The sequence below is a fragment of the Cryptomeria japonica genome, chromosome 3 (assembly GCF_030272615.1).
Source record: "Cryptomeria japonica chromosome 3, Sugi_1.0, whole genome shotgun sequence".
Classification (NCBI taxonomy): domain Eukaryota; kingdom Viridiplantae; phylum Streptophyta; class Pinopsida; order Cupressales; family Cupressaceae; genus Cryptomeria; species Cryptomeria japonica.
The window spans coordinates 953,936,504-954,073,410 of record NC_081407.1 but is presented as its reverse complement, the minus strand read 5'-3'; the positions used below and the strand labels follow the sequence as shown (position 1 = coordinate 954,073,410).

The 136,907-nt window shown below is 37.5% G+C and overlaps 3 protein-coding genes across 3 annotated transcripts; 2 read left to right on the top strand and 1 right to left on the bottom strand.

Annotated features, from left to right (window-relative positions):
• The first annotated feature begins 21,300 nt into the window (after positions 1-21,300).
• LOC131035539 (uncharacterized) lies at positions 21,301-21,765 on the top strand. The gene has a single exon (XM_057967254.2). The coding sequence runs from the start codon at positions 21,301-21,303 to the stop codon at positions 21,763-21,765; it is 465 nt and encodes a 154-aa protein (XP_057823237.2).
• A 4,336-nt stretch (positions 21,766-26,101) lies between these two features.
• LOC131035560 (ubiquitin-conjugating enzyme E2-23 kDa) lies at positions 26,102-113,283 on the top strand. The gene is made up of 7 exons (XM_057967273.2): positions 26,102-26,601; positions 26,702-26,780; positions 27,761-27,840; positions 112,188-112,302; positions 112,444-112,496; positions 112,614-112,742; positions 112,895-113,283. The coding sequence occupies exons 2-7, from the start codon at positions 26,737-26,739 to the stop codon at positions 113,023-113,025; spliced, it is 552 nt and encodes a 183-aa protein (XP_057823256.1). The 5' UTR covers positions 26,102-26,601; positions 26,702-26,736; the 3' UTR covers positions 113,026-113,283.
• Positions 70,188-71,577, bottom strand: LOC131873915 (uncharacterized). Its single transcript, XM_059217050.1, has 2 exons — positions 70,824-71,577; positions 70,188-70,711 (listed from the first exon to the last, which is right to left on the bottom strand). Exons 1-2 carry the CDS (start codon positions 71,558-71,560, stop codon positions 70,384-70,386), a joined length of 1,065 nt encoding a protein of 354 aa, XP_059073033.1. The 5' UTR covers positions 71,561-71,577; the 3' UTR covers positions 70,188-70,383.
• Positions 113,284-136,907: the final 23,624 nt, after the last annotated feature.

Below are 136,907 nucleotides of genomic sequence, written 5' to 3'. Positions count from 1 at the left end.
TGGTTCGATGAATTTAACGATTGCAAAGATATGTAGAAAATGGGTTTTTGCATCAAATCACTTTAATGAAAAGGCTTTAGAAGTTTCCAAACAAATGCAAATGGCATCATCCTCACTCATAACAAGTTTGGTTTTTTTTCACCATGGTCAACTGATGCATTTGATATACTATTTCACTCAACAAGGAGTGAGTTAAGGAAAGCTTCAAAATTTATCACTTTAAGTGAATTACTACATTGCAAATACAATGTGCATGCATAGGTTAAAAAACAAAAATGTATTGAGGGATATGGGTTTGTTATTCAATGAAGATCTCTCAAGATTTATGTATTCTAATGCGTATGTTAATTCAATATTATTAAGGTTCATGATGAAATGACATTACACATGTTGGAAAGTCAAAGATTAGCAGCTATGTCAAAGGTTGTAGGATTTGAAATGAAAGGTGAAATGTTCATCAATTTTTGCTATGCAACAAAGAGGACAAGTTGAGACAATGGTCACCTCCAAGAATGTCTTCAAAAAGTATCAAAGGAAAAATATGTGAAGATTGCAAACAACATCAAAAAGATCGATAATCTTGTCTTTATTCAAGGTGACAAGTTTCAAAATCTGATTTGTAAAAGTGACTATGTCACTTGTGTACCACAAGTTAGAATTTGGACTTAGTTCTTGTAAAGTTAGTCATCCTCACTTGTTTCTAACTCATTTCTAAAAGGTAGTTATTCTAAGTGTTGACTTGGGTGGTTATCCCAAGTAGTTACACGAAGTGGTTATGGGTTGGTTATCAATGTAAACCTATAAATACAAGGCTTTTTCATTCGAGGGGGGACTTTTTACAGAGGGAAAAACTCAGCAAAATTTTGTAGAGGAACTAAGTGAGAACTTTTGATGTTCATACCTTTGTGCTAATGGGTTTTTGAACTTGTATATTTTTAAAAAGAATAATGAAGAATGCATTGAGTTCATGTGTCTTGAATGTATTCATGAGTGATTGTTACTAATTTCTCGTATGTTGAATTAGTAATCCCTTTATGCATTGGTGAAACGCATCATTTCATGGTATCTTGGCTTGCACGTGCTAGTACAACCTATCTCTTCATATGTCGAGGTTTATTGTACTTCTTTCATCATCGTTGCATGACTTTTTGGTGGTAACTCATTTTGTAATTGTTATCATTTATGGAATCCTACTTGGTATTCATATGTCTTCTAGTAGGGTTTATGTTATTAATCTTGTTTAAGTTCTATGTTTTCTCCCTACTTTGCTGGGGATCGAAATACCAGTGTGTTTTGTTCCTCATAAATTTTAAGGTACCTTTTTCAGAATGAAGGTTGGCGACTCTGTTTGAAAGATAAAATTCAAAATAATGGGCTGGTACAAAGAAAAGTTGGACAGTGACAGTGAAAGTGATGATGAAGATTATATATATCAAAAGAAGCCAGTTCATGATGAGCCTATACAAGTTGAATTCTTGAAGAGCTTTTATGGTGGCATGCAATTTACTCCTGATAAGATTCATCCCTCTTTATGTCAAGTGTTGCAAGATATTGAAGAAAAGGATGGAAAGGAGATCGGTTTTCTTGCTTGTGATCATTTACCCAAGACAACAATCAAGAAAGATGAAGACAAAAGTGATCTTTCTCTTGTACCAGTTGCTCAACAAAATCAAAGTCTTGATAATCCTAAACAAGTCAACTTCTTGAAGAGTTTCTACAATGGAAAGAAACTTGATCCTCATAAAATCAATCCTTCTCTACTCCAAACTGTGCAAAAGATTGAGGTAAAAATGGAAGAGAGAACCAAATTTTTGCTCGTGATTGTATTCTTGAATCAACAATGGATAATAATGACGATGCTCATTCTCCTCCACCTATTTCTCAAAAAAAATAGATTCTCAATTATTCACATATCAAGTTTTTGAAAAGCTTATATGGAAATAGGAAAGTTGATCATGATAAAGTGCATCCTTCTTTGCTTCAAACATTGCAAGAGATTGAACAAAAAGAAGAGGGAGAAAATTATTTTCTTGAAGTTGTGCACATTCCTGATGAGATGTCTTGTGATCCAAGTTTTAAAAAAGATCCATCACATTATGCATGTGTTGAGGAAGATGAAGCCATATTAGCTCATAGGGATACATTTCAAAAGAAAGATCAAAAGAAAGTGTGTGAAGAAGAAAAAGAAGATGGTGTTGGAGCATGTCATAAGTATTGTACTGAATAAATATTCCATCAACCTAAGAACAAGGAACTTGAAGAAGAGGTTTTAAATGATTTCAAGTCTTGTTTGCAACCCCAACTTGAAAATAATGATGAAGACATGCATGAAGAAGAATCCCCTATAGTTTTCATTCCAACTTGGTGTCTCAATTCTTCTAACAATGACTTTCTATGTGGAGAAGATATTCTCATTCATCCATCACTAACAGTTGAAGATGGAAACTTTTCCGATGAAATCAAAGGTATGATACCTAGTGGACAACCTTGTATGAATATGACCAATGGAGAAGCAACCATAAGTAAAATTTTGCAGACATATTCTTTATCTTAAAAAATGGAGACTTTTACTGAACTTCTAGATCAGCCCCAAGTGAAAGAAGATTAACCATCAAGCATCCACTTTTTATCATACATGCCACCTGAGTATGAAGTTTTCAAATTTCATGAAGAGTGTGATGAAGAAGAGTCATTGGGACAAGAGAACACAAAAAGTAATGCAAATGTCTATGAGTAGGTTGAAAATGAAATCCATGTAGGTATATCAACAAATGTCCCTATCTTGATGGAATTACAATCTATGCCTTATGGAGTATTCAAGGTTCAAAGCAATCCTCTTTTTTAATCTTTAGATCAAGAAGACACCCCCATACAAGAGGATAGTTTTGGGAATTGTACCAAAAATGCAGAGATAAATGAGGTAATGGATGATCTAATGAAAGAGCCCAATGAAGTCACCCCTCACAATGTTTGTATCCTAGATTGGTGTTTAAAGGCTTCAAATGATGACTTCTCCTATGGTGAAAGTGTGTACTTCAATCCTTTGTTTTCATATGAGTGTATTTCTACAGGTGATTTTCAAATTGATATTCAAGAACATGGTTCAATGGTTATGTCTACTCAAGTTTCTTCACATTACAGATTTTATGAAGGTTGTCCAACTCATGGGTTAATTTGTTGCAAACCAGACTATCAGAGGGATCTTCAGATAGAGGATATGGGTATGTTTGAGAATATTCCAAAAATTGCCAATAATGTTCAAGGTGGTACCAATTTGATTCAAGAGAGCTCGCAGATTTATGACGAGATATGGTTGTTTGGTTTGTTGGTCAAAGATATTTCTCATCTTATGCATGTTGATCTTGCCAACCTACTGAGCTTACAGGTGTCACATGGATGTACGCCACTTTTCTGTAAAGGTGCCTATTTCTCTTAGCCTTTGAATGGTTTTGTATGACAATCCTGGAGAAGTTTGAGGCAAACTTTACCTACCATGTACATATTTAGTTAGAAGTTTTTGTTGTGTTTGTCCCATTTTTGGTTTGTGTCTAGTTTCTCCAGCTATTCCCTATGTTGTTTCTTATTTGACTCTGTTGTCCAATGGATAGTACACTAGCCAGCGAACCAGAGATTTTGGGTTCATCCTATGTCTTTTGCAGTCCTTGTCCCCAGTCAGAGCCAGTTGTTGCCCCATATTTGACATACCCAAAATTTGAACTTCAAATTGGTCCCAACGTTGAATGAAGGCCCAAATATGTGTCTATGTGTAATGAGTGAGCACGTGATCCAAGGTTATTGTTAGTCAAAATGTGAAAAATGGATGAATTTTAAAAATTATAAAGAATTGAGGGAAATCACTTTGTGAACATGTCCTAAGCATCGTTTTGTGTCATATAACCATTTTTTGCCTGAACCCAGTTCACAGTTTGCCATATTTTAAACTTTCAAATTTTGATGTTCGTCGCTCCCAAATAATTAAAATCCCTCACCCTAGGTATCATCATGAGGAATAAATAATGTTATTTTTTCATTTCCCTACCATCAACATGTGTTTCAAATTTTGGAGCCTAACTCCTTACCAATTGAAAGTTGTGGCCATTTTTCCTAAATCAAGGCATTAAAGTCTAATGGGAAATATTTGAATTATTCTTTTAAAAATAATTCAAATATTTTAAATTGTTTTCCCGTTTTGCCCTTTTTTAAGAGGAAAAACAATTAAAACTCTTTATGTAGGTTCGGATTGAGTAGTTGTAAGTGATCATTTTCTTAATGCCCTTTGTTGCTCAAAAATTTCATATTTCTAACCTTGAAAGGTTAGAAATGCTTAAAAAGTGAGCAAGCCTAACCTATTGCTCAAAAATTTCAAAATCCTAACCTATTGCTTTGAAAAGTCAAAATTCTAACCTAAGGAGGTTAGATATGCTAAAAATTTGAGCAAACCTAACCTTTATGCTCACTTGTTGAGGAATCCTAACTCTCTAACCTCCCTTGCTAGAAAAACTTAAGTTCCTAACCTCATGACACTAGACATTTTCCATGCTCCAATTGCAATCAAAAGATGCCATTGCCACCCACTCACTTCAATATTACACCATTATGTAGAGAGGGACTATTGAAGGAGGTTCTGCACATTCTACATACCACACAAAAACCCAGTGGAGACTTCACACATCTTCTACTGTTGCAGACCTGCATTATCAAGAATGCCCTTTCACAAAGGAAAAATGTTCATTCTTTCATCGTTCCTAGGTGATTTGCATTTACTACTTGCACATTTTTTTCAAAACAAGCTTATTAAAATGTATGACAAGTATGGAAGCCTGGTGGATGCTATTAAAGTGTTTGACCAAATCAAAGAAACGTGATCTCATGGAATGCCAAGATTGTTGGATATGCACAAAATGGATTTCTTGAAAATGCTATAGAAACTATCAAGCAAATGCAATTGGCAAGTGTAAGGCTGAATTCCACAACCTTTGCAAGCATCCTTTCAGTCTGTGTCAAAATGGGAGCTTTAGATCAGGGTATGGACATTCATCAAATCATAAAGGATAGAGAAATTTCGTCAGATGTTGTAGTCGCAACTGCTCTGGTAGGCATGTATGCAAAATGTGGAAGCATAGACAATGCATGACAGAATGTTGCATGTATGCAGACCGTGGAAGCTTAAACAAGGCCCACAACTTGTTTGATAGTCCACTTCAAAGAGATAGTATCTCATGGGATCCAATGATTGCAAGATGTGAACAAAATAGTTGTCGAAAGGTGGCAGGTTGGAGATAGGTTACGAAGATCCATCGAAGCATAAAATAAAATAAAATGGAGGAATTTTGTCCAATGTTGTATTTGCAGTTACCTTTTCAACTTCTGTTTAAAATGTAAAGGCTTACACAAGGCATGTGAACAGATTGATAGTTGTAAAAACAAATTCAAATAGCTCTGGCAAAATGGCATGCAGGAGGTGGAATGGACAGTTTTGACGGGTCACCTCCTAGAATTTATCGATTGCAAAGATATGTAGAAAATGGTTTTTTGCATTGAATCACTTTAATGAAAAGGCTTTAGAAGTTTCCAAACAAATGCAAATTCTATCATCCTCACTCATAACAAGTTTGGTTTGTTTTCACCATGGTCAACTGATGCATTTGATATACTATTTCACTCGACAAGGAATGAGTTAAGGAAAGCTTCAAAATTTATCACTTTAAGTGAGTTACTACATTGCAAATACAATATGCATGCGCAGGTTAAAAAAAAACGTATTGAGGGATATGGGTTTGTTATTCAATGAAGATCTCTCAAGATTTATGTATTCTAATGTGTATGTTGATGTAAGATTATCAAGGTTCATGATGCAATGGCATTACACATGTTGGAAAGTCAAAGATTAGCAGCTATGTCAAAGGTTGTAGGATTTGAAATGAAAGGTGAAATGTTCATCAATTTTTGCTATGCAACAAAGAGGATGAGTTGAGACAATGGTCACCTCCAAGAATGTCTTCAAAAAGTATCAAAGGCAAAATATGCGAAGATTGCAAACAACATCAAAAAGATCGATAATCTTGTCTTTCTTCAAGGTGACAAGTTTCAAAATCTCATTTGTAAAAGTGACTATGTCACTTGTGTAACCACAAGTTAGAATTTGAACTTAGTTCTTGTAAAGTTAGTCATCCTCACTTGTTTCTAACTCATTTCTAAAAGGTAGTTATTCTAAGTGTTGATTTGGGTGGTTATCCCAAGTAGTTACACAAAGTGGTTATGGGTTTGTTATCAATGTAAACCTATAAATACAAGGCATTTTCATTCATGGGGGGACTTTTTACAGAGGGAAAAACTCTACAGAATTTTGTAGAGGAACTAAGTGAGAACTTATGATGTTCATACCTTTGCGCTAAGGGGTTTTTGAACTTGTATATTTTCAAAAAGAATAATCAAGAATGCATTGAGTTCACGCGTCTTGAATGTATTCATGAGTTATTTTTACTAATTTCTCATATGTTGAATTAGTAATACCTTTATGCATTGGTGAAATCTATTGATGAAACACATCATTTCATGGTATCTTGGCTTGCATGTGCTAGTACAACCTATCTCTTCATATGTCGAGGTTTTTTGTATTTCTTTCATCATCGTTGCATGACTTTTTTGTTTGTAACTCCTTTTGTAATTGTTATCATTGATGGAATCCTACTTGGTATTCGTATGTCTTCTAGTAGGTTTTACGTTGTTAATCTTGTTTAAGTTCTATGTTTTCTCTTTTATTTACTTTCAGGTTAAAAGTACACAAAAATCCTAAATACCCCTATCATACGAGGGAGTTGTCCCTCTCAAATGCGGAGGAATGTTGTGGCCTCAACACAATCTCTCCAACTTTTGACATGATTGTCACTACTCTTCGGGCAAAGAGGGTTAGTTTGAAGAAAACAACCATGGTGATAAATCTGTTTACCAACAAATAGGTATTCCGCTTCTTACAATATCTTCAAATCACAAACTTGTAACAATTACAAAATATATGTTCCCACAAGATACTAACTAAAGCAATAACTGTTGATAAATAATCAAGTTGCACAAAAGAGTACCTAAGAATGTATCAATGATTCCTAAATAATAAAGGAAGTCACGCAATCTCAAAGTCTTTTGTTGCTTCTACAATGTTGATAACAAGAACTAAATTATGATATATGAGCAACACAAAGTCTCTCATATGCACCACAATACAGACTACTCTAAGCAGATAATAGGATAAATCACAAAGTCTCCACACTATTGTCAATTCACATATATTAAGAATATACCTCAAAGATAATGATGTAGCTCAAAGTCTGCAAAATCAGATTTGATTATCTTTAAATAATTTGCCTCTCCTCAATACATAATTTAATAAATATAAGATAATGCAATGAGAATAACGTAAGAACAATCTCACTACATAAATTGTTTTAAGGTTATCAAATATGACTTTGTAGACTTTGTGCTACATCATTGTATTTGAGGTTCATTCTTAATATCTGTGAATTGATAATAGCATGGAGACTTTGTGTTGTATCTTATTATTTGCTTAGAGTTGTATCTTATTATCTGCTTAGAGTAGTTTGTATTATGGTGTGTGTGAGAGACTTTGAGCTATTCATAAATCATAATTCAATTCTTGTTCTCAAGATTGGAGAAGCAACGAAAGACTTTGAGCTTGCGTGGGTTTCTTTATTATTTAGGAATCACTAGTACGTTCCTAGTTACTCTTTTGTGTAACTTGATTATTTATTGGCTATTATTACTTTAGTTAGTATCTTGTGAGAACATATATTCTATAATTGTAACAAGTTTGTGATCTGAGGATATCATAAGAAAAGGAATACCTTTTCTGAAATAAGGGGATAGGAGGAACATCTATTATGATATAAGAGAATACAATGCATGTAACACCCAAATAAGTAGGTTAGTGTATATACATTGGTAGACTAGATACTAGTTGTTAGAGTGAGCAGTAAGAAAGAAACCTCCCCTTTGTGAGGAGAGATACAATCTCATCATAACTATGGTTGAATCTATCATTTTATAATAAATCACTTGATTACAAAATATTCATCGAATAGTTTTTTGGTGACTTTGTTGGGGACACGAGCACACAAACAAGTGCTTCATGTTTTGGTTGAAGTTTTCTCTCTACCTTATTTGTTGGTAAGAGCTTTTGATCATTGATCTACATTTTATGGTAGAATTACCGCTCAAGGTTCATGGGGACATGCTTTTGGTCCTTTGAATTTGACATCACCTCTACATGATCTTCCTTAAGGCTTGCAAAATGATATTATGAAGTTTTATGGAGATGGAAAGCAACATCCAAACATAAATGTTTCTACTTTTTACATTGCCTGTGGTGTTCTTGGTGTAGAACACGAAGATATTTCAGTAAGACTATTTATTGAAACACTCCAAGGTGTTGTTGCAGATTGGTTTTATCATCTAGCACCTCATACCATCACCAATTGGCAAATGTTCTGAACAAAGTTTGAAGAAAGGTTCAAGCCTATTGAATATGCACATGCTCTATTGGCTCAACTTACTCAAATGAGGAATGAACCACACAAGCCCGTGCATGAATTTATAGTTGATTTTAGTAAATTGAAGAACCGAATTCCAACTATGGCTTAGCCCACAACTCAATTTGAACTACCTCTTCATCAATGCTTAGTTGCTTGAAGCAAGTTTCTTATTAAGAAGAGTGATCCAAGAGACCTTGCAGTTGCAAAAACCCTAGCAATCAAGGTTGACGATGATCTGATTCTTGCCAAGAAGATAAGAAAAAATCCTAATAGATCCAAAGGAAACCCTTCTTTGAATTCATCTTCAACAAATACTACTAATCGTATGGTGCAGAGGTTGTCTAATGAAATGTTAGCCCTTAAGAAGTAATTATCAAAAGGTTGTTCTTTTACCCCTTATAAGGTTATTCCAAGAAAGACCTATTTGAATAATGCTTCTAATTATGCTATGAGGAATCAAAACAAGCTTCCTTGACCACCATAAAGGATTGCACTTGAGGCACCACCAATAAATACAGTAGTTGGGAACTCTAAATCTGAACAAAATGATCTTGCTAATCTCTTCTAGGAGAAGGAAGCAAACATAGGTGGCAACTCTCATATTTGGTCATTGCAGAAGAAGTCATTGAGCACAGAGAAGAGATTATGCAAGATATCATGGGGAATAAACAATAAGAGGTCGAAGGCCACTTTTCCAAGGTGTTAGTAAATGAGGACAATCATATCATGAGATGTGAAAAGATGGATATGCTCAAAGGTACTAGTCAAGCTAAACAAGATGAAAATAATGCATATATATTTCAAGGTCATGAAGTTGAGCATATTATGCATACAAAAGCTACCAAGGAACTTGACAAAGGTCTTTTCACAAACACAATAGAGCAGTTTTGTTCAAGTCTTGATGATAATTCAATATCTCTCAAATCTAAAGTTTGTGAATAGCATAATGAAGTAAGCAATGTAGCCATGTTTTCATTTGAATCCTGCTTGCACCCAAGCATGAAGATACAATTGAGAATGGAGCCAAATATGCATTTGTAGTTGAGCATGGGCATGATAGTTCCGATACTTAATATAAGTACATATGCAATAGCCAACAAGATGAGAGGGGGGGGTGAATCATACAAACTTAATCATCCATAAAAACATCAGATTCAACCTCGGTAACATATATATCAGTCATATAACCAAAATTGTCAAATATGCAAACTCAAAAGCATATGAACAATATAAACCGCATAACACCAGATTTAACATGGAAACCCAAATAGGGAAAAACCACTGTGGGATTTCAGACCCACTAAGAAATATACTCTTCTAGAGTATGCTCGGTTAAAAGCAAATCCTATTAAAGATTACAAACACATTGCTAGATGTGACCCGGTTAAGGGATTTCCCTCGGATCTGTTAGGATCTTCACTTTGTTAGAAGTGACCTTGTCAAAGGATTTCAAACACTCAATCAGAATGTCACCTTGCTAGAGGATTTACATATAAGACTGTTAAGTCCACTCGGTTAAGAGATTTTCTGTCACTTTCTCAAAATAATAGTAATAAAAATTTATCTGCAACTTCACATCTAAAATGCTAAAGCAGATTCCTATTTGTTCAATACAATTTAGACATAGAACTAATCTTGTCTATCTGTTGGGCTTCTATACTCTATTATTCTAACAGGTCTTCAAGCTTCTATGCTCGGTAATCACTATGTAGCATCCCTATGCATACACTTGCCTGCATGCATTGTTTATCAATACTTTCCTATTTATAAACAATTAGGTAACTGCTTAATCTCCTTGATCACATTTCCCATGATCAATCATAGCCATCAGATCTTCAATCTTGTCCAGGTTCAATGCATATTTCGATCTGAAAATGTTTTACCCCACCTTGGAACTTGCATAATAGTCTTGGAACTTGTGCTAGGGTATTGCGGTTCAATCTGAGCTGTAGATCTTCATGTTGACTTTCCATTACCTTTGATTCGTTAACAAACTTCTTCCACAGCTTACCAATCATTGATCTGCTCTAGCTCATCAGCTTCTTTCATTAAATACCGCATGTAAATATTTAATGCATTCTATTATAGCTCGGTTACAACTCGGTAACAACTCGGTGAATACTAAACTTCACTCGATAGACATTCCGCCTTCATTAACCGATAGCGATAACCTTATGGTTTACCGACTAGGTTATTTGCCTGATAACATAGTATAGTATTAACCTTTACATTTTACAACATATGTATGATGTTAAAACAATCTAAAACATCATGATCTCATCATTGTCTAACTCGGTAGTAGTTGCCCATTGAATACCTTATTCATTCCTTTATTCATCATATTCTTTCCTATGTCTTTTACCGACTTCTTTATAATCTTCATATCTTTCCTATGTCTTTTACCGACTTCTTTATAATCTTCATATCATACTTCTCAAGATATGGCAACATCATACTGAATTAGAAAATCAATTTCTTGACATCAATGACAAAATAATAATATCAAGATAGTAAAACATCTTTAATTAGTTATATCCATAATCATCAACAACCTTCTCAATATCCTTATTGAAATGCCAACAATCTTTCATTGTCTGTTATAATGCAATATTGCCAACAGGGCAATCTAGATTCATTGATATACTCTTGAATAACAATACATATGACCAATTTGAGGAGGTAGGTGAATTAGTTCATCTCTTTTAGGGAGCGGTACATCAAGTCATGGTAGAAATGTTTGTGCTTCATCTCTATGTGGTTGCCTATGATCATGTAACACATTCTGCCTTATTGAAGAAGGGCAACTACTTTGGAGTACCAACTAATGGTTTTATTTGAAGAAGTTTCCATTTTTGGTTAGTCTAGGTTAGGTTAGTTTCCCTTTCCAATATGCGTAGTTGCACAAAGTCGAGTCTTTCTTTCCTTCAAGTGTTCAAGCACATTGTTTTCGTGAGTTGCGTCATCCTTTTGTCTTCAGTATCTTTTGTTGTTTGACGATGTAGACCAATGGATGGATAAAGGCACTTAGAGTTTTGGATTCTAATCCCTTCAACCATTTCAGAGAATGATTGAAGGAATCTCCCCAATAGAGTCGCCAAAAAATTGTTGGGTAAATATTTTTTAATCAAGTGATTAATTACAAAATGATAGATTGAACTATAGTTATGATGAGATTGTATCTATCCTCATAAAGGGGAGGTTGCCTTCTTATTTATCACTCTAACAACTAGTATCTAAACTACCATTATATACACTAACTTATTTGGGTGTTACATGCATCGTATTCTCTTATTTTAGAATAGATGTTCCTCATATCCTCTTATTTTAGAATAGGTATTCCTATTCTTACAATAACTTCAAATCAAAAACTTCTAACAATTACAAAATATATGTTCCTACAAGATACTAATTGAAACAATAATAATTGATAAATAATCAAGTTACACAAAAGAGTAACTGGGAATGTAACAATAGCACAAGTCAAAGTCAAATATGAATCTGCTATTGAATAAGTCAAGGTTAGTTGCAACTTTCCCTCTTTTTCCTCATAACCTCCCCTCTATAAATATGAGGGGCTTCTTTGTAAATAATCATCTTTAATTTTAGGAATCAAAACTTTGCTAGTTTGAAGAACACTTTGAGACTTTGTGCTTAATTTGTAAATCGAGTTTTAGTAAATAAAGAAAGCAAATTGGCACCCAATCTCTGTCTTGGGTTCAATGTGTTCATGTAGTGAGATTGTTCTTACGTCCTTCTCATTGCATTATCTTATATAGATTGAATTGTGTATTGAGGAGAGGCAAATTGTTTGAAGGTAGTCAAATTTGATTTTGTAGACTTTGTGCCAGATTATTGTATTTGAGGTTCATTATTAATATATGTGAATTGATAATAGTGTGAAGACTTTGTGTTGTATCCTATTACCTGCTTAGATTAGTTTGAATTGTGGTGTATGTGAGAGACTTTGTGCTACTCATATATCATAATCTAGTTCTCGTTATCAACATTGAAGAAGTAGTAGAATACTTTGAGCTTGTGTAAGTTTCTTTATTGTTTAGGAATCACTGGTACATTCTTAGTTACTCTTTCATGTAACTTGATTATTATTTTGTAATTATTATATAAGTTTGTGATTTGAAGATATTGAAAGAAGAGGAATACCTATTCTTAAATAAGAGGATAGGAGGAACATCTATTTTGAAATAAGAGAATACAATGCATGTAACACCCAAATTAGTAAGTTGGTGTATATAAAGGTGTAGACACCTAAAATTGTCATGTTTAATTAAATAAATATTTTATTTATTTAATTATCTAAGCCTAATTCTTCTATTAATTAAATAAATCCTTATTTATTTAATTAATTCATTTATCCTCTTCTAGCCTTATTTCTCATTTAAATAAATACCTTTATTTATTTAAATTATCATTTTCCTAAATTAAATAAATATCTTATTTATTTAATTATCCTACTTCTTCTATTAATTAAATAAATCTTTATTTATTTAATTAATTCATTAACCTTTTCTACCTATGACACATGTCATTCATCTCTTAATTCATACACTACCTACCCCTTTCATTATTTTATTATTTCTTTTACCTACCCTCTAATCATAGCCGACCTCCTTTTACACCTCTCAATCTTATCCCTCCATTTCATATAGTGTCTTCTATATAAGGAGATGCTTCCTTCATTATCAAACCCTAATCATTCATGCTAATCAATCATCCTAATCATTCATGCTAATCATCTTTTATGCAATTGACTACACTACAATCCTACTTGCAACCACATTCCGTTCTTTGTTGAGCTCTTGTGCATATAAAATCTGAGAGCAAATATATCAAGCAAGATCAATGGAGATAGGAAGAATGGAGATCAAAACCCTATTGGACATGTGATGGTATAATCTTTGTGATTTCATGTGATTTGCATTGTCTTAGGTAATCTTCATATGTTATGGTGGATCTTTGTTGATTGTTAGGCTAGGGTTTTGTGGTTGAATTCATTTAGCCTTTCAATATTGTTATTATTGTTATCCATTTTCACCATATACAAAAGGTAGTTTAGATACTAGTTGTTAGAGTGAGCAATAAGAAGGTGACCCCCCCTTTGTGAGGAGAGTTGCAATCTCATCATAGTCGTGGTTGATCTATCATTTTGTAATCAATCACTTGATTACAAAATTTATTCACCCAATAATATAAGTATGTATGTATGTATGTATGATTGTGTATATAAAATTATTACACAATATGTATGAATTATATTTATCTTTCTCTCCCTCCATCTCTTATTTTCTCTCTTTGCATCCCTTTCTCTAATTATTTCTATATATCATTTTATGTATCTTTATCTTTCCATCTCTCTCTCTCTCTCTCTCTCTCTCTCTCTCTCTCTCTCTCTCTCTCTCTCTCTCTCTCTCTCTCTCTCTCTCTCTCTCTCTCTCTCTCTCTCTCTCCATGTCCATCTCTATCTCTATCTCGACCTCTATCTATATCTTTGTCTTTATCTCTACCTTTACCTCCATCTCCTTATCTCTCTATCCATCCCTCATCTCTCCCTCTCTTTATCTCCCCCTCTTTCTCTCCATCTCTCTAACACTCCTCTATCCATCTATGTTTTTAAACCTCTACTTCTCTTTGTTTGTCTCCCTATTTGTTTCTTTGTATTTCTCCCTTTCCCACTTTATATATCTCCTTATATCTCTATCTCTTTGTCACTCTATCTTACCATCTATATCTCTATCTATCTCGCCTTCTCCCTCTTCCCTTATATCTCTATATCTCTTCCTCTCTATTTATCTATCTATTCCTCTTTATATCTCTCTCTCTCTATCTCTCGCCCCTCTCTCTCTCTTTATCTATCTATCTACCTCTCTCTACCTCTCTATCTATTTATCTTCCTCTTCCTCTCCCCTATCTTCATCTCTACATATATCTTCATTCCCCCTATCTCTCCCTCCCCCCTCTCATTTTTCTTATACATCTATATCTCCTTCTATCTCTTCGTATAATCTCTCCATATAGCCTCTCAAACTCCATCTCTTCATATTTGATCTTCTATTTCTCCTTCTATCTCTATCATATTATCTCCTAATCTATCTCTCTCTCTCTCTCTAACATTTGTAACATTCAAGATCTTGTTGGTTATGGAGCTTAATTATCTTCTTGCTTCAAAATCTTTGTTTCAATCGTGTTTGGATCCTTGTTCCTAACATTTGTTGTACAAACAAAATCATTTGTTAAATGAATTACTGATTGATCTGGTGTACTGAACAAATATATACAACAAATTAGTAGATCAATTTTTCTCCTAACTGATCTTCCACACCTCTTCAATGTGCCCATTGCACGCTAACGTGTGATTTATAGTTAACATTTATTTTCATGTACAATTTGAAACACCATTCCTATCACAACATACATAATCCAACATGCCTATATCAATTATGTTACCAGTTCTTGCGACAAATACTAATACATTCATGAAGTTTTTAAATGCTAACATATAAACCAATGAGAGCCAAGGATTAAAAAAGGTTGACTAAGTTTCCTCATGTTTATATCTTTCAAATTTATGTCAAAATATACAAATTACTCCATCTATTACTTTATTGGTTAATAGTACTCTACATCCTAATTAGTATGATGTAAGTTTTTGATTGTTCATTGAATTCCTTTTTGGCATTTTTTCCTTCATAAATTCTTTTTTGACATGTTTATAATATTATTTTAAGTAGTACTATTTTACAACAGTATTACATAATAGTAACTATTTTGTCCTATTTTTAGACTACACAATAGTTGACAAGTGAAACTATTTGATTTTTAATAATAATTTTTAAAATATATGAAATTATAAATGTCAAACATATTAATAAGTTAAACATGTGCCTTCAATTAACTCTTTTATTTAATTATGAGATATCAATAATTTATTATATAATAATATAATATAATTTAACATATATTAATGTAATAATTATAACTATATAATAATTAATATATAATAAATAATTATTATATAATATATAATAAAAAATATTAATTATTTAATTATATTATAATATTTATTAATTTTTTTTGGTAGATAAATAGTTGGTAAGGGCCAACACCTGTTGGACAATTTGGAGCGAAATGGCGGCAACGGAAGGCAGCAGGAGCGGCAGTGGCTATAGGAGCAGGGATACCGATGTGCGAAGTTCTGGCGTTCAGGCCGTGAAGATTGGTTCATGGAGCGATGAAGCAGATATTGCCTTTCCCACTGAAGCAGGTAGGTTGCAACCCATTTAGAAACCGACTAATTCTGGGAGAGCAGACTTGTTCCATGGAGACAGATACTCTAGACCGCGGATGAATTATGGAAATATGTATCTGAGTGGCAAACAATGCCCTATTGACCTGCATAAATGAAAGGAAAATGGTTTCATTTGGAATAACAAAGGTTGGTTTGGCAAGGCCAAGTATCCCGCTTCCGAGGTCCCTCAAAACTAGCAACCATCGCCTGAATCTAGCATCCCCGGTGCGACAATCCACACTTTGAACCCAATCTGGTCCCTCTGAAATCTCGTGGTAATTTCCAAATGCGAAATGGGCGCTTCGGGCAAGATAACTCTAGGGCAGACCATGCCAGGTTTTGGAGATCTAACTTCCATCCTAAAAATTGGAACCCTTGGTCAGATCAAGAGAGAAACCTTGACTTCCGAAGATGGACTTTTCTCCCTCATCGACCCCGTCATCCTAAACTGGTAAGAAAAAATTCAAGACCTACTATCTTTTTGGATGAAAATAAAATTAATTCTGCTAGGTCAAATTTGCTTGAGTTTTGCTTTTTCATCAAGTGGGGTGGTGGAAAACGGGTTAAGGACAACTTTGAATCCTGGTGTAGAGCACAATGGGGAAATGATATTAATATCAATATTCTCCCAAATGACTTTTATATGATCGAATTTATGAGCAATGAGGAGAAATGGCAAGCTAAAAATAAAGGTCCATATATCTTAGATGGCATTGAAGTTCACATCATTGATTGGCAGCCCAATTTCAATCCCCAGACTCATGTATTACCAGACAGTAAGGTATGGATAAGATTCTACAACTGCCCCTCAGATTACTGGCACATTGATGTCATTAAGGATATATACAAAGATCTTGGCACATTTGTATCAGTTGATGACATTTTGGAGGACAAATATGGGGAAGCTTCCACAGAATTTGCATTAGCACAGATCAAATCACCAAGATCCTCGATGAAGTCAAAATTATTGGTGTTGGGAAGTACTAAATCCAAAAGATTGATAGAGAAGATCAGTTGCATATTTGCCCTAAATGCTTCTCCTTGGATCACATCGGCTTAGGTTGTGATGTTTTGACTATGATACAAAGAAGTTATTCTTGTATGCAATTTCCTATTGAAGAAAATCTGCAACCGGAACCTCCTGTCTCCACTGATATAGGGGAGGATTTTTGCAACGATATTCATGACAATGAGAATATTCCATTGACTGAGGCAACTCCTCTGAACATAGCTCCTCCCTCCTCTGGTCAAAGTGAGAACCAACAAGATCTTCTGATGCTTCTGGAAAGGACTAAAACCTTACGGGCAGATATTGAATCCAAATTAGCGGATTCGCTACCACCCTCTCCTCTTGTGTCTGGGAGTCAGCTGGTAATTGAAGATTGCAAAATTCACACTCAAGGAAAGGAGGCTAGAAATATGGGGGAGATAGGAGATAAGATTTTCTCTTCATTGGGTATTGTATTGGAAGATGGTGAAATTGAGTCTTCCTCCTCGAAGTGGGAAGAAGACTTTGAACCAGACTCTGATCTTATATTGGAGGATTCCACAAAAGGTTTTGGGAAGTCGGATTCAACCATTGACAAACCATACTTTACGCCAAAAGGAGTGTGGGGGCGCAAGTCAAAAAAAATAATGCTAGCAATGGTTGGTTTAGCTAGTGGTCAAACCAAACTTAATTTAGGGAAGGGAGACACCCTTCCTCAGGAGCAATGAAACTCTTATCTTGGAATGTCAGGGGCATCAATGCCCCTGACAAATGGCGCTTGATTAAGCGCCAGATGGATGACACCAAAGGAGATATTTGGCTACTACAAGAGACTAAATGGAGTAAGGCTGAGATTGATGCAAAATTGAGAGTTTGAAAATAGTGGAATGATCTACTTAGGCAATCAGATGGAGCCTCTGGTGGCTTGGGAATCATCTGGAACCCTATGAATGTTAGGATCTCTCTTGTTGGGGAAGATAAGTATTGGCAACATTGTCTGGTAATTATCCTAGGACAAAATGAGAATTTCAATCTTTTTAATGTGTACGGACCATCTTCTGTTGGTGATAAACGCACTCTCTAGGATCTTTTAACCATCAGACTTAGCAGTATTTCCAATGGAATTTGTGTAGTAGCCAGGGACTTCAATGCGATCCTTTTCAACAATGAGAAAAGTGGGGGCATTCAGAGGATTGGTATGGCCCAGAAGGATTTTTTGGAATTTGTTGAGAAGAATCACCTACTAGACATTGTTCCTAAAAATGGAGTTTTCACATGGACGAACAGGAGATCAGGTTTTACTAATATTGTTGAACAGCTAGACCGGTTTCTTGTTACTGGTGATTGGCTAGGACAAAATCTTGTATTAGAGTCATCAATTCTCCCACTTATTGGATCAAATCACTACTCGATCTGTCTAGAGGTCGCTAAGGGACAAGCGAAGGGAGGCACTCCTTTTCGGTTTGAGAAAATGTGGTTCAGAGTGCTTGAGCTATATGATCTTATATCTGTTTGGTGGAATGAACTGGTACTAGAGAACAATTTGAGATTATTCATACTCAATAAGAAGCTCAAGTATATTAAGGTTAAGATCAAAGAATAGAATAGGAGCCATTTCAAGAACATTCATATGGAGAAATTAAGAATTAAGGCTGAGTTGGAAGAAATAACCAATTCTGTTATTACTTCAGGAATGAATGAGGATTTATTTAACAAAGAAAATACCCTCAAATCTAATCTAAATAAAATCCTTCAGTGTGAGGAAATCCATTGGCGACAAAAATCAAGGGAGTTATGGCTTAAGGAAGGTGACAGAAACACCAAATTCTTCCATAGATCGACCATTGCCATTCGTAATAGAAACATAATATTGGAGATTATGAGACTGGATGGAAACATTGTCAGGAACTATGAGGATATTGCGCAAGAAGCTGTAAGATTCTTTGAATCTTTAATGAATGGTGGTCACCAGATCAATCGTGAAGCAAGAGCCAGAATTCTTAACTTAATCCCATCCATAATATTTGATAGTCAAAATACAACTCTCTTTAATCCTATTTCAATTGATGAAGTGAGGAAAACTACCTTCCAGCTAAATCCTGATAAGACTCCTGGCCTTGATGGCTTCCCTACAACTTTCTTCCAACAATTATGGGATATCATCACTCGAGATCTACATCTCGCAATAGAAGAATCAAGAAAGAAAATGACTATGTTAGTTGCTATTAATCACACCTTTTTGGCTTTAATCCCAAAACAACAAAACCCTCAACAGATGAGTGACTTTAGGCCTATTGCTTTATGCAACATGGTCTATAAGATTGTAACAAAGATCATAGCCAACATATTGAAGCCCCTTCTTAAACACATCATATCAGATGAACAAAGTGGATTTGCCCCTGGGAGATCCATTGTGGAAGGCATTATCATTGCCCATGAAACACTACACACGGCTAGGAAAACCAAGGATTACTGCATGATTTTAAAACTGGATATTCTGACTGCTTATGATATGGTGGACAGGGGTTTCTTAATTGATGTATTAAATAAATTTGGTTTTTGCAAGGAATGGATCACATGGGTCACGAGTTGTTTATCATCCCCCAAATTCTCCGTTTTGGTTAATGGCTCATCTCATTGTTTCTTTTCCTCGACAAGAGGAATACGACAAGGTGATCCAATGTCACCATTTTTGTTTATCATAATGGTTGAAGCCTTAGGTCGATCAATAAGAGCTCTTCAACAAGATGATCGATGGATTGGAGTCAATGTGGCAACAGGGGTTGAAAAAATGACTCACTTGTAGTTTGTCGATGATACCATTCTGTTTGTCTCGGCTTGTAGGAGAGAGGCAAGAACAATTAAATCATGCCTCGATGATTACTGTATGGATTTCGGGCAAAAAATCAATTGGCACAAATCTGAAGTGTTTTTTGTCAACACTTCGATTAACTTGCAAGGTGCCTTATCAAGGATTCTTAATCTCAGAGTTGCAAACTTCCCAGGGAAATTTCTTGGAACCCCCCTCTTCATTGGCAGTAACAAAACTTTCTATTGGAAGCATCTTATTGATAAGTGCAAATCCAAGCTTGCAAATTGGAAAGGCAAGTGGTTATCCTCTAATGGGAAACTCACTATGATAAAATCGGTCCTCTCTGTGCTACCGGTTTTTTCCATGGCTTGTTTGAGATTACCGATGGGAATTGAAGATGAATTGATCTCTATAATGAGAAATTTCCTTTGGAATGGTTCGGATGACAAAGGGAAATTTCCTCTGGTAGCTTGGAAAAAGATCTGCCAATCAAAAAAGGCAGGGGGTTGCTGGCATTCGACAAATCTCGATTATGAATTTAGCTATGGGTGCAAAATTGGTTTGGGAAATTTGCAATGGTGGTAAACAAAAATGGGTAAGGCTTCTAAAACATAAATATTTGGACTCCCTGGAGCCAAAAAGGATTCTCACTATAAACAACCCCTCTAGAGGTTCGGCCATCTGGAATTTTATTGTGGATAGCAGGGAAATCATAAGTGACCAGGTTACCTGGGATGTCAAGAATGGAAGGGATGCCTCCTTTTGGATTGATTCTTGGGCTGGTGAAGCTGCCTTATGTCTCAATCCTTCTTTGCAACCTATTATGGTAAAAACTTGTCACCTCTAGGGTCACAATATCTGTGATTATGGTTATCCTATCCAAGAAAATGGCATTGCTAAGTGGAAATGGAACTCCTTGGATCCCTTGGACTTGGATCAGCATCAGAAAGACTTGTTTGCCGACATTCTTAACAAAAGGGTTATTTTCCCTTCCCTTGAAAAGGACATTATTAGGTGGTGTGGTTCCTCTGATGGTAAATACAAAGTATGTTTTGGTTACAAATTGAAAGAAGCGGCTATAGACAAAAAAGATTGGCCTGTTAATCTTTTTTGGCACCGACATCTCCTTCCCAAAGCAGGTTCATTTGCCTGGTTGGCTTGTCAAAAAAAGATTCTAACTAAAGAAAGGCTCTATTCAATGGGTATCAATGGACCCAACAGATGCATTTTATGTCAAGAGCAAGAAGAGATTGCATATCATCTACTTCTCCACTGCAAGTTCTCCAGCCACTGTTGGTGGCATTTCATGGGAAAATTGAGAATCTTTGGCCCCTTCCCATCAGGGCTGGATGAGTGGTTTTTGCAATGGCCTAAACCGACAGGAAAGGCTAGATTTGCTGATTTACTTTATATTTTACCATCTCTTCTGATTTGGGAAATTTGGAAAGAAAGGAATCACAAAATTTTCCAGGGTAAAGAAATGAGCTTAATGTCTCTATGTGGGAAAATTGAGAACCATCTGACTGAGCTCCTGAATGAGGTTGCTCAATCCAAATCATTAAAGAAAAATATGTATATGAGTTGAGATTGGAAGATTAAGCTGGCACTTCCAAATTTGCTCATTCCACTGCTTTTTGGCAAGGGAACCCCGATGGATCAGGTCAATCCAAGATTGGGTGTTAAATGGGAAGCGCCAGAGCTTGGGTGGTGCAAGGTAAACTTTGATGGTGCTTCTGCAGGAAACCCGGGTCAAAGTGGTATTGGATGTATATTGAGGAACTCCGATGGTATTTGTATAAAAGAAATCTCTAAAAAGTTTGGAGTTGCCACTAACAATGAAGCTAAATTCAGAGCGGCTTTAAGAGGACTGCAACTAGGGAAGGAGCTTGGGGTGCAGAGAATTCATCTGGAGGGAGACTCATTAAATGTGGTTAATGCGGTCCGCTGTAACAATAGCCCTAGTTGGCGCCTTGACCAGTGGCTTCAACCGATTCTGGTGCTGCTGGCCACCTTTGATGAATTTCGGATTAGCCACATCTATAGGGAAGGTAATGGAGAGGCTGATAGACTCTCTAAAATGGCAATAGCTATGGGTGACCCCCCCTTGGCACTCTAATTGGGTCTTTCTGACTAGTTACCCCAATTAAACTTCCACCAGTTGATTTGGCCCGATTATCTTGCCAGTAATGGTGCTTTCCGGTTGAGTTTGTCGGTAGTGGTCTCAACCGATTATCTTCTCCTTCTAACTGATATGTTTCTCTGATTAGCTTGTTGGTGATGGTGCTAACTGGTAGTATTGCCTCCACCGGTTGATATGGAATCCCGACTATCTTACTGATGGTGGTGCTCTCCAGTTGAGTTACTTGCCGGTTGCGTTCTCCTTTCTCCTTCCGGTTGATATTTTCTCCGATTGAACTACCGGTTGTGGTGCAAATCAGTGCATTGCCTCCCCGGTTGCTGCTTTATTTTTACTTAACCTAATGGTCGTGGCTCCTAATGGATTGATCGACCGATTGATTTGTTCACCTGTTAAGGTTTCTTCTTGTCACCAAGACATGACTCACTACCGTCATTATTGGTCTGTGCCGGTTTGGGCCCCATGGCAATTGGACATAAGTGTACTTTTAATTAGTATCTAGTTACGACTAGATCCTTTCAGGATTTGCTTATAATTACTTGATGGATAAAGTCGGTCAACATTATGTTGACGAGCTTTGGCTCAGATGATGTTTGGACACTGTCATTTCACGCGTGTGTGTATTCAATTGGCATGAACTACTTGCCTGACGCCCGTATCCCCTAGTTTGATGACTTGCTATTTAACAATGGAATGCCCTCATTTTTCCATCAAACATTTTCACTCTCCTCTCAATGACTTGCTATGGAGACCCCAATTCTCCTTGAAGCTACTTGTCGACAGATGGCCTTCCTTGGTGAAATCACTGACAAATGTTTGTAGGAGGTCCTCTACTCTCAACACCCTCTTATTCTTCATAGCCTTAAAAAGATACCGGGGAAGGAATTCCTTATGGCTTATCATAGGTACAGAGCCAATGCCTATATCTCGGCCTTTTTCCTTGCAATGGTGATATACATGGGGACTAGCAAGTAGAGAGTGAAGCTTTTAACTCAAATGGTGATTAAACATCGCCTACTAGGGGAAATTGATGCTGCGTTGGACAATATTGATGCCAACCTGAGAATATCGCTTCCCCAAAATTACTATATGTCCTTGGGCAACACGGCGGAGGTGAGAAAGTTAGTGATTGTGAACTCTCTGGACTTTGTTGTTCTTCAAGAAACCTGGCTTGCCATTACCAGGAATATTGAATTTTTGCTTAAGGCGACATGCATTCAAAACGGTTTCACATCGGAATGGAGGAAAAAATTTCTTCGTGATGAAGGGTTAGCGGGTGCTGAAGAATTTGGTATTCTGGAGAATGGAGATTTGGTTGATGGTAATGACTGGGGGTTTGGGCTTGGCGAGGAGTGGTTCCCAAACGACTACCGACTCCCTAGGGAGAAGGCAAAATCGGTGGCTCACTCGACCTGTGGCACTGAATGCCCTATAATCTTGGATGCAGCTCGTGCTCCTGTGGATGATGACTCTGAAGACTCCCATTGATTCTGGTTGTCACCTCTCTCTCTGGTTTCTCTGTTCTGGTTATTGTCTTTTTTGTTTAAAGGCCTTTGTTATCTACTTCCAGCGGTTGTCGACTGATGTTTTGTACTTATCCAGCCTCCATTGCTGGTTTTTTTGTATAAGGAATAGAGCTAGGGTAGGGGGTTTTCTTCCTGGTTCTTTCCCCCTACCGTTCTCACTGAATCAGGCCTTGTATTCTCCTATTTTGATTAATACAAGGGTGTTGCCCCTCTACAACTATTTATTTATTAAAAAAAAAAAAAGGCCAACACCCGTTATATTGATATCAAAAGTCTTCATTACATCATGCTTCATTCACAAAAGTATACCACTACCAGAGGCCCCTATTGTATTGCATCAACATTCCCTATTTACATACATAAATCAAAATGGTTCACTAGCCCCCAACATGGTGAAACCAACCAGTTAGGCCCTATTCACTTTCTGATTCTACATACAATATGAGTGGCATCCATTTCCAAAATGATGCCCTCAAAGACACAAGGAGCACAACTCACATAATAGACTGACTGAAATATAAATCGATACAAAAAAGTATGCATTTCAAAACAAAAAGATATTACTTGTCCATGGCATCACCAGAGATAGGTTCCATAGCCACAACCTTTGTGCTTGTGTCCACCTCTGCAATCATCCTCGACTGCACTTCTTTGACTGTCAGTTCAAAATCATCATCTTCTCCATCACACTCCAACCCCTCTGCCTTCATGTATGCTTTGAGCCATTTACTGCCCTCGTTCATCGAAATTCCCATCAATTTTTTTAGGAAGGCAATGTTATTAATGACATGACATGCTTCCTGCCCTCAAAGGCCACCAGGTCAAAGGTGGTGATGATAGGTAGTTTGGGAAAATTAATCCCACCATGCTGAAGAAAGAAACAGTCTCGTGGCAAGCATACCTTCAACTCTTTGTCAATGTTTGCAAACACTAAATCCATATCACCCAAAAAGAAGTCCTAGAAAATATTTTAGCATAGAATCTTGGCACCATCTTTAGTCGCCCTGACCATTAGAACAACAACTACATACATACCGGGTATATCTGTATTGACTCTATGCTGATGATCTGTGAGTAGAAATTTCTCTCTCAGAATCATTTTAATTGCATGCATAACCAGGTCATTCGAGTAATTGAGAATGTCTTTGAGTCTTTTCTCTGAAACCTCCCCCATAAAAGACATCTGTCGTTTGTTTGAAAGTAGACGTATTGGGGTATTCATTGTAGCTCTCAGGTGTGGCACTCTAAGATGGAGAAGATGAGTCAGAAAAAGTCGTTGAGAGATTAGAATTAGGAAATGCTATCTGTCCCCTAAAAACTATAACCGAAAATCGGATCATGCCACCCAAAAAACCGATACTTGAAGTCATTTCAAATCTGCAAATATTAGTCAAGGCTAGTTATCGTAAGCTTGAAGCTTGTTAGGAGTCCAAATTCCAGTAGTTTTCATGAACCAAATGATCATGAAGTTAATTGATCCAATCATATTTGCCACGAGTCACATGTACTCCATGCTTATCATCCCTAAAGCCATTTAACGCCCAGTCATGTCCATCATTCCATTTCAAGCACAAAAAGGTATCTTTGATAGATGAGACACCTCAACCTTCCACCCTTGTCTCTGAGGCCAGCTTGGAAAGTTTAAAATTTTGAAAAGTATTGAGTAGGTCACATATTGGTTTTAGCCAATGTCCCAATTTCTAGTTGGGAGTTGAGTTTTGCCTAATTGCATTGATGGTGATTAGTGAATCTCCCTTAAGGTGTAGATGGCTCACATTTAGTTCTTTTCTTGTTTAGAGTCGTGATAGTGTCGCTTTGAATTCTGTAAGATTATTTGTTGCGTCACCAAGAAAGACTAACCTTTCAGTAAGGACATTCCCTTTCGAAGCCCCATCAAAATTCACTTTGACCCATCCCACTTTCGGTGGAGTCCATGCCACACCAATCCTAGGATTAATGGAAAGATCAACCTTCCTAGCCCCATTAAGGGGAGATATTATAATATTTATTATATAATATTACAATAATAATAAATATTATAATAACTATTATATATAGTAATAACTATTAGTAATAATTAAATATAGATTAATTATTACATATATACTTATATATAATACTAATTATTACAATTATTATTATATTTATTTAATTTATAACAATTATTAATATATATTAATTATTATTAAATGTATTATACTGTATATTAATTTTATTTAAGTTTAATTAATTCTAATTTAAAATAAATAAATTATACATAGTACTTTAATTCAAATTTTATGCACCTTTTCTTTACAAAACCTCTACAATACATATCTAGTTTTTGTTACATGCAAAAATCATTATCGATACAAGCTTTTGAGATATAAAATTATGTATGTTTTATTCCCTTTTAACTATTTGGATCACACTTGTAATTCATAAGAAGAGCAAAAAAATTGAATTATAGATCTAAACCTTATAAAAATAAAAGATAATGTTTAAAAAAAATAAAACCACAAAAAATTAAATTAAAGAAAAACTAATGAATTTAACTAGATACATGTTACAAATTTTACTAAGAGAAACAAGGACACGATAAGTCTCTACACAATATGTTTCTTATTGAATAGTGATAATTTGGCAATTTATAGAAAATTTGTTTGGCATAAAATAATATAACAATAATATAAACGAGCTCTCTTTAGGTGACGTACATGAATTAATGACAAAGCTCATTCCAAATGGAACCCACCACATGGAACTTCCGAGACGCATAACCAAACTAATTTAAGCAGAAAAACAAACAGTTAATAAGGCGAAATGATAATGAAAACAAACACGAAAATGGAAAACACCACCTCTCGGAACACATCACCATCAAATCAGAGCAGAAGAGAAGAGCAAGAGACCGTCAATAATTGAACATGTTATAAATGAAGGAAATGCCAATGAGAAAAATACCAGAGGAAGAAAAAGGTCCACAAACCACTGGCCTGAGGCTCTTAATCACCAGTATCTTTTCATAGGGAGTGGCTATTTACCCTTGTAATCTTCATACCCATTAACTTGCCCTTTGGGCAATTTCTATTAAATCTGGGATTATCAACATTTGCATTCTCTTGTATGCTTCAAGGCCAAGATTGAATGTTTTCACATTTACCCATCTGCTATTCTGATTAACCCAACTTTTTAATTTTCAATTGGGAGTTTAGTGGCAATATTTTTCATCCTGTTGGGGGATTTGAGTTTGAAGAATCTAATTGGTTGGTGTAGCAGCCGGTTTCCTCCAGATCTTTCTATTGATAAGGTATGGTGTTGTGCACTAGCTAATTTTGGGCTACCTTGTGTTTGAGATCTGACAATGAGTGTTCTAGTAATAGTTCAATTTGTTCTTGTTTTCTTAGCAGTTGGGTGGCAGGCTCTTTTTTGGTAAGGAGGGAAAATGTCTTCACCAAGCAAAAGAAGAGACATGGACGTGATGAAGCTGTAAGTAAGACCATCTGTTCGCACGTGTTGTATATGTTGTTAAGTGTGTGCTCATATATATGTGTGTATGTTCCTGTATGAAATCATTTTGTATGAAGATAGTGCATGTAATAGACAATGAATTTGAATCAAGAGCAGGGTAAACAAAACACATCATTTCTTGAACTTAAAGAACAAAGTATAGTAAAAAATAATGTAGAATTTTTCTTTTGGGACTGCAAAACCCCTGTTCATGGGTAGGGGCAACAAGTTTGGTCATGAGCATGAGCTAGCAGAGAGATTTTTCATTGATGATTCTGCCTTATTTTTAAACAACTATTGCCAATGGGTAAACTATTTTTAATATCCAGATGGTGTTTGTTCCATGTACTACCAGAGATTAATGAATTGATCCATGTATTACCTGAGTTAATGGTTTGATCTATGTACTACTAGAGGTTACTATTTTCAAAAGTAGTATGGAGATATTATAACAGGGCATAACTCTATAAATTTGATGACCTCGAGATCCAAGGGCTTGGCTGCAAGCATTGTGTGTTTCTGTACGTCATAGGAATTTGGTCATATTTCTCATTTTTTTGGGCCTTTGATAGAAGAAACATTGGGGAGATAGAAGAAACATTGGGGAATGGAATTCATAACTATGTACTTGTGGATATGTGTCCTTAGCCAAATGGAAAAACGGGGGTATTTGAGGAGGAAAGCAGATCAGAAGACATCAAATATTGTAAAAGCTTTAAATATGAGCTAATATGTACCTGCATTATTTAGACAAATTCATCCAAATAACGGTTCTTTGGGATTGTTAGCGTTGGTTAGATTCTTTGGGATTGTTTGGCTTTTCTAGCCATTGATTTTTATTTTGGATTGGATTTAACTTGATCGTTATTTTTCTTTCCAATTTTAGTGTATTGCTATTGCTTTTAAATATGACTATATGTTTAATGTTTGGATTTCACTGTCTCTGTCTGTTATGGCAGAATGATGAGCGATTACAAAGTGGAGTTGATCAATGATGGAATGCATGAGTTCAATGTTGAGTTTCATGGTCCACCAAACAGTAAGTTAAAATCTCTTAGTTTGTGGATCCTGCATCCATGTTTGTTATTTTTTATATTGTCACGCTAGACATTTGTGGTGTGAATCCATACACCCTGCTTTCTTTCTTCCTTCTCTGTTTTTACCATTTATAATACCTGAAATATATATGAGCAATATCTCTTCACTAACATGTAAGAAATTGAGGAGCACAATGTGTGAAGATAAACCTTTCTTCAAATTTGGAGGGGAAGCTCCTTGTGATCTAAACTCAACCTGAGCTAAATTGACCTTAGACACCAAACCATAGACAAGATATATAGATATGCACATTTTACAGTAACTTTTTGTAGGGATTTTTACATTAAATAAATGACAACCTGCCTGTGTTTTTCTCTTGGATTATAAGTACCACACTGTTTAACAGCCATACCTTGCAAGTGAGATTTTCAGGTACTAAAGGATGAAACAACTAATCTAAGCATAATATAAACACCTTCCTACTGTCTAGAAACAGAGACTAGCATTTTAGTGCACGCTTGATTTGAAGGAATAGCAATGTGAACAAAGAACAACACACGATTCCAAAGACCAAAGAGCTAGCTTGCCCACAAATTTGCAACCAAGATGAATAAATCAACACTAATACAATATTTACAGCATATTTATAGTGTTTATCGTTATCATTTTTCACGTCTTGTGCTCAAAACACTTATTATAGGCTACAAATGCTTAATTCATGGGACTTTAGAATAATCTTATTTTGTCCCAAAAATCAGGCTTTAGAGGGAAATGCTTAACATTGTGGAAAAATCAAGAAAAAAGGAAATCTAAGACAAACAAAAGTATTCTAAACAACTAATAAAAAAACTTACTAAAGTGGTCTAAAAATAGGCTCTTCTCATCACCTGGAAATAAAACTCCGGAAAAAGTGATGTAGCTATTGCTAAAAATAACAATCTGCACAATGACAATGGTGTCTTTCTGCACTGCTGGGACTCTAGTAGTGGCCTATGGCACCAAAATCCTGCTAATAGACCTGCAAAAAGGCTGAAAACGGAACCATTTCTGGTGGGAAACCCCAAGGGGTAATGCTTAAGTAGAATGGTAATTAAGTTTAGAGCTTTAGAGCTTTAAAGTCTGATTTTTGCTTTAACAACAGTTGATGCCTTATAATAGGCGCTGACTTCTGCTAGGCAGATGTCAGATAGATTCACACTTTTGGGGTCTTCACTGGGTTAGAGGATGCTGGGCATGCACCTGGCCACTTATTGCCATGTCAGAAACCTTTGAGGTGAGCACCAAGGAGGTTTTACCCAGGTGAATGATAGCTGGGTGGAAATTTATGATGGGAAGGCCATTAAGAGTGTATGTGTTAGATGTTTGTGCTGGGCAGAAAGGGGTCTAAAATGCATCTTGTTTTTTTGGCAGATATTCATGGTGGCAAAGCCATTCCAAGCGCACACCTTAGGCGAGTTGGCCATGGTAGAGGTCATCTGTAGGGAATATGGGTATAAAAGAGAATATGGGTGTAAGAGGGGTGAGATGTCTACAGTCAACTTGAAACAAGACAAAAGAGACTAAAAACTAAAAAAATCAACTCAAACCTAGAAAATTTACAGTATAAAAGCAATTGCAAATCTGTTATAGAGAAGTCTTTTCTATTCTGCTCTATCTATTAGAACTTAGAACTCTCTTGAAATATGAGGATTGTTGGGTCCTCAATAACCCCAGAGGATAGCACCAAAACTGTAATAAATTCTGTGATCCATCGTGGGTATGTTGCAAAGACTATGCTCATGATCTAGCCGTCATTCTAATCAATTTTTTACAGTAGAATGTCCCCTAGAAATCTGATATGACCATTTGGAAATGTGGAAAGAACATCTTCTGCACCCTCACTATACCTCTGAGCATTGATGGGTTCATTGGGTTGAGTGCAAGAACTAGAAAATCGACCAAGAAATCTGTTGAAATCATGACACAGGGATGACATGTCAATGGCTATGCAATAATAACTAAGGTATGATCGAGCATTGTTTTCCTCCTTTATATCTATTCCAATTTGTATAAAGAATGATTTCTGGGTACCATTGGATTTGATCTACTAGTTGAGGAGTGTTATAGATGCATTAATGGCATCCTTGGGTGGTACCACAAGTAGGTAGGCCTTTCTTACTTCGAACAACGAAGTTCTAGGATTCGGCATGCTGGATGAGGAAGATTTGACAATCATGTTGGGAAGGTCAGGCTTGAAATGTCGAAAAGGAAAGGCATTGGGCTGTTGGGATTGGGGAGTTGGGGATGACAAGAAAGTAATACCATTGAGAGGTGGGATAGGAAGGCTGAGAAGGGAACCCCAACAACAACAAGGGATAGGCTTTCAAGATATTGGGATCAGAGTTTTGGGCGGGGCTTAGCATGGGATTGAAATAGGATGATTGAAAGTTCAACTTTGAAGGACTTTATAGAGGAGTCGATGGAGTTTTGAAATTTAGCATGCTGGGCAAGGAAGGTCAAACTTTAAAGGGCTTAGAAATTCTTGAAGTGGAAAGGATTGTGAAGGGGAGATGAAGGGACATAGATTCCAAGGGAAGGGATAGGTGAGGAAGTTTGAAAGTCCGACTAAGGGATTAGGAAATGGAAAAGGGGAGGTGAAGGGGTACAGATGCCAAGGGAAGGGATAGATGAGGAAGTTTGAAAAAAATCTGACTCCAATAGAATGCACTTAAGTCTTAAACTCTTTATGACTTTTAGGCTTTGGGGATTGGGGATACCAAATGCTACATACCAAAGAGTTGGTATCAGGGAATGAGAAACTCTAAAACACTAAGGGGAAATTTGACTAATATTTAATGGAATGTTGGGATGTCAGATTTCCAGGGAAGGCATGCTCGGGGTGTCAAGTTTGGAAGGGATGGAGGGATCTAAAACTCTGACAAAAACACAGACAAATTTTGACAAGGAACAAAGCAGGGTTTCTGGATCAATAGGGAAGGTATGAAGGTATGGGAGACTCCAAAACTTCAACAACACAAAAGAACACTAAGGAAAGCACATGAAACAGCCCGACTTAGAATTTTATGGATTTTTGCATCATTGGACACTTACGGGACTCATTTGGGATGTCTTAGATTGGTTATAAACAATGGGTCAAATAATGACAAGGAATGGACAATAGGGTATGAAATGACATCTTGGAAGAACTCTAGGAGGATCTATAAGATGTGTTCAATGTAGCTTTTCTTTTATAGATAAGGTGGAAACTTTGCAACAAATTCTCTCATTGTTTCATTATTTTGCTTCTTTGCATTTGGTACTTGATAGGTTAAAAAGAAGATGACCATCCTCAATTGGTTTGTAATGTGGTTGGAGCTTCTCATACATGATTTCCCAATTGGTTATTGAACCTACAACAAGATGGTAAAACCGATTTATTGTGCCTCCAATCAATGCTTCAACTAAATGTCACATTGTGACATCTTCATACACTATTCCTTGTTGGTGTTGGGAATAAGCCACACCCGGACCGACGATGGACTGGTCCAAGAAGGGCCAGTAGCTCAGTGGTAGAGCACTCCAGCAGCGTATGGAAGGTCCTAGGTTCGAGTCCTAGCTGGTCCATGTCTCAACATGGTATTAGAGCCAGGTCCAGGCTAGGAGCCCCAAGCACACGAGAGGTGTGGCTTAAGGGGGGGTGTTGGTGTTGGAAATAAGCCACACCCGGACTGACGATGGACTGGTCCAAGAAGGGCCAGTAGCTCAGTGGTAGAGCACTCCAGCAGTGTATGGAAGGTCCTAGGTTCGAGTCCTAGCTGGTCCATGTCTCAACACTCCTAAGATACATGCTGTGGTGAAGGCAACAATGTGCTCATTTGGGTGTTGTATGCTATTACCATGGAACTTTGGAAAGCATTTATTTGAACCATGTGGAAAGTCATTGCATTCAACAAGAGCTAAAGTGCCGATGTTGGCTGCTTATGGCAAAGGAAGTGATGATGGACCATTGTTATTGGTGATTTAGTCAGTTGCTTGAAGATTTTCTTTATTTGATATTGAAAATATTTTAATGAGTACACAAACAGTCGATGAAGAACTACATTTGCTTGAACATGCTTGATTAGGATCAAAATGACTGGCTTTCCTTCATGATTTGATGTAGAATTTATCTTCTAGAATGAAAAGGTTTTGATAGGAGGCAATAAGATCAATAATTCATTGTAAGTTTGTCTTGTTATATCTCTTGCCCTAGCAAAGTTGCAAAAGACACTGAAGATAAATCTCTCTTCAAATTTGAAGGGGCAGCTTTTGGTGATCTAATCTAAACTTATATTTAAGCTAATTTGACCATAGACACCAAACCATAGGCAAGTTATACATATATGTGCACATGCCTTAACTTCTTGCTAGGGATTTTACGTTAAATAAATGAATACTTGCCTATGTTTTGCCTTGGACTGTAAGTACTAGATTGTTAACAGCCATGCCTTGCAAGCGAGATTTCTAGATATTAAAAGATGAAACAACTAATCTAACACAAAACCAACACTTCCCTATTGGTTGAAACAAAGACCAGCATTTCAATGCACACAAGAGTTGACAGAATAACAACTTGAACAAAGAACAACACGGTATTCCAAAGACTAAACAGCTAGTTTGCATGAAAAGTTACAACCTAGATGAATGAAATGACATTGATACAAAATTTGACACTTATCATTATTCTTAGTCTAATCAAGCAAACCACTGTTTATTAAGAAAATGCTTTGAGACACTTTTCATTATTCTTAGTCTAATCAAGCGAACCACAGTTTATCAAGAAAATGCTTTGAGAATTCAATCAGACGGTAATTTCTGTTTATGAAAAAGCCTTAGATAAAACAGCTGTATAAGACATAATTATATCAGACGGTACTTAGAACCACCAGGTAAGAACAATTCATATAGCAATTTGTGCTTGAAAGTGTTTCTTCTTTTCCAGTTTAGTTAATAACTTGAAAGTAATCACACGAAGATCAAGAAATTTTAATTTATGCTGTTTTTGCAATATTTATTAATGTGATGATAAGTCAGAGCTTTAAATTTTAACTCGACAAATTCAAAGTAAGGTGAGCTCGAGTGTTTTATCACTTCAAATTCAATGGAAGTGCAACTGGATCAAAATGTGAACTTGGATTTGTTGCTGTGATTTGCCTTGGTGGGATGTAGGTAGATATGCTCTATCCAGTTTTGATCTTCCTCGGTTGTTGGGAGCTCTTGGATCCTGGAGGTAGAGAGTTAATGTACATCTGAAATATTCCTGAGGGCAGTAAGTGAGGGAATTATTCCAAGAACTGAGGTAAGATTCACTGTAGAGCACATGGAAAGGTAGTTTAACTTTGAAGACAGAGGCTATTTATTCTTTAAGAGAAATCATCGCCGGATCAAATGAATATGCATGAATCCCAGATATATCATGGCAGAGGAGAAAAATATAAGCAGGGCTTTGAGCTCAATTGAAAGCATTTAACTGGTACCATATTGGGCTGATTACAGAAATGTCCCCAATTTTGATAAAGTGACATTAATTAAATTAATTAATTAAGCTGTCCAAAAATAAATATTATTTCAAAAGGATTACTTAATATTGAATTAATTATTTAAAAATAATAAAATTGAATAAAATATTATATAATTGTCACTTTATTTAATAATGTTCATCTCAGCCTCAAGCATTAAATGTAGGCCTATCTTCTAGAAGGCTGATGGGAGTCTTTACAAGGAAGCATTTGTGGATGAATTGAACATGTTTAAATTGTTATTGAAATTGATATGTAACTCATTTCGTTTCCTAGGAGTGAAGTTAACGAGGAGGCAAACCCTTGAAGCTTGAAGGTTTGGATGAAAACCCAACCCTTCTCCATGGAGTGATTGCAGGTCAGCAATCACTACAGAGCAAATTTGTAAAGTTTTCCTTCGAAGACAAATCTCGGTAATAAAGATATTTGCTAATATATTATCTCAGACAAATCTAGAAGTATATCTGTGTGCACATGATAATCTACAGGGGTTGATTTAATGAATATTCAGTTCTGAGCATGATGGCATGTGGGTTATGTTAATGTTTGAACCTTGTTTTCTGGGTCTGGATACATCCCTGCTATTGGCATGGACTTCTGGATAATGGTGTTGCACTTTTTCCCTCCCTGGCCGTGAGACTTATATTATTCTGTCATTGTATGTTGGAGAGACCCATTTCTGGGTAATACAATCTGGAATACTTTATGTGCTGGCTGTACACAACTGTTATTCATTTCTTAGTGCTGCATTGTATGCATCTATTGAGTAAATTTGCCAATAAGGCATGCTGCTGCTGTCAACAAAGGTCAGAATTTTTTTACTTCATTACTCAATATATTGTTTCAATATTGTGTTGATTGCTGTTAACTGAGGGAATTTAGTTTATTCCTTAATGTTGTGTAAGAGTTCTGTGCTTGCTATCTGGGTTTGTTTTTCTATCTGCATACAAATCTGGAAATTATTCGTTAAGGATATTTCATGTAGGTAGATATGCTCTATTCAGTTTTGATCTCCCACTCCCTTCGTTGGTGGGAGTTCTTGGATCCCGGAGGTAGAGAGCCAATGTACATCTGAAAAATTCCCGAAGGCAGTAATTGAGGGAATTGTTCCAAGAACTGAGGTAAGGTTTAGTGTAGAGCACATGGAAAGGTAGTTTAAAGTTGAAGACAGAGGTTATTTATTCATTAAGAGAAATCATCTCTGGCTCAAATGAATATGCATGAATCCCAGAAGAAATTATGACAGAGGAGAAAAATATAAGCAGGGCTTTGAGCTCAATTGAAAGCATTTAACCGGTACCATATTGGGCTGATTACAGAAGACAGAGAAATGAGGAGTTAATTACAAAGAATAATCTATTACTTTTAAAAGTGAACGTGAGTGCATTTATCGATCTTATATACTTATCAGAGAACTTCATTGAACAGTTGAATTCCAAAAATGATAGGAACCTCAAAAGTGCAAACTGGTATTTGAATATGTCAATTGTTTGAGAAAATAAAGAGGAATAGAAAGGTGATAGGGCACATCTTTTTTACTAGACAACCAGACCAATGGTGTTGCATAAGGGCTCTTGGGTAGTGTTGATGTTTTTTTCATGCACTATGCAACACAGAAGAAAATACTAAGTACTCTATCCTCTCTTGAACAAAATCTCCTCTTATGCTAAGCTTCGTGATTGTAGGAGGTAACTCCAAGGTTCCAGATGTCATGTCTTGATGTGCTCTTGGATAGACTCAGTGTGTTTGATGCAAAGAAACGGGACTCGGACTCGGTGCGGACTCGGCAAGGGTGACTCGATTCGGGTTCGGGACTCGGATCGGCCAGGACTCGGCAAAGTGAAAAACCCAAGAAATTTAGCGATTTTTAAGGATTTAAAACTTGTTTCATGCACCCTTTATTAAACAAACCTTAAATACACAATAACATCATCAAATAGAAGTTAATTTGATCACATACACAAGTGTCAAGTATACATCGATCACATTATGAGTAGTATAAACACAAATTGTAGCTGAAGAAAATAGCAACCAATAACCATAGATATATAAATAGTGTCAAATGTAAAAATATTACAAAACTCATGGAATATGAAATCCATGACATCAAAATTCAAATGTTCCAGTTCCACACATATATCAAAAGTAAAACAACTACAAGTCTATGGCTCAGAGGGGCCTGGGTCCTTCCTACGAAGGCGTCTAACCCTAAGGTAGGTCCTGGATGCGTCAACAACCATACTCTCTGCCTGTGACTCCATTCTACCCTCTCCAACATCAGTTGTGTCTGGCTCTAGCTCTGACTCTCCTCGCGCTCTAACCTCCTCCTCTGCCATGGCTACAACCTCAGCCTCTCTATCTACCTGGTCGATCCAATCTAAGTCCTCATCACCAAAGATAGGATCTGTAGCCTCACTGATCCACTCAGATTCTGGATCAACCTCCTCTAGCATGATCGGGGTGTTGTCATGGTCCATAGCCTGTTTATGTCTAAGACGGAGGTTGTAATGAACAAAGACTAGATCATTCAACCTCTCCACAGACATTCTATTGCACCTCTTGGATTGTATGTGCTCAAACATACTCCAATTGCGCTCACAACCGGAAACACTGCATGGCTGGCTCAAAATACAAATGGCTACCTGTTGAAGATTTGGTGTTTTAGGATCAAACATCTGCCACCACCTATTTGAGATGAGAAAAAGGAAAAAAAAATTAGCCTCATTTAATAATTAATAACAAATTGAATAACATATAATTAAAATTATGCTCTTAATTTCTTAAAATATACATTTTTCCTGGCTGAATTTTTATCCGATTTTCTTTGCAAAGCTGACGAGAGAAGACCTCCTCTTCTGCATTAGAAAAAGCCTCTAGCTCCTGGACTATACTACTGCTATGACCAGGCGACATTCGCTCTATCATTGAGTAGAGCCCACTAAGAACCTCCTCATCCGCCTTGAAATCAAGGCGGAAATGGAATGGCAGATTGAGGTAATAAGCAGCTGCATGAAGGGGCCTGTGAAGCTGGGTCTGCCATCTCCTGTCAATGATATCCCAAATGGGACGATCCTTACTCTCATCCCCTTCATAGGCAGATCTGATGCCCTCCTTGGCCCTATCCATGCCCTCGTATATGTAGCCCATTGCGGGCTTCTCCCCGTCAGCAACACGTAGGAGAACTACCAAGGGCTCAATGAACTGCAAATATTGTGAAACAATATGTAATATCAGTTAATGTAAGTGTGAAATTGTGAATGAAAATAAGCAAATAAAAGAAAAAGGTAAAACATAAGGTAGAAATTAGAATGCTTAAAATTTTTACCTTCACAATCTCAACACAAGGGGTCCAAAAGCCTACCTCATAAAAAATGTAATCTGCGACATCAACTCCTGCAACACTCGTAGCATAGGATGAGGAAGTCCACTCCTCACCAACAAACATACGTCTCAAAGATGCCTTACTTTGAATCAAGGATTGCAGTGTGATGAAGTTAGTGGCAAATCTAGTGATTCCAGGACGAGCCAACTCCTTCTGCCCCGTGTATTGCCTCATTAAGTTAAGGACCCATGCATGATTGTATACAAATTTGCAAATATTTTTTGCCTTATCTTCACATGTCCTGATTCATGCAATCTTACCAATGTCCTCCAACATGAGGTCAATGCAATGGGCGGCACATGGAGACCAAAATATAGATGGGTACCTCTCCATCAAAAGTTTACCTGCAACAACATAATTTGCTGCATTATCGGTCACCACTTGTACTACATTCTCCTCACCCACTTCATATATGACCTCTATAACCTCACATAGGTAAGTGGCATTTTTAGAATGTGCGGAAGCATCAATGGACTTCATGAACATGGTGCCACCTGAAATTTGAAAACAAAGCAAAAACAGTGATCAATGATCATTCAATAAATCTCAACTCAAAAATAAAATACGAATCATTAAATAAAATTCAAGTTATTCAATCACCTGCAGAAGAAACAAGAAAATTTAGGAGCGTCCGATTTCTCCTATCAGTCCAACCATTGGTCATGATGGTGCAACCCTTCTTCTTCCATATCTCTTGCTGATCCTCTAATGTGGCTTTTACATCAGCCACCGATTCTATCAAAATTGGGCCATTTAACTCGGAATCAGAAGGGGCTTTGAAACCCGCCCCACAAATAGCGATGGCACCAACCATGCTCTGCCAATAAGGAGACCTATCACAAATAAATTAAATAAGTATAAAATTATAAATATTAGACAAAACAAACCTAACATATTAACAACTTAAAAACTTAAAACAATCAAATAAAAACTAAAAGGAATTACCTGGCTGCGAAGAATGGAATATTGCAATAAAACCAAAATCTTCCAATTGCACCTTTAGCCTTATTGTGTACCTCTTTGTTCCAAGCCATGCTCTCAAGTGAAGGTTGGGCACCAGGAGTAGTGCGTGGCTCAAAATATGAATCCATCCTAGATTTATGAATTCTAGGACCAATGGTTGGAGTTGCACGGATACTCCCACTAGCACTGGCACTACCGGCAACAGAAGCACTAGCACTCCCACTAGGACAATATGGAGGCATGAAAGAGGCCTCTCCAACACAACTAATGCTAGTCTGAGCCAACTCCTCCCTTTGCCTCTTCTTTATTTCTTTTCGAGTCTCAAATGTGTCTAATAGCACTTGGCACTCACGAATAGCCTCAAGAAGTGCTAGTGTGCAAGGCTCTGCATCATGGCCACGTATGCCGACAAGGTGGTATTTCAATCTATTTATGCCTCCATGAAAGATTGTTTTGCAAAATTTACATTTTGCCTCTCCTCTTTTTCGCCCAGGAAAAGGTTTTGTATATTTCCAAGCTGGATCTTTTCTACCCGGGATTGCTCTACAAGGAGGACTGGAACTAGACATTGTTTTCAAAAGTTGAAGGTTGCTGGAATAAGACACAATTACAAAAAAAAAATGAATATTTGTCCTTTGTTAAATTATAAATTAATACAAAAAAAAATATAATAGCAATGTTTTGATTTTGATACAAAAATCAATGTAATGGAATTTGTATTCATTTTTTTTAAAGAAATTAGCAAACCTACCATGTAGATTGTTTTTTCCATTTCAAAACATAAAGAAATCAGCAAACCCTACAATGTACATTTTTAAACCAAAAAAAATGTACATTGTAGGGTTTGCTGATATCTTTCAGTATTGAGAAAACAAAAAACAATCTACATGGTAGGGTTTGCTGATTTATTTGAAGGAAATGAATACATATTACAAATGTTTAAAAAAAAATGTAAATTTTGCTTATAAAACACCCAAAAAACCAAAAAAAATAAATCTTACCTCTTATAAGAAGGTTGAAATGAAATGCAACCTCTTTCCAATCCTCTCTAACAAGCTTTTGATGCACCAAATGCAAGTATTACATTGCCCCAATGTGATTTGTTGAAGAAATTCTACTCCTCCTTGCTGGTTGCCCTACTATACTTTCTTCTTTTTCCTCACAACTCACTCTTCTCCACCTATTTTTTCAATAGAATGAAATGAGATGCCTTTTACAACTTAGAATAAAATATAAATGAAAAGAAAAGCAAGTAAAACCATTGTTTAACATGTTTTAATTTTGCCTTTTCGGTAGTTTATGCTGGCCGAGTCCTGGCATCAGGACTCGCCGGGTCCGAGCAGAGTCACCGAGTCACGTGACTCGCCATGACTCAGCCAAAACTTGCCGAGTCTGGGTCTGAGCCACCCAGGACTCGCCAAGGGTGACTAGGCCCATGACTCGCCGAGTTTTGGCGAGTCACAAAACTCTGGTTTGATGTGATATTGCTGGAATCACAAGGGGACTTAAGAATGAATGAAGGAATTTTAATAACGTCCACGAGACCCAGCGGTCTAAGGGACCAAGAAACAAAATGAATCCATTTTCAAGCTCTTTTCTAAGTTGAGTCCTGAATGCTTGAAATGATGTTGGAATGTGGAAATTAACTTGATTTGAAAAATAGCAAAAGGATAAAGGGTTGATAAAGCTAATCTATTCCTAGGAATGTAAGAGCAATGGACAATCTTTGGTGAAGTTCAACTAGACTTTGCTTTGCCATGCAAAGCAACAACTCCACAAAGTTTAGTGCAATCTCCTAAGGTAAGCATATGATGTTCAAATCACTACCATGAATATAGACACCATCAAGGCGATGCATATCAATGAAGAAGTAGCAATTGAAGTTAAGCTTGTCTAAGATGGATCCAGTTGACTACGCAAGACACTTTACAATCAGCAAGGTGTTAGTAGTATAGATTTACGAATTTCACTTTTGATCATGCACAAAGTTCTTCCATTCATCTAAACAACATGAAAATTAAATGAGAAGTAGAGACCATGCAAATTGCTGAATCAACATATGAAGTTAACCATATCTTCAATGAAATTTACATGCTACTTACAACAATGTCTTGGCAACAATCTTTGCCTTCTCTTCCTACTCTATTCTAACTATCTAACATCTATCAACTATTGTCTGCTATTGAACTGTTCACTATTAACTTTTACAAATGAAAGAGTGGAGCTTTATATAGTGCTCTCATTACAATAAGTGGCTAGGATCAAATCCTCATCAATGGCCAAGATTGAAAGATAGAAACCCTAACTAGAGTTTTTTACACCATTACAAAGCATTGAATGCTTGACCAATGACAAATTACATTAAGTGGGACACATGCCTTGTAATGTCCCCTTTTAGGATATCTTGGGATATCGGGACAATTACATCAATTCCTCACACTTACACTATCTATTTTTGTGTAATTGAACTATGTAATGAAGGATAAGAACAATATCACCTACTATTTGTGATATATACAATAATATATATGCTGAAAGTGAATTGATTTGATTTGCATTAAGTGCAATGATCTCTTAGGATTTCTAATATGTCAAGTATGGCAATATGAATATGCAATGAGATGTGATATTGCCTAAAGCAATATGTATTTTGTGTTCTCCAATATGACTCTTCATACATGCAAATATATGACAAGTAATATCGCTTAAAGCAATATAATTGTTGTTTCTGATATGGATATAATCACTTGCAAAAATTATATGATATGTTGTTTCTGATTTTGGCAATGAATACTTGTAACGACGATGGGGTTGCTTCGGATATAAATCTGATTGGTATATGCACCTGATTATGGGCCTTTGGCCTTCCTCACTTTGAGCTCTTCCAAACTGGAATAAGAAATAAGATATAAACACCATCCATCCTGTTCCATTGAGAGAGATCGATAGTCTTCTTATAGCTTGCAAATTGATAGGGTAGGCTAATACTAAGAGATATGTCCCTTCCGTCTTGTGTCGCTTCATAAGGAAAATACATCCTTTCATTGAACTAATCGATTGTACAATAAAGATTATTTGTTATTTCATAAATTGCAATCTTAGTGATTAGTATAATTTTCTTTGATCGCTCCTTATTAATTAATTCCTCAAGCTAAGAGGTAGTAAATTGATGCCATTCTTATCACAATCCTCTATTAAGGCATCCATTCCATTATTTTATATTCACCGAATGGCGACTTCTGGTCGCAATGATCGTAAACATGGATAGTGGCACGCCTTTGTATTTTGATATCGATGTTTAATTTATAACACTTTCTTCAAGTGTTGATATTCCTTTGACAAGGATTGGCCTCCTCAAGGACCACAATTGGCTGTGCACTACAATACTCCTTAATCTGAAATTAGACAAAACAAAAATTATTTATGCCACTTGTATTAATACTCCATGATGCCCATGGAACAAGGAATAGTTTGTTTGATTATATCGCTCTCTTATTATACCAAATATAATCATTGTTGGTGCTAAAGATGTCGATGACGACAGATATATGTCTTTGAGATCTGCAGATAAATACTTAGCATCAATGACTCAATTGAGACAACAGAGTATCGTTAATAGTCAGAATATCGAGGATATTGGAGATATATATGCCATGATACATTAACGATAGCTGATATAAAATATTAACATCCAAAGGTTTGAATTATGTTTGTGTCAAGGTACTTGGTTGGCACGATGTAAAAAAAGATGGGGACATCACAAAGGCACATGCGGCAGTGACTGTTGGAGTCATCGCTCCCTGGTCCACCCGTATCTCCTCTCGGGTGCCTTAATCTACACGCACCGTATTCCCTACAATGCGATCGCTGGGTGCAATACACTCTTGTAATATAGTCCAGGTTTAGCGTTGATTTATAAGGTATTGATACATTATAAGAAATTCGTATTGTATATTAATATTTGTTCTATATATGGTATCGTATTAATACGATATTATTCCAAATAATAATTATAATGTATTTCGACAATCAATGTTATATTTTATATTTATTAAATAGCATGTTATATGGTAAGTGTAATATATTCAATATATCTATTTTATGTTTTAATGGTAAAACTTCTTTAATAGTTAATATAATATTAATAATTGAAATATGAACGTTACATTAAAATAAAACAATAATAATAAATAATAATCATAACAAATAATAAATATTAATAATCATATATTAAAGGAAAATCGTGAAATCTCATAAATGAGATGATTTTCCAATATTATTAAATGTTAATTAATAAATGTTTTAATTATCGTCTTTATTTAATCCCATCTCCAAAGAGGGGTTATGACACGCCCTTCCTTGAATATATGACCAATAGATGATGAGGGTAGGTGCATTGGACTTTGTGCCCACATGTGGTAGTTCTCTTCTTTGATGGATGAGTCAAGTACATTGAATCTGGACGCCATAGCTTGAAATAATATGAATGGCTAAGCGATGACTGGGTGCCACCTCAGCTAGTTGATCCTTGTGACTCATCATGAATATAGGTGATTGAGGCATATCTCTTGATACTTAACATTTCCAAGCTCCTGCAGTGAAGAATGCGATGATGGTGGGAGATATTCCCAAATTGCATCATCTTCTAACTTTGATTAACTCTTTTGAAACTATCTCTTGTCTTGATCACCTTTGCCTTGGAGCTTCCATCTTGCTATACTGGCAATGATTCTTGGATTTCCGGAGGAAATGCAAGATTGTGAAATTTTTTCTTCCTCTGGCACGTGCAGTCTCATGCTTGCTCTTGTGAATCTTGTGCTTCCTTTATCTCTTCTATGTGGTTAGATCTCTCTTCATGAAGCAAGCTGACATCTTCACGCTTGCATATACCTCCTTAGCTTGAAGTGTAATGTTGAAAAAGTGAAGTATATGTTTTAACTTCCTTGGATGCTACGCCCTACACTTGTATAGTGTCTTTCTTTGTGATGGAAGTCATCCTATCTGCTGCCTTGTATGAGCTTGAGACTTAGAGTGTTGCAATGGCTTAGACCCTTCTCCATATGCTGAAGTTTCGAATGATGTTATCTTGATGTTGTAGGTGAGCTGATGAGCCTTCATCTTGGAGCTGATCCTGATCTTCATCACTTGTTGCTAAGTTTTTTATAGCTTGAATCTCTCCTCCTCTAACCTTCATAACCTGAAAAACAAATAAACCTTGATCAAGATATAGAAGAGAACAACTTCATTCTTCAAATTTGTAAATGATTTCCCTTTGTTTGATCTCTGATTTCACATTTCAAAGTCTGATTTTGATTTTGCAAGTCTGATTTTCACTGTTTTCATGTCTGATTTAATAGGTTTCAGGTCTGAGACATGCCTGATCTGCATTGGTTTGGGAAGTAACCTCTTAGGAAGTTTGGGCTTTTCAACACCCATTGGCAATTAGCATGAGCAGGTCGGGCATTTCAGGTGGCAAAGGAATTTCGTGGATTTCATAGGGCAAAGAAAGTGACTTCTTCCTTCCCTTCTCCTTTGCAGCCTTTTCATCATTTGATCACGTGCATGATATGCTTGATCTACAAAATCATTCACCTCCCATCAATATGAAAGATCATTTAAGTGTTCATGGAAGTCTCTAAAGAAGTTTTGGGTCTTGGAGATGGCATTGACACTGATCGGGATTTTACATAGTCATAGGAAGTGCATCAACTTGATTGTGGTTTTGACTAAGCAAAGGAAATTCGGGCGTTTAGGAGGGAAAAGACAATGGCTTGAGGCAGGTCAGGGTTTTGCTAGGTAATTGGCAATGCTAGGAGCATGAGTATAACCTGTTCATTTAGCACTTCAAGGACTTTCTACTCATCCTCAACAACTTCACCAACCTTAAGACAACAATAACTTTCAGAACCTTAAGCACTTTCTCCAACCAGCATTTAACTCACCAAAACAAGGACATACCCTACTTGATCGGACTTTCAAGGGGTCAAAGGAAGTGTGCTCAAACCTGATTGGGGATTTAAGGGGGCAAAGGAAATGCTTGAGAGCTGGATCACGGATTTGACCAGGCAAAGGAGGTGCTAGGTCGGGGTTTGAGGGGGTCAAAGGAAGTGACCTCAAGCTGGATCGGGTTTTCAAAGGGGCAAAGGAAATGGGCATCAAATGTTCAATTTATCTCCTTCAATTGCCATGTTTAAGACATCCCATTCACTACAAGGGAATTTTACTCATCTCAACCACACGGTCTCTCACAACTTGATCCTCTTTCCAAGCTTAGCCTCAAGGTGATCAGACTTTTGCTGGGTCAATGACATTGAACACAAGCTGATTGGGCTTTGGAGGTAGCATTGATAGTGGTAGGCCAGACTTTCAAGGGGGCATTGACAATGCCTTAGTCAAATTTTGGGCCTTCAAGTGTGTTGGAACCCTAAAATTTGCAATTTTTAGAATTCCAAATTCCAAGACAAGGAGCAAGAAAAATTCTAAATATATATATACATATATATATATTGAATAGGTACAAGTAATATATTTTATATTTGTTGCACAATATGAAACCATAACATAAACACAATAATGGGCATAAAAAATGGAGTGTGAAGCACCAAAGGGGGTATTTACATCATTTAAAGACCATTTATCCATTATATACCCATAAAATAGCCTTAAAATACCTCTAATATGCCTAAACAACTTGTAAAGTGACAATTAATTACATAAACTAAGACAATTTCGGGATTTGGAATTATTTTTATTTAAAAGGGGGGTGTCTTTTCACCCCAAGGGGTATGAAAACCATTCAAACACATATATATGTGTGATGTAAAATGTAAAGAGAGAAGAAAAACAAAGAAGGAGGAGAGATAGAAAAGGTGGAGGCAATTTTGTACTTTAAAACTTTTTATCAAAAATAACCAGTTGCATTTTCTTTCTCATATGTGTTGAGAGTTAACATATTTTTAGAAGGTAGTTGCTTATGATATTATCTAAAAGTGGATAAGGTTATTCATGTTCTAGTAAAATTCTGTGTTTCATATTGTAGATTTGGATCAAAAAGATTTACTCATGAATTGTAATTGTTCCCTGTATTTCTTCCTTGGATGGTCTCTTAAAAGTTAGGGTTAAATCCATTCAAGCAGTTTACAATATAGACATCAAAATAGAGCTCATAAGAAACAGTAACTGACAGACTTACCAAAAGGGGTGGGTTTAAAAATTGTCTCATAAGTTTACACAATAAGTCCTGATGAAATATAAGACTCTGTAGCCCAAATAAGAGGAAAGGCACTGGTCATTTGTAAACAAACCCTTTAACCATACCAATTACCCTTTACTTTTAAGCATTAGGATTAGTAGAGTAGGTATAGTAGGTAATTTAGCCAAAGTGTAACATATATACTTTTACAAGATACATAGATCAATACACACATCTGAAATCAATCTGTTTAAGAAACTTATGCCATTCTGAGACTAGGAGATATCAGATTAAGACACTAAATCTGCTATAAAAAGCATTAGCTGAAGGAACAACTAGTGAGTAGGTATACCTGCCTAGGTCCTGCAGAGCCTAAAGTGAGAGAGTTAGTAACCAAATAGGTTCACTCTATAAGTTGGCCAAGTCAATTGGAGGGTTTGATCATAGGAGTTGGCATTTCCTTAGAACCTATCCAATCTGTTGATTTGAGACCCAACAAAGTGGAAGCAAAGACTTCCAATCTCTATCACATCATGCCTTCATTTGATTGATGATTCATTTGATCTCTCTTTGTCTTGCTTGACTTATTGAATTGATCTATCCTCCACAACCAACATGATCATTGACTTAGACATTTTCATCTTAACCTTGTGTGGAGTTCATAGCATGCATTGACAGTCATCCAAGGAATTTCAGACTTTTGGGGTAGCACTGATTGAGCAAGGTTGGGGTTTTGACCCCTCATCGACTGTGAGCAAAAGATGCTTGCTCAATCATTGACTCTATCTCAAATGATGATGATCAAATGAAATGATCATCATAAATCGTTCATTCCCTAAACCTTGAAAAGCCATATTGACTCAATTCCACCCAAAGGGAGAGAAACATGACCTCATCAACTCCTATCAACCTGAGACACTATACTTCCTCGAGAAAAAGGCTAATAGCAAAAGATTCTACTAGACGACTAAACTAGGACAACTAACCTAGAAAGTGGGAAAAAGTGGGGGTTCCCATTTGTAATGGGGCGATGTGTGAAAACGTCATGAAAGGTAATTCATAGAGGACTATTTTATTCTTGGAGAGACTTTATGGAATCCTTGGGGTTTGGACTTGCAGATCAGATGAGTTGACATACATGCAATATGATAGATATATAAAATTAAAATGCGCTTTCATATGTTTAGAATCCACGATATTGATTTCTTGTGGTGTTAAGGATTTGATACTTATGCCCACCATGCTAAAAGGAAAGGAATATCTTTTAATGGTTGGTAGATAAGTTCCCAATTAGTGCAACTGTTGAATTTTAAGGAAAACATCTACAGTTACTCTGATATGTATGACATAAAACTTATCTGTGAGGGTGTGCTCATCCATCATAATCTCCATATTGTGCACTACTCTTATGCATTTAATGTTTCTACTTGAATGGGAAAGGTTTGAATGGTATCAAGGTGAACCCAATATCTTGATTTATTTCTTTTTTATATGGGAAAAAATTAACAATGGTCATGATGGTCTGACACAATTATTTTTGCAAGAGCCATTGACAGTCGTTCCCTTTTAGTGCATCTAAGGATTAGTCTTCTAGTTTACATTCAAATATTGGTCAAGAAAATCATTTAGTCCTGACTTAGTTATAGATGGACGCACATGGCCCATCATGTTAAGTTTCTTAGGGTTACAAGAATGACATTATGTTTAGGGTTGGGGACATCTATGATAGATACTAGAGGTTGAGATATTAAGGTTTTCGATTGATTAATAACTTGTTTTAAGTTGTGATGACTTATATTTTATCTCTTCCTTAGTTCTCCTAGTCATTAACAATTGTTCTCTTTTAGTACATCTAGGGATCAGTCTTTTCGTTTACGTTAAATTTTAGTTGAGGAAATCATTAAGTCCTGACTTAATGTTTGAATCAATTAATGACTTGGTTTTTAAGTTGTGATGAGTTATATATTACCTCTTCCTTAGTTCTCCTAGCCATAGACGATCGTTCCCTTTTAGTGAATCTAGGGATTAGTCTCCTTGTTTAAAGGGGTTGGATCAATTGTCCACTTGGATTTTAACTTGTGATGATTTTCATTTACCTCTTCCTTAGTTCTGCTATCAAAGATGCACACCTCTTTTCACTAGAATTCTTTTTTTTTTAATGATTTCAAATGGTCTTTTGGTTTTCTAGCTAAAGAAACTGTGAAAGATTTGGCTCAAACATTCTTTACTTCAGAATTTTGACCTTAGATTGGAGATGTAGATCTTTTGAACTATTTTCGTTGAGAGTTTGGTTGTGGACTCTAGGATTTGAATTTTTTTCTTTCTATGTTATGTAGTCATCACATCCTTTTGAAACTAGTGCATGAGCTGATCATCACAAGGACCATACTAGTTTTGAGCTGTGCCTGGTATTAATAGATTGCGGGAACTGCTAAATGAACATATGCCTCAGTAGGCATTTTTTGGAACCATCTGGGATTGATGTTGTACATCTTGCATAACAAACATTGTAATGTTGGTAAAATGTGGGACATTGAACTTGGTTAGATCAATTTTCTCCTACATAATTGTTGTATGTAACATTGGAAATGTATTTAATGAAGGGGTTACTTAAATACATGCAAACAAGACAAAAGAGAAATGAATGGTTACAAGTGGCCTTTCTTTAGGTTGAGCTATTTAACTTTGGAAGGTGAAAAGAAATTGAGAATGGGTGAAGGGTCACAAAGGCACATAAAGGGTTATGCTTGGGCATGCTTGGGGATGTGAATCCATAGTTTTGGATTCTTGTTTGTAGATATTGTTGGTGTTTTTTCTAATATTTGAACTTCATAAATAAGAGGCGTGGTTTAGTAGTTGCATATAGTTGCTTTTGGAGTAAGTAGGTGGTGCTGAAATGTTGTTGGAATTTTATTAGATCTAAAGCATTGATTGGAGACAGTTAAATCAACTTTTTCAGTTATTGGGTTCCTATTTTTTTGATAATATAGTGAGTGATATTGATTTGATGCTTTTCTTTTTCCAAAAGGGTTTGTTCAAGGTGAATCTGGCATATTGTGAAATCTATGTGACTTTATTTCCATTAATACTGATTTGCATACACATTTCATATTTGTTGAAATCTGAGATTCAACAACTACTCAATCCAATTTTTTTAAAAACTTGGCAATAAATCAATAAATTTATCAAATATTAAAAATACATAATTTTTTAAAAGGTATTATTCAAAATCATGCATCTTATTTAACTTATGGAACATATTACTGATTTCTTTCATATATAGATCAAAATTAGAGTTGAATACATTTCATAGACCAAAACAAATGTTTGAATTTTAAAAATGTATGAACTTTAAATTTCAATTTCAATAAAAAATACAAATCATAAATTTCTTCTATGACTAATGCTTAGAAAAGTGTGTTGTTGCTGTGTGGGTGCCATGGAAGTTGTTGCCCGGATGTCGTGGAAGTGGATGGTATAGCTATAATATCCTCAACAAGAGCCTTAATAGGAGCATCATGTGTAGAATCAAAATGTGTGTGCAGTGAACCCACCTTTTGGTTCCCAAAATTGCTACTCACACTCCTAGAGGATTCAATTCGCTTGAGAGCTGGGTAAATGTTGTTCCGAAGAGGATTGATCAGCTCATCAATAGAATATGGGCAATTAAAGGCCAATTGCTAAGAGTGGATTTTCGCTGATTCACTTCGAGCTTAGCAAGAGTCAGGAGGGTGTTCCTAGAGGTATTCTTAACAAGATTGATCACCATTGATTGTGGAGAAATTGAAAGTGCTGCAATAGCGAAAGAAACAAAACTTGGGAGCTTTTCGAGCTACCAAAAGACAAAGAAGCTATAGAAACTAATGGGGTTTACAATGTAAAGTACAAAAGTGATGGCTCAGTTGAAAGATACAAAGCTAGATTGCAAAATTATATGCTCAAAGGTATGCTATAGACCATGAAGACCTATACACTTGTTGCAAAGCATAACCCAGCAAGATTGATATTATCAAGGCAACACAAAAAGGATTCAAAGTACCCTAGTTAGATGTTAAAAGTGCATTTTTGCATGGATACATTTAAGAGGAAGTATATGTGGATCAGCGGCAAGGATTTGAAGATGGCAAAGAAAAATATGTTTATAGGTTGAAGAAAGTGCTCTATGGTTTGAAACAAGCACCAAGATCATGGTATTCAAGAATTGTTACATGGTTCTTAGCAAATGGAAATGTGAGAAGCAAGAATGAGTATATGCCATGTTTCAAGAAGGAAGCTAATGAAACATTTATGCTTGCCTATTTGTTAATCTAATCTATACAAGAAGCTCAAATAGGATGATGCAATCATGAAAGAATTTGAAACGACTTACTTAGGATTGATGCAATATTTTCTTGGCATCAATATACACCAATCTCATGGTAAGATCTTTATTTGTCAAGCTAAGTATGTGTAGAAGAAGTTTAATAGGCTAGGTTTGTTAGAATTAAGGTGCCATTTATCTTTCAATCCAATGTATTATTCATGTGTCTCCAAATCTTTTGGAATGTCTCCTTGGATGCATAGGGTGTTATTGGAATTAATTTGTAATTTAGCTCCCTCAAGAACCTTGGCATTAGTTGTTATATGCATCCATGAAGGAGGTGGAGTTGGTAGTGGTGGTTTAAAAGCTATTTTTAGCTAATTTATCAACTTGGGCATGAAAATTGAGTAGCGGAGCAACTTGAATGTTATTGGTGGGTCCCATATGACTTGGATGCTTACCTTGGGATATGGGCCCATTACGAAGGAGTTGAAAGTCAAAGGTGTCTATTATTAGTATGGAGGTTATATTTTCTATTCATGGCTCATTGGGAGTTGCATTTACTATTTTTGGAAGAGCCTCTTCATTTTGGATGTGGGAGTTTTTCATTTTATCATGGTTTGATGGTACATTCTTTTGGGAAACCATTTGTGGTATTCCTCTTTGATTTTTCTATGAATTGGAGGCACAGGATGGTTGTTTTATGAGATTGCTTACAAGTACACAAGTGATGCCAAAGTGTTGTAAAAGATAAGTTTGTTAAGTTTGTGGATGTCTCTTCTTTGAATATTAATACATATTTATTCTCTTTCTCGTGTGGAGTTTTTTTTCCAAAAATGTTTTTCCACGTAAATCTTGTGTCATTTATGGTTTGTTGATTTATCTCTTATTGTTGATTTTACATTCACATAGTTTTTAATCATATGGTAATCCTTGTTAAATAAACAAAATTTAGATTTGCGTACAATTCTAGAAGATTTTACTGCAGTAGGTTTACCTTGTATATCAACAAGATTGTAGATTGTAAAGGAGTTGATGCACCAATTGCACATGGAGAAAATTGATGAAATAGGATGGGTTGTTGAAGGTATTAAAATAATAATGTAATGTTTCTATAATGGTCATCTTAGTCTTAGTCGTTTAGTTTCTTTTTAGAATGTTTTCCTTCGTGTTTCTATTCTCGATCATTTCCCTTATAGAAAGATCTACTAGTAAAACTCTTTGTAAGGAGCTTCCATCTCCTTTTGATATAATCAATTTAATCAATAATATTTATAGAAGGTAGATGAAGTGGAATGTATAAATATCATTAGTTCAAAGTTTTGGGTGTGAACTTATAGAAAGACATTTACAAGCAGCAAAGAGAATGCTAAGGCATGTGAAAGGAACAAAGGATAATGGAATCTATTATAATCTAGTTGAGGTTTCAAAGTTGTTTGGTTATTCAAATGCAATTTGGGTAAGATCACTAGATGATAGAAGGAGCACATTTCGACATTGTTATATGTAAATAAGTGGATTGGTTACATGGAGTTCAAAGTAGAATATAGAGGCATTATTAGTATAGAAATAGAATATGTTTCATTAGCAACATGTACACAAGTAATTTGGTTAAGAAGAGTTTTGGAATATCTAGAAGAACAAATAAATGCTATAGTGATATTTTGTGACAATGGTGGAGCAAGATAAATAAAAATCCAATATTTCACGAAAGGACAAAATACATTGAAGTGAAGCACTCTTATGTGAGAGAGTTGGTAGAAGAGAGGAAAGTTGGAATTTAGTTTTGTAGGTTAGCAGAACAGCTGGGAGATATTATGACTAAAGGGCTAGGAAAGATAAACATTCAAGTTGAAGACAAACTCACTTATAAAAGAATTTGACATCAAGGGGGAGAATGTAGGAAAATCTATTGTAAAACAACAAAATATTGAAGTTAAAAGAAGTTGATGAAGACGAACTATTGATGCCGACAAAATCAAATTGTTGCTAATGAAAATATCTTAGTTGTTGCTAAAGATAATAGATCATTGTTATTAAAGATGACAAACATTTGTTGTTGAAGATAATAGATAGTCGTTGATGAAGATAACATTAGTTGCTATTGAAGTTGTTTTTATGCATTCCATAGTTTATTGGAATTTGGAGTGCAGCTAATAATAATAGATTTTGCTTTACACATTATTTTCTAGTTGTTCAAGTCTATGTAGGAAACCAAAATTAGGCTATTTATAAATAAGTTGTTTAGAATTGTTAGCTGCTATTTTGGGCATAAGATTTTATAAAATTTTAGTGACTATTTCTAGAGTGCTTCATCCTTTTGTAGTTAGCGTACAACTATTATTATGTTTTGTGTCATGTCCCCTCCTTGATTGCTATATATAACCTTAATGGAGCAATTATTATTTATTAATGTTTATCAGCAAATGATTATTTGAAATTATTAAATATTTATTTTTTAAGTAAATTAATATTATATTACATATATTATAAACAAATATTACAATCTCTCATCTTTCTAAAAAGGTATGCAACCAATAATGTTGAAGGCAATTCACTTAACATAGAGTGGAACCACAATGAGGTATATTCTATGTCGATGACTGAATTGTATGTCTTGATCTGCAATTATATAATTGAAAACGATTCATAGTCAAATGGGGAGATGCTCAAATAATAGATTCCAATTCGTTATTGTCACCGCTGTCTTTATTGTTATAACCCAACGATAACAATTATAATCTCTTTCCATACTCCTATATTCTCTTTTATTAATGGTGGTATAGTGTTTGCATTCTCAACTAATCGTTTTCCATTTGTCATCGATATTATTTGTTGTCTCCTATGAAATCAATATATTAAATACTTGAAGCTGATTGAATTCTGTTATATTGTTCTCTTCTTGCTAACATTGATCCACCCGTTGCCTTAGTTAATTGGTGTCATGCCTTCTCAATCCCATATGTTAGTATTATTTGTCGTTGACCCTATAATCGACGATATGGTTAAGGCATGGTAATTGGTAGTCAATGTTAATCTTGAGGATTTTCATTGATTCCTCTAATTGTTGTCTCTGAGCCCAATATGATCTTCATAATGATATCGACTAGAAGTTAAAAGCATGATTTGGTTTTAGTTATTATCTTCAATAAGGTAAAGCAAGAACTAATAAAATTATAAAAGACATGTCTCTTAAATCAAGCATCCATTCAAAAGGGTATGACTCCTTGACGTTAAGATATAAATGACAATTGAACCAAGGTGATAAAAAGAAAAGAAAAGGAGAATATCTGGAGCCATCGATCAGATCAGATCAGATCAGAACTGTTATTGAGTGGCAGGCGGTAACATCCTTATTCTTGATGGTATGCATGGGGATGTGTTTAATAAGTATGCTTACTATATGAAGCTCGATAATGTTTTTATGCAGAATTTAATAATAATATCAGCATAGAGTGTAATATTTATTATAGTAATACCTAATTTCATACCAGTGGCAGACCAGATCTGACAATGCATCAGAGCTGTCTGCCTTTACCAACCACTAAATATGTTAATAACTAATATTTTCAAGCAGTGGTAGTATTAATAATCTATAGGATAGGTAATTAGTAAATACATAAATTATTGGTAACATTATTTAATTTATTTGTTTATTGTATACATACATACTCAAATCAGAATAAGGAATAATATAAGGGTTATAAATATAGGCATTGATATAATAATAGGTATTAATATAATAATTTTAACTAATATAATATCTTTTAGAAACTGCGCTGCAGTAATACATAATAATTCATATAACTAATAATAAATAAATATGTAAATGATTTATAAATGAATCAGAATAAGATTAATTATCTAGTATGGTAAATTAGCAAGTAGTGGATAGACTAAAGAATGATAGAACATCACAGATTTGTTTCATGTTAAGATAGACTTGACTCTTAAATCAAGTTAGTTTAAGTCATTAAGTACTTTGAAATAGATTAATTATGGTTAAATAGACCAAATCCTAGTAGGGGACATTACATTTTGATAATGTAGTAATTGTTTGTTGGCTTTGGGTAGTTCTAAGAGTGAGTTAGTTGATGGTTGTGTTCCTCTTGGCAATCGTTAGGTCCTTTAAATACATTTTGTATCATCAAGGAAAGTAGCACGATCTAGTCGGATAGACTCTAATCCTTGGATGACCATCTTTGGTCTACTTTTGTAAAAACTTCATTTGTGAATAGAGATACACTTTTACTTCTCTATCTGGTATGCATTATTAATTCTATTTATTATTTATAGTAGAGAAAACATTGGTGCTGTTGCTTCAAAAGAAATTGGGTTAGATTTGAGAGATTCATGCCCATAGACCCTAATAAAGAAGGGAAGAGACCTCAAGGTGGTTAAAACCAAGAGGTTAGATGATCTTTATAAATCGTAGAGCAAAGAGAATGGAGAAGAAGAATGCAAGAAATAGTCAAAGAAACCCCAACAATACAAGTTCAGTCGTAGCCCATCCTGAGAAAGAAGTTGAAGCCAAAGCCATAGTTGGAGAAACAAAAGCATTTCCACTACAAGACAATGTATGAAGTGAGAATGGGATGAGATAACCAAATGCTCACCACTACCCAATGAAGTATGGGTTGCTCTTTTTGACTGAGTGGAAAAATCAAGACAACCTTCTCTAGAGGAGGTAAGTTGGGAGAGAGAGTCACGTTCCTTCATTGAAGTGTACAAGAGTAACCTTCTAGGCATGGAAAGGTTGTTAATCAAAGGAGAAGCTAAGCCAAGGGTGTGTAAAAGAAAATTTGAAGGCAAAACAAATGTGTGGAACACCGAAGTTGAGGGAAGTGTAGAGGATTCCTATGTGGCTGAGAGAAGCACTAGAATGTCCAATTTAAACTTTGTAGCAAATAGGTTGTAGGTGCTAGGTTTGCAATAGAATGAGACCATGGTAAGCCCTAATGTAAAAAAAAAAAGGTACTCAAATTTATAGCCTATGGATTAGAGTCAGTGGATTAGAGGATCCTGTGAAGCATTGGAAGACTTGTGAAACAATTTGGACAACAAATGGGCAAGATATTAAGACAATTGGCTATGGTCTTTTCTAGCCACCTTGTGAGGTGTAAAATTGACTGGTATACAAAAATTGATCAATCCTCCCAAAACAGATGGTGAGATTAAAGAAGGCCTTTGAAGAAGAGTTTAAGTTGCTTTGTGATAATAATAAAATAGTAGTGGAAATTAACAATACAAAACAAGGTAAGCACAAAATTGTATGAGCTTATAATTGTAGATTTAAAGAATTGCTTGTAAAGTTGGAAAAAGAACCGACCGGTGGTCTCAATAAAAGATGATTCATCAAAGGTCTAATTCCATCATGAAGAAAACAGATGTAGTACCACCCTCTTCTCATGCAAACACATACAATTGGGCAATGGACATAGAAAGTGAAGACAAAATATCCTATTGTGGTAAAAGAAAAATAGAGGAAGATGGAAGCTTAGATGATAGTACGGATAGTGAATCAAGAATGGTACAAGCACTTCGAAGGGACGTGCTTTCAATAATGAAAGAATTGAAGGCGAAGAAAGAAATCAACAAGAAAACTAATGAACTATGGTGTATTGAGTGCAAAAGTGAAGGTCACACCAAAGGTAACTGTCCTAGAAAAATGCTTTGTGAGATTTGTCGGGTTATGGGTCATTCAATAAAAGAGTGCTTATATAATTTTGAAGACTAGTAGTATACAAGTACTCTTTAAATAGGGATAGCAGTCCACTTCATTGAAGGAACACAATGCATCTTTAGGCAGTTATTTAAATCAAAGAGGAGGTCGAAATTTAATATGGTATGACCCTAAAGGACACCCAGTCATACAATGCCAACAATGTAATGAATGGGAACATTTAATATCCCCTCCTATAATCTGTACTAAAAATCAGAAAATTATAAAGTTAGGGTTAGAGATGATACCTGGTCAACTTAGAAACATAAGACTAAATATAGTTTCCTGCATATAACAATAAAACCTATGCAAACAGATGTATTTCTCTGATTAATAAGCATGCAAGTCTAACATTATGATAGGAATTCCAATTTAATATAAACATGATGTTTGGAAGAAGAATACTATGAGGACTGCTTTAGAGCCTCTCTACCCAAGCCTAAGAGAGGTTGCTTCCTCCAACCTTCTTGCTCCACTTAGTGATTCTTAACTGATCCCCTCATGTATCAACGTTCTTCATGGCTTACTTACCTTATGAGTTTGGAATGAGGCTGTAACCAGGTTGCTAGACTCCTCAAGGTCCTAGACGCCTCTTGGGTCGTTCTAGGACAGCCAACTTATGAGTCTCTCCTAACCTCTCCATTACACCTCCATTCCCTCCCTTACAAGTAAGCTCTGTAATTCTGATTTAAATACTTAATATTTTATCAGTATGTTCCTAATGATTGAGTATTCATGATTCATTCATAGTCTTACTACATACATCTTGTATGAGAAATTACTGAGATAACATTGATTTGCCTGTGTAAGTTATCATTAAATTGTAAAGCCAGTATATTAATCTGCTTATGTTGTTAGGGCCAATTATCTGTAGATTACTGAAGTTATTAAGATTTATTCCTTATGATTGTAATGCTGTGTTTGTGAATCATAACAGTATGCAGATACGAATCTAATAAACATTCAGAAAGATGTTACTGTGACTGATGTGCTGGAGTATTGTTCTTCTGCCAATGTGCTTGCTGGCCCTGTGCGAATTCTCCTTTTCTTCTCCGTATCTCCTCTTTGTCACCCGATGGCCCTTCTTAATCTCCTCATACGCTGTGTCTCTTTGTTGTGAGGAGACATGTCTGTAAAGAGAGGCGTTTCTCTTCTTAACCGCACTTCTTAAAAGGCTTATGTCCCTTGGGTTAAAGCACCCATTAATTATTTTGTTAAGCTATTCGTTAAAGAGATTAGGATTAACATTTCACCAACAATATACATAATTTTATATTATTATTTTCATTCATTGTATAAGGATAAATGGAGGATTTAATACATAGCTGATTCAAATATAATACAAGAGTTATTTAAGGTCGGAACATGATAGAACACTATGTGAGAGTCTACTAGCACAAGCAGAACAAATTACAACTATTGTGCGAATGGTGTGGACTTGGAGACCACAAAGGCACTAGATGTTTGAACCAAAAGGTTAGTGTCAAGATGATTGATGTAAGACATAATGAAGCATTAGCCATTATTCGAGCCCAAGGAAAGAAGGTTGTGTAATCAGACCCGTGTATAGCAAAAGAAAGACTTCATGAAGCAAAGGACAAATTGGAGAATGCTATGGCTAGTGAATGACACCACTCAAATGCAAATACCAGTACAATTACAAATACATTACGATTTGGTGCAAATATTACAAAGTAAGTACTTCAAATTACCACACTAGTTAAAGTAGTGAATCTATTACAAAGAATTTGTAAACATTGAAATGCTATTGTCTCAAGGAATAATGAGATAGTGCATGCTACGATCCATTTGGAATTTGTGAGAATGAAACTCAATATTTGAACCTTTGTTGTCGATTGACCAAGTGAGTGATCCAATGTTATTGATAGTTAAACACAACAAAGAAACCAATGGTGGTGAATATGGAGATCCTTGGAAGGAATCTCACCAATATAATTGTTGATGGTGGGTCTGGTGTGAATGTGCTTTTGGAAGGCACTTGGAGAAGTCTAGGCAAGGTGGCCATTTGGCCCCCAAATTTTCAACTGGTGGGTGCAGATCAACAAGGTATTAAGGTACCTAGAGTTTTAATGGGCCAAAAGATAATTTATTGGAACTCAAACATTTTTGTTGAATTTTGTGGTCATTTCATTACAAAAGAAAGCATGCAACACATTGTTGGGTTGAGGTTGGTTGGTAGTGTTGATGTGTATTTTGTGCACGACCAAACACAATATAAAATACCTAAAAGGTACCTTATCCTCTCTTGAACAAAGTTCCCGACTGCTGAATATCTCGCCGAAGGATCAGTCGAGGCAACTCCAAGGTTCTGCTTTGTAGGATCTCTACTCGTGGATAAGCTCTTCGCGGTATGATGTGATTTTGCTGGAATCACAAGTCCTATTCACTAACTGGAAGACAAACAAATGGAAAAAGATGCAGGGTTCAGGAAGTCTACTCTACTATCTAGGATGCGAGAAGATGGATGAATGACTTGGTGGAGTCCTACTGGGCTGGGTCTCACCATCAGGTTGAACAATTCAACACCAACTCAGTGCGATCTTCTAAGGGATGTTTCCAATACGTTCAAATCGTACACCATCGGACAATGATCACCATTCAAGATAATGCATGAACAATAGACGTGTAACGACTTAAGATTAAGCTCATTTTATGCCAGTTGACCACGCAAGGCGCACTTACCATTAGTAAGAGGCTAGTGGTATGGACTAGACAAATTCCACACAGGTGCATTCAACAATTTTCTTCACTCAATCTAATCATCTATCATCAAAAATGAAGATTCAACAAGAGACCATGCACGTTGCAAAGAAACAACATATTCCACCATATCTTCAATGAAAAGAAGTCTTTACAACTAAGGCAACAATGTCTTGCCTTCTCTTCTTAATCTACTCTAATTGCTATTCTACTATTCTGGCTTCTATTACTAACTATTAATTATTAGCTATTATTGACTAACTATTAGCTTTTACAAATGAGGAGCCACGGCTTATATAGCGCCCTCAATACAATTCAATGGCTCAGATCACTTTGAGATCAATGGTCGAGATTTTACAATGAAACCCTAATTAGGGTTTGTTACAACAAACTTAATTCTGACCAATGAAATAATTGCATTATTTGGACACATGTCTTCTTTGGAATAGTCGACCAATGGATAGCCGGGGTAGGTACATCGAAGTTAGTGTCATCTTTGATGAGTCAGGTACATTGAATCTGGACATGCTGAAGTGGACCAACCCGACTGGAGGAGTGATGACTGGGATGCCACCTTGTCTTTCCTTCAAATGTTGGACTGTAAGAGGTCGTCCTTGATGAGGCTGGGCTAGAGAAGGTCGTCCTTGTTGATGCTGGGCTGGAGAAGGTTGTCCTTGTTGATGCTGGGTTGGAGAAGGTCGTCCTTGTCCTGGCCTGGTCTTCTTTCATCTGCCAAAACAAACCAAAAGATGATTAAGGACACATGATAAATTCATTTCAACATAGCATTTTCAACTTAAATCATCAACAAAAAGATATTAACATGAAACTTGCTCAAGATTTTCTCCAGGAACAGAGCTAAAGTTGGAATTTCGCCCTGGACCCTTTGGAAGGGTCAGGAGCGAAATTCCAACTTTAGCTCAAAATTCACATTTTTGAAGGTCAGACATCTTTTCAAGGCATTCCAAATAGCTATTCTCACCCTAGTCCAGGCCTGACTTAGCACAAAATTTGGAGAAAAGGATGGTTTTAGTGTTTTTCGCTCTGGACCCTTTGGAAGGGTCAGGAGTGAATTTCTTGTTTGTAGCTCATTTTTTCATCATTTCAACTTCAATCCACTTCACAAGGCAAGGAAACACTTTTCTTCTCTCATCCAACCTAAGTTTGATTTGATTTTGCAAGGAGAAAAAGGTGATTGAAGGATTTTCGCCCTGGACCCTTTGGAAGGGTCAGGAGTGAATTTCTTCCTTTAGCCCAAAATCATCATTTCTGGAGACAACAATCGACTCAAGGGCACTCTCAAGGGCATCTTTCACCTTGGCCTAGGCATGGTTTAGCATAAATTTGAAAGGAATATGTAAATTTTAGGATTTTCGCTCTGGACCCTTTGGAAGGGTCAGGAGCGAAAATCTTGACTTGAGCTTACTCCTTCATCATTTGTCTTCAATCAACTTCAACAGGGCAAGAACACCTCTCCTCGCATCCATCCAAACCATGAAAACCTAACATTTGACTAGACTTGCAAGGAAAATAGGTGGTTTTAAGATTTTCGCTCTGGACCCTTTGGAAGGGTCAGGAGCGAAAATCACTTTTTTGGCTCAATTCCTTCAAGTTTGATAATCATTGCTAAGTCAAAGTCATTCTTGAGGACCTCTCCCATCAAAACTCGCCCTAGTTAGCACTTGGCTTGGCACAAAATTGGGAAAAAAGGTGATTTAGAGAAAATTCGCTTTGGACCCTTTGGAAGGGTCAGGAGCAATTTTCATCATTTGGCTCAATTCCTTCAAACTTGATAATTATTGACCATTCAAGGACATGCCTAAAGACACCTCTAATCTTGACCCATACTAGTCTTGGCATAAATTTGAGGGAAAAGATAAGTTTTGAGAAAATTCGCTCTGGACCCTTTGGAAGGGTCAGGAGCGAAAATCTCATTCTTGACCAAAAATCATCATTCTTTCAACTTGAAACTTCATTGCAAGGTAGAATCTCACCTTTCTTTGCCCTAGGAACAAGGTTTTAAGCCTAAGAAAGGTCAAAAAGTAGGCTTGTAAGGAATTTCGCCCTGGACCCTTTGGAAGGGTCAGGAGTGAAAATTCCTTTCTTGGCTAAAACCCTCATTCCTCAATGCTATCAAACACTCTCAAAGGCAAAATCATGTCCATTTTCCCTTTCAACATGCTTTGGACATCACAATTTGGTCAAATAGGGAAGGAAATGAGGTCTAGGAGGATTTTCGCTCTGGACCCTTTGGAAGGGTCAGGAGTGAAAATCTCATTCTTGGCTTGATTCTTCATTTCTCCAACTCAAAATCACCTCAAGAGGCAACTAAACATCATTCTTCATCCAAGGGATAAGGTCTTAGGCCAAAACAAGGTCAAAAGAATAGGCTTGCAAGGAATTTTGCTCTGGACCCTTTGGAAGGGTCAGGAGCGAAAATCTTGATTTAGGCTTTAATTGCTCATTTTTCAAACTTCAATCTTCTTCTGGAGGCAAATATAGATTGTTTTCCACTTGAGGAACCAAGTTTTAAGCCCATTCAAGGTAGCAAATGAGGATTATAGCGAATTTCGCTCTGGACCCTTTGGAAGGGTCAGGAGCGAAGTTCCTAATCTTGGCCAAAATCCTTCACATTTTTACGTTCCATCACCTCAAAAGGTAGAGACATGTTATTTCCTTCCCAAATTCACCCATGGAACAAGGTTGGTATCCAAAACAAGGGAGCAAATGAGGCTTATGAAGAATTTCGCTCTGGACCCTTTGGAAGGGTCAGGAGCGAATGTCCTATTTTTGGACAAGATCCTCACTTTCAAAACACTTCTCAAGGCAAGAACACATCAAGACTCACACACAATGCCTAATAAACCAACGCCTATCCAAAACAAGGAAGGAAAATGAGGGTTATAAGGATTTTCGCTCTGGACCCTTTGGAAGGGTCAGGAGCGAAATTCCTCTCCCAGGCTAGAATCCATCATCCCAAGGTCTAAAATCTCTTCTCCAAGGCAAAGTTGCATCAAACCTTCTCAATTATGCCTCAAAAGTCTACAAACTTGGTCAAGCTAAGGAGAAAAATAGAGGAAATATGAATTTCGCTCTAGACCCTTTGGAAGGGTTAGGAGCAAAAATCACCTTAGGCCATGATCCTAACTTCATTTTTTCGCATTTCTTCATTCAAACAAGTGCTTTTGCCTTCATTCAAGCCTAGGAATGCATTAGTTCTAGGTTTTGGTCAAAGTAGAATGTCTTATGGAGAATTTCGCTCTTGACCCTTTGGAAGGGTCAGGAGTGAAATTCGCTTTAGCGAAATTTGACATTTTGGACTCTTCGTCAGGATAATTTTATGGAATATAACATTTAAGTATAAGTATACTTTAAGTTATATTCAATATATACTTTTAGGATGTTTGAGAGTGGTTTCGGACCTCTAGGAGTTATATTGCAAAATCTAGTTTTTGGAGGATTCTTCAGTTTTCCAGACTTAGTCAAATTTTAGGATCAGGACATTCCAGACTTAGCCAAATTTCAGGATCAGGGCATTCCAGACTTAGCCAAATTTCAGGGCATTTGAAGATTAGTATGACATTCCAGACTTCATCACTCATCAACTCGACCTAACTCAGACCTTCAAGGATGATACTCACTCACCAAGCAAGAAACAATTAGCAACGAGAGCAAAACCAGGCCCTAAGGAAGACTCTCAAAGAAACCCTAATTTTGGGGCACCTTCTGACTCCCCTGGCTCAAGCAAAGCCTACCATCCTATTGATCCCCTGGCGACACTCAAAATGCAAAGGCTAACAAACAAACCCTAAACACCTAGAAGGCGAACCCTAGAAAGCAAAAAAAAGTAGGGGTCCCCATTTGCAATGGGGTGATGTGTGAATACGTCACAACAAGTAGTAGCCAAAAGTCAACCACAACTGGAAGAGGAATCCAATCTCCATCGAGAACAAGGGTCTGAAGTATATAATTGATTTGAAGAACCAAGCAACCAATGAGAAACCAACTTTTTGGGATTCATTAGATTCAAACTATGAAGAAGAATGGGTGGAGAATTAGGATTAGGATCTGATTGAAGTGAATGAAAGGAATTTTGGAATTACAATCATGTTTGGAAGATGAAACAAATCCTCTCGACAACTTGTTTCACTAACAAATGGAGGACTATGAGGTATTTTGTCAAATTGCAATTTCATTGAAGCTACAGAGATCAATTGTGATGACAAGCAACAAATGAATAATTTTGGAAAGTTTGACATTGTATGTATGTTGGACATGGTAGAAGGTTCACAAAGGACAACAATTTTGACTTTAGTGGAGGCACTGAACTATACTAAAGATTGCAAAATTAATGAAGCTAGATCAACTTCATAGGAAAATTATTGAAAAATTAAAAAGTATTAAATGGGTCAGACAATAGATTGTTGCAATTAAAGTGGAAAATAATAGGTGGTCTCAACATGAGAAAAATGAAAAAAATAATAATAAAAGATTGAGTGAGGAAAAGACCGAAAAAAAAAATTGATCCCTTGACCAGATGACCACCATATTTTTCTATTTTGTGGCTCATCCCTCACCTATTGAGGAAAAGGACTAACAAGTTAAAAGTTTTGAAATTTGAAATACTATCATACAATAAGAGCCATTGGAGACACCACCATCTGATCTAAGTTCAACTACTTGTCATATGACTTCTACAATCAATGATTTTATTATTGTAGTTGTATGGTTCTCATCTACTGTCCCATACGACTCCTCATTACTACTATTGTATAGTCTACCTTTAATGTCTTTGTTGTATAGTTCAAGTCCCCTCACTATCGTATGCTTTTCAACTATGGAATGTTTGCATTCTCAGCCATATGGTTGAATTTGTTTTGACAAATTTGAATTTGTTTTGACAAATTTGAATTTGTTTTGACAAATGGACTAACTTCTTAGTTGTAGCTGTACAATTGAAGGTTCTCACCGCTATTACATGGTTTGAATTGGTTGAATATCCTTTGCGGATTGGTCATTCTTGGTATATAGTATGATTCTTGTTGCATGCCATTGTACAACCTCCTACATGGCTTTGGTTAAAAAAATATTTGGTTTGTTCTTAAAGTTTTACTGAACCAATATAGTTGGTTCTTCCTCAGACTATGACTTTGGTAGAAACAAGGAATTTTGAATTCCTCATACAGATTAGTGAAGTGGGTGAAAGTACATTTCTAGAAGACAAGAATATTGAACATGTTTTAGAAGTGCTTGCAATACTATTTAGAATCATTGATCAATTGGGTGGAACATTATTAGCCTCTAGTGTGCAATTAGATCTGGTCCCTTGGTTAGTTAGTCATAAACATTTTTCATTATTGACATATTTTGTAGATATTTTGGTTTTGAAAATGGTGTGCGCCATGAAGGCTTGTGTGGTTTTGAAGGTCTTCATTTGGGCTTAGTGACGCGTTTGGGGTGCTGCCCTCAAACCCCCACCGTACAAATTCATTTGATTTGCCAAGTTTTCTCGAGTACTCTTTGAGTTTGAGTCTGCAAACTATGCTTCTAGGTTTGCCTACCGGTATGTCTTGTTTACAATGTCGTCATTAGTTTGAAAAATCTTACATAACATTCCTTAAAGTTTACTTGTTTCCTATTATTTGGAAGACGGCATTTTCTTTTAGTGGGAATGATGTAGTTAATATACAATACCTATTATTATGTTTTGAATATATAATTTATCTAACTATTTATTAAGTATTTGTTTGCTTTGGGTAGTTGCAAGAGTGATTTAGTCAACAGATGCATTCCTCTTGGCAATTGTCAGGTCCTTCAAATAGGTTTTATATCGTCAAGGAAAGCAACATGATCTAGTTGGATCAACTTTGACCCTTGGTTGACCATCTTTGGTCTATTTCTGTAATAATTTTATGTGTGAATAAAGATATTCTTTTTCTCTTCTATTTAGTATGCATCATTAATTTTGTTCATTATTTCAAGTATTCATTTTATCAGATTGGAGAGTAAACACTAGTTATAATATATTTGAGCATCGCTTAGTTTTAGATTGGAACATGTTAGTGAATGTAAGGAGACTTATTTTAGGATTGCTTTGATTGTTTTTGTTAGTAATTTTTAGGAGATCAAATTCTATATTTGATGCATTCTTTTAGTTGTCTTGTAAGAAATTTTGGAAGGAAAAAACAGATTGTAAATCAAGACTCAAGGAAGTTGATTTTAGAATAAATAAAATGGTCTTTTGGTGGGGTAATTTCTGAGCAGCCCCTATCCCATACAAAATTTGGTAAGTTCAATTCGCTTTAAAGTCATTTTAAGCTGAAGATAGATGGAGAATGTCTTATGAAAAAATAAGTACTAATAACAATTCCTTTGAAGACTAAACTAGGTGAATGGTGTAATTTTTTTGGGTAAACTATCATAAATGCAAAGGATTATAAAAAGAATTAAACACATTTATCCCTTTTTGGATTTTCCTATTTTAACCATTAACTTGTTGAGTATGCAAAAGGCAATGTTTGTAAACAATCGTCATCAAAAGATAACCCATTGGGTGGGTTTAGTCATCCTATTTATCTAGGTAATTTATTGGGGAATTACTTGGTTTAGTTATGAAAAAAGATGATAGTCAACAAAAACCAAGGGGAAGTGTTAGTTAGATTTAGTATGATGGCCAAGTTTGGCCAATTATATAGAGTTGGAAGTGCATAAATTGGGGTCATTTTGCAAGAGATTACCCTACCAATGTAATGTTGGACTCCTCTGTCAGTGATGTGGGCTTGGGGACCATATTGATAGTAATTGTCCAAAACAATAAAATAAAACACTTCATATTAGAATCTGCAAATTTGCACAAAGGAGCGCCCAGCCAAAACAAGAGGAAATATGCAATACCCAGAATGAATATGTTTTTATTTTGAAATATATGAGTGAAACTACAAATCTGCCCTGCTAACCGCGACTCCCAAAAATGAAATGAAATGCAAATAACTGAACTTCAAGTACAACTCAAGCTACAATGCAATCCCCACTACAAACTCTCACAACTACACTAAATCACCACTAGTTGCTATCTTTCAAGCAAGAAGCAATGCCAAGGCTAGGAGGCATTCATTCCTCGAAGCAACCCCAATACCATTCCGGCATAGTAACATTACAATAGACATAAGATGCCAAATGAAGGGAAGAGGCCTCCATTTATAAGCTTAACAAGGGATCTCTAGAGGCTTCGAGAAAGTGCGCCCTAATTTCACATTTGAATTTTCCTCCAAGAGATGGCGCCACTTTTAAAAGCTTAATTAACCTTTATTTTAATTCACTTCTCTTCATAAAGTTGGCACCCCTTTTCATAAGCAAGATTTTAGACCTTAGGAAATATTAAATCCCTTCCATGATGCGTCCACCCTTGAAGACCACCTTTTAAAACAACTTGAAGTGATGAAGCTAGGCCAAGGGGTCAACTTTAAAATATAACATTAAAACATAACATTATTTAAATGAAATGAACTTATCTCTCCAAAAACATCCCAAGGCCAAAAGTGACAAAGCCAACTGAACCAATTGAAGAAGAGAACCAACTGTGTCGAAATAATCAGGACCACTGCCAGAAATAGAATTTACTAAAAATAGTAAATTCCAAAAAGTGCTCGGAACGCAAAGCCGGACATACCATTGCGAAGCCCTTTGAAAACCCAGAAAGAATATGCGATCCAAACTCTAATTCACAAGCAACAACAAACTCCAAAATTGGAAACCCTAATTTCCCATTGAGTAGCCTACGGGTCTCCAAAATAGGCCATCGGTCAACTGAAACATTACGCCTGAGAAGGGGACATTACACTTTACAAGACCATCTACAAACTTCCTCAATGATAGCCAAAGAACATAAATGTCATCAACAATGTGGAACTCAATTGGAGCTTGCTTGGCCTTTTATTTAAAAATTACCCTACTCAACTGCTTAGAAAGTTTCATTTGGAATAGTGTACCTTAAAGCTTGAAAAATGTGTGCTCAATCTTGTTTGTCTTGCAGTAATTTAGGTTCAATCCATCTGATTTTTGAATGGGGCAAATGTTGTGCTTCAATCAAAAGGGGGAAGGCTAAGCAAACAATCTCATGTATATTTGCAATGGGAAACAAGTAATTTGATCCCATTTTTTAGAAACTCTGCTTTAACCTTTCACAATCAAACAACCTTGCTAATGAATAACTCTTGAATAGCTCTCTTGATTTTCCTCAATGACAACGAATTATAGGAATTTGTTGGAGAGGAGACATGGACAACATGATTCAAAATGTCATATTTGCATTCAAGATACAATCATGGGGGTCAATATCAAAAGATTGGGCTTTCATCCTTGGGATAGTATCTTTCAAAAGGACATAGGGTATAGAGGGTGTTGTTTACTCCATTCGGTGAATGCTTAAACTTACAGGATAAAGAAAAATATAACAATGATCATATTCAACACTGTAATTCAGAAACAACACATCAATATGGCCAAAAGATATCTTTATTATCAATATGTAATGGGTACAATAATAGAGAGTCCCAGTTCCCAATACAAGCCAAAACTATATAGCATTCGGTAGTTGGTTAAGAGTGCCAACCACCGGCAACTAACAACTACTCTAGAACTACAACCCATTACATTGCCATTTATTAAACAAAACACTATTTATTCTTATCGGCAAAACTATCACCAACATCAGCCCCCCCCAAAAAGAAGTCATCTTCTAGACGACGGAACAAAAATGGAGTTGATGAACTACATCTACTAATGAGAAATAGGATGAGAGGATTATATAGCAAGGACGTTGCCCTGGGTGCACCTCAAAGGAGCCATAGATCTCGCTTTGCAACCTTTTGCCTCTCTCGTGCTACTCTTACAATCTGTACGACCTTCATCAAGTCCTCCTTGGTATTCCCGAGCTCTCTAGTTACTACTGCCAAACGTTCCTCTGTCTCTTTGAGCTGCACCTCCTTCCCTGCTCTGACTGCCCTAACTTGCTCCAGCTACTCCTCGAAGGCCACTCTCCACTCCCTCTTGGTAGTGATTAGTCTCTACAGCTGCACCACCTCTTCCCGAGTGGTTGTCGCTTGATCTATTGCGAGCACTCTCTTTACCTCGGCCTCATCGACGGAGTGAGTTGCCTTTTGCAATCGGAAAATGTGTCCCAAGACACGTCCTCCATATTGTGGAGGGTATCTATCACACCACCTTGCCTCTGCTATGAGTGTGGCCTACAACATGCCTCCATCATCTTAGGTGTCTTTGTGGCCAAACACCCATGGGCTATAAAGTGTTGGGTGAACTCCTACTCGCAGCCATTCCTCATGAAGGCGAGGAGTCTCTTTGCCTCTGTTGAGGCAAATCCCATATCCACCTGTCTGGTGAGATCGACCAACCCTCATGCGATTGCAACCATGCCCTCCAACTTTGCCAAGAATCTCCATCTAGATCCGATAGCATCTTGTGGGTTGGGTTTTGAGACCCGAATGTGGTTGTTGTGTACCTCTCTCCTTCTTGACTCATTTGTCATCATCGCTAGGGAGGTATCTCCCTGACGTGCACTCTCTTCCTCATTCTCAATCACCTCTATGGCTACAATTGGTATCTCGTCCTCCTTGGTAGGCCTCGCCTCTTGCTCTCCCAGTGGCTTTGCTGGTACAAGCTTGTGCTGTGTGTCTACTTCTTGCTAGAAGCGGGTGCCCACTCGTAAGTTGGGTGAAGGTGGTGGAGTCTCCTCAATACCCATATCAAACCTGTCCAGGAAACTGTCAAGTCTTGTATTTGCGTCATCTGTTGCCGCCATCTCTCCGACACTCTTAGGCGAAGGTGTAACACTTGTAGGTGTGGAACCCCCTGTGGCAGGTGTGGCTTTCTTAGCTGTGGGTGTGGAATCTTCGGCTGCGTGTGTGGTACCTGTTGTGAGGTATTCACACATCGCCCCATTGCAAATGGGGACCCCCACTTTTTTCGCTTTCTAGGTTAGTGGTCTTAGCTTAGTTGTTGGTAGTTGTAGAGTCTTTGCTATTAACCTTTTGTTTGTAGTTGCTCAGGGGCTGGCCAAGTCTTTCTCTTTGAGATGAAGTGAGGTTTAACATTCCCTTTGCCCAACCAAGGTATAATCCCTTCCACTTCTCCCAACACTGTCAGTGGGCGCCCAAACCCGATCTCACTCATTTCCATCCCTCACCATTGTCGTCCCCATTTCCCCCTTTCCATCTCATCACCTATGCCCACACCTACATCTTCCACACTCCTATCTCTATACCCCTTAGCCTACCACATCCTAACCTCCTTACTGTTGGTGTCTATTTTATCATCTACCAAACATTAGGATAGGATACTCGAAGGTATTCTATCCTCCTGAAAAATCACTACTGATTCCAAGGTCTATATGTGCGAACAAGCGACTTTAGTGGAATAGCTTCTTGGGTAGTGTATGCTGAAATTTCAAGGGGGGCTTACGTTGACAAGTATCTTGAACTGCTGAACTTAGATGGATTTGGCAATTTTAGGCTCTTCCTTTTTTGGGAATTTTCTGGGATTTAGACTTTCAAAAGAAAGGGAAAAAGGATAGGGTTCGAGGAGGTTAATCTAATCCTACGAATTTTGGAGACGGTATCAACTGGGTGCTCTTGAGCATAGTTGAACTACTCGCGACTCAGCTCAACTCGCCAAGCCCCCGGGAAAAAAACTCGGGAAAAACTCGGGAAAAACTCGGAAAAACTCGGCGAAAAACTTGGCAACTTAAAAACACGCTTAAACTTAGTAAAAAATGCATTTTTTTTGCAATTTTTAATGAGAAGATGCATCCAAAGAGTCAATAAATGATAACACAAAAGAAACAAGCTGATTCTAGATATATTTAAATGCAAAGTGTCTACAAAATCGCATCCTCATGAGGAATGCTGATGGCTGGAAGCCTGAAGCAAAATAGTAAATTACTAAATAGTTTTTGTAAAACCAAAAGTAAATACATCATCACAAATTACAATTACAACTTCCTCTTCCCAGCTCTAGCAAAAACATGGGGAGAGGTAGAACTAGAGGGTCTAGACTGTCTAGTCGTATAAGTCTGCTGTGGGACTGGGCGTGACTGTGCCTCCTCGCTCGGTATGGTTGATTGAGACTCATTCTCCATCCTGGATGAAGCTATGTCTCCACCTGCCTCTGGCACTGGCAATGAATCCTCATCCTCATCCTCATCCTCATCCTCCTCAATGTCATCCAGCCTGAAACCAAATCCACCCCCCTCCTCCATAGCCTGCCTCTCCAAATCAGTGATGTCAGTGTCGGAAAACAATGGAGGCTGCTCCTGTGATGTCCAATCACTGTAAGGATCTATATCATCCAAGTCAATTGGACCACCTTCTAGTTCCTCTACCTTCTTTACGCGCAATCGAAGATTATATTGCACGTAGACAAGGTCATTGAGCCGTTTCTGCGCTAACTTGCTCCTCTTCTTCGTGTGGATTGCTTCAAACAAGCTCCAATTGCGCTCACAATTGGATGAACTGCAAGGCTGACATAAGACTCTGAGGACAAATTTTTTGAGATGTGGGGTGTTTCCACCCCAATTTTGCCACCAAGCATCTGCAAAATAAATAAAATGGAAAAGTTAGAAAGCAAAGAGAAAAGAGAAAACATAATTTATCAATCATTTTAGTCTTTAGATCCCAAAATCCAAATGGCAAATGTTATACCTGGGGTTTGAGTGGTTCTTCCTCTCCTAGCCAGCTCTGAAGAGAATAGCTTAACCCTTCCTCCCTCATAATTTTGGAGCTCACTCACAATGAGGTCTCTCTCCTCAACATCAGGTACCATCCTCTCAATGCATGTACTGAGGCCCTCCATGACTTCTCCATTCGAATCTGAGTAAGAACCCCCGAACCTAAAACGAGGGTTGAGGAAGTACCCTGCTGCATGAATGGGTTGGTGGAGCTGATTGTTCCACCTCCTATCAACAATTTCCCAAATGGGATCAAATTTGAGCCTATCCCCCTTGTAGTAATTTTTGATAGACTCTTTGGCCCTATCCATGGCCTCATAAAGATATCCCATTGGGGTTTTATCCCCATCCACCAAGCGAAGAACTCGAACCAAGGGCTCTGACACCTACAATTGAAAAATACAAATTACAAAAAGATCAAAATTTAAATAATGAAGTTACAAATTAGTAATGAGAGACTTGAATCAAAAATAACTAAAATTTAAAAATTAAAGTTTTGAAGTAACAACCTTCACAATCTCTGCAGCCCTTTGTGCAAATTGGTTGTCGAAGACTATGCATGCGACAGCCTCTCCTTCAGGCTTCTTTGATTAAGGTGAGTTAAACCATTCTCCACTCACAAACATTTGTTTCAAAGAAGTCAATGCAGCAAGAATGCTTTGCAACGTCAAGAAAATCGTTGCAAACCTTGTGACACCAGCTCTCACCAAATCTTTCCCTTGCGTGTGTTGTCTCATCAAATTTAGGACCCAAGGGTGATTGTAGATATATTTAGTGATCCTCCTTGCATCTTCCACAACTGGAGTCACCCACTCAAGTTTTCCTATGTCCTCCAAAAGAAGGTCAAGGACATGTGCTGCACAAGGTGTCCAAAAAAGAGTGGGGTGCCTCTCTTGGAGGATTCTTCCTGCAAAAGAAGAATTTATTCTTAAGAAATATGCAACCAAGTAAAACAAAGCCCACAACAAATGAGAATATTGCTAATGCCTAAAGGTGATAATTCAAAAGGATTCTACCTGCTGACACATATGCTGCTGCATTATCTGTGATGATTTGCACCACATTCTCTACCCCCACCTCCATGATGACACGCTCCAACATTCCAGCCAATGTTTCTGCATTTTTCACCTTGTTGGAGGCATCGACAGATTTCAAGAACACTACATTGTCCTTGCAAGCGACCAAAAAATTGATGATGGTGCGGTTCTTGCCATCTGTCCACCCATCAGAAAGAATGGTGCAGCCATAATTTGCCCAATCAATTTTTTGATCCTCCATCACTTCTCTTGCCCTAGCAACTGCATTTGTGAGCAACCTGTAAATGCAAAGTGAAATTAGGTATTAGTACACAATTTTGATTTAATAAACAAGAAATCTAAAAAATAATTAAAAATGAAATCAAGTGGACTATGTAGTAATTTACTAACCTCCCACTCAAATCCCTGCGAGAAGGGGCCTTGTACCCCTTTCCTGAAACTGTCATAGCAGTCACCAAATTCAACCAATAAGCATTCTCCGCCACATTGAATGCAATGTTGTTGAAGTACCAAAAATCAGCAACTGCAATGTCAGTTTTCTCATGTACCTCCTTATTCCATCCACTAGCCTCTAATGATGGTTGTCCTCCAGGTGTGTTTCTGGGCACAAAATAATCACCTATCGAACCTGATCGTTGTGATGGAAGTGGAACAGGGCCCCGGCCAGGTACTCTACTAGAGGAAGCAGAAGCAATGGGTGAGCTGATGGTCGGTTTGCGGATACGTGGGCCACGCCGAGAGCCCACTATGCCCTCAAGTGCTTCTTCTTCCTCTTCAAGGTCAATAGAAACACCTTGAGATTCAGCTATGGCTGATCTCATGGCTAGTTTTGCCCTCTCCCTTTGCAGTTTCTTCTCTTCCCCAGCTGCAAGTAGGGCATTCATTTGTCTTTTTATTTCTTCATTGGTCCCAGGGCATGCTCTAGCATCATGCCTATCTATTCCTGCAAGGTGGTATTTGAGGCGGTTGATGCCTCCATGAAGTATTCTCTCACATTGTATGCATATAATTGACCCAGGATCGGGTCCCTCATAGGCATACCTCCATGCCCCATCTCTAGCACCTCTAGGACGGGTGCCTATAAATCCAGATGGGCATGGATCTAGTGGCCATTGCTCCCTTGCCATGATTAATGCTTACTTAACCTACACATACAAAGTGCAAAAAAAAATTAACATTTTAGTTAAGCAATTTAGCACTAAGCAAACTATCTACATTAGTTTAAATAAATTTAGACATCATTCGAAGTTTTTTTAAAAAAAAAGTAGGGTTTGAATTTTTTTTTGAAAACTAGATTCTTCAAAAAAATTGTGAAAATTCAACAAGAATTGTGTTAAATCTTGTGTAAATAACTTAGAAATGATTTAGACTACCTAGGAATCATTTGTAATCAATCTAAATGCAACAAAAAATAAACAAATTGTTTTAAAAAAGCATAGAAAAAAAAATTAAAAAACTTACTTGGAATCTGATTTTCCCTTCAAATCCCCTTCAAATCCCCTTCAAATCACTCAATAACCACCCCAAATCACCTTCCAAGCCTTCCAAATGAGTTTCCCCCTTCTCAACCCAAAACACAATTGAAAAACAAAAAAACAAATTTGTTTTAAGCCGTTTTCGGCTGTATACAAAACACGGGCGAGTTTTTAAAACTCGCCGAGTTTTTGGCAAAAACTCGCCAAAAACTCTGCGAGTTTCCTGGCGAGTAGAAGTCGTTACTACTCGCTAGGGGCAAAAACTCGGCGAGTTTTTGTGACTCGCCGAGTATTCGGCGAGTTTGTCATCTATGCTCTTGAGAAACCAAACCTTGCTTCGCCACACTAGGGACAACTACACAAAGTCGGTGCAATCTTCGATGGGTTGTGCTTATGATCGAGATGTTGGGATGCACAGAGGACGGGCTCAGACTAACTTTGCATGGTAAGATGGAAATCATCCATTTACCAAAAGTATGAGTGGAGATACACCATCAATTGACACTTATCAAATCCTTCATTCAAATTAACAACAATGAAAGCAAATCTAGATTAATTTTAACTAAAGTGTTGAGGCAATTGAAACCATGCAAATCATTCGAATAATAGAGATTACAAAGCAGCGCACATGCAATATATTATCTGGAAATGACCTTAAGCAACAATACATCAAAAACCTCACACACTCCAAATGAGAGGAGGCAACCTTATATAGTTTTTCAAAATGAATGAATGGCCGAGATCAAACAGCGATCAAGGGCCAAGATTGAAAGTCTTAAACCCTAATTAGGGTTTCCCGAAATACTATCAGTTCAAACAAATGGAAGAGTGACACCTGGCGCAGCTACTAATTTCACTTGGGTGAGTGGCCACTTTCTTCTTTCAGAGATTCAACGTATCTGGACACAATGAGCTTGACCTCCTCCATGGTGACGCTTGGCAAACTGCCAATCTGGAAGTCGACGAGGTCCACATCATTGGTACATGTGGCAAGGATGCCTTCCCACTCAATTGCTTGGGTGAGGAAGGCATCATCGATGGAAAGGAAGTTTGCAATCTTTGAAAGGTCGCCTTTGTCAATCATCCTTGAATCCCTGAAGAAGCTTGCTTGAATCCTGGCTCTCAGGTTCTCTGCTTGTAAATGCTTCTCCCTTAGGCTTTCCTTCTTCCAGATCTCTGACGCCACACGGAATACCTTGCCCAGGATTTCTCTAACACTTGCCTCTGTCTCAAAGCACTTGGTCTCGGATTTCTTCAGAACCTCAATCCGAGTGACCAGAGTATAGTACCATGTGCCGAAGTCGTACCTGTCTCCTGTTTGTATGATGCCTGCATCCACTAAGCTTCTCTTCGACATGCCTCGGATAACCTTTAGATGAGGGAGTATTTCATTCTAAATTTCATCCACCTCTTCCCAATTGGAGGCTAGATCTTGGATACGATCAATCAATAAAGAAGTTGCCTCGTGTGCTGATACTAAGTTTTCTACCAGTGTGTCAGCACGCACTGAAGCGTCTGAAATCCATTCCTTTTCTTGAGTGTACGAGCCCGTCATATCATCATAGTCCTTCATTGATCCCTGCTGAAGAGGCTGTGGCGGAGTAGCCGGGACTTCACGGTTGAGTGGGCTGGTAAGATGGAGAACATACTTCTTCCACTGTTGGTTCTCTTCGTCAACCTTCTTCCTCTTTTCCTTTTCATGAGCCAGCCTCGTCTTTAGAACGTTGCAGGAGTCATCAAAATATTGGATCTCTTGGTCCTGGGTGGGTTTACCCAGCTCTATGGTGGTAACCTTGTAATCATCTACGGTGACATTGTCTCTAGTCTTCCCTTCTTTGGGCACCGCTATCTGGACTGTCCTGAATCCGGCACTGTCTCTCTGAATTAGGGAAAACTTCCTAGCGGGTTTGGGTGGTTTAGCTATAGCGGGTTCATTCACCTTCTCCAGGAATGCTGCAGTGACCTCCTCAGTTGAGTGGGCCTCTTTGGGAACCTTGGCCTTTATCCTTGCTCTCAGCCAATCCGGAATGGTTGATTGTTCTACAGTGTTCCGATCAAACTCATCATCCGCCTCTCCTGGGTTTGCTGGTATGCCATCCAAGAAGATTGTAGGTGCTTCAATTTGCTCTCTGTCTGGGCTTTGGAAGACCTTTTCCACTACTTCCTCAACTGGTTGGGAAAGCACTCTTACTTCATCATCAATCACACAGATGTTCATCTCTTGCTCCCCAGTTGCACTCTTATCGGGCGCAATGGAAGCAACACTTAGGATGGAGTGACTCTCGCTGGATTCTCTTCTCTCACCTACAACCCTTTTCCCTGTGACCTTTGTGGAGCTTCCAACCAACTCCTTCCTCTTTCGAGACCCAACACTTTTTGGATTTCGAGCATCACCGGCGAAGGTACAAGGATTGACGGACAGAGTATCATCTACTCCCATTAATTCATAAGTCAAGGTCACACCTTTGGCCTTCAACTGTTTTGTCTTTTCAGACGCCCACCACCTTGAATACTCAATCACCGACCTCATGAGGTCTGCTAGATCTGATTTCTCTCCTTCTGTCCAATCTATTAAGACTAAGGGTTCATTTTTCATCTTCTCAAAGCCCGGTTGCTGAAGTTCTAGGCTTTCTTCTACCTGATCGGCAACTCTGAATACTTCTGTTGCTCTCACCATACCCAACGAGATTCTTGACCAGAATCTCTTCCTGATCTCGAAGCTATCGGCTGCATTAGCCCAGTAGTCTTCTTGATCCAGTTTGTGCTCAAACGTTGTTCCTTCAATCTTCTTTATCCTATGGAATGGATTGAAATCTTTTCTTGCCTTGTATTGATAGAAGGGATACCAGGCCAGCTCCTTCTCAGCGGTTGCAGCAGCCTGTGATGATGGACGTGTTTCTAGCCCATTACCAATTGTAAGTGAGGATGTCCTTGCCTTCTTCTACTTATCCCTTTGAATCACTATATACTCCTCCAATTGTCTCACAACCTCGAGCAACACCACTCGGCTGGTAGGGTAAGCTGGAAGCTTGTATGGAGGCCCGGAGAATCCCTGAATTCAGAGGTAAGTGAATTTTGGATATTGGATGTACCAACACCTGAACTGACCGATGAAGTCCATCGACTCTTGAGAGAGCCTCTGATGCAGGCCACCTTGAAGTGTCTGGGTAATGTGCTTCAGGAAGGTATCATTCACCCTTTTGAAATGGAATTTCTCCTCCATGTGGAGCTGGGGATAGCAATCGTATATTGGAAACTGGTTCTCCTTGTTCCCAACTTCTCCTCTACAAGTGAGACCTCTGTACCTGTAGGTCCTGGCCAAAGAATAAAACAAGTAAGAACTCATGAAGAAAGTCCTATTCGTCTCCAAGTTCCTTAGCTGGTTGTCTAGGTTGTCGCTGATCATCCGGGCCCAGTCTATCATTTTTACTCCATTGAATGAAATAATACATCCAGGGTTCGAATGGAGCTCCCTGAGGATTTCCTATTATTCTATTGAGCAGGACAATCATGTCACCAATGTCCTCCTTGAAGTATGCTCGCACTAGTCTCTTTCTTTGGAGTGTGGAGGCGCCCTTCCTCGGCTTGTCTAGCCAGGAATGGTTAACTATGGCATCATATTCCTCTAGATGGTCCTGGTACAGACTGTCAGCTTCGTCCTTAGTCATATACACTGTGTTGTGGTACTCTGGGATCCTGAAGGCCTCTCTGATGGCCTCATCGCTGACATTTGCCAACACTCTTCCATCAGGTGCAACAATGTCCTTACTGATGGGGTTGTAGTGGTTGGCACATTTGACTAATAGTTCGTTGCACTGCATGGTAGGGAGGAAGCCAACAACATGCACTATACCACTCTTCATCATCTTTCGCGCAATGGTGGTAGGCACAAGGTTGTCCAGACCAAACATTCGCTTCTTAAATTCCCTCAGATTGATGTGTCCGAGGTTGGTGTCGCTGATGTTCTTCCACTTTGAAGTCATCCTCGACTCTGGAGGAGCATCTTTGTCTACCTGGAATTTCATGATGTCTAGGGCCTGCAGGCAAACAATGAAATTTTAAAGTTAGAAAATAATTTGCAAAGTTTTGAAAATAACGGGGCTGCGAAATGGCTAAGTGTTGGAAAATTTTCCATTTTTATTCTCATACTTAGCCATAAAAATCGAATTTCCACCTAAAAACCCTCAGTCTTGAGGCTGGTTGTGGTTACCACCAAGTGTCAAAACTCTCAAAAAATTTCATACTTACAAAAAAAAATGATTTTCTTCCTCCAAAATTTTCGAAAAAATCATTTATTAAATTCTGGAAAATATTTAGAAAATTCATAATTTTAATTTCACCTCTGACTTGGATAGAAGTAAGGCTAGAATTTTCTCCAGAATACTTAGAAAATTCAGAAAAGTTTAGATAATTCTTCCTCGTGCTAGTTGCCTTTCTCCAAAAATCTATAAAACTTTTGCCAAAAAATATTATCCAACTTCCAGCAATATCTAGAATTTTCTCCATATGGTCTTCAAACTGTCATACTTTACTAAGCTCTCCTTGGTAACTTTGAACTTCTTGGTGTAATAATGAAGTATTTGTAGACAAGGTTAAATCTTCAAGTAGAAACCCTTAAAATCATCCAACTCATACTTCTAATTTTGACTTCATGTTTCCCAGTTTTAAGACAATATCTCAAAAAAAACTTTCCACTTTGATTTAATATCTCAATAATCTTTCAATATTCTTTTCCTAAAAAAAAACTTCCCATTTGGATTTATTTTGGATTTAATTTTGAAATCTCTGTGGATTTTTGTGACATCATGTTGACTTTGTTTGACCTCCCATGTGTAGGCGGACTTTAGGAAGTTTATCCTCATCTTCTCCATGTTTTGGCGGACTTTGCCTACCTCTCCAAGGTATGGCGGACTTTGGAAGGTGCTCTTGGGCAGACTTTGGTGGTTGCTCCATGCAAGGTGGACTTCAACACATCTCCTCATGGGCGGACTTTAAGCACCTATCCTCATGGCCCTCTAACCTATGGTGAAGTTTAAACTTGGCTTCTCATGGCCTAGGTAGACTTTGAACAAGGCTCCTCATAGCTCTCTTACCTTGGGCGGACTTTGGAGAGTGCTCCCACATAGCTCTCTTACCTTGGGCGGACTTTGGTAGTTGCTCTTGGGTGGACTTTGGAGACCTCTCCTCATGACCCTCCTAGCTTATGGCAGACTTTAGGCATCCCTCCTCTTGGCCTAGGCGGACTTTGGAGAGTGCTCTCACACTTAAGACCTTGGGCGGACTTCAAGCACCTCTCCTCATGGCCTATTAACCTATGGCGGACTTCAGGCTAGGCTCCTCCATCACTTGGCATGCTTGGGCGGACTTTGGGGTATACCCCTATGCACCTTACACATACATGGCGGACTTTGAAGGTGCCTCCTACATGACCTCCAAGACAGTGGCAGACTTTGGGGAGTGCTCCCACATGACCTCCCAATGCATACATGGTGGACTTTGGTGGTTGCTCCATGCAAGGCGGTCTTCAACACATCCCCTCATGGGCGGACTTTAGAGTGTTGGCCATCATGGCCTCTTCAACACATGGCGGACTTCTGGATGGCCTCATTTGTACCTGCAAAAACCCTTCGTTAGCCAGACTTAGAGGATTTTTAGAAAAATTTCAAAATTTCACAGCTTAATCAAATTTAACTGGATTAACTTGAAATTTGAAATCCATGCCTAGGTGGATCATCTGAAGCAACAAAAGCCTAAAATATAGGGATTTAGCTTTTTTAGGTCAAAACTTGGAATTTTCGAGTTTCGGTCGAAGTTGGTCAGTGGTGAAAGTGTGAACCCTAGGTTTGCATCCCGAAAAAGCAAAAAGCCTAAAATCTAGGGATTTAGCTTTTTTAGGTCAAAACTTGGAATTTTCGAGTTTCGGTCGAAGCTGGTCAGTGGTGCAAGTGTAAACCATAGGTTTGCATCCCAAAAAAGCAAAAGGTAGACATCCCTAAAAAATAGGGAAAACTTTCTAAAAATAGCCATACCGGGGATTGAGCTAAAAATGCCAAAACCGAAACTTCCTAAAAAATAGGAAAGAGCAAAAAAAGCAAACTTTCTAAAAATGGAAAGTTGTCCAAATTCGTCCAAATCAATTGCGATCTTCGTCCTTTGGCCTCTCTAAGCACTCTGGTGGTGTTCACATTTCAGAATCACATAACTTGCAAAAACCAACTTTCAATCGTCAGGGCCTGAAATGCTCTGAACTGGACAAGGCTTGGTGAAACTGTAGCAAAAGGTCACAGGACACTAACAAAGCCCTAGAAAGAAGGAAAAGAGAGGGTCCCCATTTGCAATGGGGCGATGTGTGAAAAAGGTCACAACACTTACCTACTTATTTATTCCCATTTCCCACCTTTATTCCTAATTACCTTCTTCTCACCCACACCTTTCCACTTTATCACCTACCCCCATCCTAGCCTACCCATATCTTCTCCCTATCCTAACCTACCACCCTACCCCTTACCCTTTTTTTCTTGCCCCTTATAACTCCCAACGTCACCCATACCTCCCCTTTACCCTTTTTATTGTCTACCGCAACACCCTCTTATACCTCCCACATCCTAAATCTACCTTATACCTCCCATGTATCCCCTATCTCCTGCATCCATATGCCTTATCTCTCCCTTTCCCCCAACCTCCTCTTCTTCCCTTACACCCGTGGCCTTTCCTCAACACCTCACATTTCTTCATCCATCATTCCTCTTATCATCCTTTTGGGCCCCACACACTCAAAAATGAAGAATCAAATAGTATTTTTAAGGACCTTCCTTGCTAGGACCACTGAGTTTTAGTTTGGAGATTTTAAGTGGTTTTTAATTCCCTGTCATGCTATATATTACTTGGGACCCACTAACTTTTGGCTTTGGAATTTAGAATGTTTTCTATCATTGTATGGGCCCCACCAAAATTTTTAAATGAAAAAAGTTCTAAGGCATATTTTAAAAAGGAAAAGAGCCACATAATCATTCTTTGGATCCTAATATCCCAGCACATGCCATGATGAGATTCATTTCATGTATCAAGGCATATGAGTGATATAATTCAACTTCGGGTATTAAGAGATGTGAGCGATCAACATAGTTCAGGTTTCAAATGTAAGGAGTGATATCATCTACTTCATGAATTGAAGAAGGGGAGCGATGACTCTACGTCATGAATTGGAGAAGGAGAGCGATGACTTTACTTAATGTATTAGAGAAGGTGAGCGATGAAACTACTTCGGGCATTAAGGGAGGAAAGCGATGAACTTACTTCATGAGTTGAGGTAAGTGAGCGATTTATCATCTTCATGTTTGACAAGAGAACAACGATTTATCAGATTCATGAATTAAGGTAAGTGACCGATGCTTTTGCTTCGGTTGTCCAAGAATGTGAGCGACTTCATCTTAAAGCATATGAAAGCGATCTACCAACTTCGGTTATCAATGGAGAAGAGCGATAAGATTAATTTCAAGTTTCAAAGCATAAGAGCGATGCAATACTCATTTCGTGCACTAAAGCATATGAGCGATTTGCCAACTTCGTGTATGAAAGAATGTGAGTGACTTCATCTTAAAGCATATGAGCGATCTACCAACTTTGTTTATCAAAGGAGAAGAGTGATAAGATTAATTTCAAGTTTCAAAGCATAAGAGCGATGCAATACTCACTTCGTGCATTAAGGATTAAGAGCGATATTACAACTTCATGTATTGAATAAGGAAAGCGGAATTATACTTCATGAGTTGAGGAAATGGAGCAAATTTCATGCAAGTGAACTTCATGAGTTGAGAAAGATGAGCGAACTAAATAAGCAAGGTGAGAGAAACATACTTCATGTACATGCCACTTAGGGTGATCTTCATGTTCAAACACACATGAGCAAATATTGAACTTCATGAATCAAGCTACATGAGCGAATTTTAACTTCATGTTTGAGATAAGTAAACTTCATGTAGGGAAGGCGAATTCTCTTCGTATGATCTTATTAAGCTTACATATTAAGTGTATTTGATACTTGCTTGTTTGTTTTGCAGAAAATGAAGAAGGAAATAAGGAGATCAAACAAGAAGCATTCACTTGTGCGAAGACATGATCTACAACATCAACAACACGAAAGAAGTCACAAGAGAAGGAATTTCGAAAGAAAGATGCAAAGATGACATCAAAAGTTCATTCTAAGACATTCAAGAACATATAGTTTTAGAAGAGTTAATCAAAGTTTAAGATCATCGTCATCATCATTGAAGCTAGATAATGTTGAGTATCAAGAGATATTCCTTCATGATAAATCAACTCAAGCTTACAAAGTGCAAGAGTGAAGTGGCATCCCAAATGGCATTCCAGTCACCATTCCTCCAGTCAATGAAGTCCACATCAACACATCCAAGTTCAATGTACTTGACCCACCACTGATGGCACAAACTCCGAGGCACCTACCCTTGATATCTATTGGTCCACATTCATGGAATGTAATTTTTTCATTGGCCGAACTGAGTTTGTTGTAACAAACCCTAATTAGGGTTTTCATTGTAAAATTTCGGCCATTGATCTCAAATTGATCTGAGCCTTTGAATTGTATTGAGAGCACTATAAAAGGCTCAAGCTCTTCATTTGTAAAGGTTAATAGTTGATAGTGAGTTAATACTTAGTAGATAGTCTTAAGAGAATAGAATAGAAGTTAAAGTAGAGTAGGAAGAAAAGGCAGAAATTGTTGCCTAAGTTGTAAATGAAATCCATTTTCATTGAAGTTATGGTGAAGTGTGTTGTTTCTTTACAATGTGCATGATTTCTTGTTGGATCTTCTTGTTAGATGGTAAATAATTAGATTGAATGGAAGAACTTATTGAATGTATTCATGTGGAATCCGCCCAATCCATACCACTAGCCTCTTGCTGCTTGTAAGTGCACCTTGTGTGGTCAGCTGGAATGATATGAATTTAAATTCGAATCGTTCTACATTCATTGCCTATGCATTAACTTGAATGGTGATCAATGTTTGATGGTATTGATTCGAGCATCTTAGAAACATCCTTAAAAGATTGCATTGAGCTTGTGTCAAATTGTTCATTTTGATGGTGAGACCTCGCTCAGTAGGGTTCCATCTAATCATTCACTCATCTTCCTACATTCTTAGGATTAGAATAGATTCTCTCAACCCTTCGTCTTTCGCCATTGTTTCAATTCAAGTTAGTCTAGGACAAAGAGCATCGCCCAATTGAAATATGAGATGATCAAGTTCCAGCAAATCAAGCATTTAGGCATTCGAATGTAAGTCCCCTTGTGATTCCAGCATAATCACATCAACCATTGAGCTTATCCACATGTAGTAACCCTACATACGGAACCTTGGAGTCTTTCTTGGATGAACCTTAAGCAAATCTTCAGCATCCAAAAGATTTTGTTCAAGAGAGGATAAGATACTTATGGTATTTTATCTATGTTTGCATGTGCGTAAAAAACACATCAATAGTACCCTCGGCCGTAGGTGTATCGGCTACTAACACAGTGACTTGGGTCACCTCCTGAACTCTTTGTGATGTGGGGATGCGTAGTGTGCTAGGTGCCCACACGTGTGTTGAAGGGGACAACTCCCATACTCTGTGTGGCGTCACCAGGTGTGCCATAGGGGATAATTGTGGCGGTGCAAAGTTGCAAACACATCTCTCGTTGCTATAGCTCTCCTCTTTCCCCACTCGGCCACTGCACCTCGTAGTGGTGGTAAGGTCCCCTTGGCTACCGTCATTTCTGCTGTTGGCTCCTCTTCATCTTTGACAACCAATGCCTCCTCAACTTCTTCCTTGCCACCTTTCTCTCTGTGGCGTTCCATCCTAAACTTGTCGCCGCTCTCACCCTTAGAAGATGACGCCTCCATCGTTTCCTCTTTCTTAGGGCTGTCTTCTTCCTCTTCACTCAACCTTGTACTATCCTGCTTTCTTTTCTTTCGAAATGGTTGGTTGTGCTCCCCTCCGGCCATGTGTCCAATAGAACATGGATGGTTTGCTGGGATCCACTCGACTGGCTGATGCAAACCTTCCACATTGGTTGGGTGGTTGCTGGGTTCTCAGTGCCTTAAGAAAAAGTGCTATGGCATTGTGGCACATGTAAAAAGTCTTATGTTTGAGAGTTAGAAACTCCCCAATGCATTTCGATAACAGCTCTGCCCAGTTATATACTTTTCCTTTCATGATGCCATTCATGAGTTTTAGCATCCATACAACTATATCTAAAGCCCTGCTAGCTCTTGTGAATACTTTTCCTGTCATGATGCCATTCATGAGTTTTAGCATCCATACAACTATATCTAAAGCCTTGCTAGCTCTTGTGAGTCGGATTTTTACTAGGTCAAGAATGCACCTCCGTTTTGGTGTTGCGACGAAAGATTTTTTCACCCCTCGGTTGTTACTGCTACTCCATAGATTATCCCACTGTTTTGGCGAGAGATCGCTTCGGCATACCAGCCTTAGCAACCTATCTTTCTCCTTGGTGGGCATCCTAGTCAAGGGCTTGGCCACTTTGGCACTGCTAGATGGGATATCAAAAACCCTTGTGAACTCCTTCGGCCCAAACGATATCACAATTGAATTTCCTTGGAACTGCACAATGGACTTGTGCGAGCCTGAATCATATCTAGCCCCCATAGTCCGCAATATTTGCTCAAACTCTCTTATGTTAAATACATGCATCAAAATGGCTTTGTCTACCTCTGCCTTCCTGAGCGAGGTTTTCACTAGGTGGTTGTCTGCAGTGCTATCCCACCATGTGCGACAATCGCTACCAATGACACTCTCAAATGTTAGAGTGTCCACTGTCACCCTCTTGTCCTTTTGCACCTTAGGCATTGAATCATGGGTCTTCGCATTGTATTGGATCTTTCTTCTGGGCATACTATTGTTACTATTGCTGTTTTTCACTCGCCGGTTGTTACGGTACCCGCCTGGTGAGGCGTTGGAGTTTGCAGGTGATTTTGGTGGTGTGGTTGGTAGGCAGGGTAGCCTTTCCCTTCTGGGCGAAGAGCACTTGTGTGCTCCTCGTCTTCAAGTTGTACGGGCATTCCTTGATGGAATGTCCCAATACTTGACAAATGTCGCAAAATGATTTTTTCGGACATGCGGCCTTTGTGCGTCCTTCTGCCTTGCAGTCGGCACACCACAACTCTTTAACCTCCTTGGCACTTCCCTTTTTAGCCTTCAATTCCATCATACGCAACATGTCCCTCTGTAGGGCCTGCACAGTCTTTGATCCTACGATTGTATGCTCGTACGTTCTCGTTCTTCCCTTGTTTGGTGTTGGAAATTTCCACAACAATTTTGTTGTCATCTCTTAGCAGTTTGAATTCCTCTTGAAATGCCGCCTTTAGTTCAGTCCATCCCACTTTGTGCTAAGCCGCTAGGTTTGTATACCAGTCAATGGCAATTCCCCGTAGGGTGGTGGAAAATGCCTTCAGTTAGTAATCTTGGTCATCCTTACCATTCGCCTCCCATATCGTTATATAGGTCTTGCCATGGCGTCCCCTGTGAATTTAGGGAGTTTCGGCTTCTCCTAGGTGTTTATCATAGTTTTCATTCAAAAGGTATTGTGTGTGTTCGACCAGATTGGATCTTCTTGCTCTCGTTTGCATTCCTGTGCCTCTCTTGCACTCTCAGCCACGTGTGAGCTCTCTACATGTCCACCTTTTGGCTCTTCTACACCTTGGTCACCTTCTTCGTTTCTATACTCTCTCCTCCTCGGAGTCTTCGGTTCAGACCCCCCTATTCTCGTTTTCTTTGTAAGGGACAAGTTCCTGATATAGTGCAAGTTTGTTTCAAAAAGTTTGGGAACCTCGGTCTGGAGGTTCTTTTCTTCCCCTTTGTCACGTAATGACTATACGGACGGGCTGCTGGTACTGGTATTGTGTGTAGATTTGGAGTCTTCACTTGAAGCAGAGTGTACGGTTTGGTTACTTGCCTAGTCGGCGAGATCTTCACTTGCTTTGTCGTTCGGGAGTGGCATGTAATGTCCCTACTAGTTAGAGATCACTATCCTGCAAAACAAATTGTTAGAATACAACAGACATAAATATATATCTAATCTAAATTGCAATCTAACTTTAAAATACTTAATTAACATAATCATAATTTTAATCTAATAAAAAGGATACGAATGCCATACAAAAGTATGTCCTTAGGCGGCCGTGAAGCTCGCCTTCTTGGAACCCATCTTGGTTCCAAGCCCTCCAGGAAGTCGAAGGTGAATTCGACTCCTGTCTTGAATGTAATTTCTTACATCCAAGCCCTCCAGGAAATCGAAGGTTAATTCGATCCTTGTCTTGGGTGTAACCTCTTACACCCAAGCCATCCAAGGAAGACCATATGTCCATTCCTTGCCTTGGGGATGCATCCCATCACCCAAGTCCTCAAAGGGGACCGGCCAGATCCGCCTCTTCTTGGTTGACTTAGTCAACCAAACCATACATATGCATATAGATATTCAGTATATACTGCCCTAGGGATTATCATAATCCCTCCTTTAGACTAAGGGAGTTTCCTCTCTATAGCCTCCATCATGTGATAACATTCATAATATATTTTTGCCTTTATTACTATTTTCCTATTCCATATTCCATATTCCATATGTACATATTCCTGATTTAACATGTATTTTCTACATATATTCCTTAAAAATGTCCATTAACCCATATTCACATATATTCCTACTAAGCATTGACATATATTCGTTAGCGTATATTAGTACAAGTTCACTAACCTACACTTTATACTTATTCCTTAATACCTAAAATCCATTCATTGATGTGTTCATTAAAGCATTTATTATCATGAATACATTAATTACATTTATTACCTACCTTTATTACCTGTTGATTAGAGTAATCATTTGTTAATGCATTTATTATAATATTCATTATTTACATCCATTCATTACTTATATTATAATATTACTTATTTACCTCCATTAAAATATACAATAATTAACATTACCTAAACCCTACCTATATTCAATGCTATATGTATGTATTACATATTAATTAACTACACCGTTTCGTACTTGGTAATAGTTTACCCCTTACCTGTTTGCCCGCAGCAGAAGTTCTGTCCACTGAAAATCTGCACCGCTCTACCTCCCGTCCTCCTCTCCTAACCCCTTGCTGCTGCTCCCTTATATATCCCGTGAAGGGTTGTACCCCTCCACAGGTCCCCTTCCGCATAAAGGGGTGCAGAAGTAACTAGGCTAGTATAATATAACTAGGGGTCATCGGGCTTGTTAGGATTTAAGTGTTACGTCATGCTTTTTAGTAATATTTAATATATTAAATATTACATATTATTTCATTTTAAATATATTAAATATTAAATAATATTTCATTTAAATATATTAAATATTACATATCATTTCATTTTAAATATATTAAATGTTCATTTCATTTAAATATATTAATTGTTAAATAACATTTCCTTTATTAAAATAAATTAAGTATATTACCTCTATTTAATATATTTCTTGTTTTATCGTATTAATCATAATCTTATTTAGTTGATTTATATCCTTACATTATTAAATAACTTTACATCAGGTTATGACGTAGGGGTTATTACATGGCAGGTTTTTGGCAACCTCTTCCAACTCACTCCACGTACACGGTCTTTCTCTCTCCCGACTATGGCTTCGGCGGGCACTCTGACTCCTACTTCTCGCTGGTCTCTCCGAACCTTTGATGATTCCTCGTAATCGCCTTCTTCTTTCACTTTGCTCTCTTAGGCGGAGAGATTTCCTTACCAATCCCTCCCTCTCCTCTTGAGTGTGTTTGGTACGTTGGTTCTTATTTGGTTGTAGGGGCATTATTTGCGAGGGGTATGATGTCAGCCAGTATCCCACTCTTCTTCCTCCCTATGGGTCTATTCTTCATATCGTTGCAATACTTGCTGCCGATGCTGCTCAGTTCCTTTCCTTCTGTTGGTCTTGTAGTTCAATTAAATTTCGTGCCAATAGCCTTGGAGTTTTGCCGAGAAGATCAAAGACCGCGTGGTTTACTGAGAGTTCGTCACGTTCCGTGCTCGTAGGGACCACTCTCTCTCGAGCTTTCCTTTGCACGTACTGATTGACCGAAACTTCCCATAGGTTCACCAAGTCTTGCGTCAACCGATTTTCCGGTGTTTCCTCCTCGCTGTCACTTTCAGTTACTAGTACTTGCTGGTCAAACGATCGACCCATTACTTCGCCATGCTTGTCGCCACTCTTGGGTACTCTCAAATCTCTAGGTTCGAATTGGCAATGATGCCAAAATGTTTACTCCCTTCGGTGAATGCTTTAACTTACTGGGTAAACAAAAATATAAGAATGATCATATTCAACACAATAATTCAGAAACAACACATCAATATGGCCAAAAGATATAACTTTATTATCAAAATGTAATGAGTACAATAACAGAGAGTCCTAGTTCTCGATACAAGCCAGAACTATATAGCAATCGACGGTCAGTTAAGTGTGCCAACCGCCGCCAACTAACAACTACCCGAGAACTACAATCCGTTACATTGCCATTTATTAAACAAAACATTATTTATTCTTATCGGCAAAACTACCGCCAACAGGTGTCAAGGAGTGCGGAAGGAGGGAGGGAATTGTAGAGGGCAAGGAACACAAGTTGTTTAGAGGAAAGAAATTTCCATATTTTATGTTGGAGAAAACATGAAGACAATCTATGAGTGTAAGAGATGATGGTAGGATCGTTTGATGGTGAAAAGTAGTATCATCTGCAGAGTTTTACAGTCCTTGTCAAACCATTGATTGATAGGATAAGAAATGTTCAGGCAAGTTGATTTAGAATGTTAGATTGTTTGAAAAGGAGTCAAAGGTAGCTTCCCATAGTACATAGATGAAAGGCATTTTCGGCTTTAGCTGTTATTGTAAAGAGCAGATGATACCTGACATCAGTTTAGAGAGACTAGTGACATAATTGTTAACATTACGAGTATAAAGGCATTTTTGGCTTTAGCTCTTATTGTAAAGAGTAGATGATACCTGACATTAGTTTAGAGAGACTAGTGACATAATTGTTAACATTACGAGTATCAAAATTAATCATGGTATGGTTTAATGGATGACCTCGAAGGGGACAAGCAAGTGGGTACTAAAGAAATAATGTTTATAATTCAAAACAACAATTATCATCAAGGAGTTGAGTAGAGATGTCGAAGTGATGAATTTGGAGAGTCAAAAACTTGCTAACAAGGAATAAAACGATCACACTTGAGCTACCACTATGTGGAAAGCAAGTTAACCCACTAGAAATTGGAAAACAAAGGAGCCTTGGTGATAATGAGGAAACCACAAGACTCAAACAATGGATAAAATTCTTCTTATAATTTATGATTGCACTCTTCCTATTTATTGAGTCTTTTTGCAATTCAAGATCCTTTCAACCCACCTAAAAAAGATAAAGTCCCATGCTTTATCAGATCCTGGATAAGTGCCCAGTGGATTCCAATGTGGCCATTATCCAAAAAGAATGACATCATCAAAGGATTACATAGAAATCACTAGGTAAACGTCAAGATATGGATCATCATTTGTATGAACAACAAAAGATGAAGAAGTTAAAGGGAAGTAATGCATTGCAACGGAGGTGTCATCAACACAAGCTGAGCCTCTTCAAACTTGAAACCACACCTGCCTCAATGGTTATCTGAACCAGCCTGCGAAACCTTAGACTGGAGGTATATACAAATGAGGCAGGCATCACTGTTGGAGCTATGGTCATCACCTGATGTATGTCTCTTCATCTTCTTTGAAGGCTGAGATCCAATGGTAGCAAATATTGGGAAGGAGAAAATGTTTTGTGCTCCATGGGTTTCACTGAGAAAGATGAGATTCCAAGTGAAAACATCTTGAGACATATTAAGAAAGACTATGCTGCACGATAGCAATTCCAACAGGCAACAAAGAATACAATAGTCCATTGGAACATGACCTTGGGTTGTGGGTTCATGACTCACTGCCTTGTTATTATGGATTACTACTGATTTGTTATCTTTACTAGTAGCTATAACTTTTTGCATAAGTTTCTTGAAGAACATCCAGTAGGAGTCATCTGAGATCCTTGTCTGACCAAATCCTTTTGGGAAGAGAAAGAAAATTCTTTTTATGAGAAAAGTACCAATCATACTCATCCAAGCAGAGGACTACTAAGAGAATACGTGTGAGGTTTCTGGTTTCATGGAAGAAAATACTTCCTTTTTTCAATGAGTCTGTGGCCTTTGGGGAGCCATGAGCTTGATTGGTTTATCAGCTTGAGGCACTCTTTACTCATCTAATTTCATGTGGAAAGCCAATTTGATAATTTGAGGTAATGTTTCCTTTGATGTAATTATTGTTTTCTATTGGATCAGAAAGTTTCAACATAATTTTTTACCCTAAGCCAAAAATATTGATCATTACCCTTTTGAATCAGAGGAACCCCCTTGGCTTTATCTGCAATCCAATTCCATAGTTCTATTCTTTCCCTATATTGTTTGTTGCGTGTATAAAACAAATACCAAATTTAAAGTTGTTTCTTTCAATGAGAATCCAAATTCCTCTATTGCGTTGGGAATAACTAGAATTTATGACAATTTTGGACGATCTCCTATTAATCAAAGTGGCAGTGCCACCTTTACCTTTGGAGTGCTTAGACGTATAGAAATTAGAATTATTCCAAACAAACTTCAGAACATTAACTAATTGAAACCCAACTATGTTAGTCTCTTGTAGAAGCAAAAGTCTAGATCCTCCTTATTATTACAGAAGTTCCTCACAATGTATTATCTGTTTGGGTATACAAGTCCCTTGACATTCTAGCTAATACATGTAATCAACATGGTTTAAGAGAGATGATTGGGGGATCTTGCTTTTCATAAAGCCTATAAAAGCATTTTGGGATCCTCTCCTCTTTGCCCTTCTTCCCTAGTTTCTGAGAGTTGTCTTTCTATTTATTTGTTTCCTTTTTTCGCTGTCATCCTTGTTATTCTCAAAAATAGTACCCTGTTCCAAAGAGTCCATCTGAAATAAAGGATTTAAATAATCCCTTTTATTGATTTTCACTTCTTGTTCGTTTCCATTATTACTGCTTGTTCCTTCCAAACCCCCAGACTCTAATGAACTGGTAGCTTTAGGGATATTCTGGTATTTAGAATTTTGAGCAATTTTATTTGCAATAATTTTCTCCTTTAGTTTATCAAGTGCCAATTCCTGGGCATTTTGCTTCTTTGGAAGGTTTTGTACTTTATTAGGTCCTAGTCCACTAACTTCATTGTCAATATTAGAAGGGTTATCAATTTTTAGCCCTTCTTTAGTATGTTAAGTAGTAGATATCTTTTCTGTACTATGTATTTTGATATCTTCGATACTAAACATAGTGGAGTCTCCCTCCTACATTTTTTTTTTAATTTCTTCATTGTTAGAGTCATTTTTCTTATTATTTTTATTACTAAATTTTTTGAAAGCAGGATTGTTATTTTTAGCTAAGTTAGCAGACATAGGTCAGTCTTTCTTTTGATGCTCATCTTTCTTACATAAGAAACAAGCATTTAGAGCCCCCAAACATGCAACTTCACACTTATACATCTTGTTTCCCAACTGAAATTATATAGCTTCAGGGATTTGAGATCCATTATTAAAAGAGAAAAGGATTTTGGTGTTCATGTGAGGCAAGGTAGTCCTCATTTCTTCAACTTGCAATACTTTCTCAATAGGATTAAGCAATTCAGGCAAAAAAGTCCATAGTTGTGGTGGAATACTTTTCATAGTCACCCATTTGGGGATAGAACAGGCAAGAATCTCATCATTAGAGGCCTTTGGAGATCAGGGCACCATTTTAAAAAATTTACTTTTCTATGTTTCAGTATTCTTTACTCAATACCCTCTTCTGCATATTACGATTTTTGAAGAAATTAACAAATAAGCCTTTTTGAAATATTCCACAAAATGATATATAAAGTCTCAATTTCTTCCCCCACACATTAAGCAACCATTTATCAAAAGCCTCTGGGAATGAAGATTGTCATTGACCATACAAGCTAGGAATATGGCATCATTATTAAACTATGTCACATCATTCGCCAAATTTCATGTATGAAATTCAAAATTCAGCGAATGCCTATAAAATATTAAAAATTCGTTCAAATTCGCCCAGAGTTCTTCGAAACAAAGCTAGGGTTTTTATATTTGAAATTCATTTGGCGTTTGATACTTAATCTGGAAGAAGAGGCACGAATCTCGGGCGGAAAAGAAGACATGGACAAAAATAAAAAAAGAAATGCACACTAGTGGATTGCTCACGATGCAGTGGAACTAGGGTTTCCATTGCACAAACTCATGAAAACCACCACAAATACTGCCGCGATTGCAAGGTATGCCCAAAGCACAAGTTGCCGCTATGAAAACTCAAGAAGATTGCTACAAACAATACCTTTCATCGAAAAAAAACTTGATTTCGTACCGAAGCCCAGAGGATTTTTTAAGGAACCCTGACGCCATGTAGTAAATAAATAAATAATAAATATTTTTTAAGCTTGCGGTGAATGAGTTTCGCATCCATCTCGAGCTTATAATATATTTATTATTTAATATTTAACATCTTTATTATTTATATGTTAATAAATTAGAAATTAAAAATTTTAAACGTATTTATGTTTTTTAAATTTATTATATTGTATTCAGAAGATTTCATTATATTGTTTTATTTTTAATAATTTTAGTTTAATAAATGTAAAATTTTTATATTAGTTTTTATTAAATTTAATATAACATTATTTTAGTTTAATAAATATTTGATCATTTTATTTCAATTCTATTTTATTTATTAATATTAATTTAAATATATTTAACAATATTAAAATATTTTGGCAATTTAATGAATTTATTATTTATATATTTTAAAAATATAAATTTATATAAGGTGAATTTAATTTTGATTTTTTTTTGAAATTTTACTCTTGTCGAACTTCATCCAAATTTCATTGTTGTCGAACTCGAATTCAAATTCGAACCTTGTGACTTAGTTTTTAAATCTACTCTTCTTTTCTAACAACATCCAACATTTCTTGGTTTGAACAAACTCGAAGGGTCTTGAGCAAAAGGGGGCCCTTATTGTTTTCTCATGCTCCAGGGAATTCTACCTCACCACACTGTCTACCTCTCCATAGTTTTCTCCATTGTTATTTGCATGTTTGACCTTGAACCTTGCAACATATGGAGGGGCTTTTATCATCAACATTTAGGATATCTTTGTAAGTTTTCTTAGTTAACTTGGCACTATCCTCTTTCAGTGGAATCCTGTGTATCAACCTCCATTAATGTACTATATTTAAAATTCTGAAGTAATACTCATAAATTCAATGTTCATAATTGCCAGTAAACAAAATAATAAAATATTCAAATAGCTCATAAACTTGCAACAAAGAAAATACTCATGAGTTGAATTTAACGATTCATAATTTAGTGATTTGTCAAAGACTCAAATGTGAATACAATCAATATTCAATGATCTTCATATGACTTTTCAATGTACATTTGATTCAATTTCATTTCAACCACAATTATATGCAGTGCCACTCCCACTACCCACGCCATATGTAGAAGTTGCTCCATTCATAGAGACTTGGGCAACTTTTGCAATAGTAGCGTCACACTTAGGAGTTAGATCCAAATTCCTTGTCACCCCCTTGCTATAATTAGATGTCTTATGTGACATGAGACGCAAGTTGGAGTGCACAAAGACCAAATCTTTGGCTTGTTTTGCATCCAATCTGTTGCATTTAGTTGAGTGGATAGAGGAGAATGTACTCCGTTTTTCTCAGCTGAAAAAGAACTTGCGTCCTATTAGATTTACATACAACATTTACAATTAAAAACCATAAATTATAATATATAACAGTGAAAGAAAAATGAAAGTAAAACATAAAAAATAAAAATATTCACAATTGAGCTAGAACTTTTATTGCAAGAGATTACAGGTAAATAGGGCCTTAGACATTTAGGTATTACCATTCACGAGCGTGTTATTTGTATTTGTCTCAAAGAGCACAAACATCATTTTTGAAGATACGAAGTGACTAAACTTTGAGAAGACAATACTTTGTCTATCTGTTGATATGTGTTTTATGCACATAACATTTCAGAATAAAATACCAAGGTAATTTACCCTCTCTTGAACAAAATCACCTCAGATGCTAAGGATAAGATCAACTAAAATGATTCCAAGGTTTCTACATTTCAGGTCTTGACTAGTGGGTAACTCAATGGTCGATGTGAATTGCTATGTTCACTTGGGGACTTACGCAAATGTTAGGATTATCTTCTTCGATCATGAAGATGCGGAATAGGTGTGCTGACAACTTAGGATTTAACAATATGGCTCTGGACTTAATTCTTACTAAAAAAATGGGCAAAAGGAATAGGGTTCAGGAAATCCATTCTAGGCCTAGGAATGTAGGAAATGGTGAACAAATCTAGTGGAATCAAGCTAGGCAAGGTCTCACAAACAGGTATTGACACAAACTTAGTGCAATCGTCTAAGGTATACTTAAGGATTTTTAGACTAGTAACATCACACATTGACACTGTAAAGCGGAAAAATCGAACCCTAGTTGTTCTCCCCTCCCCAACTCCAAGGAGAGAGAAGGGGGAGTCACTAGGGTTGATGGTTTTCACTTAGGAGAGACTTTACATTCAAAAGAGGGGTTGAAACCCACAAGATCCAATCCCACGCAATGCAAGATTGGATTCTATATGAGTTTCAAGGGTTAAGACATCAAGGATACCCTCTTTTGTAAAGAATGTAGATAGGAAGATTGAACTAGGAATGCATGTAAAGTAGGAAAGATTCGCTTATAAACAAAGATAGGGATATGGGATGAAGCTGCGGACCTGGAATTAGCAGTAAAATGTCGAGACGGTGCTGTTCTGCAAATTTGAGCGAAAGTTGACTGGACGATGGCGCCCGGCGTGCACACGGTCCTCCGAAAAATCCGCGAAACGAAGGTGGATCTGTTCGTCTCTGCACAAGGATTCCAAATCTTCAATTACAGCCGCGTACCTGCAACCTACACACAGAAAAGAGAGGACGATTGGGGGGTTAGGGATGAGGGGTTTGCCTTTAGGTCAAACCCCGGTTTTGGAATTAACCAAGAAATGAGAATGCTGTAAATGTAAATGTTTGTAATGTAAACAAGTACTGATACCTTGTTGTAAGAATGTTTGTATTCTTACATGCGAAGGTGTAATGTATGTAGTATGTTGTATGTATGTGATCTCCTCTTCAATGGTTGAATCCTTGTCTTGAATGCAACACTTAGCCTTGAATGGAGACTTAGAATGATTAATTGCTTGAAGGAATGCTTGAATGCTTGAATGCTTGAATGTTTGAATATCGCTTCCGCCTTTTTTCTCTCTTCCTCTTTTAAATGAGAGGAAATGCAGTTTTTATACTTGTCAATTAGGGTTGAAAGACTGATTTTCCCGACCTTAGGCCGACCAGGAAATATTATTTTCCAATTTGCAAACTTAAAGACCCAAAGCCCCAAAAGAGACCGGGCCCAAAATAGGGCCAGGGACCAGGGCGCTGGGCGCCATGGTCCCACCTCCAGGGATAGCAGGGTGCAAGGAGGATCAGGCTAGGGTGCTGAAAAATGCAGTTTTTGATGTCATGAACAAGTTTCGGGGTCTCCATTCAGGTTCCGTGTTGCATCGCCATCGTGAAGACCCAAATGCGGTCGAAATTGCAAGTGTCGCAATTTTAGGACGCTACAGACACTATCCAAGTTGATGCTTGTCAAGGGCCGTATAATAGTTGAAGTTAAGCTTACTCAAATCTCCAGTTGACCACACAAGGCACACTTACCAATGGCAAGAGGCTAGTGGTATGGATTAAGGATTCCACACAAATATATTCAACACATCTTCCACTCAATCTAACATACGTGAAAACAAATTCTAATCTAACTTGGAGGAATTGAGAACCATGAATGCAAAGACAACATTTGAAGAGCGAAATCACCAACAATTGAACAATGATTTAGATTCAAATAGCTGTAGCATATACCAACAATTCTACAAAAATTCTCTCTTACAAATGAGAGATAAGGAGTTATATATAGAGTCTCTTACAAAATGGATGGCCAAGATTGATACAAGATCAACGGCCAAGATCATGCCAACAAAACCCTAGAATTGCCCTAATTAGGGTTTACATAAAAAATGGTGCCACCAACATATGGCCCAATAAAAAGATACCTAGTCATCAAATAGGGAATCTTCTAGAAGATTCCTCCTTGCATCTCTCTCTCTCTCCTAGCATACTCCAAGAATCTAGCCAATACAGAATCTAACTCCATGGAAATGCTAGGCAAGGTGTCCTGCTGCAAATAAATCACGTCCAGTGAATCCGAGCAAGCGTCCAAAGTGTTCTCCCAATCTGGCATGAGCTTTTGCGAATTATGAACATGAATCAACAAAGAGACCAAGCCATCTATCTTACTCTTTTTCAAAGAGTCCAACTGACAAAAATATATAAATTTCATCTTTTCTCTTAATTCAGCTAAGTGTAAACCACTAGCATCACTAACATCGACACCCAATAATTCCTCAATTGAGGCAAGGATCTTCATTTGAATGTCCTGAATCAATCCCTCCATCTCCATACAACTCAACTGGGCGTTCTCATAAGTTGATCTCTTCACGGCCAATGAACAATACCAGCCATGGAAATCGTATCTGTCTCCACTGTGCACAATGTTCTCGCTGACCAAGGTGGAATTAAGAATCTTCTTCAAAGCCTTGAGGCGTGGAATAGTCTTCTCCTGAATAGGCCGGAATTCTTCCCAAACTCCCTCCAAATACTATATTTTAAACACAAGGCTTGTTGTCCTATCATATGCCTGGACAAACTGAGTAAGGAAATTATCCGCCTGTTTTCTTGCACTCTCAATCCACTTTTCCACCTCCGAGAGTGTATCTCTCGCTGCCTCATAGTGTGAATGTAGTCCATGATCAATTGCAATAGGGGAAATAAGGGTGGGATTCTCACACCTTATCCCCGCAATATACTCTCTAAGTTTGATATTCTTTTCTCTGTACTTCTCCTTCTCTTCAATTTCTCTATCTAACCTAGCATTGATCGCCTTGAGATTATCACCAACCTCTTGAAACTCTTGATCTCTTGATGTACGACCAAGGGCAACTGAAGTAATCTGGAAATCCATTGGAGTAGCAATGTTCGTTGTCACGCTGGCAATAGGAACAACTTGCGCAATCTGCATTCCTGTCTCATCTCTAACTATGTGGGACAAAATATTAGCTCTCTTGGGTACCTTCTCCTTAGCACTCCTAGCTAGGTAATCATCAATGTTATCAATAGGTTGTACCTCTATCATTTTCTTACTTTTCTCCATACTTCTCATCAACCAATCAAGAATAGTGGCCATCTCCATACCATCATCGAGACACATCTCTCGATCAAGCCCCCTCAATGCTGAGATAACATCATCATCACCATCAGGATTATTCTTGGTCAAATCGTATACATCATCATTTGGTGGTGCAGATGTCGCTGTGGCATGCAACTCCTGAATATTCTCTGGTAGTATCACTGTGTTGGAACATTGCTGGGTTTCCTTATTTTGCTCTGTTATTTCAATTACCTTAATTGATGAGACACTGAGAGGTGGTGACGGAATGATAGGTGGGGGAATGACAGTCTTTTGTTTCTTCTTCTTCACCTCCTCAATCTTCTTCCCTCTCGCCTTGACTCCTCTTGGCGTGTTTTTCCTTCTCTTTGGAGCCTGACTCTCTTTGTTTGCATGAATCCTAACATCACTGATAATCCTTTGATCATCTTTGGAAGTAGACTCTTCCGGCTTCATCTTTTCATAAGTGAAGGGAACACCCATATCAACTAACTTATTCATCTGAATATCTACCCATGTACGGGAGAAACTCAAGACCTCTCTCATCAATACATTTAGATCAATCTCTTCTAATTCTGACCAATTAGGCAATAAGATTGCCTTCTTCATTTCACTCTCATACTGTGGATGCGTATGATCCCTGTCATCTAATACTTGATCAAGAATGAGGAAAAGTCCACACTTCCTCATGAAATCCACTGACATTCTGGACCACCTTCGTCTCTTCACTGCTTGCTCGTCCATTAGGTCGGCCCAATAATCTTCTATGTCCACTTTGTGGACGAACTTCTCTCCCTCGATCCTTCCAACTTTCTTATTTGGATCAAATCTTTCTCTTTTCTTGAAGGTTGCAAATCGATAGAATGCAAGCTCCTCACTTGCAGTGTTGGTGGCTAAGGTAGACTGGCAAACCTCCGATGTCTTCCCAACTGAAATAGGGAATGTCATGCTTGTCCTATGCTTCTCTCTTTGAATGGAATCAAACTCTAGAAGCTGTCTCAGCACTTCCAACAAGATCATTCTGTCGAACGGATACCTAGGAAGCCTGTAGGGTTCGGATTGAAACCCATGAATCCTAAGGTACGTGAAAGTGGGAAACTGAATATACCACGATCCATATTTCTCTATTAGCTCTGTTGCCTCCTTGGACAACCTCCTGTGGATTTTGCCTTGCAGCATCCGCGTGATGTACATGGTGAATACATCATTCACTCTCTTATAATCTTGAATTCTATACATGTTCAGTTGGGGATAGCACTCAGGACTCCTGAATTGCCCTTGCCCATTCCCGACTTCACCTCTGCATATCAATCATTTGTATGAAAAGAACCGTGCAAGCAGGTATACCAAGTAGGAAGTCATGGCGAATGACTTGGACCGCTCTACATTCCTCAACTGAAAATCTAGATTGTCACTTATGATTCTGGACCAATTTACCAATGTCCCTCTAAGACAATCCTGGATGAAATAGAACATCCATCCATCGAATATTGCACCCTGCGGCATCCCCATCACTCTGTTAAGCAGGAATACTAAGTCACTATATTCCTCTTTGAAGTTTGTGCACATGAGTGTCTTGGGAGCCTTGGAGTGATGAAGCCTAGGCTCAGTCATCCACTCTTTGTTTATCATACTCTTACACACATCCATCTTCTTCGTGTACTGCTCTTTATATTCATCCTTAGTTGCATCCTTCATATTTGTTCCACGTGGAATTCCGAACACCTCAACAATAGCATCCTCAGCAAGGTAGGCAATAACAATGCCCTTAGGAGTTTTGATCATTCGCGAGCGAGGATCATAACATCGTGCACACTCCAGGAGAAGCTCACTGCATTGTATGGACTGTGGAAATCTAGCGGCATGAAAAATACCACTCTTCATAATGTTTACATATGCTGGGGAAGGAATCTGATTTCCGACTCCGAACATCCGTTGTCGCATCAGGTTCAGGTTCAGGAAATGCATGTTTGTATCCGTAATCTCCTTCCATCTGGATGACATCTTGGATTCTGGATAGAATCTAGTCTCCAGTATCTTCTGTTGTTCTTTTCTTTCCTTAAATCCGGACTTCGACATTGCACCTATATGAAGCTTGAAGTTAGAACTTAGGAAAATAAATAATATTCTTAATAGAATTCTTGACTTCCTAATGATTTTAGGCTAAATTAAAGCATGAAGTTAGGAAAATAGTCCACACTCTTGGTAGATCTTAACAATTTAAATACAAAATATGACAAGACTAGGGTATGAAACCCTCATGAAATCAACACCTCCTTATACTTAGAAATTTCGTGCAAATCATAGTGCAAAGGAGTATACCGGATCGACGGTGACTAAGGAAAGGTGTGAAAGGTTGTGTTTTCACACAAAGTATGTCTGAGGACACCTTCCGCAATCAACAATGGAGGTCAACAAAATCTGAAGACAACCTGAAAATTAAACTTTTAAAACATGTTGCAATCACCTAGATATGCACAAATTTGATGAGAATCAACCTTCCAAGGCAAACATAAGAAAATCTGAGCATGTATGTAGGGTTGGAAATGGAAACTTAGTTTGAAGACGAATCAGGAAATGAAGTTTTCAGACTTACCAGCACCCTTAGGAATGATAAAATACTCAGAAATAAACTCCGGAATGAAGCAAGAATGCTTCCCAAGTGAAATCGCAAGGTAAGTAGGTGGCTGGAAATTTTTTTTTTCTGAGGACAGCCCCCCACAATAGAGTTTCAGACCGGAAACAATGGAAGATAACTCTGAAAATTGATTGAGAATGCCTCCAATCAGCCCTTCGGATAAAATCGCCTAAGGCACAAATTAGCTGGGAACAAGATGTAAGTCTGAAAATTGATTTTCCAGCCAGCTATGGAGGTCGAACCAGCTGCAACAATGGAAGATAAACCCAGGTCTGCCACACATCAGCAAGTAGGGAGTGATGGAGGAGACCAAATATGAATGGAATTCACCAAAACATGCCCCAAAACACTTGCCAAATATAAAATCGAACTTTCCAGCTATGGCGCCATCCTCCACAAATCTGAAAATGATCTTCAATGCCTCAATCTGCCAACAATGGAGGGCTGAAAACAGTAAGCAACCTGGCGATATCAAGGAAAATCACCTTTGTTTGGGATGGAAACCCCAAACACAAAAAAAATCGCCTCAACCCAAAATCGCGATTTTCACCAAAATGGCGAACTTCACCAAAATCGTGGCATGGGGGGGGGAAGGGTCTTGATGGCAGCAAACCAGTCTGAATCAGCAGCAAAAATATAGCAACCCCAAGGAAAATCACTAACTTAGAGGTAGGAGCCCTCCAAGATGATCAAAGTTGCCAAATGCAAAAAAATCGCTAACTCCCCAAAAATCGAAAATCTGAAAACAATGGAGTCACTAAGCTTCAATGGCAGCAATGGAGTGGATGGTCCAGCTGGCCGCAATGGAGGAATAAGTCTTCAATCTAACACTTCACTTCAACACTTGCTCCAAAATCGCTGACTATGGAGAAAATCACCCTTGCATGGAATCCACTTGGCAAACTTAATAATAAAATAATGCTGGACTCCAACCTTTAAACTTACTTTCATCACCAAATTTCACCACACAAGCAATGTGGGATAAAACACTTGTTCTTATACTTGCTTGGGTGAAACCTTGTTGCTTCTAGAAGGGTAAAAACATAAAATGCTCATTGCAAATTATTTAATTTTGTTTTTAAATTTTAAATAATCGTCAATCATCATTTAAAAACAATTAAAATAGGGCTCATTTATTAAAATATTTCAATTCAAGTAAAAAATTGAGCCATAAGGGAAAATCGATTCAAGTAGGGATAAAAAAATCCCTTTAAAATCATTTAAAATGTCAAAATTTTTCCCACAAGGGAAAATCAATTTCAGTGTGGAGAAAAATCCTCATCAAAATTCACATAAAATGGGCTAGGGGAAAATCGACTTGGGTATGGATAAAGAATCTAGACTCAAAATTCACTTCATTCACAAAAATATTTCTTGGTGGAAATTTGACCTCAGTCTGGATGAAAATCCGGACTAAAAATTATGAAATGCACTCTCAGTGGAAATTCGCTATGAGTGTGGATAAAAATCCGGACAAAAATCCTCAAAAACTTGTCATAAATTCCTAGTGGAAAATCGACCTAGGTGTGGAATGAATGCAAACATCATCAACAACCTATCCATACCTCCTTGGTGGAAAAATGTGGGTAGTCAAGATAAATCCTGAAACTTAGTCAAATTTAAAGGCTTCCAGGGGAAAAACGACTCTAGTATGGATTATCAGTGGTGGAAAAATGGAGCAAGTATGGATTTCAGGGGAAATCCATGTCCAGTCCAGATTTTGAGTGGGGAAAACCATGGGTAGTCAAGAATATGAGGGGAAAAGCACCTCTAGCATGGAATTTTGACCTTTTAACCCTTAGAATATGGATTTTACTCTGGAAAATGATGATTTTTCCACTCAGAACCACTTAGAAACTCTAAAACTTAATAAAACTCGACTGGACTTAGGCAAATTCATAAAAAAATGGAGCCTAACACAAGGAAAACTATCCTGATAAAGTTCGAAATCAACTTGAATAATTCTCTAGGAGGGAGAAAACAACTCCAAAAGGTCTGAAAACACCTTAGCACTTAAAATCACCAACGAGGACATTTTAAAAACACGTTAACGCTCCAAAAAGGGTCTACACTTAGACAAGACTAGGATCATTTAGAAATCTCAATTTTGCACGCTTGATCCTATTAACTTCAAAAACCCTAAACGACACTAGGCATGATCAAAACTTCGAGACTCTGGCACGGGAAACCCAAAATTGCCCACTAAGCAGTCAAAACCCTAACCTAACAACGCATAAAGCAAGAAAAGAGGGGGTCCCCGTTAGCAATGGGGCGATGTGTGAAAAGGTCACAACACTATCTACATCTGGGAATATTCTTCTCAATGCAGTTTTATGCCTAGTAGCAACCAATTCATCTCTATATAGTACGTCCTCCTTGGCAAGGAAAGTATCTCTTTGCTATAAAACTTTGTGGAGAATGCAAATGTTATGAGATGGAAAGGCATGGTCATCTTGTTCCAATGGTTAACAATGATCCTTTTCTCTCTTTGAAAAATGTTTTTGTTGGGTCATGCTCCTTGGTTTCTATGATGTTCCTTTTTTTCAATCATGGAGTCTACGCCATCATAAATCTCACCCTAATATGGTCAATTTGTATTTACATACCTAATCATATTCATCATGGGCTTAATGAAACTCAAAATATATTTCACACAAGTCCACCACTCGTTATCTAAAATCAATACTTTGACTTTTCTATAATTGTTTAAGCCTTATATACACTCCAAAGAGTGGTGATCACTAATGACCATGGCACTCAATGGCTCTCACGCCTTCTCAATTCATCTCAAGATGATCATGTGATGCCAATTGGGTCTCGACAACCTATCATGGTGTAAAAATATAAAACAATTTAAAAAATTAGAAAATAGCGACTTAGCAAAAAATTTAAATTTTAAATACAAAATTTAAAAATAATAAATATGCTAAAAAAATATTATAATAAAAATAAAATCACCTTCAACAACTCCAATTTGGAGGTCTTGAAGATGGCTTATGAATTGTGACATAAGATGATTTGTCACAAACATTTGAATCTCCTTGGCCTTCATGCATATTTCTTTAACCCACTTGATTTGGGAGCCAATTTTGTGCAATATCATGTTGAGATAGTGGACCCAAAAAATATGCCTATATGTACCCTCCATTATCAAACCTATTGCCTTACAAAGTTTAGCATTGTTTGTTATGACTTGGACAACATTTTGGTTGCTCATCATCCTAATGGATTGTACAAGGATATTGAAAATGAAAGTTGCATCCTTCACTTACTCCTCACAATCAATTGCCTTAAAAAACATCGTCTCTTTAGGGGACACTCCAATGACATTAATTAGCGGTTTGTATTTGACATCCTTCTATCCATTAGAAATGGATTTCAAGCCATTTATCCTTGATTGTTCTGAATGATGTCTCCAAGGAAGCTTTTTCCTTGGCCAATAAGGTTGTGCACACCTTTAATATCCAAGAGTAATGTAATTAGTTGGTGCATTGGTAATTGTAGTCACCATATCTTGCCAATATGGTGATCTAACAAGGGTGAAACGACCCCATTGCTATAAATGTAACGAGCAATGCTCTTATTTGCGACCTTCCCTATTCTTGAAGGCCTTTTTGAATGGCCCTCTTTTACGGGAAAGAAAGGGGATATTCTTATCTTGGAAAGATGATGGTGGCATGAAAGGATGTGGGTTGGTTGTGTTAAGCCACTAGGAGGAGGTTTCTGCGATCCATTCTTTGAAAGAGGATGTGCTCTTTCTTTTACTTTGCTACTTGCGCCATGTTGTCTTGTTGCTCTTTGATATGTCACATTATTTGTTGCCTTGGCAATCCTTTGTTATTCGGTCCGAGAAAATTTCTTATTGCATAGATGAAATTTTACTTGACTATATGAGCTCTTATACATTGGCTACAATGCTAATAACCTTCACCTGCAGGAAGTTATTCAATCATGGTTGTATGTCACCAAAGAAATGACATTGCGTCAATTTTAAATGAGCTCTTTGCAAGTGGGGCGACTACTAAACTAGAACTGCTAGTGATTTTGAATGAATAGGAAAAACAAATAAAAATAGAAATTTACAACCCTACAACTAAAGAAGAAAAAATATTGACATTCCCTATATTATATATAAAAGGTTTAGAAAAATATCTAAAACATTAATAAAAACTTGAAAAGAATTGCAAGATTTACTCATCTTTGATGGATAAATCTTTCTCATGCAACTTTTTCTTTCCTATTGGTGTAGGCCATTCACTCTCATAGCTGTCACATTTGAAGAAAAATGTAGCAACCTTAAAAAATCAACAATGGTAGCTTGGAGGCAAAAATGCAATTTTTCTCATTCACTCTCATAGCCTTCACATTTGAAGAAAAATGTAGCAACCTTAAAAAATCAACAATGGTAGCTTGGAGGCAAAAATGCAGTTTTTCTCATTTGTGTTTGTGAAATGAGGCAAAATATGTATTTGCTCTTGCTCTTTCCTTTGTTCTTGCTCTTGCCCTTGCTTTTGCTCTTGTTCTTTCTCTTTCTCTTTATCCTGCTGTTGTGCTTGCTCCTGCTCTTGTTCTTCTACGTCTTTTTTGTTTTCTCGTTCGTCTACTTGTTCTTTTTTCTTTTTCTTCTTTTTTTGCTACTTCAAAGCCTAGATATTACTTTCCCAAAAAGATCTCCAAGAAATTAGCTAATTTGCAGTCTTGAGAGTGAAGTTATTGGAAACCCTAAGTTTACAATAAGTCACTTATTTCTGCTCAAATTTCTCTGAAATTTGAACTATAAGCTCTTCAATAACCTTCTCAAAAACCCTTTAAAAATTAGGAAGAAATTTGCTCAGATCTGAAAGATATGCTCTTCACAAATTTTCCTGGCAGAAACCCTAATTCTGCAATTACTTGCTTAATTTTGCTCCAATTGCCCTAAAATTTAGCCTGAAGGGGCTTCAATATAGTTTTCAAAAACTCTTAAAAAATCAGAAAAAAATTTGCTCAAATTTGAAAGACCTGCAATTTCCAAAATGACCTCCAAAATTGATGAAAAAGCCTTGCCTTCACGATGCCAAGATCATGCTCTGACACCATTTGTAATGAAGTAACTTGCACAAGAAAAATATAATAGGATATATGCTGCCAATACTTGATAATGATATGCCACTTCGAGGGGGATACCACCAATAGTCTTCAATAACAACTCAGTTCTCTATATGATGATAATAACTAACCTATACGTCCTATATATACCATACTTATGCTTTGGATACCATCTAGGCAGACTTAGATACTTAAATATAACTCATAGGATGACGTAAATACATATATGTGATTATAATAATGATTATGTAGTTAATTTTAGAGTTAAGGTAGCCACAAGCCGACTACTCATAACATAATACACACTATAGGTTCAGGGTGATTGCAGCTTTAGAGTTGTTTAGTTGTGTAGAAGTTGTTGGAATGCAATGGCTTTATCTATTATTTGCCTTCTAGGAATTAAGGTCAATTGTAATTTTATATGATTTTGTAGATCATGTTATAGAGAGCTATTGGTTTGTGCTGCTCCATTTTTTATGCCTTTGCTTCTGCAATTTTCGGTATCAAGATGAACTTGGTGGCATTGATTTGAATGAGCATTTTTTGTTCCTGGTTTATTCTTCCACCACTTGGATCAAATCCTTTTTGACTATTTCCCAGAAGGTTATAGTAAGGCCAAGAAACCATCCTTCCTTGGAGGTTTGTTTGGGTTGAATGTTAAAATTTCTTTGAGCTCTTCTTTGCTTATTCTTTGAGACAACTATTTTCTTCTTTGAAATGAGGTTGGGAATTTGTTGGAGTAGGATTTCTTGGGTTTGATTTGTTTCATCTGAGTTGTTATCAGTCAAGTTTGACACGAAACAGATTACTTTATGTATGTTATGTCTCAAGGATCTATGAGGATTTGTCAGTTGTTAACAACTATTTTTTTAATGGACATTGATATGCTGCCTATTGTATGTGCATCCCCTTTGAGGCCCATTTCGTATGGGCCCTCCATTTTCATTAGTAATTTTTTCCTCTTTGTGCTGAAGTTATTTCATGTTGCTCTTGAGCTGCCAAGCTTGCATTGGAACCTTGGTTTGACACTTGATTTTGGATTGCTGCTAGCTATTCTTGTGCTTTTGTTTTCTGCCCAAAAATATTGCCAATTTTTTTTTGTTCCATTCGTATGTTTTGTATCTGAAGTTCTTTATTTTGTACATGGCATGGCATGTATTATGTGGTGTAGAAGTGCATGATTGGACAGCATGCTTGTGGAATTTGTGGTGGGCTAACTATATTATATTGAACAACTCTCACAATTTCATCTTCTGCTTTGGCATGATGGAGAACATTACACGAAAGTGATCTAAGAGAGTGGTATTTATAACTCTTGCTTAGGCATAGTTTCTTGGATTTATCCACTACCTGACAATCGAAGTTTCAGTTTTTTTGGGATATGTTCTCCGTTAGGTCCACATGAAGAGTCTTTCAATGTACTCCATGTCTATCATACTTGCTTTTGTGATTTGATTTATTGTAGCATCTACTATTCAAGGACTAAAGGCTTACCTCCTATTTACTCTCTAGGGAATTTGATTTTGTTAAAACCTCCCATTCAGATTAGATATTCTATACAGAAAGATCCTGTCCAATCTTGTAGATTTCCTAGTCATTTGCACCTTTCTGCTTGGTGGGATGTATATATTTGCAAGAATGTAATGATGTCATATTCATGAGATAAAGAAGGAAGCTGAACCCATTGAAATTGCGAGTGTTACAAGGGTACATAACTTTGATAACTCCAGTGGATGATTACTTTTGTTTCAGAGCAAAATTTGGCTGGTTCACTACCCTAGGAAACTAGTTAAATTTATCCTTGAAAGATTTTTAGCTTTTTTTTGTCTCTCGAAGGAGTTTTATGTCAATCTTATTTGAAATGGTTATGTTTTTGACAAGTTGGCATTTATTATGGGGCTCCAATGTTCCTTACTTCCAAAAGTAAAGAAACATTAAAATGCATTGGCTTCCTTTAGGAGCACCTTCTCCTTGCACTTGTTCATTTTTTGTGAACTTGGGCATCCAAATCTCCATTATCCCTTTGATGATATTGTTGCCTTGCATTGCATTGCATTGGAGCTTGTGTTGCATAAATTTGCAATAATGTAATGATGACCCATTTCATGAGATGAGTGCAAGAAGATGAACCCCTTGGAAATTTAGAGCTGTATGGGGTTAGATAACTTTGAGGATTCTATTGCATGACAACTTTCACTTAAGAGCAAAAGTGAGTTTGTGCTGCCATAGACACATGCTAAGATTTTTTTTTTGGCTTCATGTCTAGGGTCTATTTTGCTCTAGTTCCTTGCAATTATACCTGTTGTATGTTCTAGTCTCTTTGATCTATTTTTGTTCATTCATTGACATTAATATGTTTTCTTCCTCTCTTTCCCTTGAAGAAGTTTAAGTCAATTTTATTTCAACGGGTTATGTTTTTGAGCAGTTGGAGTTTTTCAGGGGCTCCAATATGCCAAAAAGAAGATGCTTTAAATTGTACTATCTTTATATAGGTGCTATTCTTTGTAATTGTTCATTTTTGTGGACTTAGAGCTCCAAATCTGCATATCCCTTTGAAGGTTTTGTCATTGCGCATTGTCTTAGAGCCTGTACTATTTTTTATGTTGGATTTTTTTGTTTTGATTGTTCAGTTAGGCCCCATTTTGAGGCCCTTCTTATTTTGAATGGATGAGCTAGGAATTGAACCTAGGAACTCACATGTGTATGTTGGGGTGCTATTTATTGATCTATTGACTTTCTTTATGACAAGGAATTTTTGTTAGGCTCCGTATTATGATTGGGTGTGCCTTGTTTCTCCGACATCGCCTCTTGAGCCATACTTTGGTGCTTTGGGCTCCTAGTTTGGCTTTGATCCCATCTTTATTTCCATGGACTAGCTAAGACTCAAACCTAGGTCCTACCATGTGCATGCTGGGGTGCTCTACCACTAAGCTTTTGATCTTTTTTGTGATTGAGGATTTTTGGTAGGCTCCTTGTTATGGCTTAAGTGTAGCTCATTTCTCCAACATTTTGCTTTGCTGCCTTCTAGTGACATAATTGCGGTTCTTGCATTAACATTGATAGATAGTTGACAATATAGCTGATACTTGGCTTGCTATAAGCCAAGTAAAGGAGATTCCCAATCAATTGCCAATACAAAGTAGCATCTACTTGAGGTGATGAATCACTATGGGAGAGTTGTAGACATGTCTCCTATGGGTCTTGACATGGGCTTGTTGTTTATTGTCAAAATTTCTCAAGCAATGTCTTTACATACTTCATTTGGGTCACAATGATATGATTCTTCAACTACCATACCTCTAGTTCAAGACAATAGTGCAAGCGTCTAAATATGGTCATGTCAATCAACTTCTTAAGATCATTCTTTGTGTCTTCAATTATGCCTTGAGAGCTGTCGGTGATAACCAAGTCATCAACCTCCCTCCTCAGTTCTTGAGGTAGAGTTTAGAATCATATGGATGCTTGGTGAAACCATGTTGTAGGAGATGCTCATCAATCTTCATAAACCAAGTATTGGGAGCTTGCATCAGAACTAGAGAGATTTGACAAGTTTGCACACTTTCTGCACTTGTCTTCTTGTGATGAATCCCTCTAGTTGGGTAACGTAGACTTCTTTCTTGAGATTTCCATTGAGAAAGGTAGTCTTTATATCCGTTTACTGTAACTACCATCCAAGTTGTGATGCTGCAGCAAGAACCATTTTGATAGTAGGAGCAAAGGTTTCCTTATAATCAATGCCATCCTTTTGAGCAAGGCCTTTTGCTACAAGTTGTACCTTGTACTAGTTGGATAAAGACCAGTAAATTGTCACGTACTTTTTTATTTATTAATACTTGATACTCAACATCCATGGCACCTTTCCATGGCTTTGACTCAAGCACTTCTTGAACTATTGCAAGTTTTGAAGTTTGGATTCTTATGCACACAAGGTCTTGATTTACCTCTTTGCATGTTTTTCTACGAGTCCTTGGACTTGAAGTTGGCCTGTTTGGAACAATATTGAACTTCATGACTTTCATAGTACTAGTATACCACTTGGGTATACATTGCACAATAGTTGTGGAGGCAGGTAGACTTGATTGAGCAAGGTCTTCATTGCCATCTTCGTCTTCACATTCAATATCTGTGTCTTCTTCTACTTGGGGTATGATTTGAGGTGAAACGTCTGGAGTAAGAGATTGTAAGGAATATATGTTGGGCTCAGCTTTCTCATCAAAGACCACAACTTTGCTTATGTCCAACTTTGTATCATAATCCATGAGTTGTTACCCCTTTGACTCAGAATTGTATCCAAGAGAGATACATTTCAATGATATTTCTCATCCAACTTTCCTTGGGAATATGCATATACGTTGTACATCCAAACACTTGAAGGTGTGAAATGGAGGGCTTATGGCTAGTCTAAGACAATCGATGCCTCTTTAGGAGAGATGCCATCAAGTGCTTATGGGGGTACTTGATTCAACAAATAGATAACAGTTTGAATTGCTTCAGTCAAAATATAGGAGAAACACTTGCATCTTTCAACATACTACATACATTTCTGTGATACTACAATTTTGGTTCTCTGCAAATCTCTATCAACATACTAAATACCAATTATGTTGATAATATGATTACATCTCTCTGCAATGCCATTTTGTTAAGGTACATATGTTGTTGTGTAATGTCCCCTTGTTGAAATAGGATTTATTAATAAATAATACTAATAAATTAAAATATAAAAGAATACAAATAAAAATTAATATAATTAAAATTTAGTTAAGTTTAATGAATGGCCAAAAGGTATGAAATGAAAAGTTGTGACTCCCTCAAACATGAGATATAAAAGGGAGAGAAGAGAACTTCATTTGGAAAAAAGGGGAAAAAGGAAGAAAGAAGGGAGCAAAAGGAATTAAGGAAGCATTAATGGGAAGAAGATAAGGAAGTGACTCTTTCAAAGGGGCATCAATGATGAAAGGTTGTGACCCTTTTGAAGGGTGGTAATTGTGAAAGGTTGTGACAAATAAGAAGAGGTGCGACTCTCCCTTACATTGGAGGATATAAAGTGGAGAAGCTTTCATTTGAGAAGGTAGGATCCTTGGAGTAGAACAAAACTTCTGAAGCGTTAAAAGCAGATTTAGGAGCAGACCTAAATCAGAATTATAAGAAAATCTGGAAGAATGATATGAACATTTATCAAAGAGATCAGAACATAAATACAAATTTGCAAACAATAATAAAGCAGGCATCGAAGGAAAAGAAGAGGAAACATTAAATCAATAATCAGAGAATCAGACCTGATGGAATAGAAAGGATTCTCATACACACACACATATATATCTGAGTATAGGTAGCAGACCAGATTGATATAAACAGCAGACCTGTACATTTAAAGAGGGAAACGGCATTGAATTGAATCTCCTTGCCTCAGCTTGCCTCTTCCTGAACCCCAACTTGGCAATAAGTAAGTCCAAGGTAAGGCAGGTTGGGCACTGGGCTGGGTCGCAGGGATACCACTGGCGCAACAAAAAAAAAACAAAACATTGAATTGAATCTGTCCAAATTACAACAACAGACTAAATATGCATAACTTGCAATTACTCTACAAGTATATTAGGCAAGATTTAGTGTCCTCCCAAAAGGGGACATTACATGTTGTCAATTGTTGCCTAGTGTATTCCCCCACTTGATCTGAGTAGAGGACATGAATATGGCAACCGGTGGATCATTTAACAAGGGCTCTAAATTCTTTGAATTGCTTGAGGGCTTGTCCTTGGTGTGAAAGCAGTACACGCACATCCTTTAGGGGTTGTCATCCACAAAGAGCTAAAAATATTTGAAGTGAATGTGGCTGGGCGCCTTGGGTTTGCACATACTTGCGTTCACCGAATTGAAGGGATTGGTTACTCTATTGTCACTAGAATGAAAAGGAGAATGGGCTTGCTTGCTACCAACACGACTATAATAGAGGGCAATGGTCTTCTGAGCAGGGGGTACACCTCTCACCATAGAATTTGGATGGAGCGTTACTGAATAACCAACACTAAGGTGATTGTGCTAGAGAGATGTAGACGAGGGGCCTTGGCATAGTGAGGGCTTGATTGTGATGTTGAAACATCTTCCCAACTTTTGCATGACATCATTAAGTTGAAAAAATATTCCCGACTTTAAAAGCACAAGTAATAATTGAGGGACATATCTCAAATGAGATAGGTTTTCGGCACCATGCTGATGATCAAACTCCACCTTGATGTTGTGTTCAAGTAGCTGGATGAATGACGAGGTTCTTTGTGAGCTTGAGAACATAGAAAACCTTTGTGAGCCAACAAGTATGTGTCTAGAGATCTAGGGAGATGTCACCAATGCCTTTGACATGATATATTGTATCATCACCAAGAGTCATTTTGCCACTGAGAAACAATCCAAGGAAACAACCATTCCTTCTGTCTAGTCACATGTCTAGAGGCAGCAAAATCTACATACCACACTCATTGACAAGAGGAAGATTTTTGTGTCTAGGCAACATAGACATAGCCCTCTTTAGAATCACCAGCCTTGCAACATTGCCATTTTGCTTGTGATTTCTTTCATCAGAAATTCTTTTTGTCCCCATGATATTTTGGTTGTGGCTTCTTCTGGTTTGAAGACCTTTAAAGTTGGTGTTGTACAGCACTCTTGGAGCATGTCCCTTTTTACAGTAGAGGAGACACTTCTTTGGTGGATGGGAGTGACTCTCTTGCTGCTGTATTTTGGATAAACCACCTTGGTTGACACGTTTCTTGCCTTGTTGAGTTGTTGGAAGTGCTTGGTTCTTAGCGTTAGTCCCATCTTCTATGACTTCTTGCTGAAGAAAATTTACAAGCCCCTTGAATGTTGACTTCTGGCTAGCCACATTCAAACACATGACAAACACTTTGTAGGCAGGGGCCAATGCTGTTAAGACAACGGGTAAAGAGTCATCTGTGATTGACTCCCCTAGGGCTTGTAGTGGGGTTCACAACTTGACTACTCTCGAGGAAAACGTCCACTTTCTCGCCACACTGTATTTTGAGGCAGTGAAGTTGGCTTTGGAGGTGAAGAACCTGACTTTGATTCTTTGTTTCATACACTGTTTTGAGCATGTTGCAGGCATCTTTGGCCATTCAACTATGGGGTCGGCCTTGTCATATTCATGTTGTGCATCAACATTTGAGGTATGTTGTGTGGAACACCTTTTAGAATTCCACAGAGGTCTTCAAACTCAAGGTGAGTTTGGACCTTTGTTTTCTAGGCCGAAAAATTGCCCCCTCTCAACAATTTAGAATTGTGAAAAGTTACTTTTGGTGCACTTGAACAGTACAAAAAAACTTCTTTATGATTTTCAGAATTTTGCAAACAAAAATCGTCTTCTACATCCGCCTCATGACCAGCTTCTAACTTTCACTTCTCATGATGTGTGGCAACAAGCATCAAAAAGAATAATAATATGTGTGCTAACTTGAGAATAATATGTTCTTCCTGGGCAAACACCTTGCTGTCCTATACATTGTGCATCAACAAAACAATAAAAAACAAATAGGCTTGCACCCTTTTCTTGCACACTGAGAATGAAAAGGATTCCAATGTGGGATGTTGCATCTACTGTATGTATGGGTGTTATTGCCATGATGAATTATATGCATTGTTAATTCCTTTCGAGGGAGAATGGCTTGGGGAAAAAACTCAGAATTATCTCCAATCATTCTCCCTTGAAAGGAATCATCAATGCATATTATTGAGTTGTTTCCCCAAGCCATTCTCCCTCAAACGGAATCATCAAGGCATATTGTTCATTTTGAGTTGTTTCCCCAAGCCGTTCTCCCTCAAAAGAAATTATCAATACATATTTTTTTATCATGGTGATGACACCCATGCGTACAGTAGACACACCATCCCACATTGCAATCTGTTTCATTCTCAGCGTGCAAGAAAAGGGTGCAAGCATATTTGTTTTTTTTGTTTTGTACTATCAGTGGTATTCTTTTTACCCTTTTTGGATAGGCTTCTTAGATAAAACACAGAAGAAAAAGGCAAGTGAAAAAGATGACTACTTGGTACTTGAGGATTGTTTCCGAGGTGAAACTTCTTGAGCAAGAAAAGATCCATTGGTGTAGATAGGTCTGCAAGACCAAGCACAAATTATAGAGGCAGTTGATAGGCAGAAAGCCAGATTAGTGGCCAGAAGCTACATGCGGCAAAAAGGCACACATAATGCATAAACTTCTGCACCAGATCACAATTAAATTCATCCTTGCTTTGCCTGCTCAGTTTGAGTGGAATGCCCAACAGCTATTCAGAAATGGAAAACAGATTCTGTTATGTTGCTTGGGAAGGTTTAGAAGTTAGAGAAGCCTCCTGAAGCCTGGTATGCCAAGATCTGTGAAATAAAGCTCAATCCTAATATCTGCTAAGGCCAGTGCATTATGCGTCTGAGTTTTTGCCAAGGACTGGTGTTAAGTCTGACCTTTCCATCCCAAAGCTCTTTGATGGGCAACATAGCCTTTTCTTTTGGGTACTTCAATAACATTGAGCTTCTTTGTACGATAAGTAAAGGCTGATGGCTGAGGAGATGATGGTAAATCCACTTGGAATTGCTGTTGAATGGATGGAAGACTCGGAGGTGTATTCTGTAGCCAGGTCGATGAAAGATGTAGAGTAACCCCAAACACTTAGTAAGGTTTCTTATGCAGAATAAGGGATAAGGTTTCTTATTCAGAATATGCATCCCTTTCTGTTTAAGCTGTGGGTAGGGCATCATTCTTTGGCTCATGTCTGAAACACCTAGGTGCTGACAGGGAAACTTAGGCCTACTTCTGCCTGCATAGTGTACACAATGTCTAGGACTGATTTCAGAGGCAAGTTTGTGTGTTTGCATCCCATAATCTCGCAAATATTTATGTTAATATTGTAAATATTCTGTGTCTGGCATTATCCTAATCAAATCAGTAGCTCTCTTAAATCTTTGGCTATAAATTTATGTATTAGGGTTTGAGACTTGTGGCAGTAGATATTACTTATTTTCTGTTTTGGAAGAATGTGTGTTAAGCTTTTATGCATAGTGACATGTTTGTCATGTGGGACATTTTAGGCCCTTATGAAGGTGGCGTTTGGAAGGTCCGGGTTGAATTACCAGAGGCTTACCCTTACAAGTCTCCCTCCATTGGATTTCTGAATAAGATTTTTCATCCAAATGTGGATGAAATGTGAGTATACTCTTCTGTGTAAAACTAATCTATAGAAATAATGAGGAACATACTCATGATCTTGTTTAATGTTTTGAAAAACAAACTGTAATTCTGGTTTTCCAGTCATGTTAATGACTCATATTATGTTTGTTACTGTAGGTCGGGTTCTGTATGCTTAGATGTTATCAACCAAACATGGAGTCCAATGTTTGGTGAGGCAATTATCTTCAACCCCTGTTATGACTGTTTGATGGCCATCTATCTGTAACTTGCATGAAGATTTTATTTGGTTACTCTTTGCAATGATGCCTGGCAATATGTTGATGCAGACCTTGTCAATGTATTTGAAGTTTTCCTTCCACAGCTGTTACTTTATCCAAATCCAACAGACCCATTGAATGGAGATGCAGCCTCACTTATGATGAGGGACAAGCAGCAATATGAGCAAAAAGTAAAAGGTATATATGTCTACAAATGATTTAGTCTAACTATCCATCAATCAACAGTTTCTTTTTTTTGTGTTAGCAAGTCTTAGTTTAGCATAGTGACTATGTTCATAAATGGCTTCTGGGATTTGTCTACTCATCATTTTTTACATGGGTGTTTATAGAATATTGTGAGCGATATGCGAAGGCTGAAAATGTTTCAAACTGTCCTGAAGAAAGTGACGATGAGGAAGAAGCCAGTGAAGGCGAGTTAGATTCTGATGATGATGAAGTAGCAGGGCATGCAGACCCATGAAGTAGAGAAAGAACTAAACCAAATCCCTTGTACATGATTCATGAATTTGTACATTTTAAATTTTTTTCTGGAAAGAGTTCCATTGCACAAACATTTTTATGGCAATTAAAGTTTCCTTTTGTTGACCTCTTGTAGGAAGATGGGTTCTTAATCTGTGGTCAAGAGGTTATGATTTAAATTTCACTGATTTAATTTCCTCTGCAAAACATTCAATTTCCTTTCAACATTTTACTATGAATGGTCAATTCTTTTCCAATATCATCTGGTACTTGCTGTTCCTATTTCCTATAATGTGTGTCAGTAATTAGGATTGCAAGATGATTATCTGGAGAACTATGAGTTTAGAACAGATCAATGAACTTGGCATTTAATGTCGTGATAATTTTTGTTAATCGATGCAAATGCAGAATTATACAAGGATTCTTTGAGAATCTTTTCTGTAAGGATTTTTATCTTATTAATCTGGTGACCATGAAGGAAACAATACTTTCTTGCAAGTTAATATAAGATTCTAGTAGTTGCACAAGAGATCTAAAATTCGATCTTTTGTCATCTTTGCATCCATTATATATCATAGTTCTAAAACTTACACTCAGCAGCTCAAAATTTCTGGCATGCACAGGACCTGACAAATTAAGAATATATATATTATAAATTCATAGATAAATACACATAACATGTATAATATTGTTAAGTATAAATGTATAGCTAGGAAATGTATTCAGAAAATGTCAAAATCCACAGCAAAGAAAACATTTTTGAAATTTTTTTTTTGCTAGGCTAGAGACTTCCAAAATATTGGGCAAAATCTGGTGAATGCTTGCCTGCTAAGTTACTGGGTGAGAAGAATTGACGAGTACTGCAAGTTGGACGGATAGCAGCAGAGAAATAAAACCATGATATATATCTCAATTGACAGTCTTAAAAAAATAATTGATTATCTATGCAATTATGATGACTATACAACAAAATGAAGAACCTGAAGGACATGCCAAGAATTCCATAACAATCATACATCTATCAAGGATATTCTTAAGGTTATGCAAAACCTCTTGGATAGCATGAATGGTCATTTATACCATCTTGAGCAAGAAACAGGTTGGAGGAGGATTATGGATGATCGCATTGATACCCTCAACACTCTAACACCAATGTTGGGGATCTGGTGACAAAACAAATCTGGTGGTCAATGTCCTGAACATGCATAACCATATGTCACAAAGATCATCATGGTCAGCTTAATAGCTCTGACCCAACCATTGTCAATGTAGAGGATGACGCAGACGGGGATGCTTGATCCTCTCTCCTTGTTCTGTGGTCATCTTGTTCTTTCCCTGTATTGGTTTAGGTCACTGGATTCTCGTGTTTACTCTGTTAGTAACATTCTAATCCTTGTTTGAGGATCTTTCGTAATAATTTCTGTTCATCTCTTTTCAATAAAGCCTTTGTTTACTTACAAAAAAATGATGACTATACTAGGACATTGATTTTGAGTTTGTTTTAATCTGTTCTATACCAGTCTAGTGTTCATCATGTTAGAAATGATGATGTTGCAGATACAGCATAATGCCTTCCTATGCAATGATGCATAATGTATCGTTTATTGTAGCAATATTTTGCAGGGGGAGAGTTGTCCAATAGTATGAACACCTCATGAATTAGAGAGCGTTTATAGATGTATAATTTTGATAAATAGGAAGAATGCATTCGAACCAGTCAAATTTTCATCAAGCTGACCAGAGAAATCAGAGTATAAATAAGCTTTGGCTTTTGTTTGTGACACATGCTTTCATTCCAAGTAATTTATAGTCATTGAATTATCGATGCAATGTTCCAATTAAAACTATGGGTGTACACCCATTCATAGACATTTTAGAGATTCAGATATTGGAACATGGAGAAAATATTCGTGTGCTTTCCCAGAACAAAAATAATAATTTGGGAGTATCCTTGGGATGCCCTCCCAATATTGAGGGCATTTCTCTTTTTGGTGCAATCTAGGTAGAGGGGTCAATTGCACAACCCCCTAAACCAAGCAGCATTGACAATGAAATACCTGCCACGTAGAAGCAAAAACATTGTTAGTTTGATTTCATTGACATTAAATATTAAAATGTCCTTAAATGCATACAATAGGCTTTAAAGAAGCTTAAACTAAATCCACACATGCACATATGAATTGATCTACACCTATGGATAAAATCACATCTATATGGATTGTCCTCTAGTTAACTAGTCTTTCTCGATGCTCTCTGTTTTATGAACATATGACCTAAGGGTTCCCGTACGAGCTTACTCTTTGCCCCTCTTTTGTTTCTTTTGCATTTGCTACTTCTACACAAAATGATTGATTTTTAAAATTTCCTTCAGAAAAATGCCATTGAAACTGTTCCAACCATTTCCTTTTATTTTTTTGTTTGACTATGCTTCTGCTTTGCCTTGTGTAATGGGTTCTTTAATAGTAAAAATTGACCCCTAGAAGACAAGTAATAGGCTCTTTAACAGTCAAGAATTGGCCCCTAGAAGACAACAGTACTGGTGGAACATGTGCCCACATGAATCTAAAGAGTTGCCACCCATAAAAGGTCCACTTAACGTCAGGAAGAAAGAAAAACCTGCCCACATGATAATGGCTTCAACCTTGGTACTGCTCAAAACATAAAAGAGAAATGCACGACCTTGATATGAAGATTAAAAATTGTTAAAAGCAACAAGGCTACCAATCATATGCCCAAAATGCCTACAGGCAACTAAGAAGAACATGTGATCTATATTGACATGATAGAGACATAAGAAGAGTCAAATTGGACAGAAGACAATGTCATATGAAGCAGTTCAATATACTCAATATACCCATGTCTTATCAAACTGAGGAATATTGCAGCAAACTCAATTCAGTTTCAATTCAATTAACTTTATTTGCAAACTTGAAGGTTTTCAAATTTCTATTGAAACTTGCCAGTGAGTCTGCAAATTTTGCTATAGGAGTCAATCTCTTTGTCATTATTTGATTCACAGTTTAATTTCAATTCTTCACTGCATTCTTCACTTGGTAGTTGAGTTCATTTTCTCAACACAAAAAGAAGTTAATTCAAATGCACACAAAAAAAAATTATGCATCACGTGTTGGAATCAAGGATCATTGAGAGGGGGGGTGAATCAATGATCTATCGGCAAACAAATTTTTTGACTTAATCTCAAACCATTGCAAGCATATGCAAGAAAGTAAAATGCATAATCACAAGATAATCAACCACAAAATCATAACACTAGGGTTTTTACGTGGAAACCCAAATGGGAAAAACTATGGTTGGATTTGAACCCACAATATTATTCTACTATGGTCAGTAGTAAAACAATATTACAAAAGGGGAATGCACTAGCATTCAAGCACACTGCTTAGAGCTTACAACTCAATTATAATAACCCGGAAGGCTTATTGCCTTACAAATCATTTACAATGATGAGTTACAATTATTGAACTCCAAAATAGCATCAAACAATCCTTGGATGAGTTTTGGTTAAGTGCATATAAAAGCCCGACTGTACCACCTCTACTACTCTGCTTTGTTTTATGTCTCAGTCAGCGACCAGATCAAGAATGTGCACGTGAAACTGCGCCAAAAGAATTTCTCGATCACAACTTGCTCATATCACTTCATACCATACACCAAAAAGATCTTCTACACCAGTCTTATATATCTGCAATCACAAAATAAACAATTATCAAGTCGACCTGTAGAGTAACGTGTAATCATGAGTCGGCTTGAACTGGATCATCAAAACATATGTGGATCGATCAAATGATGTCAAAATGACTTCCACAAGTCGGCCCTATCACCCCATACATGAATCTCACGGCTGCAATCACTGGAAAGCTTCCAAACCAAAACTGCACTACTTATCCTGAAATACCTACAGTCTGTCACCGGATCACAAATAACTTCCGGATATCAAAATCTGTGATTACCGGATAGGATTTACAAGGAGAGTTGTCATCAATGACAACCCTAAACCATTAATCGAGCATCGATATCCACCAGATGAGTGTCAATTGCCAACAATCTCCCTCTTTGGCATTGATGGCAACACTCGTTAAAAATGACTAAGTGTCTATACCCTGACAAATACCAATCTGCTTGTCTATATCAACTGTGAATTTGGGCAAAATAAGACAAAACATATATCTCACCACCTTCAGTCAGTGACTCCGAGATTGTTTGCAGACCTTTGTTTAATCTCACTTTGTCATCCTTTACAATCTTTCAGAATGTCTGCATACTAGTCTCTTTAAATCTATCTAATGCCCGCTTGGTGGTAGACTTCTCCAATGCTTCAAAATTAGTGTTGATGTTGTTGATCGATTGTGAAAGCTTACCGGAGAGGTTGGAGTTTGGATCTAGTTGTACTTCCGATACCACTTTCTGCAAAATACCTACATACATCTCAATTAACTTCTTGTCCTTATTCTTTGAATTTACTAAGTCTTGACTAGCTTGAGCCTAGATTGCTGGAGCTACCATTAGCCTTTCTGTCGAGGACATCTATCCGATATCAATAGGTTTATCAAAATTAATAGAGATCTGTGAGAGAATTCTTTTACCTTTGTCCTTAGGAGTTTCAATCGTCGTGACTACTAGGACATTGTCAGTTATTTGCTCTACCTTCTCCTTTGCCTTATCCTTCTCTGCCTCTTCTTTTCTTGCAATCAGTTGCTGCTCAATAAGAACTTCTTTATCCTTTACTTGTGCACTCGTGTCGCCACTTGGTGCAGTAACATCCTTAGGGGTCTCTTGAGCCTCTTCACCTTTCATCTCCACTGTGTCCGGAGGATTTTGACTATCTGTAGCATCAAGGGTTGAATGGTTTTGGTCTGCCGGATGAGAGGTGTCATCCTTCTGAGATTCAACTTCATTGATTGGTACCTGATTGTTCTTTAGAAACTTTCTCCATATCTCTTCTATTTCTTTTCTCACTTTTTCAACCCTACCAACCATAAGCTTGCTCACTCTATTTTTGCCTTTGAATTCCTTCTGGTTGGCCAACTCCATAAGTCTATCAACCTCTTCTTGAGATATGCAAGCACTTATGTTTATCAATTCTCGCTCTTTCATTTCTTTATCTAATCTGCTTGCTATTAGCCTCCTAGCATCGAGCATATTATACAAAGCTTTGGGAATACTGCGTTCTAGCTCAATTAATTACTTGTTGAAGTTATGTAGATGCAACACAAAACTTCCTCAACTTCCCTTTTCTCATTTTCATCAAAATCATCATAGTATACACTGATATTCTTAAGATTACCATCTTTAACAATTCATCAGTTAGTTCTTTTACAGTTAATGGAGGAATAAGGGTATATTTACCCTCTACCTTGCCGGATTCAAGGTCCTTATCAAACTCTGTTCCTAGCCATCTTCCTCTTTTAGGCCTACTAGTTAGAGAGGGTTTTGATTTTGACTTCTTGCTTTGCTCACCGTCGAACTGAGGTTTCTTGATTACTCTAACAAATTCATCTTTCTTCTTTGCTTTCTCTGCTTCCTCATCTGATTTGGTCTTAGAGGCAACCGAAGATACCACAACATATGTCCTCTTTGGTTTCTCTTTTTGCTTCAAAACTCCTTTGCCGGATGAGCTTTGTGTTGTAGAAGGCTTCACTGGAGTAGGGGCAGACTTGGTCTCCTTAGGCTTTGCCTTGGAAGGGACCGGTTCAGCCTTAGGCTTCTTTGATTCTTCCATTTGTGCCACCTTTTCCCTCACTTGCTTGACTGCCTCTCTAGTGAATCCTATCTGCACAACCACTTCTTCAGCCATTTTGGATACTTTTCTTTTTCTTGCCGGCTGGGTGAACTTCTTATGAAGCTCAGTATCTTTCTCCTTGAAGGTGCCAAATCTTGGTTCATTTGGATCCACCGGTTTGGTTACATGATGTTGAGTATAGACCTCAAGTGTTTGTGCATCAACCTCATATCCCATTGGCAAAATCCATACAAACCTGGGCTCTAGTGCCTCCATATGGCATTGGTCCTTGTCGACCATGAAACAGATAGACTTTTCATACTTCTCCACCACTTGCTTAGGAATCCTTTCCCTATCCTTCATTTTGCGTTGGAAGATTTTGAAAAAGCTCCACAGGGCAGCAGTCTGATTCTCCCTATTTGCCAATCTCTGCACGCCTTGTTTGATTTGGGTGGCCACCAGTAAGTCAAAAGCCCATTGGACTCTCCCTTTTCCGAGAATCTCATTCATGAAATATAGTGCAAGACAAATGATTAGAGAACCAAATTTAAAAACATTCTTCTTATCTGATTTAATATTCTTTAAATTGCTGAGAAGCTCTTCAAGAAGGACTGAATATAGATCATACTACATATCCTCCTTCACCATATGATACATTGCATAAATTGTTGTACCGAAGATAGATTTCAGTTTGCTAGACTGGTAAACGTTATATCCGATGATCATGGATGCAAATCTCACATCATGTTCGAAAATATCATCAATTGGCATAGATCTGTTATCAAATTGCGCACCGGTTAGCTTAGTGACAGTAGGGTTCATTACCTTCCTCAAATTAAGTTTCTCATCGGTTTGATTCAGACAAGTGACTGCATGGATGGCCTGCTTGGTCATCTTATAAGGTTTGTCCAGCCAAATAAACTCATCGTGCACTTGGATCATAATGTATCTCACCCACTCATCTTCATCGAACAACGAGAAGTGAACAAATTACGTGAAACCCTTCCTTTGCAACCGAGTATATTCCGGTTTGAGATTTCCATCTCTGTCCCAGAGGTGTTTGTTATAAAGTGCTAGGCTTGCCTCATTTCCGGTCTCCTCAATGTTGCAGTGAATATAAGCTCTCATATCATCAACACGTAGAACTCCATATGGTAGGAACAAGAAAGCAACTGGGGTTATCCTCAACCGACTTAAATGGAATTTTCTTGAATAAATGGAATTTTCTTGAATTGTGGCCTTGCACTTTCAAAAACCTCAACTACCAAAGGCATATTAACAAGAAGAAGTTGCCATTTCGAGAAATTTAGGGTTCAAAATATGCTTCTGTAAATACCTCTTGTTCCTGACAGATGCATAATAACCTTTGTCAGATGGCCCCAAAGATTTTGATTGCCTTGGAAACTGGTTCGCCTCGCTTTGCTGCTTCAACTCTTCGCTCGCAATGTGAGAAATGATTCACATTATCCCTTTTTAACCTCACAAACCCTAATTTTAAGTTGACATAAATGCACTGATAAGGTTCAACCGGAGGCCCTGTTCTTCATAAACCATTCAACAGGATTCAAAGATTGGCATGAAGAATTCCGGAAAATCATCTGCAATCAACCATGATCGATCACAGATCTCTCCAAGGGGTTCTATAAGATTGTGCATGAAGATGCCACCCCCTAAGGCCAAATGCCTTAGTTACCAGATAAAGATCCTGCACCGGATTCAGGTGTAGATCCATTGTCTGCCTTGGATTCATCTTTTCTAACCCACATCTTCTCATGCTTGTCTCCGATCTTTTTTACTTTCACCTAGCCTTTCTCATCCGATTTGCTTTTGTTTGCCGGATCATTATTCTTGCTTATGTAGTATTTTGCAATGTGATCGGTTTTGTTGCATGCACGACAAACAACATTTCTTTGCATAGGTCTGGAATTCATCTGATTTGGTCTCATCATGCACTGGTTAGAGATATGTCCAAACATCCTACAATCATAACATCTCTTATTCTAAAAATTATTCATTACTGCAATGCCCATGTTTGACTTATATCCAAAATTATTGCATATGAAACACTGACCGGTAAAGGTAAGACCATTGTTCATATTATTCATTCCATTATTCATCCTACTTCTACATTGATTCACCATATAACCAAATTTATTGCAAGTAAAACATCTACCATTGAATTTATGAGCATTAGGCTATCTTATCGGAGGATTCTTGCTCTTCTTATGATTAGGTTTTGCATTGCCTTGTCCAGATCCGAAGGATTCACCTTTCTCAAATCCAAGTCCTCGCATGTCCTTTCCATGTCTCTGACTTTCCAGCATCTCATCAAGCCTTGCTGAGCTAGCATTGAATTTGTCTTTGTATTCATTTACAGTAGCAAGTTCATCTCTTAGGGCAACAATTTGTCTCTCAAGTTCTTGACCATTATTCCTTGATTGTGTCAACTCAAGCTTCAACTGGTCATTCTCATAGGTAAGCCTGAAGAATTCTTTTGTTTTGTCCTGCAATGATTTAGCCAAAATTTCTTCATTCTTCTTCCAGTCTTCAATCTCCTTAGTCAACTTCATCACAATGGATTGCATCTCATTCTTCAATACATCATTCTCTCTAGCAACCTTGTCACATTCATCGACTTTGTCCTAATTTTCTATGCTTTGATCTTCTTTCTCTTTCAATTTGTCCATCAGCTCTTTCCTCTTGTCCCTTGAAGTGTTGACTTGATCTTTCAAATCATTAATGGAGTCTTTAGCTACATTCAAGTTTCTCTTTAAAGAACTTATCTCATTTCTTGTTGCATCGAGATCCTCAAGAGCCACACAAAGCTGTCTCTGAAAACCGAAATCCATTGATTTAATTTCCCGGACCTTTCTCAAGCAGTTAGGCTTCCTCAGAGGAACTAGGCTCTGATAGCAATTGTTGGAATCAAGGATCAATGAGAGGGGGGGGGGGGGGGGGGGGAGGCGGAGGGGGGGAATGAATACCCACAAGTTGTTTGTGAACTCTTTTGAAGTCTTCTCTGTTAGGAGCCTAGTCCGGTTAAAGACTTTACAATAAAGTCATTTTAGGAACCGATCCTATTAGGAATCACCCAGTTAAGGTATGGCTATATACCCTGTTAAAGGTTGAAACCCTATTAGGAGTTACCTCGCTAGAGGATTTAAATAACTCAATAACCTTGAGCCACCTGGTTAAAGGATTTACAACAAATCTTGTTAAAGCTACCTTGTCAAGGGATTTACCTTATGTTGAAATGGTTAGAAGACAACAGGTAAAACACCGATCTGATAACAACACTTCTTGATGAGGCAGATCCTTTTCAGTTCCTCTCTTCTACAATCACACTCTACAGATTCCTCACTCTGGTTCGGCAAGTATCAAATCTCCAACACGGGGACACAAATACAACTTTTTCCAACCACTACAATAAAAAAACTCATCGACCTTATAGACAACAACTAGGTCGGTAGCATAAACCCTAAACCCTAAATATTTCAAGTTTACACTTACAAGCTGTCCAATCCTGACCGTCCAAACACATTACATAGAATGAAATGATCTAAAATAGATCTCAAGACATTCTGCATCATCCAATCTTCACCGCATCTGGAAATCAATAACCCATCATGCGCTCTTCACACACCACTAAGAAAAATGCTCATTCCCGAGGTAGCCATTTAATGCATCCAATCTTCATGCGCAAGAACCATAAAGAAATCCTTCACGTGCACACAACTGACATGGTATCTCGATCCTTATCCTTATTCCTTAACTAATTGGTCACCAAACATCATCGTTTACACCGCACAAGCCAAACCGGTAACCCTTAGAGCTGAACTGATACTACCAATCATTATTCACAATTAGTGAACCCGACACCGGTCCACTCCATTCTAGTTGACCATAACCACTTCTGATCTTCATACCGGTTCATACTGGTTCACTCGCTTGAGCACTTATTGACATCAATGACAACATGCATTATCACCACTTCATCATATGCCAACAGATTATGAAAGCAGACAAAAATTTATGCACTTTCATAAAAAACAACACCTAAAAAAGAGGTCGCATGACCCCAAAAGAAGCCTCTGAAGTTGCAAAATCTAGGATTAGACAGGTACAATCATGAAAATTTGCAAATTCTGAAAAATATGTCTATCAAAATCAGAAAATTTCCCAAAAAACTTGCAGAAAGGTACTGCAGAGGAGGACAAGGTACGGGGGGGTGGTCATGGACCCCCCCCTCAAGAATGGGAAAACTTGTAGAAAGGTACTACAAAGGGTGGTCAGGGTACAGGGGGTGATGATATCTTAGATCCTTCATATGAAAGAAATATAGTTTTTGGATTACCTTTGCTGCTCATACAATGACCCCAAAAGGAGAACACTTCTATAAGGGCCAGATGTCATAAAATTCTTGATAATACCACTACTTGGTTAAACCTACATGGTGTACAGGTGAAGCCTTTCCAAACTGACTCATTTGAAGAAGATGTTGCAGGTCCCAAAGGAAAGACTTTTGAATTAAGGACCAAGAATAGGAAAGAACCCGTAACTCCCAAGGGTCCTAAATTCAAATTTACTGTTGGAAAAGGTAAAGCTCAAGGTGAATATTCAACACAAGAGACTGAAGTTCTCGATGAAGTTCATTGAGAAGAAAAGTAAATGAAGATGAAAAATTTCAAGAAGAAGATGAGCCAAAGATTGAACAAGAGAAAGAAGAAGGAGAGTTCGATGAGGAGGGATTACCTGAAATCCCAAGTACTTCCTTGTCTCAAGAGACACATGAAGGTATTCCTCCTTCATCATGTGATATCATAGGTACTAGTTCAATCTTTGACTCTGATGCAATTCCTTTAAGTACTACTGTTTCAATTCCTTCAAGTTTATGAATTACATGTTATTCCATCTACTTCCACAAGTGAGACAACCCTTGATATACCTACTGACAACCTTGATACCTTTTTCTCCCTAATTTGTCTGAGGTTACTACTTCTATGTTAGAAGAATTTGATAGTTTCATGATGGATACCTAAGTTCCTCCTAATGTTCTTGTCATTTCCAATCCACTCGCTATTGTCACCTCAACTCCACCTATTGTTACTACTAGTGTTCAATCTCAAGAGTTGGCAACGCAAGTCTTAACTGTTGGAGCTGATGAAGATTCTTCATTACCACCTTGGTTAGTATCTAATATGCCTAAGAGGAAAAAGAAAGCTATGTTGCCAGATGAATTTGATTTTTATCAGTTGATATATGTCAAGCCTAAGGGTAAGAAGAAGGCAAAAACTCTTTCTAGAGTTAAGAGTGGATGAGTCAGGGAATAAATATGTGGAAATGGTTATTCATCCTCTAGATATAGACCTTGATAAAGTGAAGCCCACTAATTATGTTATCAAGAAGATTCATGTAGGCAAACAAACACATGCGGGTACAATTGAGGATGTTGAATCTTCCTACCAGCATCTTGTGACACTGTACAATGAAGAGAAGGTGAGAAAGATAGACTGAAGAAATAGGTTGATCAGTTGACTGAGGTTTTGATCAAAATTACCAAGTCCTTTGAGGTAATTCAACCGGTCACTTCTTTAGTAGATGAACAGGTAATAACTCAAGCTAAGTAGATGAATTATCGTGGGTGAATAGTGGGAGAATGGATGAATAGGTTGTTGGGTCAAGGGACTCATATCTTGTGTTCAACAGTTACCTTGGTAAGAAGTCTTGAGGAGGTAAAGGTTGAGATTGATAATACTTCAAATTTGTTCTCAACCAAACTGGAAACACATGAAAATAATTTTGACTCTTTGTTGAAGTTAGAAGATTTCAAGTTAGATGTTTTGGTTGACAATGGTGTGATCTCATCAAGGAGTATGCACATTGAACAAAGAGAAATTTAATAACATCAAATGAATACCCTTGAGATGCTTATCAAGGATTTGAGGACAACTCAAAAGGAATGCAATGATAAGGGTAAGGACATTACAGAGAAGATATAAGCTCTTCCATGCACTTTCCTCGATGAAAATCAGAAACCTCTGCAACAAGATGTTATTGTCAAAGAGTTCAGTTTGTTGATTGGTGAAGAGGTTGACAGGCAAGTTTTCTCATTATTCTCCATTGATAAGTTAATTGATATCTAGATGAATCTGGATGATTTATCCTCACTTCTAAAGAAGCATAAGAAATGTTACATGAACCTCGAAGATTCTTGTTGTCATTTTTGATGTTTATATTGTGATTGTCATTGATGGACACACACTTGCGTTGAGATCCCCTTTATATGTATGAGTTAGAACACAACCGATATTTGTTCCAAACCGGTATGTTGTATTATAGTCTTTAGACTATTGGTGTTTTGCAGAATGTGTTTCCCGGTCTGAAGCGGCATATTGACCCCAAGCGGTTCGTGGATCCCAAGCGGTATGAGGGATTAAAGCGGCATAACACATTTTTACTAGTCTTCATTTTTGTCAAACCAACAACCGACATTTTATATGAACCGGTAATACTCTATGAAGAGTTACCAACCGATATTTTGTGATGAGTTACCATCCACCGATTGTTTGATGGTGCCAACACCTTAACGGTGCTTTTTGTGTCGTGGTACCAAGTTTGTCCAGGTTCATTGAACCTAAGAAATTGTTATGTAATCCTATTGGACCGACATGAAATCAGATTCCTTTATAAAGACATCATGTTTAGGGTTTTAGGTTGTTCATGTGGTTGTAGCAAAAGTTTATGTTGTTGCTAGGGTTTAAGGTGGTTGAGGTGTTCGAGAGAATATGAATGTGTAGAAGACTAAAGTAATGCTGGAGTGCATTAGGAACGAGCTATCAAGGATCTAACTGAGTAGTCTGTGCTACTAGCTAGATCAAACACTTGTTGATTACTCACATCTTTGACAAGTCTATAGCCCTTAACCGGGTAGGCCCAAAAGCCTTTTGTAAATCCTCTAACAAGGTGGTTCACATATGTGGATCTAAAATCCTCTAGCAAGGTAGTCTTTAATTAGACTTATCTCCTAACAGAGATTGAGATTCCTAACAAGATCTGTTCTGGTAAAAAACATTGTAAGACCTTAATCGGTCTGACCTTAACCAGTCTGGTTCCTATTTTGCAGATAGTTACTTGTGAGTTCCATCTCACCGTGGTTTTTCCCATTTGGGTTTCCATGTCAAAATCTCTTGTGTTATGGTGTTTTTGCTTTTGTTGGTGAATGAATTATTAGCTATTTGGTTTGCATGTGTGTTAACTGGTTTGTCTGCTAAACTATTTTACCGGTTTACTATTAGTCTTGCAAAGTGTTTAAGTGCAGAGATTTTTGGCATACTAATTCACCCCCCCTCTTAGTATTCATCAATTGGTATCAGAGCCTACCTTTCTATAAGTTCAGCCACTTGGAAAGAGATATGGGTGAATACTCTAGAAGGGAACTTACACATCGACTCACTCAGTCTGAGCAAGCCTATGATGATCTTATGGTCAAATATAAGGCATCTCAAGCAAAAAGGAGAGAACATGCTGAAAAGCTGATGGAGCTATCTGAAAATAGTTCTTCAGATGAAGTAGACATGGAAGCCCTAATTGCAGAAGTAAATAAGTTGAATGAATCAAACTCCAACCTAAGAAAGGAGTTGGAAGGACTGACTATTCGGATGTGTCAAGAGCTTGAGAACCAGAGGAAAGTTGAAGATTTGGTGAAAGAAAGAGATCATGAGATCTCCAAGCTGAAACAAGAGATCAGTGCCCTAACTACTCAACTCCATGCAAGCAAAGTGGAAAAGGAAGACATGCAAGGAGAATTGAACATTGCCATCTCCGAGAATGAAAACCTGTTGGAAACAAATGCTGCTATTTCCAAAAAGCTCTCTGAGTCAAAGGAAATACTTGCTAAGTTCAACAAGAGTACTGTCAAGCTAGAGCAAAAGCTTGAATCTGCCAAACCGGTCAAGAATACCAATGGACTTGGTTATTCCGGTCATGAGGAAGGTGAGACCTTTGATACAAATGCTGGAATGTCAAAGAAACAACTGGCATCAAAGGATAAAGGTAAGCAAAATTTTAAACCTGTTTGCTTCAACTATCTTAAAGAAGGACATACTGCAAATGTGTGTAGGAGTAAGGCTTACAACAATTTTCCTTATTTCCTAAATGATAAGCCTAGATCCTATAGATTTAATGGTAATTGTTATGCATGCAACAAGTATGGGCACAGAGCATCTGAATGTAGGTCAGTTATGAACAACATTGATAGATATCCTCAGAGGACCCAAGGAGCTAGTCCTGAACCTTTTGTGAACCGGAATCACAACCGGTTTAATACTTTCAATCATCAGCAAAGAAGCAGTGGCTATCAAGCGACAACCGGATGGAGAGAAAACTGTATGGTCTATCATGGTCATGGTCATACTACTGCAACATGCAGAAGGAAGAATGGAAACATGAACAATGGACCTTGGAGAGTACCTGGATTGGTTTGCTATCACTGCAACAAACCGGGTCACATTGCCAGATTCTGTAGATCAAGAAAGAACATATCTGATGATATACCGGTCACTCTGGAAGGAAACATTGATGTTGACACTGTTCAAGAGGACATGAACAAAACCCGGAAGAAGAAACCAACGGTGTTACAAGAGGAACCGGTTTCTGCACCTAGTGTGGAAATCACGAAACTGACAAACTAAGCTTCAGAAAAAGCTTAGGGGGAGCAAACGGTGAAATATTTCGAACCCCCGGTTTACACCGGTATGTGATACCTGTCGTTTGGCAGAAAACCGGAAAAGGTAAAAAGGCAAATTAGGGTTTATGCCCTAATGGAGGAACATTAATGACGGTAGGTGAGGAATATGTTTAAAAGCATTTTTCAAATCATTTCTCACTATCAGTTTTTGAGCGAAGAAATTTTTTTCAAAGAGCAGAGCGACGAAAAGGCGATTTGAGCCGAGATTTTGAGAAATTGAGAAACCACGAAGGAGATTCAAATTCAAACTACAAAAGGTCAAGTGGAGAACACAAAGCGCTGATTCAGCAACCGATGGAGTGTGAAGTGAAGGAGAATCTGCAAGCCCTAAATTCACGTGTTTCAAAAGGTATTTCTTGAGTTCTAAAAAATTTCTATCATGGCTTCCGCATCTCATACCAGTTCTAGTGCATCTGTCAAGTCTGCAAGTTTTATTCAACGAAAGTCTAAGTATAATGCCCTATCACAAGTTCCGGCTGGTGTGATAGTAGAAGAGGGAATTTCTGACTACATAGATTGCAAGATTGAAGACCTAGGGTCTCTAGCTATCCACTCCCAGTTAGGTTTATTTTGTGGAAAGGATAAGAAGATCAAACCAGAGTATAATATTTTGGAGAAGAAGAAGCTCCACAATGCTGTTTACTTCCTAGAGGATTTCACAGAGGATCATATAAGGATCATTCTGAGCAGAGTCCATGGTGACAAGATGTACCTAGAGAGAACACATGATATCACGTCGCAGGCAATTCATGCAGTCATCAGATTCTACAACACAGGGGAAGTGCCAACCCTAAGGACGGTAAGCAAAACTGAAATGTCCAAGCTCACCGGTTCAGTGAGTGACTCACGAGGCATGACAGTCAATTCTATCAAGGATGATTTGGTTAAGTATGCCTGCATGGTGATAGGCTACCAAACATTCTCTGCTAGCAAAATTAACTTTGTATCTGCTGTAGTGGTAAATGCCGCTTACTGGATGATAAAGGAGGATGCATCATTTGACCTGTGCATCGGTATGCAAAGATGACTCCTATTGAATCTGAAGTCGATCAAACAGGATAATGCACAAAGGTTCAAGTTTGGACAACTACCGGTTGGGTTGTTCTTCTATTTCCAAGGCTACTTTCCAGGAGTAAGAGATGTCCAGTGCTCTGCTGACCAACCGGTGACCAAACAAATCAAGGAAAGCATTCAAGCAATTGGAACTGGTTACCCTGATGTTCTGAACAAGTATTTTGATGAGTTCAGATGGAAAATGAGCCAAAGAATGAGGATATCAGGTGCCATCGTCAAGAAATATGAAGACGATATCTGTTTCACCTTCCAAGTGGATAAATGCATAATGGAGGTTGTTGAGCCCAGACAGGAAGAAGTGGAGCCAATGGGCTATGAGGTGGTGTATGATATGCTGGAAGGGTATGCCTCTACCCTTATTGCCTCACCGCTTGATCCTAAGGCAAAGAGGACCGGAACCTATCTAGAAAGGGTTACACTGGTCGAGGAACCCTCGGCAAAGAAAGGAAAAGAACCTGCAGTGAAGAAGGCAAAGGTAATGCCTGCAACATCAACACCGGTTACTACTACAACTCCAAAAGTGACCAAGCGGTCACTAGCCAAGAAGAAATCAGAAGCGGCATCGGCTAAAGTCTTCGAGAGGAAAAGGAAGACAAAAAACAATACACCGGACTCAGAGGAAACTATGTCTGAGGAGCAGCCCAAGAAGGCGAGACAGACAAGAAAGAAGACAAAGAATGAACCAGCATCATCTGCACCAGTAAATATTGATATATCCTCCTATAAACCTTTGACACATTGTCAAAGAACAATAAAGAATATTAGGAGAAAATTGCTACATGATTTAATTGAGTATTTTGATGACTTTAATGATGATGAAAAGGAAGCGGTTGAAAATGAAATAATTCAGTATTTATGTGTTAATGACCAGTCACCTTCATAAATTAGATCTGAAACACCGGATTCTTTGTATAAGTCCTTAGACAATAAATGACGCATTGCCATAGAGCAGGAATAGGAAATGAGAGAAAAAGTTTTTGCTGAACATTTTCCTGATGTATCAAATTCGGAATTGTTTGATGTAATGAACAAATACAAAGGTCTTTTCTTCATGAGAAGAAGAAGACTCCTGTTACTGGAAGGGGAGGCTAAGAAAGTGCTCAAGGATACACACACTCGTTCTCTACAAGCTCTGAAGATGCATCGAGTGGCTGAAGCCAACCGAAAAGCTGAGAAAGAACCGATTATAACAAAATCGGATGAAGCATTTGATGATGAAGTAAACCCGGTTGATGAGTCGATCGACACTATTGATGTTGATGCCTTGGACGTAGAAGATGTTACTCAGGAAACACCATCTGAGGTAACATGACAGGAGCAATAGGCTGAATAGGTTGATAAGCAAGCCAAGGACAGACAGGAAGCGACAAAGGAACAGGCCGAGAAGAAGAAGAAGGATGAAGAAGAGAAGAAGAAAAAGGATGAAGAAGAGAAGAAGAAGAAAGATGAAGAGGAGAAGAAGAAAAAGGATGAAGAAGAGAAGAAGACGAAGGATGAAGAAGAGAAGAAGAAGAAGGATGAAGAAGAGAAGAAGAAGAAAGATGAAGAGGAGAAGAAGAAGAAGGATGAAGAAGAGAAAAAGAAGCAAGAAGATAAAAAGAAAAAGAAAGAAGAGGAAGACAAGGAAGAGGAGAAGAGGAAGGAAGCAGAGAAAAGGAAGAAGGAAGAGGAGGACAATGAAGAGGAGAAAAGGAACGAAGCAGAGAAGAAAAAAGCAGAGGAGGATAAGGAAGCGAAGAAGAGGAGAGAAGCAGAGAAGAAGAAAGTAGAAGAGGATAAGGCAGGAGAAGCGGAAAAGAGCACTCAGATAGAGACTTCGAAGGCAACCGGGATTCAAGCCAAACCAGCTGATCTTACTAGTGCTATCGATCTCCAGTCTAGAAGTGAAACGGAGCTAATGCAGGGCATCAAGGTTGCTCAAGAGCGCCTTGAAATTATTTGAAGGAAGAAGGAGCAGGATGTAATTCAAGCGGCTGTGGACACTCTTACCGGTTTGATACCTGGTACAAATCCTCCCAACACCGATTCATCACTAGCTAAACTTAAGCTCCAATGCACAGTAGTGGATGATCAGGTGCAGAGCCTAGAAGAGGCAGCAGAGGCAAATGTCAAGAAGAAGCATCAAAAATCTCTTAACATAGCTCTGGTGAAGAAGTTGAATGAGCTCCGATCTGAATTGAAGAAAGAACAAAAGGATATAAGGGACGCTCTAGATGAGGGAAATTTGCTACTTAGCAAGATCTGCCAACCCCATCTGTTCTATGATAATGTGCTAGCTCAGAAGCAAAAGCTTCAAATACACTTGCAGTCCTACATGAGCAGATTCAAGCCACCTTATGATTCCTTTACAACTTATAGGAAAACCGTTCACCGGTTTCACATCCAGTCAGCAAAAATGGAGCAAGAGATCAGCACTTGGTCTAGAGATTTGTAGGAGCTACAACTGGTTCTACTTCCACGATTGCAAATTCTTCAGAAGTGCTATCTGAACCTAGATGCCTTAACAGTTACACAGGAGATGAGCACAATTGATGCCATGGAAGAACATGTCTCCCAGATGCAAACAGAAAAAGAAGTAGCCACCTCCCTACTTGAGTCTTGGTCTTTGTCGATGAAACAATTTTTGCAGGACTTTAAATCTGTTTTTTACAAGTATTATTCCTTATTGTCATAAAATTTTATTATTTTAATATCAAATGAAAATAGGGTTGTTCAGCCGCACTTTGTCATTGTTGGCAAAGGGAGAGAAGAATTCTATTTGCGAGAAGTATCTGGTAATCAAAATTTTGATATATGCTATGAATATCTCAATGTTTATGCTCTATATGCAAAAGTGTTATACATTGTATTGTTAAAGGGATAGTGTATATGCTTAGGGGGAGCAATTTTGCTAATGGCATGATTTTGTTGTAAAACACTTAGATGTCAAAATTTCATTTTCCTAAGTGTTGCCATCAATGCCAAAGGGGGCGATTGTTGGCATTTTTGATGTTTATATTGTGATTGTCATTGATCGACACACACTTGCATTGAGATCCCCTTTATATGTATGAGTTAGAGCACAACCAGTATTTGTTCCAAACTGGTATGTTGTATTATAGTCTTTAGACTATTGGTGTTTTGCAGAATGTGTTTCCTGGTCTGAAGCGACATATTGACCCCAAGTGGTTCGTGGATCCCAAGCGGTACGAGGGATTAAAGTAGCATAACACATTTTTACCAGTCTTCATTTTTGTCAAACTGGCAACCGACATTTTATATGAACCGGTAATACTCTATGATGAGTTACCAACCGACATTTTGTGATGAGTTACCATCCACCGATTGTTTGACGGTGCCGACACCTTAACGGTGCTTTTTGTGTCGTGGTACCAAGTATGTCCAGGTTCATTGAACCTAGGAAATTGTAATGTAATACTATTGGACCGACATGAAATCAGATTCCTTTATAAGGACATCATGTCTAGGGTTTTAGGTTGTTGATGTGGTTGTAGCAAAAGTTTATGTTGTTGCTAGGGTTTAAGGTGGTTGAGGTGTTGGAGAGAATATGAATGTGTAGAAGATTGAAGTAATGCTGGAGTGTATTAGGAATGAGCTATCAAGGATCTAACCAAGCAGTTTGTGCTACTAGCTAGATCAAACACTTGTTGATTACTCACATCTTTGACAAGTTTGTAGCCCTTAATTGGGTAGGCCCAAAAGCCTTTTGTAAATCCTCTAACAAGGTGGTTCATATCTATGGATCTAAAATCCTCTAGCAAGGTAGTCTTTAATCGGACTTATCTCCTAACAGAGATTGAGATTCCTAACAGGATCTGTTCTTGTAAAGAACATTGTAAGACCTTAACCGGTCTGACTTTAACCAGTCTGGTTCCTATTCTGCAGATAGTTACTTGTGAGTTCCATCTCACTGTGGTTTTTCCCATTTGGGTTTCCACGTCAAAATCTATTGTGTTATGGTGTTTTTGCTTCTATGGGTGAATGCATTATTAGCTATTTGGTTTGCATGTGTGTTAACCGGTTTGTCTGCTAAACTATTTTACCAGTTTACTATTATTCTTGCAAAGTGTTTAAGTGCAGAGATTTTTGGCATAGTAATTCACCCCCCCCCTCTTAGTATTCATCAATTCTGTCACCTAGGTCAAGGTCATCTCAAGTCACACTAAAGGACATGATCAAGAGTAGATGAAAGCAGTACTCCAAAAATTTGAGGATTTTATGAAACAAGATCAGAATGGAGTGTCTTGTGATACTCAGTAATTTTCCACGTTAATGTAATTTTGAATAAGACATTGACACTTGAAGTGTCATTTTTGTATTTAGTTTTTGCATGTAGGCAATGCATGAGTCCAAATTCAACCAGGACTCTTCTTTGAATTAGTCATAGTTTTTCCTAGATCTTCTCAGCACCTCTCTCCTATATATATGAGGTTTCTTTTGGTAATGCATATCTATTATCTTTAATCTTATGCCAAAACTATGTTGAAGTGAAGAAATGAGAAGTGAAACTTTGTGTTCATTCTTGTGATTTTGCAACTTGATGAAATAAGAAGAAATCTTTTAGCATCTAGACTTTGTGTTGGATTTATTTGTGGTTTGCGGTGAGAGTGTTCTTATGTAACTTTTGTTATAAATTTTTATCGTATTCAAGTGAAGCCAAGTTGAGAATATTGTTAAAGTGTAGAGGCAGTTGTTGATTTATGGACTTTGTGTCATATCTTGGCTATTGTTGTTAAAATAGGAGTTGGTGAGCTTTATATCAGTTTGAAGACTTTGTGCTTCGCATTAATATTTTCTAGTTAAGATTAGCTGAAATATATTGAAGCGGTGTAATAAAAAACTTTGTGCTTTATTGCATTATCTTGGGAAAAAGAAGATTGTGATTGGAAGACTTTGTGCTCTTATCATTGTTTTCAGAAAATTGTTATCATTAGCATAATCATAAATCTTGTTAAAGACTTTGTGCTTTATTTTGGTTTATTGGTTAACACATTGGGTTACAGAAGAAATTATCATAAGAAAGGTTGATAGGAGAGTAGCGACTTCAAGACTTTGAGCTTGAGCACTCTTTCCCCTCCTAGAGAAGCAACAAAAGACTTTCATCCCTTCATGGAAACTTTGCTTTCCTTGTCCATTATTTTGCTCATTCTTTCTTTTAAGAGTTAATTTGTAATGTCAAGATTGTAAGCATTATCATTGTTCTATGTTGTAAATTATTTATTGAATTAAGAGGAAAAGAATAACATCTATCTTGAAAAAAGAAGATAGGATGATGCACCACCAATGCTTAGAATAGAAATTAAAGGTTATATCTTGTTTTAATAGAATAGAGTAGACAGTTAAAGGGGGAGCCTCCCCTCAGAAGAATAGGAGGGATTATATCCCATGTTGTTGTGTTTGAAATTAAAATTTTGTAAGTTCACATAGGTTATAAAATTTTCAACCAACAAGTCCATAACTTTTTTACAGTTTTCTCTTCGTGGACATTGATCAAAACAAAAGTCTACAAAGAAGAATCTTATTAGACCCTTGGCTTTATGGTTCATAACATCATATTGAGTAGCTATAGTAGAATCTGAAGGTCTTGAGACATTCGCACCAATAGCATCCCACGGATCTTGATCTATTAGTAAATCCTCCATCTTCAACTTCCACATCTCAAAATCACTTCCAAAAAATTCTCCACCTTATTCTCCTTGACGAACTTTCCATCTAAAAATTCTTACAACAAGATAAAAAAGTATCTTTTGCACAATCTCCCACTCAAATCTGGATTAGTTAAAAAAACCCAACAACCCACAACTGAAACCAAAGGTGATTAGGATTTGATACCACTTGAAAGGAAGTTAAGTAGCTAAACAACTTCCTACACTAACCTTGAGAGGAGGGTAATGAAAAAACTTTTACAGATCGTTACAATAGCTACATAAACTTACCATAAATAAACATAATATCATGCATACCACAACACAATGATTTATATGGGGAAAACCCTTGGGGAGAAAAACCCCACACTCCAAAAATAGCTCAATATATTATTTAGCAATTAATAATAGATTACAATATATATGCAGAGAAATCTCTTCACAGGAGTACCACCAACAATAGATTCAGAGGTAACTCAATAACCATAAGACTCTTACACACAACATCTATCTCACATACCTCATATATAGGAGATACAATACAAGAAACCGTCAAACAAACCGTCAAACGGTATTACAAAACCATGGAAACCACCCAATAAAGTAGAGCCAACCTTATCTCCATTATAGATTCCCTATGACATGTCAAAACACACATCAACATGTGTTCCTCCCTTTTACAACTCATTTATGTGTCCAATGCATTTTTATATTTCCTATTTCAGGAGTCCAAACTTTTGAAGGCCATAACTTGTGAACCGGGTGTCCGATTAACAAACCATTTGATGCGTCGGAAAGCTTGTGAAGTTATCTATCACCTTGTAATGCACTACTTTGGTTACACCCACTTTTCATGGAATTTTGGAGGGTCTAAATTACTCAAAATTAAATTTAAACCTTTCATTGCACCCTCCAAAAATAGAAACTTTAATATCTTCAAAACTAGCTATGATTTTACAACAAAAATTTACCAACATGCTTATCTAGCCAATTTGAAACTTTGGGAAGAATTTCGCCATTTCATGCCCAAATGAAAACTTACTATAAATAGTAACCTTATGTAAATGCAAGTTTGAGACACCATTTTCCCTACAATATGTTCTCTTATTCCATTGTGCTTGTAGTTCCACTAGCTTTGGGGGATGAGGTTAATCCAATTCAAATATTCATGATATACATTATTTATTATAAGAGAATACTAACCCCCAAAATAGTGGATCCCTTATGTGCTTTTATGTTTTGTGACCATTATCCTTTGATTTGTCCTTTCTTGGGGGCATCTCATTGTGATAACATGCTTGTCTTTTGGATGCATGCTACCTTAAATAGATTTCTCCCAATAAGGTGTATGCAATCACTTTAATGTGGAGGCATACACTCTACTCAATGTTACACTTTATGCACACAACATGACATGTTTTGTACTCAAGTTACTTTGCAAACTAAGCCTTTTGCTTTGTAATTTGGTATTTTTTTTTCATGACTCAGAGTAAGCAAATTTTACTAGGCTAGTAGTCATTTTATCTCTCTCTTTCTCCTCTTTCTAATAATGTTTCTTTTATCTTGATATTAGAGTAGTAAGATCCTAAAGTCCCGGGGGGCTTAGTGTGTCTTGTCTCTTTGATATCTTGATGAAATTTTTCAATGCAAACCTTTATACATTAACGTGAGTATGATTAGTCTCATACTCCCACTAAAGTGGGGGCTAAATGAAGCATCCAAAATTGTACTCGCCACTACTGTATTTGACTCCAAATTCCGACGAATGTTTGGTGACATAGCGAAAAAATATTGTTGATTTATCGATGAAACCTTGGTTTGAATTTTGTTGCTGGAATTTCATCATTGTAATGACGTTTTCTTTTTCGTCGAAACGAAGATAAAAAATTATCGATCGGCGGCAAGAGAAATGTTTGCGGTGTTCATTGCAAATTTTTGTCCATCTATTGACGAAAAAATACCATAGAACGCTGCAAAATGCTTGTTTGAAATCGTCGAAAATACATCGAACTGTCATTCATTTTCTGACGAGGTGGAGAAAATTTTCATTCTCATTATGACAAAATCAACGTCGCGTGTACAAAAACCTCATCGGAAATGTTTGTGGTTTGTCAGGCTCTGTACGTCGAAGGTTCAATGACAATAACTGATCAGAATAACTTTTAGAATTGTTGTACCCCTTTCAAATTATCTCGACAATATTAGCTCGGCCGATGAGCTACTGTTCAGGATAGCTATTTTGATGCAGTGTTTTTCGATTGACTTGTGTTGTCGGTATACGTATTCCAATAGAACTATCCTTTTGGTGACCGGTATAGCTATGCCAAAAATATCATCTTTGAGGAAATTTGTTTATCAGTTTAAGATATGATGATATCTATTTTCATCGAAATTGCGATGAAACCCTACAGTTTAAAAAAAAAAAATCATTCAAAAATTATTCTGGACTCAGTGGAAGCATATCGAGATAATTTACCGATGTTTAGCTTTCGCCTTGAAAAGAGTTATCAGGATAGCTTAGCCAATGGCTAGGTGATCGACATAGTTTCTACTGTCGATTTAATGTTTTTGTACTATTCTAATATTATAAATCTAGCCGATGAGTCTTGATTGGTATAGCTATATCGACAGTGTTCCAAGGTGCATTTTCAGAATAAGTCTATACTGTTGGTTTATCC

What these genes read in the sequence shown, in the direction of transcription:
- LOC131035539 (XM_057967254.2), top strand. Translation starts at nt 21,301, where the DNA reads ATGGATCAGGTCAATCCAAGATTGGGTGTTAAATGGGAAGCGCCAGAG.
- LOC131873915 (XM_059217050.1), bottom strand. Translation starts at nt 71,560, where the DNA reads ATGGCAAGGGAGCAATGGCCACTAGATCCATGCCCATCTGGATTTATA. An exon ending in CGCAGGGATTTGAGTGGGAG is followed by an intron (nt 70,712 to 70,823) that starts GTTAGTAAATTA and finishes TTGCATTTACAG; the next exon opens with GTTGCTCACAAATGCAGTTG.
- LOC131035560 (XM_057967273.2), top strand. Translation starts at nt 26,737, where the DNA reads ATGTCTTCACCAAGCAAAAGAAGAGACATGGACGTGATGAAGCT. An exon ending in GTTTCATGGTCCACCAAACA is followed by an intron (nt 27,841 to 112,187) that starts GTAAGTTAAAAT and finishes GGGACATTTTAG; the next exon opens with GCCCTTATGAAGGTGGCGTT. An exon ending in ATATGAGCAAAAAGTAAAAG is followed by an intron (nt 112,743 to 112,894) that starts GTATATATGTCT and finishes GGGTGTTTATAG; the next exon opens with AATATTGTGAGCGATATGCG.